Source organism: Callionymus lyra, chromosome 14, assembly GCF_982586985.1.
Source record: "Callionymus lyra chromosome 14, fCalLyr1.hap1.1, whole genome shotgun sequence".
NCBI lineage: Eukaryota > Metazoa > Chordata > Actinopteri > Syngnathiformes > Callionymidae > Callionymus > Callionymus lyra.
In genome coordinates, this window is record NC_141831.1 from 25,372,138 (window position 1) to 25,511,886 (window position 139,749).

At 39.3% G+C, this 139,749-nt stretch overlaps 14 protein-coding genes across 24 annotated transcripts in view; 6 read left to right on the forward strand and 8 right to left on the reverse strand.

Annotated features, from left to right (window-relative positions):
- Positions 1-224: 224 nt before the first annotated feature.
- On the reverse strand, positions 225-10,872 carry emsy (EMSY transcriptional repressor, BRCA2 interacting). The gene is made up of 21 exons (XM_087807315.1): positions 10,689-10,872; positions 9,861-9,979; positions 8,621-8,720; positions 8,472-8,546; positions 7,398-7,573; positions 6,989-7,144; positions 6,736-6,804; positions 6,360-6,619; positions 5,949-6,177; positions 5,646-5,855; positions 5,298-5,447; positions 5,046-5,219; positions 4,841-4,977; positions 4,301-4,474; positions 3,254-3,455; positions 2,747-2,911; positions 2,521-2,676; positions 2,228-2,346; positions 1,579-2,139; positions 1,070-1,441; positions 225-633 (listed from the first exon to the last, which is right to left on the reverse strand). Exons 2-21 carry the CDS (start codon positions 9,967-9,969, stop codon positions 451-453), a joined length of 3,777 nt encoding a protein of 1,258 aa, XP_087663441.1. The 5' UTR covers positions 9,970-9,979; positions 10,689-10,872; the 3' UTR covers positions 225-450.
- Positions 10,873-11,311: 439 nt separating this feature from the next.
- Positions 11,312-35,231, forward strand: LOC148066813 (rho guanine nucleotide exchange factor 12-like). 4 transcript variants are annotated; one of them, XM_087806795.1, is made up of 36 exons: positions 11,312-11,625; positions 15,410-15,501; positions 16,511-16,609; positions 17,302-17,351; positions 18,649-18,706; positions 18,913-19,088; positions 20,580-20,636; positions 20,903-20,998; positions 21,193-21,291; positions 21,373-21,483; positions 22,349-22,447; positions 22,524-22,566; positions 22,653-22,758; positions 22,841-22,978; positions 23,185-23,217; positions 23,976-24,090; positions 24,168-24,276; positions 24,360-24,590; positions 26,583-26,721; positions 26,786-26,949; positions 27,014-27,160; positions 27,350-27,435; positions 30,273-30,398; positions 30,470-30,584; positions 30,651-30,751; positions 30,822-30,899; positions 30,968-31,043; positions 31,118-31,285; positions 31,811-31,898; positions 31,972-32,055; positions 32,119-32,192; positions 32,324-32,521; positions 32,906-33,061; positions 33,230-33,378; positions 34,626-34,676; positions 34,742-35,231. In XM_087806795.1, the coding sequence occupies exons 1-36, from the start codon at positions 11,561-11,563 to the stop codon at positions 34,772-34,774; spliced, it is 3,810 nt and encodes a 1,269-aa protein (XP_087662921.1). In that variant the 5' UTR covers positions 11,312-11,560; the 3' UTR covers positions 34,775-35,231. The 4 variants fall into 4 exon arrangements, with proteins under 4 accessions (XP_087662921.1, XP_087662922.1, XP_087662923.1 ...); XM_087806796.1 differs by having other exon boundaries at positions 24,171-24,276; XM_087806798.1 differs by lacking the exon at positions 11,312-11,625 and adding an exon at positions 14,756-14,783.
- A 1,049-nt stretch (positions 35,232-36,280) lies between these two features.
- Positions 36,281-37,158, reverse strand: LOC148066814 (TLC domain-containing protein 5-like). Its single transcript, XM_087806914.1, has 2 exons — positions 36,969-37,158; positions 36,281-36,867 (listed from the first exon to the last, which is right to left on the reverse strand). The coding sequence occupies exons 1-2, from the start codon at positions 37,156-37,158 to the stop codon at positions 36,281-36,283; spliced, it is 777 nt and encodes a 258-aa protein (XP_087663040.1).
- Positions 37,159-41,443: 4,285 nt separating this feature from the next.
- rcc1l (RCC1 like) lies at positions 41,444-46,598 on the forward strand. The gene is made up of 12 exons (XM_087807173.1): positions 41,444-41,526; positions 41,831-42,131; positions 44,272-44,401; positions 44,701-44,829; positions 44,889-44,955; positions 45,043-45,094; positions 45,156-45,240; positions 45,329-45,510; positions 45,577-45,664; positions 45,740-45,913; positions 45,988-46,073; positions 46,450-46,598. The coding sequence occupies exons 2-12, from the start codon at positions 41,832-41,834 to the stop codon at positions 46,525-46,527; spliced, it is 1,371 nt and encodes a 456-aa protein (XP_087663299.1). The 5' UTR covers positions 41,444-41,526; position 41,831; the 3' UTR covers positions 46,528-46,598.
- Positions 46,599-49,877: 3,279 nt separating this feature from the next.
- Positions 49,878-52,503, forward strand: LOC148066816 (uncharacterized). Its single transcript, XM_087807719.1, has 5 exons — positions 49,878-49,924; positions 50,370-50,628; positions 51,122-51,155; positions 51,932-52,100; positions 52,160-52,503. Exons 1-5 carry the CDS (start codon positions 49,882-49,884, stop codon positions 52,501-52,503), a joined length of 849 nt encoding a protein of 282 aa, XP_087663845.1. The 5' UTR covers positions 49,878-49,881.
- Positions 52,504-54,232: 1,729 nt separating this feature from the next.
- Positions 54,233-59,533, forward strand: sms (spermine synthase). Of its 2 annotated transcripts, none has more exons than XM_087807906.1 (11): positions 54,233-54,390; positions 54,980-55,100; positions 56,915-57,002; positions 57,081-57,145; positions 57,207-57,382; positions 57,447-57,649; positions 57,725-57,802; positions 58,114-58,228; positions 58,293-58,372; positions 58,436-58,551; positions 58,640-59,533. In XM_087807906.1, the coding sequence occupies exons 1-11, from the start codon at positions 54,345-54,347 to the stop codon at positions 58,668-58,670; spliced, it is 1,119 nt and encodes a 372-aa protein (XP_087664032.1). In that variant the 5' UTR covers positions 54,233-54,344; the 3' UTR covers positions 58,671-59,533. The 2 variants fall into 2 exon arrangements, with proteins under 2 accessions (XP_087664032.1, XP_087664033.1); XM_087807907.1 differs by having other exon boundaries at positions 57,447-57,601; positions 57,713-57,802.
- A 1,079-nt stretch (positions 59,534-60,612) lies between these two features.
- On the reverse strand, positions 60,613-70,714 carry LOC148066818 (adhesion G protein-coupled receptor G2-like). 2 transcript variants are annotated; one of them, XM_087807377.1, is made up of 30 exons: positions 70,573-70,714; positions 69,872-69,927; positions 69,459-69,512; positions 69,067-69,137; positions 67,887-68,797; positions 67,654-67,675; positions 67,554-67,588; positions 67,334-67,464; positions 67,187-67,259; positions 67,073-67,113; positions 66,875-66,919; positions 66,746-66,807; positions 66,620-66,654; positions 66,519-66,549; positions 66,300-66,334; positions 66,096-66,223; positions 65,903-66,023; positions 65,171-65,346; positions 64,893-65,103; positions 64,648-64,804; positions 64,366-64,521; positions 63,907-64,029; positions 63,755-63,800; positions 63,584-63,687; positions 63,401-63,525; positions 62,955-63,326; positions 62,609-62,892; positions 62,126-62,227; positions 61,840-61,989; positions 60,614-61,733 (listed from the first exon to the last, which is right to left on the reverse strand). In XM_087807377.1, exons 1-30 carry the CDS (start codon positions 70,635-70,637, stop codon positions 61,630-61,632), a joined length of 4,026 nt encoding a protein of 1,341 aa, XP_087663503.1. In that variant the 5' UTR covers positions 70,638-70,714; the 3' UTR covers positions 60,614-61,629. The 2 variants fall into 2 exon arrangements, with proteins under 2 accessions (XP_087663504.1, XP_087663503.1); XM_087807378.1 differs by lacking the exons at positions 67,334-67,464; positions 67,554-67,588; positions 67,654-67,675; ... (3 more) ...; positions 69,872-69,927; positions 70,573-70,714 and having other exon boundaries at positions 60,613-61,733; positions 66,620-66,670; positions 67,187-67,241.
- Positions 70,715-71,950: 1,236 nt separating this feature from the next.
- Positions 71,951-81,011, reverse strand: gabrr3a (gamma-aminobutyric acid type A receptor subunit rho3a). 2 transcript variants are annotated; one of them, XM_087807682.1, is made up of 9 exons: positions 80,758-81,011; positions 80,116-80,228; positions 76,284-76,351; positions 76,002-76,225; positions 74,762-74,844; positions 74,021-74,158; positions 73,779-73,931; positions 72,369-72,562; positions 71,951-72,257 (listed from the first exon to the last, which is right to left on the reverse strand). In XM_087807682.1, exons 1-9 carry the CDS (start codon positions 80,898-80,900, stop codon positions 71,955-71,957), a joined length of 1,419 nt encoding a protein of 472 aa, XP_087663808.1. In that variant the 5' UTR covers positions 80,901-81,011; the 3' UTR covers positions 71,951-71,954. The 2 variants fall into 2 exon arrangements, with proteins under 2 accessions (XP_087663808.1, XP_087663809.1); XM_087807683.1 differs by lacking the exon at positions 74,021-74,158.
- Positions 81,012-94,927: 13,916 nt separating this feature from the next.
- On the forward strand, positions 94,928-110,283 carry LOC148066820 (pleckstrin homology-like domain family B member 2). Of its 2 annotated transcripts, none has more exons than XM_087807668.1 (17): positions 94,928-95,018; positions 97,607-97,717; positions 98,419-99,344; positions 99,409-99,687; positions 101,832-101,942; positions 103,010-103,147; positions 103,392-103,538; positions 103,878-103,988; positions 104,052-104,141; positions 104,712-104,849; positions 105,082-105,181; positions 105,956-106,163; positions 108,121-108,211; positions 108,294-108,440; positions 108,892-109,111; positions 109,179-109,264; positions 109,330-110,283. In XM_087807668.1, exons 1-17 carry the CDS (start codon positions 94,970-94,972, stop codon positions 109,468-109,470), a joined length of 3,093 nt encoding a protein of 1,030 aa, XP_087663794.1. In that variant the 5' UTR covers positions 94,928-94,969; the 3' UTR covers positions 109,471-110,283. The 2 variants fall into 2 exon arrangements, with proteins under 2 accessions (XP_087663794.1, XP_087663795.1); XM_087807669.1 differs by having other exon boundaries at positions 101,835-101,942.
- A 1,093-nt stretch (positions 110,284-111,376) lies between these two features.
- On the reverse strand, positions 111,377-114,673 carry LOC148066821 (uncharacterized). The gene has a single exon (XM_087808037.1). It carries the CDS (start codon positions 114,499-114,501, stop codon positions 111,976-111,978), a length of 2,526 nt encoding a protein of 841 aa, XP_087664163.1. The 5' UTR covers positions 114,502-114,673; the 3' UTR covers positions 111,377-111,975.
- Positions 114,674-116,085: 1,412 nt separating this feature from the next.
- LOC148066822 (organic solute transporter subunit alpha-like) lies at positions 116,086-119,864 on the reverse strand. Its single transcript, XM_087807586.1, has 8 exons — positions 119,791-119,864; positions 119,527-119,678; positions 118,447-118,520; positions 117,330-117,488; positions 117,150-117,261; positions 116,945-117,091; positions 116,774-116,879; positions 116,086-116,709 (listed from the first exon to the last, which is right to left on the reverse strand). Exons 1-8 carry the CDS (start codon positions 119,861-119,863, stop codon positions 116,552-116,554), a joined length of 981 nt encoding a protein of 326 aa, XP_087663712.1. The 5' UTR covers position 119,864; the 3' UTR covers positions 116,086-116,551.
- On the reverse strand, positions 119,815-126,683 carry LOC148066823 (palmitoyltransferase ZDHHC20-B-like). 2 transcript variants are annotated; one of them, XM_087807585.1, is made up of 13 exons: positions 126,566-126,683; positions 126,117-126,143; positions 125,424-125,518; positions 125,237-125,357; positions 124,938-125,007; positions 124,836-124,868; positions 124,191-124,311; positions 123,673-123,805; positions 123,465-123,591; positions 123,303-123,389; positions 123,156-123,235; positions 123,046-123,092; positions 119,815-119,887 (listed from the first exon to the last, which is right to left on the reverse strand). In XM_087807585.1, the coding sequence occupies exons 1-12, from the start codon at positions 126,681-126,683 to the stop codon at positions 123,049-123,051; spliced, it is 1,056 nt and encodes a 351-aa protein (XP_087663711.1). In that variant the 3' UTR covers positions 119,815-119,887; positions 123,046-123,048. The 2 variants fall into 2 exon arrangements, with proteins under 2 accessions (XP_087663711.1, XP_087663710.1); XM_087807584.1 differs by lacking the exon at positions 119,815-119,887 and adding an exon at positions 120,754-121,903.
- A 1,070-nt stretch (positions 126,684-127,753) lies between these two features.
- On the reverse strand, positions 127,754-134,575 carry LOC148066824 (choline-phosphate cytidylyltransferase B-like). Of its 3 annotated transcripts, none has more exons than XM_087806929.1 (10): positions 134,491-134,575; positions 133,224-133,308; positions 133,060-133,173; positions 131,634-131,745; positions 130,864-130,980; positions 130,637-130,788; positions 130,157-130,235; positions 129,942-130,084; positions 129,519-129,707; positions 127,754-128,460 (listed from the first exon to the last, which is right to left on the reverse strand). In XM_087806929.1, exons 3-10 carry the CDS (start codon positions 133,135-133,137, stop codon positions 128,215-128,217), a joined length of 1,116 nt encoding a protein of 371 aa, XP_087663055.1. In that variant the 5' UTR covers positions 133,138-133,173; positions 133,224-133,308; positions 134,491-134,575; the 3' UTR covers positions 127,754-128,214. The 3 variants fall into 3 exon arrangements, with proteins under 3 accessions (XP_087663055.1, XP_087663054.1, XP_087663053.1); XM_087806928.1 differs by having other exon boundaries at positions 133,060-133,161; positions 134,477-134,566; XM_087806927.1 differs by having other exon boundaries at positions 134,477-134,566.
- LOC148066825 (lipase member H-like) overlaps positions 134,548-139,749 on the forward strand; it is an 8,940-nt gene continuing 3,738 nt past the window's right edge. Inside the window, exons 1-8 of the mRNA XM_087806926.1 lie at positions 134,548-134,644; positions 134,729-134,797; positions 136,565-136,935; positions 136,998-137,106; positions 137,986-138,087; positions 138,149-138,238; positions 138,302-138,469; positions 138,547-138,636. Coding sequence (XP_087663052.1) covers positions 134,740-134,797; positions 136,565-136,935; positions 136,998-137,106; positions 137,986-138,087; positions 138,149-138,238; positions 138,302-138,469; positions 138,547-138,636 — 988 coding nt within the window. The 5' untranslated portion in view covers positions 134,548-134,644; positions 134,729-134,739. The remainder of the gene's footprint in view (positions 134,645-134,728; positions 134,798-136,564; positions 136,936-136,997; positions 137,107-137,985; positions 138,088-138,148; positions 138,239-138,301; positions 138,470-138,546; positions 138,637-139,749) is intronic.

Below are 139,749 nucleotides of genomic sequence, written 5' to 3' on the forward strand. Positions count from 1 at the left end.
ATTCTTCAATTTGCAAGAGGGGCAGTTAATGAGTGTAGTTGAGGTGTACAGTATATGAGGCGTGTTGATGGCTACTGGTCAACGCTCATGTTAACAATTATGTGTCAGAGTCTGTCAGGTCAAACATGAATACATCGCTCTCTGTACCTGGGTTTGTGTACTTATTGCCAATCCTGTGGTTTGAGACCACAGGTGCCCGCTAGCGCACACAAAGCAGCACTCAATCTTTTGAACCCTTTACTTTGACAGTTCTTAAACTTCCACACAGTATTCTTGCTGGCTTGAAGTTGTGAAAAAAATTCAAAATCTCTAGAGTACAATTTTTACTTCACAAAAAATACACAGGAAATATGTTGAGTCTTGTGTTGGAGAAGCATGTAGCAAAGGCTACATGAAGTGGACCGGCTGCTGCCTGTCCAGTAGACAGTCTAGAAGTCCAGAGTGGAGGTGTTAGTGTGGCTCGGGTGGACTAGCAGCCGGGGCCTCGTCGTTGCTGCTGTCCACCTCCTGCTCCATAGGACTGTCCTCCTCCAGCTGCTGACTGGTGTAGTTGGTGATCTCCAGGAAGCCGCTGGGCTCCACCACAACGTTAGACTGGCTCGAGTCAGGCAAGATGGCGTACTGAGGGATCACCTGTTGGGTCCACAGGTGAAGATGTTTTATCAAATAATTACAGCGATTATGGTCTCAAGACTTAAAAGGTTACTTCAACCAAAATTTAAACTTTACTCATTTTCTACTCACCCTCATATCGACCAATGGCGGAGTACTGAAACTGAAACAATTGGTCTTGTCCAGGCTTCAATACTAGAGGGAAATTACAGACGAGCACCATGGAGGTAATTTGGGTATTTTTAAGAGCGTCATTTTGGAGGAAGATGAAGGGGAACACAACTTGGGGTCATTCGCTTCATTAAAATGGACATAGATTTTTGCCTATAACTCTAAAAAGGCACAGATTACTCTAAAAATAATCACAACCCTCAGTTAAGGCGAGTAGAAAATGAGTTAAGTTTGAATTCTGTATCAACTAACTAAGAATGATGTTGAAAAAAGACTGAAGACGCACCTCAATGACCTCCATGTCCTCCTTCCCAGCATTGGCACTTAGAGCTGGCAGAAGGTTGAACTGATGAGGTTTTACATGACGTATGGAAGCTGCAGAGCTGCTGATGAACTGACCCGGGTCTAGTGTACCAGACACTTCCAGAGTCTTTACCAGAGGCTTGCGGTCACTGGACGAGTCCACCACCATGGGCTCGATGCTAGGGTCGATCTCTGCCTCCATCATGGAGATCTTCAGGATGTCTGATACCGACGACTTCTCTTCCGACGGGCAACAGCTGGACTTGGGGATCTGTTTGGTTTCGTCGCAGGTGAACGCTGATGAGGAGCCGAAGGTGATTTTCGTGAGCGTTGCACTTTGAGTGATGATTGGCTGCTGTGGGACGAGAACAGGAATGTTGTCATGACAGCAAAACAGAGAGGCTCTGATCGTAGTCCATTTACATGAATTAATGACTTGTGCTAATAACTGGATAAATTGACACCTAAATGACAACACCTGGCGTGACTCACCTGGCTGGGGCTGGTCTTCTCAGTGCCGACAGGGTGGTGGGCCTGCAACGGTGGAGGGTGGGACATTGACGTGTGAAGTGGTCTGTGGAGGGATGTGGGCGCCTGCTGCAGTTTGGGTAGCTGGGGGGTCAGAGGAGGCTTCACGAGCGTCACAGCACAGGAGACTTTAGTGACCAGTGGGGGAGCTGCAGCTGGTGGTCTCTCCTTGGGTGTCTGAGGTTTGAGCGGACTGTGATCCCGAAGTTTCGGGAGCTTGATGGTCATCGTTGGGGTGACGGGCCCCGAGGTGGAAGTGGAGGAAGAGGGCTGGCTGAGCTGAGGTCTGCTTTGTAACTGTGGTGGCTGGGTGACCGAGTGGGCGGGGCTTTGGCATTTGGGGTCCTTGTCCGTCTGGCTCACGGTCTGCTGCTCCTGTACGGGCGGCGCTGCTGCAAGAGTGAGCGGCTTCACGGCATCAGTATCCGGTGGACTGGCACGGTAGAACAAGCCAGTCTGAGGATCTAATGTGTCGCAATCCAGCTCGTTCACTTCAAACACCGGCTCTGGTTTGCCAGTCACGACCTGGAAGAGTCCAAGAGAACCGGGGAGTGACCCTATGCTACATGCGGAATGTTTACGTGATTGGTGAAACAACCGTTTACATACTCACCGTCTGACTGGCAGATAGGACAGCCGGCCTGGACACCACGGTAACATCAGTTTTAAGAGGCTTCGCTGCAGGTAGAGTGGAGGTCTGGACTTCCTCAGAGGCGTGAATGATGGCTGGGCCTGTAGCATCGATTGCTGATATTTAAGATGTCCACACACACACACACACACACACACACACACACACACACACACACACACACACACACACACACACACACACACACACACACACACACACACACACACACACACACACACACACACACAGTGCACACTTCTACACACACAAACCTGCTGCAGGAAACTCCTTGACGGGCTCGGGCTCAGAGACGGAGGATTGGGTAGGTTTTGGACTGGGCTTCTTCTCTGCAGCCAGCTGTAGAGGAACTGCCATCTGATTCAGGTCGATGGTCTGCTGTCGAGCTTTGGACTCTGCCTTCTCTATGGCTGGAGAAGCAGAAGCAGCATTTCTGAGTTTTCACTGTAGCTTGAGCTTTTTGTTGCAACAGCAACATACCACTCTGCTGCAGCTCCAGCAGAGCTTTGATGGTGGAAGCAGCCGACTGAGATTCTCCAACTGGGACTTCCTGGTAAATTATGGCTGGAGTTGGATCCACCGACACTTCTTGTTCTATCCAGTCCTGCTCCCTTGTGGTTACCACATGAACTACAGGCTGCAAATCTGAGAAGTTATCGAAACATTATTTATCTCAAACTTTCATAAAATACATATATTTTTTAAAGTACTAAATAAAAGCTGGAAATCCTGTTTAGGTCTTAAGGAAGATTTTAATGGGATAACGTTTGTAAGCAATTAAGTAAAAGGAAAATGTTCTAATTATTGATGATGTAACTTGTTAGATAAGTTACTTTTTTCTTTAATGAGAACAAATGATTAACGTTTTTTTGAAAAACACTCAACAATTAATTACTCAGTATCAACAATTAATACTTTACATCAAATTTAATTCATATTTAAACATCATTGCTGTTTCTGCTGAGAATAATTCATGATATGGGACACCTTGAGTGCTGCTCTGTGAAGTCTCGCCACTAGAGATGCTTGTATCCATCGCTCCTCCGGACTCATCTTTGGAAGTAATATCTGGTCCAGTCTGTGTGAGCTCGCTGGACCCCCGAACCTGCTGCAGGGTCTCTGTGACTAGCTGGCGAGTCTGCTCACTCACCATGGTGGCCTGGAACACTGGTTTGGGCTTGATCAGGACCTAAAACACACCATAGCGATGTAAAGCCGAGCACAAGAGACCCAGTGGTGGCACGATGGGAAATAGAACTAATGCATATTAACCAGAAGTTGGTTTTAAATATTTCTGGAAAAAGCACTGCTCTTAAAAAAAGGATCGAGTACAAATTTTTTCCAGATCACTTTGCGGTGCCGTTTCAAGTATAAGCTGAGAACATACAAGTTACGTCTTCAAAAAAAATTAGCAGGTGTTCCTATTTAACTTAACATATTCACTTTACACTCCATTTATTTGACACCATTGATGAGATTCATTTTGACGGTCCAGAGTCGCCCGTTTTGTGTGACATCAGGACCAAATTTGTACTCAAGCCTTTATTTGTGTAAATTAATTAGTCTAATTCTAATTCTAATTCATAAATGGTCTCCTCAAACACCAAAGCAGAAGTTTGAATTGACAGCTGAGTGATCCAATGAAATCTTAGCTCTGTCCATTGATCCATCTTCTAACTACTAGAGAGTTAGTCCAATAAAAGCTGAACCTTTATCAACATTGCTTCAGGGACTGTGTCAATAAAGTTGCCTTAAAGAATGAAATACCATACGACGGACAAAGTGCCAGATTTTACAAGTGTAATATGATTGAGAGAACTGATGACATCACTCTGTGTGAAGCATGTATGCAAGTTAAATATAGGCCACATCAGTGAGCTAAAGAACAACACAACTCATACAAAGATACCAAAGGCTGCTAATTGTGAATAAAAAAGAGAATAAGAGACATAGATAAACTACGAATCTGGTTATATTTTCAATATTTCTGTGAAATCCTTGATAAACAAACTATTCAAACAAAAGTCATCTGACCTGTGTCTTGCCCTGCTGGCCGTACACGATCTTGGTTGGGATAATCTTAGTTGCAGTGCCTGAGGAGCCAGAGCTTAGTCCTTTGGGTTGTGTGACAATCATCTTGGTGATGGGCCGAGTGGTAGTGATGATGGCAGGTTTGGTTCCTTGTACTGCCTGCACGCTCTTCTCGCCCTGGTGGGGAACCGAGGGATTTCAGTCACAAATATTCGCACGTATGACGGTCATTAACGGGTAAAAACTTTTTAAGTACTACATTTTAAACTATAGGAAAATAATAATAAATAGATTACAATTATATAAAATAATATATATATATATGGCCAGTTTTTAAACATTTGTACATTATGTAGTGTAATGTTTATGAGTCAAAGTATAAACGTAAAGGTTTCAGACTGTTAAAAGAACGTTTTTCTTTTCTCTTCAGTTATTTATACATAAAGCGTCTTGAAATAACCATTTTGGATTTTAACTTTCAATATTGAATTGAAAAATAAAGAAGATGACTTGAATCTTACATGAATTGTCTAAATGACTTACCCCGGTGTTTAGGAGTGTTGTGACAACGTTCTTTCCAGGAATTCCCTGGATGGTTGCTCCCTTCCCGGTGGTTTTCTGGACAACAATAACGTTGGGCTTGGAGGTCATGGGGATGGTAGTGATCTTGGTAGTGGTTCCTACAGTGGATGAAAGCAGAGTTAAAAGAAGTGAGGAATGTGGTTGATAGTGTTGACGTTCAACTAACCCGACACAATGTTGCTGCTGATGATCTTCCCGCCCAGAGTGGCCAGAGACTTTGGTACGACTGTGATAATGCTGCCACTTGTCGTCTTCACATAAGTTGCACCGGAGCTGGAGGCACTGATACGTGCGCCAATGTTTGGGCTAGAGGTGGGTCGAGTGTATGTGGTCTGGGTTGCTAGTTGGACCAATTGAAAATCAAAAATCAAGCATTAAGTTATATAGGTTAGGTGTGCATTGTGTGCATGGAACACACCTGTCGGCTGTGTGACAAGTTTTGTGGTCATAATTGCTCCATTGCTGCTCACGACCATAATGGGTGAAGAGCTGCTGCTGGAGAGAGACACTGATGAAGGCTTGGGCAGAATCTTACTGGGCTGGATCTGCTGGGTGATTATCTTTACGCCTGCATAGAAGGAAAATACTTTAAAAACAAAAACATGAAGGGCAAGAAATACAAATAAAAATGGTGAAAAGTAAGAATGAAATCTATTTAAAATAGTAAATAGGGAGTAGAAAGTAATTAGGATTTAAGGAAAAATTAATCTAATGATAAAATAAAAAGGTTATCAAGGAAATAAAAAGCAAAAAAAAAAGTTCTAACCAGACTCTTGCTTGATTTGGATAGTGGGCTTGGACAACTGGGGGTTACTAGTGTTGTGCCCAGTGCTGGACTGGGCCACTCCTGGATTTTGCAGATGTTTGGGGGACTGTTGTTTTGGGAACTGTGCCAAGATCTGGGCTGTGGAACCCATCAGGGTTTTTTGAGAAGGGAGACGAGTGGACGCCACCTTCACTGCAGCAGACCCTGCACCTAAATAGAAAGCGGCAAGAAAGGTATATCAAAGACGGTTATAAGTTTGTTGGAACACAGTATCAGTCCAGTTTGTAATCTAATGGTTCTCACTTGAGGCTGTAGTTGACATCAGCACGGAGGGCGTGGAGGAGACCACCGAAGTTACAGCAACGGTGGTGGCGCTTGAGCTGGCAGGAAAAACCACCGTTTGTTTCTGAGCTGGCGTGGCAAAAACGGATGCAGAGCCAAGCTTGGACAAGCCCGCTAGGCTGTGTGGGTGCGACTTGGACAGGATGTTTGGTACAAAGTTGGAGCTTGGAGATGTTGTCACAATAATAACCTAGTCACAAAAAACACAGATGTTGGAGAAAGTTCTAACTCGAGATATAAATGCAACTTCCCATCAAAGTTCCCAATAACTGCTCAATCAGTTACGTGTTATCTACTTCAAACTCTTTAGAATGATTCTCACGAATGAAGCAGGGACCAGACACAGAAGAGGATGTCACAGTTTTTTCTGACCTTCTGAGTGGTGGTGTTGGTCGTCTGGATGGCTGGTTTGGTGAAGGTGATCTTGACGGGCGAGAGGTGTGGTGGCAGAGAATTGGCAATGCTCTGCATGATATTGCTCATCTTGGGGCTTCCGCTAACTGGCATCATTGTGCTCTTGGTTACGGGAGGAGACATCTTGGTGACTTCTTTAATCATCACAGGCGATGAGCTGGACGAGTTAGTGCGGCGTCTCTTGCGAGGCTTCTCATCCTCATCAGAGCAGGTCACACCTGCTGGTCCAAACACAAGGCACAGAGGAGATGAGGTGAGGAGAATGTTATATAAAAACAAATGATTGGGCCTTCAGTTTCAATAAACTATCAGCCATAACATTATGACCACCTGCCTAATATTGTGTAGTTCTCCGTTTTGCTGCAGATCTTGTGGGGTGTTCCCGGCTTGCAGTGGTCAGTACCTATCAAATGCACCAAGAAAAATAAGTGGTGAAAAGTCAAGAGTTGTTGCTTTAATGGATGCTGCCATCTAGTGGCATGAAGTCTTCATTGCAGTAGCTTGATTAAACTATCCGCATTTATAATAGAAAACGAATTATTTGCTATAACTATATATCTGCTAGCTTGTCATGAAGAAAAACTCACTCTTGACATAGACGGTGCTCCCGCTGGGTAGAACCACCACGTTAGATGAAGGGCTCGTTGGTCGTGGTGACTTCATCATTGCTCCCATGGCGCTGCAGGTTGCAGTGGAGTTGCTGGGAGTGCAGGTGGTGCTGGTGTACGAGTAGCAGACCACCACTGCGTAACGAGAGCAACATGTGAACAAGTAGCCAAAACATATAGCAAAATTAATATATTTAAACTCAAAGTCTTTCCAGAGTGTTGGGACTAACAGAGGTCAAAAAATAAACCCAATTAACATTTGCTCAAGTTTAAGTATATAAGCTCATATTCATGTTGATTTTGACTTGCTGTCAAATGATTGCTGTGTGCTTTGAGGAGGCATGCCACAGTTAGTGCCATGTGCATTATTCAGAATGAGGAAAGTTACCTTCTTTGTTTCCAGTCTCTGCTGGCAACAACAGCGAGGCATTCTGATTAGCCGTGGCATTGGCGACAGCGTTAGCCGTCATGGTGAACACTGTTTGTGGAACCAGACGTGGCATCAGAGGAACCAGCCGCCGGCCTTCAATAGACCACTCAGCTGAGCTGTTCTGACCAGACATGCTGTAGGAGAAATCGGACACTCAGAATGTTCAAGAAAACAAAATCTTTGATTCAAAAATCGAAGCTTCATTATTTTGTCTTTAAAGTCTTCCTTTCCATGCAGTAAATCTCTCATGATAATGTTTTGAAGTTATTACTTTATAAATTTCTCCCGGTCTGAAATCTCAGCGAACAAGTGGTTACAAGAAGTGGAGCACAATATGACTTAATAATGGGTTGCGTTCCTCCTCCAACTAGCTGTAATCATGCCCCGCTTTGTTTATACAATTCCTGGTCCGACGTGCAGTGACAAACAACAATAACAGCAGAATGGTTGTGGTTATGGTAAACAAGAGTTATTCTCCAGAAAATCAAAGTGTTTTCCATGGGCAGGGCTTAAGCATTTTCTAGATGTAAACATTTCAATTAAGGAAGTTTTGTTCAAACAGATCCATAGGATGAGTACAATAGAGGTCCAGGATCAATTTAAGAGAAACTTAAATAAACACATTAGTTGCCCTTTAAGTAAATAAGTAAGTAAGTAAGTAGGTAATTTGTAGTTATATAGCGCCTTTTCAGACCAGGGTCACAAAGCGCTTAAACAAACAAAACAAAATTCAATAAAGTATATACTTTTAAGGTCAAGATAATACTGAGAACAACTCAAGAGTTCCAGAAAATCAAGGAAAAGCCTGAACAAATAAAAACGTCTAAAGATGTTTCTTGAAAGAGTCAGTAGATCCATCAAGCGCAAAGAGAGAGGAAGATCGTTCCAAAGCTTAGGAGCAACTGTCTTGAAGGATTTCTCTCCTCTGGTCCTGGACCGTGTGCGTGGAACCAGGCGTGTTTAAGATCAAGAGGCATGTATTATCCACTCACCGGCCATATTCCTACACAAACAACAATAAGAAAGACTCACTGGTATGCAATGGTAGCCAGACGTTCATCGTTCACAGCTCTGCGAACTTCGGCACGATGTCGCTCTGTAGAGATCCTGTCAGATGAGATCATATTGTCAAGACAACTGATCAATTTAAAAACATAAAGAATGTATGTGAAGAGAGTCACCCCATAATTTTGGTAAGTTCGCCTAAAAGATCCCTCTTTTCCTTTGTCAAATCTCCTTGTGCCCGCAGAGCGCTGATAACACCTGCATAAGCCTCCAACTCTGCATCAACAGATGAGTAGAAAAGTATGAAGGACAATAAATGACACAAGTATAAATAAATGGATAAATACATAACAAAATAAACAAATGTTATTTCTATGTATATATACAAATTTAGTCATTTATACATTTTACCTTTTTTTTTATTTGTACATGCATTTATACATTTTTGTCTTTCATTTATTTATGTATTTATTCATTTCGTCTTTTACTTATTCATGCATTTATACATTTTGTCATTTTGAACTTTGATTGTCCGTATGCAAGTTAAGTAGGCAAATGAACCTCAGTCTAAAGCAGTGATTGGTTAGAGTGATGTCATTGGAGCAACTACTGGTGCCTTCACAGCATCATACGTTCATCATAGCTTCACCGCTAACTTAAGTTAATCCTGGAAAGATCGAACATGTTCATTCTTATGCTAATAATCTATGATCAGCGCTGACATAGATGTGGAATTAGATTAGATTGCCTTTTATGTTTGTGTCATGTTAACTATATTTCTTGTGATCAGAGTACATGAGTTATTCATTTCCTGCACAGCTGGGTGAACAAACCACAATTTAATGTCTCTCTTCAACTCTAACAAATCGTATAACTACTCAGATACTACATTCTTCAGAATAAACTCTCTAGTATCAATTATGTCAGAATATGAACAATGTCTAAGTAAATAAAGATAAGATTTCCGAAAAGCGTTGATGCTTTAGACTAGTTGCTGCAGGAGAGATAGTTTCGAGATCAACACCAATTTAAAAGTTTGTTTTGCCTTTCTAACCAATCACTGCTTCAGACTGATGTTTGACCTGCCTACTTAATTTGCATATGGACAACAAAATATAAAAATGACAAAATGTATAAACACATGAATAAATAAAAGACAAAATGTATAAATACATAAATAAATTAGAGACAAAATGTAAAAATTAAAAAAAGTATATATACATAGAAATTAGCACCATGCTTCGACAAATATTGAATCATAAATAATTAATATTTATCCATTTATTTATAGATTTTGTAATGTATTTATATATCTATATTACTTTTTTTTATTTATTATCATTTATCGTCCTACATAGAAAATATGCATCTTCACAAACTAATATCAAAATGTACTCAAGTTGTGTTTGCACGCACCAAGTTTTCGCAGGATTCTTTTGCACTCATCACGGCTCAGGTCCAGGATGGTCGGCCATACGACTGGCATGGTCGTACCAGTCAGTACTGGCTTCTCCAGCTGAATCATTTGTGAGGATCTTGGGGAGGGGTTAGTACATTTGCACAAGATTACACATCTTTCTGAAAAAAACAACCATAAACATTACAAAGTGTCGATAAATATTTGACCCTGAATGCATGTCCATGTTAAATGTGTCATCGTTTAATTTGAAAAACGCTAAAAACTGCTCAGCTAACATGAACTATTAATAGCACTGGATTTGATAATTATCAAAAGAGAAATTTGTGTTTTTGTCACATATTTTTTCTTCAAAAACGAAATTCACATGTTAATTATTGCTTGGAAATGTCATCGACAGAAAGAGAGGTGAATTTAATTTATTCTTTCTTAATACAGTTCAAAGTGTTTACATTATTATAAGAAACACCTCAACGTCACTTCTGAGTGGTTACTTGGTAGAGGCGACAAAAAACAAACCATTCTATAGCTAGAATGAACCAATAAGAACTAGATTTACTGCATACAATTTTAAACGCAAGACTTATAATAAACAATTTAAAGTGTAAATATGGTGCCATCTATGAGGAAATTTCTTTAAAAATTGTGGGCTGTGATTCTTCTGAATGTATCACGTACAGTCGAAAGCTGTTGCCACTGTGATGTCACTGACACTAATACAGGTTTTGGGTTTGAATCCCAGTGATGTACTGACGGATGACAGGATTCTAGAGGACAATGTTAGCATGGCTGCTGGGGATTCATGTTATGAGCTGATGGAGTCTTACCGTTCGTTAGCAGGAACACGTCACGGTTTCAAAAATAATCCGACCTTAACCCCTCATATCTGACCGTTAGACCCTGACTACATGGCGTTGTAAATTAGTCGCCAGAAAATTTTTTCTGAACAAAATGAAAAAGAGTTCCTCCCTTCTGTTGTGCTATTTGCTACCTGGCGGCCTGTTGTTGTTCTTCTTCGTGTCCAACAAAGCTTTTTTTTTCTATCGCCTCCCTTTGCATCTGCTAAGTGCTTCCCTCTATGGGCAGATGGATGCAATTGCACTCCATATGAAATATTTTGAATTTAATTCCTCTTAAACTGCAAGAAAATAAGAAAAATGTCGTGAAATCGGTGAGCTTCAACTCTCTTCTGTGGGTGATTTTAAGAATCTGGTGGGTTGTGTAAGGCTTATGATAACTTAGTTCTAAAAATTGCAAAAATCAAAGTAATTTGTCGACTCCAGTCCGTTGATAAATTGTCATAGAAAATGTCTAATAAAAATTTAGAGGCGCTAACGGTGCAGGAATAGCCAAGGGCTTAAAATTCCCAAATCGTTGTGCTTTTTGCCTCTTTAGAAAAATACGAGACTCCCCTGAACGCGTCTTTCCCGTGTGTTTGGGGCGGTGGGAGTCAGACTGGAGTTCAGCTTTTCCTTTTTCATTTCCATCACATTTCGGCGAGGGAACTGTGGCGAATAAGAAACAAAAGTGCTTGTAGTAAATCTCCAGTGAAGCAAAGAATCCCGACGTTTGATTTCGTCCGAAAGTTTTAGCGAAGAGTTTTTCCGCTGCAGACGGAAGTTTCCCAGAAGGACGATGAAGATATTCCAGAGCTGGGATTGAAAACTCCTGTTGTCAAGTCTGGTGTCTGTTGAAATAGATGTTATGTTTAGTTGCTAAAGATTTTGGAAACACTTGTCAAATGCAGTCAACACTCGTTGACAGGTAAGCATCTCATTTTCTTTAATTCTCAATATTATGAATAAAATACAATATTGTCGCTCGATGACAAAAAGCAAGGATTGAATCACACACGCCTATCCGGCGTTCATTTCTCACCAAAGACAAGGGTCAGAGTTGAATTTGAAAGGTCAATGTTGTTCTTTGGATGTGGAGGAGTTGTGTCTAAAAGTACTATAATTAAGTCAATTGAAAAATGGATGCATGTGTCAGGCAGCATCCGCTTATGTCGGGGAGATGCTGACATTTGGCACTCAAAACTAAATAATCTAAAGCCTCTTGCTAAGTACAATATTAAACATGACATTTAAATTAAACGTTTTTATTCAGTGAAGTTGTCTAGATCTTTTGCACAGTGAATAGGTCATCTTACTTTAGTAACTAATAACAATAAACACCTTGCCATGGAGAACAATCCACAAAGTAGAAATCATATATATATTTTTAATCTTATCTATTTTAAGTCTCAAGTAAACCTTTCCAACACTCACCGTTAAGTTGTTTCAGTATCTTTAAAATAGTCAGCATCTTTCTCTGGTGGTTAGCTCTAGTGCCACAGCCCTCCTGTTTAGACCACAACCTGTCATAGGGCGTCAAACAAATCAACAATTGAACACAAATTGCTCTATATTATAACTCTATATACTCTACTATATACTCTATATTATAACTCGATATACTCTACTATATACTATATACTCTATATTATAACTCTATATAGAAATACTTTGGGAACCTGGACGCCATCTGAACAAGGTGGCTGCTGAGAAAGAATAATTGATGCCATCAAACTGAACTATTCATGGACAGGTTTCGTCGGCCATGAGGGTGATTCATATAAAATAGTCTGGGCGTGATCAAAAATCAGCAATGTACCGGGTCAGTTGTTTCTAATCCTTGGATTGATGACGAATGACTGAGGTTAGTAAAAACAAGGATCTGAATACACAACATTTTGACTATTACTAATTTACCTTGACTAATCATGACCATCCTTGTTTGCTGTGGATTAAATGTGTTTGTGTGATAATATAAAGATAATTATTTCCTGACAAATGGAAGGTTTTAAATAGGTTTATTGTGATCAGACTTGACCTTTGTTCATCTACACCACGGCCCACTGGATGGTTGGCTCAAAATCAAAGTCAATAAATGTTCTAGTTCATATTGTGATTAATAAAGATATCAGTGTATATAATGTCGACAATTATACAGGGACTCCCAATAACAAAAGAAGAAAAATTATTTTGATGGGAGTGTTTGCTGAAGGACAACAAACATGGAAATATTTACAATAGAGCCTCCAAGATAGAAAATACAATATTGTAATCAGACACATATTTTCATAGAAAGACTGTTTTGTAAATCAGCCCATGACATAGACTCTGATAACAGTTTGGCCGCCTGTGGGATGAGTGTGACACCCCTGAACTTTACTGGTATACTTGCAAATCAAAGGTTTTCAAACAAAGAGATTTCAGAGAAAAAAGACTGGATGTGGACTGTTATGATGTGAACTATGCCAAATAACCAAACTTCCCTGTTCCACTCTGGACGGACAATGTGTCGTGCTGCTGTTACATATAGAGGTGTTGTGCTAAACATCTTACAACAAACCGCTTCGTGCTCATTTTGAGTTGTGTTGTCAATGTTGGTATTGTCGACATGAGTGTTTGGTCCTGCAGCGTAGAGATTGCTGTCTGGATTTTCTGGACTCTTCTGCCCTTTATCATGCAACTTTGCTGAGCACTGCATTTTACCACCTCCCACATGCCTCCCTGTGACACGCATACACTCACACACACCACCTCTGTCCTGGTTAAAAATCTGATGTAACTTAAAAATATCTGTGATTCTGAGTATTTTTTTCTGACCATTTGAGTGTGAAGTTTTGTGGTTCCGTAATTGATGCGATCCTAAGTTGTCGAGTGTGCATGAGTTTCAACAAATCTGTTCGACGGTGTATCGGTGGTTTACTTTGGCTATTCTCAAATGTTTCTGAGATTGTGTCGCTGTGCTCTCGGTGTGTACTGTAGGTGCATTTGCGTCTAACCAGGTGTGTTTCTGTCCTTGAGTTTGTGTGTATGCGTGTTCAACCCAATTTTTGTAGTTGAAAGTTTATAAAAAAAAACACTCCATGGAAGTGAGTGTGCGCACTTGATGTGTGTTGGTGTCACGGCAGGCAACAAACTAATTCAAAGTCAAACTAATTATCTTGTGTTGCTAATGAGTGTTGGAACGTGTGTGGGACCGCTTGTATCTCAGCCCCGAGGAGCCGAGACCTTGGCTGTTTCGTCTCAGAGGAATAACATGGTATCTTAGATCCCCTCTTTATTCTTCTTTTAAGTACAGAGCAGTCCAAGCAAATGAGCCATTGTTGAGCTGGCATCACAAGTTTAACATGCACACAAGGGAGAACTTTTCTTCTCTCTAATGATGTTGCTGAACATTTGTCTTTCCATAAAGTTGTGAGCAGAGATGAGACTTTGAGATCACATAATTTACCCAGATTGGTGCGACATAACCTATTGAAATCTTAAGGAAAGCTGTTGTGCTTGTGCAGAAGTCTGGAGGGAGTCCGTTTGGTGGGCGTTGTTGTGTTGTATGTCAAATAAGAAGGCAAAGATGAGATGCGTTTGTGGAGGTGAGTTGAGTGTCAGTTCTCATAATAAAAGTGACCAGTCAGTGCATTATTATTATTTTTTCAACTTTGAACCAATTCACTGTTAATCAAAAAGTAAAAGTAGTGAGAGCGTGGTGTTTTTTTTTCCATTTACAGTTATTGTTGTTATTTTAATATTGTTTTTTGTTTATAGAATACTTGTATGTCCCTCATGTGATATTTTCCAGTAGAATAACTGAAGCTTTAAATAATATATTGTTGATATATTTCTATGTAAGTAAAGTTTTTTTTTTTAAATAAATAATATTACAAGTAACTTTATTTGCTGTAATAACACTTTCACGTCATTTATATTTGTGTTTTCACCGATTCATTTGTCTCTTCTGATCTGCTCTTGACTCTCTTCAACTGTCTTCCTCCCCCTTTCCCTTCCTCCACTTCTTCCACCATCAGGAAACAGGACCCAGGCCAAAATCCGGGTCCTTGTTTCTCTGGATCCGTCCTGCAGAGCTGCCCTGTAGTAAGTCTCTGTGATGCAGGGACCATTATTGCCAGTCTGGGGGCCTCCATTGTCAGTAGAGGACCAGTCCAAACAAAGTCCTCTTCTGGTGGGTGGGGGGTGCTGTAAGGGGAACAAGGGGGTGGAACCGCTGCTATTAATACCCTGCACATCAGAGTTGCCTCCCAGGAGGAAAGCAGTAGATGACTCACTCCGGTTATCTCCCCAGTCGTTTATAATTGTCTTCATCTACGACCCAAAAGGAAGTAGAGGTTTAAAGTCACATGGTTCACCAGCAAAACAGACAATTTAGAAAACTTTGACTTTATCGTGAAATTGGCTTTGCTGTGACGTTGCAAGTGCCAACATAAAAACTAAAAGGTTATACATACACCAGTCGAGCCTGTCTACTATCATCACTGTACTTAACTAGCGCTTGTAGATTTTATTCTGAAATAGAAAACTGGTGTTGGGTTAGGCCTCACTTAATTCCCCTCAATCAAACACCAAACTGATTCAAGAATATGTTTCTCGTTTCTCTACCATATCATCAGACGGCTTCAGAGACGTCTGTTCCTCTCAGGCATGAGCATTAAGCGGTTTATGATGACGATGACTGGATGAACAAATGTTGTCTTTTTTTTCAGGACGCCGAACATTCTCAACAAAGATTTGGGAGAGAAGACACTGAAAGATGAAAAGTCACCCACCTTCCCCAAGCATGAGTTTGACCCCACAGGTGATTGTTGTGAAATATGTGTTTATTTCATTGAGTTGAGCGAGACTTTTGGCAGAGTGTTATTTGCCTATAAGATGGCAATCAATAAGTCAAAAGGAACTGCACGGTGTCTTTGTTGAGGCAAATAAATTCAAGTGTATAAAATCAGTGGCTGGAGAGGAAGCGTCGTACTGCACACAGGCACACACTCATGTGAGGCTGGTGCATGACATGTTTAAAGATGGTGAGACAGTGGTGTCAGAGCGACTGAAGGATTCCTGGTGAGAGGAGAGTTACATCATATCTTGTTTGGTATGGTGATGCTGAGGTTGCCAAGCATCACACTTTGAGTGAGACAGTCACTCAATTGAATCCATTCTTACACATCATGCCACACTTGACATTTCTCATGCTCATTCATTACTATTTATCATAATAAACTTCTTTGCCTGAATCCAGCAAACTCTAAAAGAAACCACACAATATTAAATTATTGTTTAAAACATTTTTTTTTTTCACCCACTAAATTTAAGATATGATAAATCACTAAATAACTATCAATGATAATAGATATCTTCTAGTATGTTGCACATATTGCTTTGTCATCATGGTTTATTATGCTAAAATCAAACATCCCAAGTTACAATCAATGACTGACATACATATCCTCTAGAATACTGTATGTAGACTACTATCCCACAAAATATAACATTTCAATGTAGAAGTTTAGAGAAATAAACTATTAAATCATCATATTTTAACCATCTGAGCCATCGCATTGTCAAAGATGATGATGCTACTGTATAGCTGGCATATACTGTTGGTTAGGACATCAAGTTATACATCGAGACATGAGCGAGTCTCTGCTGATTATTTGGTGACATGTAGTAATAGCAAAGAAGAGGTGGAGGGAGAGCTGGAGATCTGGAAGTGTTCACTGGAGAGAGAAGGTTTTAGTCAGTTGATGTATGTTTCCTGCAGCATTGGTTTGCTGACGCATCTGGTTGATTATTGGCTTGTGTGTCATCAGGTCTGGTCCAGCGTTGTGTGATCATCCAGAGAGATACAAATGGTTTCGGACTGACAGTGAGTGGAGACAATCCTGTGTTTGTGCAGATGGTCAAGAAAGGTAAGACACACACACACACGCACACACACACACACACACACACACACACACACACACACACACACACACACACACACACACACACACACACACACACACACACACACACACACACACACACACACACACACACACACACACACACACACACACACACACACACACACACACACACACACACACACACACACACACACACACACACACACACACACACACACACACACACACACACACACACACACACACACACACACACACACACACACACACACACACACACACACACACACACACACACACACACACACACACACACACACACACACACACACACACACACACACACACACACACACACACACACACACACACACACACACACACACACACACACACACACACACACACACACACACACACACACACACACACACACACACACACACACACACACACACACACACACACACACACACACACACACACACACACACACACACACACACACACACACACACACACACACACACACACACACACACACACACACACACACACACACACACACACACACACACACACACACACACACACACACACACACACACACACACACACACACACACACACACACACACTCTCATACTGAAATTCCACCGACACTGGGCAAACATACATCTGTCTTCCAGATGGAGCAGCTATGCGAGCAGGAGTCCAGACAGGTGATCGGATCATCAAGGTGAATCTAAACATTGTGAACATTCTATTGAGAACATCTGTCAACATAATCGGAACCGTTTTCTGTTGCCTGTGTCATTTTGTGGCACCTGGTTATGAAGGTAATGGAACCTGATTATAATTATCTTAACTTAGTGATGATATCTGTAGTGGATCAGTTAATGATTCTGTGTTGGAAGGTGCTGGCCCCTGCAGGAATGGAGCAAACTGGATATTTGCTTAAAAATGTGGCTCCCACTCAAATTTGATTTTTGGTCATGTTATCCTCTATGTTGGCCGCTCAGTGTGTTGGCCCTCTAAGTTCTAGATCACTGACTCTCAACCTTTGTTTTGTGCCTTCTGGTGGGCTGCAAAGGTATTGTAAGTTAAATTTTAACTTTCGTTTTGTCAGACAACACAGTATCTTTCCAAAGGTAATTTAAATAAAATGATATGTTGAAAAACAATATCTAAAAACATGAAGTTAAGCAATCTTTTTTTCTAAAATAAATATTTTAATTAGAAATTTACCATGAATTTTTTTGACAACTATAAATGGCAATGACAAATCCACGGATGCAAATCCTAAACTTCCCAGAAGAACAAACCATAGAAAGGGCATAATTTATATATAAAGAAAGAACAAAATAAAGTGCTTCGATTTAAAAAATAAATAAATAAATAAAAAATCGAATTAAATAAAACATCAACTTAAATACTGTAATACTGTAATTTCTTATTTGAACTCTCAGCCAGTTGCACAAGAGTTTTTTGGAAGAACGCAATCAACATATTCCTGTGTTGTTCTACTCACTTAACAGTTGTGCTGTTTTGAGGTCGATATTAGATGACACACAAGATTATCCTCCTTCATCTACATATTTTGTGTTTTTGTTTTTTTTTAGAAAAAAACATTTTTCTTGTATTAAATCATTAATTATCAACCATGACTCTAAATGACAATTATTTATATAAATATGAATTATATTGAAATAATTTAATTTGAACATATATCAAAAGCAAAAGTAACTTTTACTATCAACTATACTTTTATTATGTTTTTTCACTTTTTTGACATTGCATATCACTAGTTTAAACCATTCATGTTGAAACGTTTCTTCCCTGTCAGTGGTTTATGTAAAATTAAACCAGTTCATAAACATAATGTTGTGTTGCGGCTCCACAAAGGAATCTGCTTAATTTAACAATCACAAAAAAGGTTCATTTTTTTACCAATCATTAATTTGTCGTCATGGTGACTGGGTGTTGGAAGAATTTGACTGAATGAAGCTCCTTATATGTTGACTTCCTCCTGACAGGTTAACGGGACATTTGTGACCCACTCCAACCACCTCGAGGTTGTAAAGTTGATTAAATGTGAGTAAACTTAATAGTACAGGTTTTTTAAAAAACAAAACAATTAACCATCAGAGAATGTTAAACATGTACAGTATTAACTTTGTAGTTCCAAGAGAAACATTCATTAAAAATTATAATTAAATTAAGAATGTTTGTCAGTATTTTCTTTCGTTCATTAATCCAAATCATATGTTAAAGTTTAGTTTGTATTTTTACCTCCCCAGCAGGCTCATATGTTGCCTTGACAGTACTGGGGAGACCTCCAGGTCTTCCTCAGATATTTCTGGAAGAGGAGGGCGAGCAGGAGGAAGTTGAGGAGAAAGGAGAAGAAGAAAAGGAAGTGTGCCATTTGCTCTGCAGAGAGAGTAGCATCGATTCCCCACCTCCAGCAACTGACAAGGTAAAAACTTGTCCATGTGCTGTCAAACATTTCAAAAGTCCTTAAGTTGAAATAAATAAATAAAGACAAGACTTATAAGATGTAACTGATCCACTTTTTGAGGATAAACGGATAAATAGCATGTTATGAAAGTTACCAAGGTGTTTAGTAAATAACTTGTAGTTATAAACGTGTTGTTAGGAACACGTTAATTATGGACATGATGTTACGGACCTGTTGTGATAAGTGTGTTAGTTACAGAAGTGTTGTTACCAGCGTGTTACAGACATGTTGTTACAGACATGTTGTTAAAAAAATATTGTTATAGTAATTTTGTTAGAGGTTTGTTGACATAGACGTCTTGTCTATATGTAATGCACAAATGTGTTTGTTAAAGACATGTTGGTAACAAACGTGTTGGTACAGACCTTGTCACAGACGTGTTGTTACGGACGTGTTGTTACGGACGTGTTACGGACGTGTTGTTACGGACGTGTTGTTACGGACGTGTTGTTACGGACGTGTTGTCACGGACGTGTTGTCACGGACGTGTTGTCACGGACGTGTTGTCACGGACGTGTTGTCACGGACGTGTTGTTACGGACGTGTTGTTACGGACGTGTTGTTACGGACGTGTTGTTACGGACGTGTTGTCACGGACGTGTTGTTACGGACGTGTTGTTATGGACGTGTTGTCACGGACGTGTTGTCACGGATGTGTTGTCACGGACGTGTTGTTACGGACGTGTTGTCACGGACGTGTTGTCACGGACGTGTTGTCACGGACGTGTTGTCACGGACGTGTTGTCACGGACGTGTTGTCACGGACCTGTTGTCACGGACGTGTTGTTACGGACGTGTTGTCACGGACGTGTTGTCACGGACGTGTTGTCACGGACGTGTTGTCACGGACGTGTTGTCACGGACGTGTTGTCACGGACCTGTTGTCACGGACCTGTTGTCACGGACCTGTTGTCACGGACGTGTTGTCACGGACGTGTTGTCACGGACGTGTTGTCACGGACGTGTTGTCACGGACGTGTTGTCACGGACGTGTTGTCACGGACGTGTTGTCACGGACGTGTTGTCACGGACGTGTTGTCACGGACGTGTTGTCACGGACGTGTTGTCACGGACGTGTTGTCACGGACTTGTTGTCACGGACGTGTTGTCACGGACGTGTTGTCACGGACGTGTTGTCACGGACGTGTTGTCACGGACGTGTTGTCACGGACGTGTTGTCACGGACTTGTTGTCACGGACGTGTTGTCACGGACGTGTTGTCACGGACGTGTTGTCACGGACGTGTTGTCACGGACGTGTTGTTACAGACGTTTTGTTACAGATGTGTTTTAGACATGTTGTTATGGGCTTCATTAGCAGCTGTTGTAGTTGCGATTATGTTTTTACCGACATGGTTTTAGAGACCTTTTATTACAGGCATTTTGTTAAAGACGTCTTGTAACGGATGTTGTTACAAATATTTAAGTTACAAATAAGGTTTTCTTTCAGGATGAGTGCAAAAGGAAGGATGAAGACCAAACGTGGACATCTTGTGCTGAAAACTCTGTAAGTTACCCTACAGATCCCTGGGCCAGTCAAGCATATTTAGACTTGTCTTTAGACTTCCTTTTAAATAATATTTACTTTACTAAATAAAATACTGAGACTCAGAGTTGATGACTCTCAATCTGAAATCTAATCTACACAGGAAGTCTGCTCTTTCATCACAAAGTCTATAAATAGATCTTGGTGGGGATTTTCCAAAACCCTTCAGCAGACTAAACAAACTAAGTCAACTCTTGAATCATATGTGTGCTGGTTCAATTCTGAAGAGCCCCAGCAGCGACCAGACCCCACATCAGAGTCCAAACATCAACCGCCAAAAAGGATGTGACCCCTGCAGTGTTCTAGACTCCGAGGAGGACGTGGTGAGAGACATGAAAAGTGGGAGTAGAAAAGTAGGACTTCCTGCCTTATTTAAAGTGACGGCAGCAAGTTTTTCATCTAAAGTTCCATTTTAAATAAATGTATATAAAACATATTCAAGATAGTATTGGTTGCTGTATTCTTAGATGGTTGGACTATGGGGCACTTAAAATGCAAACATGTCCCCCCCCTGCAGGAGTCCAGACCAAAGTGCATCATGGGAAACCCACCCTACCATCTCCACCCTGAGATTATTGGAGCTGAGGACGATTATTTTGACTCGCAGGAGGAGCAGGTTTGTCTCACATGAGCTTGTGAAGTGCAGAAGTTGAATCAGTGATGTCATCACTTCTTCTGTGGTCTAATACATGTACAGATTCCAGAACAAAGAAGCTGCTTCCAGGACATACACATGCTGAAGACTCGACCTGCTCACCTTGCAGTATTCATGCATCATGTCATCTCACAGTTTGACCCTTCACCTCTGGTACACGCACACACGCACACACTTGGATGATGATCATGGGCCCAGAAGTCAAACGCAGTGAAGTATTCAGCTGCTTAGGGCAAAGTTCCAAACAAAATGGCAGCCCTGAATGTTCTGCTACTCACCCAACTTTGATAAAGGATGAATACATGCTGTCATCCAGGAGCCATCTGTGCACCTCAGTTAATCACTTACTAAACTACTAAATTGGACTGAATAGTCCTTGAGCTGATACTTGCTGGCCTGAAATGACAAAAAGTACAGCCAAACACATCAGTCTAAGAGGTTAGTTATAGTTAAAATGTTAAATATATAAGGATACTCACAGGCGTTTTGCTTTACCATCTACACACGGCTTTACACACAACCTTCTAGAAACTGAACATAGACGTATGCATTCACTTATTGTTACAGAAAGGTGGCTACAGACTTTCCTTGCCCAAGCTACTGGGCGGCACTAAAGCGGGGACCTGGGAGAGCTGATCTCCGGCTGCAGAAGCTAGCTCTAGGGAAGAACACAACATAAATTATAAAAAATAAAAATAGAAATACAGCATAATCACTATTGAAAACTAAATTAATGTAATTAATAAAAATCAACAATTAACGTTGAAGTATTCAAGTATTGAAGTATTTGTTCGGTGAAAAAGTTGGTGAAAGGGGCAGAAATATTAAGGAACATAATAAGAAAATGTATTCTTTTCTATATCTATAATGGTGTATGACTAAAATGGAAAATAGTTATTGATTATATCTGTACGATTGTAAGAGAATCACAGTTACATGTTTACTGATGTAAACTGACAAGAATATGTCAATTTGTTGTAACCCAAGCACAAGGCTGAAGTTTGTTTCTTCTCTCCAGTTGTGTTTCCTTTTTGCCGACCTTCACCTACAGACCAGTTCGAGAGAAAGTCGACGTTTCATCCCAGAGCTTCACTCGCTCTTTCTGGATCGAACTGCTGTAACCTTCACTCTTCTCAGATAAGAAACTTCTGCTGTTGCTTTACTCATCACTCTTTTGTTTCTTCTGTCCTCAGAACCTTAGAGTTTTTCTGCCAGAACATGTTACTGCTGAACTTGGTGAGTTTCTGCTGCTTACACACACCACAGAAAAAACAAGAGAAGGAACAATTTTGATGTTTGTGTGCATGTTGTGTGTGGGACAGAGAGACGGAGGCTGGACTTGAACCCGGACGATCAGTCTAAACTCTACTCTCAGGTGTTGCAGGAGTCGCTGCTGCCTGACCTGAACAAGAACCTGGAGGACTTCAGGTTAAACAGCAATTACACACATCAGCTGCACGAGATGGGCGAATCTGCTTTAGGTTTGTCTGTTTGTGTGTGTCTGTTTCAGACAAAAGCGCAGCATGGGTTTGACTCTGGCCGAGTCTGAACTTTCCAAACTGGACATGGAAGCAGGAAAGGACGCTCAGACATCAGAGAGCGAGTGTTGCTGTGCTGAGAACATCTTGGTCAAGATAGAAGACATTCTGTATGACATGTACACACCCACACACACCTAATAGCTACATACACATCTTACCTCTTCACACACAAATCAACAACTTGCCCTGACTCATAGCTAAACACACAGACGATTGCATTTGTATATGTATAATTACAGCTTCACGCACAAGTAACACTTAACAGTCAGTCTAGAATTAAAGAATGTCATCAACCCTCAGTTTGGTCTTACAGGATTACATCACAGCCAGCGGAAGAGGAGAAGTGGTAAGTGTTGAGGTCATTGTGTTTTCTCATCTGAGACCACACAAATATCCACATAACATTGAACAACAAAATATAAATCTAACATGGGTCAAAGACGCACAAGAAAAAGTATTTTTTCCTAAAAGATAAGGTTAACTATGTGCCTATTTACAATCGATTCAATCATGTCAGAAGATGTTACATTTCTCAGCAGCTTTAGTTGACTATTTTAAGTATTTCTTCAACAAACTGTATAACGTTGCTTACATTGCAGATATCAAACACTTCTTGCAATGCTATTTGTGTATATTTGTGCTGGAAAAAAAGAAAAACTTTTAGGGAGAAGTGATCATCTATAGTAGAGCCTTATGAAGAGAAGACAAATTACATTTAACTCCAAAATCGACAAACATAACAAACAAGAACACCTACAATGGTTGAAAAAGAAAACTTGACACAATGGCTGTTTCACTAAAGTATGTTCAGAAACCCAGAAGGATCTGAAATCACTCAATCAGAGGAACTTGTAGAGAAGTTTCAGACAAGTTGGGAAGAACAGATGTTCGGACATGTGGAGAGTTTTGACACACAACATGTATGATTGAGAATAGGCAGATGGAGGTAAAAGAAGAACAGGAAAACCGTTAATGAGTTACATTGATGTGGTAGAAAGAATGAGGGGGGGTAGCAATGATGAGAATGTATGAGGTAGGTTAAGGTGGCTGAGGCTGACTTGTATGGATGTGTGTGTCTGTGTGTTGGCTTGTGTGTGTGTCCAGCCAGACGATGCAGTATGTCATTCACACTGTCATGAAACATTTTGGGGTGAAGGTGAAGGAGGCTCGCTGCCTTGAGCAGAAGAGACCCAGGATCAACTTTCTGCCTAAGATCAAGGTTTGTTTGAGCTTTGAATCTCTTGATGGTCATCAGCCCTTAATACGTAGCAGTTGTTTCTAATCTGACTACCTCAGCAGAAGAGCATCAGACCTGAAAAGGAGGGGGATGAGAAGTTAAAGAGGCCTCGCTTTCCTAGCATCCTTGGTCCTCAACGCCGACTCAGCAGGGTCGACTCGACCTCCGGTTGCTTCTCAAATTCATATATGTCATCTGAAACAGTCCAAAAAATTAAATGTGTGTATTAAATCCTCTGATGATGCGTTCAGGTGCAGTTGGAAAAGCCCTAGAGTTGAACAAACAACGGTCGCCAAAACTTCTTCCTCAGGCGGTGATCCCAGAGACTAGTGACTCCCATGCCAGTCCTAGGCAGATGAGAGGGAATCTGCTTATTGACGTCTCAGACTCCAGCGTACAACTCTCTCCATTCATCGCCTCACCGACCAGCAATGCACCCAATGGTCAACACTTTGACACTAGTGGACAAGACGCCTCACCCAGTGGGTGAAACGACAGTTTGCTTTCTCATACTTTGAAATACTTTAAGTGGATTGCCAAGTTATCATTCGGATTTGTGTGGAAAACGCAGTCTCAAATTGAATATGCATATTAGGACTATCTGTTTAACATCCCTTGATGTTGACTTTTGCATATATGGAATTTGGGCTTAGGGAGGGTTGAGTTTTCAGTGAGATTAGTCTGGATGGGCTAGTTGGTGGTGTGTTCCTAGCAGTAGTCTTGCCTTCTGAAGGGTTGGTGCTAGTGGTCAACTGCTTATCTTAACATATTTCTTATCTTTACTGGTCGTGGTGGTATATAGTATTGGATTTATTGGACCACATTTTTTATAGCTCGCTCCAAATTATTATTCCTTTCTGCACCCTATTCCACTACATCTAGTGGCCTTACTCAATTTTCGGGCCACAGCCATGACATACCATATAATATAATATAATAGTACCGGTATTTATAAAGGTGGATCTAATTGAGATCTAATTGACTCTTTAAGCTCTGCATTAAACCAACAGTCAAGTAAGTAAGGAAGCTTTATTTGTACAGTACAGTGCCTTTCACCGACCACAAGGCTTTCATAGTGTTCACTAGGATTGTTTCTATTGGCTCCTTATTGCTTTAAAGCCTCTCGCTTGTTAGTTGTTCCTGTATGATGTAGATACCTAAATATTTGCTTGATTTAAGGATAAATTACGCCACTGATTATTTGTGTCTTGTTTATTGCAGAAATAAGTTCTCGACTCCTCTGGAAAATTAAAACCGCTTGCAGGCAATAACAAGCTACTGTGATTTGTAATTATTAAAAGTAATTTAGGGAAACTCCTCTTTTAAATGTTGCAAGTGGAGCGGAGAGACATAGGAGATGTCCAATGTTATTCACTCCATGTTTGGCTGTTGTCCAGCGGGTGATGCATTGAGTGGCAGGTAGTGGCAGCACACCGGCAGTATGTGGCCATTAGTGGCAATCTTTGACCTGTCTCTTGACACCTACGGCCAATAATGGTGCAGCCACATGACCGCAGAAAAACCTCTTACTAAAACTTCTTATAACTTTTCACTTCTGCCAAGGAGTCATGATGAATACGAAATAATAGTATATTGCAAAATTCAGCATGTTTAATATATAGTGTACAAATTTTAGTCTATAGAAGGTTTTACAATTCCCCTATGTTTTTACTTATTAATATTATAAATATATAAAAATAATAATTATAATATTATTGTAGTACGAAGCATGAAAGACAATTGTGTTCATAGTAAATTACTGCATCCGTCTTTTAAGGGTCCCTTACAGTCTGCATCTGCATAGCTCAATGGCTAGAGCTTATATTTCTTTTCTGCAAGTACTGTCGATTGAAAACATTTTTGAACTAAGTATGAAAATCATTATGAATAGTGATGGTTTCAATTAACAATGTGAAGTCTCTTCATACTCTCATAATTACACAAAAAAGGCAAAAAAAATGTCTACTGTGGGGATCCAAGCAATCGTGTGGAGCAATCGTTTGCTTAAAAGGGGAGAGATTTCTGGTCTAGAATTGCCAAGGAAAATAATTAAACAGGAACACGATTCATATTTGATTCTAATATACAGTATTTGTATATATTATTTATTAGTAAAAAGCTTAGAGAAATTGTGGAAAACATAGTGTACACTAACTAATTAACTAACTAATTTGTACAGAAATAAGTAAATACATAGCAGAATTTTGTCATATACTTTTGTTTTGAATTCATCATGTACTCATGGCTGAAGTAGGGAAATAGTAGTTTTTTAATCCTATTAATGTAGATGTGTAGATGTTTAAAGGACCACCTGGTGTTAGATTTAGGAGAGTTCAGCTTCATTCAATCATCAGTCATAAATGATCAATCCTTTAAGGAAACTGACTGAAATGTTGCAGGCACTGGTGATAAAATAAATGTACATGTACCATGTGCCAAAACTTAAAACTCATCTTTATATTGATCATTCCCAGGTGTATCTCCATTTTCACTGCGATCCACTGACGGCCTCCAGTCCAGTGACTTTAGCGATCTTAGTGTCCATCCAACACCGTCTCAGTTTGACTTCAGTACTTCAAACGTGGAGCGGCTGCAGGACGATGACAGCTTCAGGTGGTGTGATCATACTTCCGATCAGTTGATGTAAATTAAAAAGGTCCTTTATGACTCGCCACAGGGGTGAGCTAGCGGGCTCTGTTCCAACTGACGTACATAGTGAGGACGACATGTCCAGTTACGTGGAGATGGAAGATCAGCGACTAGACTGGCAGAGTCTGGTGAGTCGTGAAGTTCTGGCAGCACTGACTCAACAGGAGATCAATCGACAGGAAGTGATCAATGGTAAGTTAGCAGACCATGAAAAAAAAGCATATCAATGACGTTTATCGGAACACTTTGTCATCAGAACTGCTGTACACTGAGCGCGCCCACCTTCGCACACTGAAGGTGCTGGACCAGGTGTTCTACCAGAGGCTGAGCCGGGATTCAGTGCTGCCCCCACAGGAAATTCGGAACATCTTCGTCAACCTGGAGGAGATTGTCCAACTTCACAGTAACTGTTTAAAAATATATGAACATTTTAACACAAAAAAACATATAAATATATATACATGTATGAAAGAAACCTGGCTTGTGTACAAACGTTGAAAAATAATTTTAGTTTAAGAAAAACATTTATACTTATAATTCTATAATTCTTTTCAGCACCTATTCCAGTTTTAAAGCGATTTGTTTCTCTTAGACTATATCTCGGACCAAATGGCCGGCATCAGGAAGAGAAGTGAGACATCTGTGATTGGTCACATCGGAGACGATCTTCTGTCCTGGGTAACAACGTTACTTATTATTTCTTCATATCATCATTTCAAACATTAAGTTAACCAGAAGGGTTTTTTCAGCCACCAGAAAAGTTTTTCAATAAGTACCAAATGTGCAGCGAAATAAGTAATTCACGTAATGTTATCCCAAAGACAGTCAATTATAAAATATTAATATGTCCTCAACTATATAGAGAGGAACCCAATTGCAGGTAAGTCTCTAGCAGAACACAGAAATGGTAAAACAAATGTAGACTTTTTTTTATAAACAAAAAGCAACAATAGTCCATATATCATAACAATATTAAGGCTCCAGGAAGTGGGGGTGTTGAGCAGACACACAGTGAAGGGCGGCTTCAAGGTCTTGGCTGGCTCTTTCCTATTGACTCTTGGATTGTGGATGGTAGCCAGATGTAAGGCTAGAGATGGTTACAATGGCCTTGCAGAAGGCTTGCCAGACCTGTGAGGAGAACTGCGGCCCAGGATCAGAAACAATGTCCGTGTGTATTCCGTGAAGGTGGAAGACGTTATTGATTAGGATGACAGCAGTCTCTAGAGCAGAAGGGAGTTTAGGAAGTGGAACAAAGTGGACCATCTTAGAAAACCTGTCTACAATGGTTAGGACACCAGCTGTTGAGGACGCCATCAGAGACTGGGATGTGCTGCTGAAGTCTCATGGTGAGGACATCGAGGGTCAGACACACTGTCGGATTATTTAAATTTCTGCTTAGACATTGTCGCCCCTGCTGAGACTGTCCGCTGTTAACCTATAAATAGACTGTGGGTAACAAAGGAGGTCAAGGATGTCCTTAACAGGAGGAAGGTGGCTTTCAGGAGCAGGGACAGGGACGCCATGAGGTCAGCACAGCAGGAGGTGAAGCGATGCATGAGGGAGGTAAAGGACACCTACAGGAGGAGGTTTGAAGGAGAAGCTGAGGGGAACAAATAAGAGCGGTCTGGGATTGTGTTAAAACCATCACTGGACACAAGACCAAATCCACTGTGACTGCAGTGGACACGGTGTAGGAGGAAAATGGTCCCAACTAGATTTTCAACAGGTTTGAACAAGTCACCTCACCCTCACTGCTGCCCGTTTCAGAACCTGCCCCACCTTCCTGTGCCCCCCTCAGCTAAACACAATCGCTTCCCAGCATCACCTCACTTCAGGTACGTGATGTTATTCAGAAGTTTCATCCGGGCAAGGCTGCTGGTCCTGACAAGGTGTCTGCTCGGCTGCTAAACACCTGCGCTGCTGAACTAGCTGAGCCGCCCCAGCAGAGCCGCCCCAGCATGTCTTCAACCTCAGTCTATGGCTGGGGGAAAGTACCAAACCTGTGGAAGACTTCCTGTATCGTTCCAGTCCCTAAAAAGATCCGACCGAGTGTGCTGAACGATTACAGACCAGTGGCACTGACTTCACAGCTAATGAAGACACTGGAGTGGTCCTCAAAAATCTCAGGCCACAAGTCCAGCACGCACAAGACCACAGTTTGCCTACCGCCCCGCGGTTGGTGTAGAAGATGCCACCCTTCACCTCCTGCATCGGACCTACTCCCACCTGGATAAAGGAAGCGGCTCAGTGATGATCCTGTTCCTGGACTTTTCTAGTGCCTTTAACACTATCCAGCCCAGTCTGCTCCAGGACAAATTGACACAGATGCATGTGGATCCTGGTCTGGTCTCCTGGATTTTGGACTATCTCACTGATCGACCACAGTACGTCAGGCTGAAGAACATCACGTCTGACACTTACAGTAGTACAGGAGCACCTTAGGGGACAGTACTGGCCCCTCTCCTCTGCACCATATATACTACAGACTTCTGCTACAACTCTCATCCCGAAGTATGCTTACGACGCTGCCATTGTTGGATGCATCAGGGACAACAGCGAGGACGAGTACATGAGTCTGGTACGTGACTTTGTGAGGTCCAGGACAAAGCCACATCCAGTGTCCATCAGAGGCGAGGAGGTGGATATAGTTGACAACTATAAGTAGATAGGTGTGTGGCTGGACAGTAAACTGGACTGGTCTTGCAACACAGACCACGTGTATATGAAAGTTCAGAGTAGACTGTACTTTCTGAGGAGGCTTCGATCATTTAACATCTGCAGGAAACTCCTCTGCATGTTCTACCAGTCTCTGGTGGCCAGTGTCATGTTTTATGCTGTGGTGTGTTGGGGTGGGAATGTGTCCAAGAGGAGTGTCAACAGGTTGGACAGATTGATCAGAAGGGCTGGCTCTGTGGTTGGCATGAAGCTGGACTCACTGGTGACAGTTGCTGAGAGGAGATCACTGAACAAACTACTGTCCATCATGGATGATGACAGTCATCCTCTGAACACTGTCATCAGTGAGCAGAGAAACAGATGGAGCATGAATGCTCCTCCCCGGATGCAAAACTAATAGACTCAGGGACTCATTAATTCCTTGTGCTATTAGGCTGTTTAATTCTGAGTTTGGGGGCAGTAGTGGAGCAAAAAGATGATATTCCATGTTAATATTTGTATCCTTTGTCTTTGTGTTATTTTTCTTTGATCCATGTTCTTTATATTTAGATTAAGATTGTGTTATCTTGCACTTTCTTTTATTGTACTTTGTTCTTGTTCTTCTTTCATGAATCTATCGTCTGTGTTGCTGTGTGCTGAAAAAACAATTTCCCAAAGGAGACCTCCAGAGGGATCAATAAAGTTTATCTATCTTTCTGTTGCTACCCCTTCTCACCATGCCAGTCAGTGAATCCATCACCAATGATTTGCTTCATTCTTAATTCTGGACTTGAGTTTCCTCACCATCTTTTAACGTTGTCACCAGACAAATATTAAGTGCTTCTTTGTGGTGACTACAGTTTAGTGGCAATGAGGAGGAGAAGATCATCAAAGCAGTCGGAACTTACTGTAGCAACCAACCGTCAGCTCTGGAGCTAATCAAGACCCGTAAGAAGAAAGACCCGAGGTTCCTTCTCTTCATGCAGGTCAGACGCCAACATGCTTAAACTTAACCAGCGATTGGTTTCTGAAGAAAACCAATTAAGGTTTTGTGCAGGAGGCCGAGAGGAACCGTTTGTGTCGGCGGCTGCAGCTCAAAGACCTAATCCCAGTGGAAATGCAGAGGTTCACCAAATACCCACTTCTGTTGGAAAACATTGCCAAATACTCGGGTATGAAACCGATGGGCTCCAGGATGTAATCGAGGCGGTTTTAAGACTTGATGCTCCTCCTGACAGATGACATGGAAGAGAAGGAAAAGGTGAAGAAAGCTCTTGAATGTTGTAAGAAGATCCTGAATGAAGTCAACCAAGTTGTGAAGGAGGCCACGATCAAACAGGTGACAAATATAGTATTGTTCAGAAGTCTTAAAGAGCAATTTTTTAATTTTTTTTCAATTGTCTAAGCAGAAGTTGGAAGAATACCAGAAAAGACTGGACGTGTCATCGCTGAAACAAATTGAAAACCCTCTGATTCTGGAACTGAAGGTGCAAACTCTGACCCATAATAGGCTCTGAAAATAAAGAAACCATGTCTTATCTTCTCTTTTCTGCAGAACCTGGATCTGAGGACCAGGAAGCTGGTACATGAGGGCCCGCTCACCTGGAAGGTCAACAAAGACAAGACGATCGGTACGACTCTGATGCCTTTAATCTTTATTCTGGAGTTAAAGCCTCAAGAGGTGTAGTTAATATTGTTGTTTTAGAGCTCTACACCATCCTGCTGGAGGACATCCTGGTGCTGCTGCAGAAGCAGGATGAGCGTCTTGTACTAAGGTTCCATGGGAAGAACGTGGCCAATGTGGCTGACACCAAACATACACTGAGCCCTGTCATCAAGCTGAGCACCGTGTTGGTCCGTTCTGTTGCAACCAGTGAGTTCGGAATTTATTTATATCAGTTTCAGAGCGAGTTGGGTTAGAACTTGATAAATCCACCAGAAACACTTGTTTGCTGAGGAAAAATGAAGTTTACTTGTTCAAATTGAAAATCAGAAGAAAATAAATTGAGAAAAACAAAGATGAATTAAAATGTTATTCTAATAAATTAGTTAAAGTGGTATATATTCTGTATATTACCACAATTAAAAATTTTATACAAATGCATTTGAACATTTTTAAATTCAAAAACATATATGGATTATTTTGTATTTGATTATTTAGTTATTATTTTGTTTTGAATACACCTTTAAAAACAAATGTTTGTGGTATTTTTCTGTCAAATTAATCCTTGTATCTTTAAAAAATAAAATCTGTAGAATAATGTCCATGTGAGTACATTAACCTTCTTCCACTAAATGTATTTTTTTTTATCATGATTGTGAAGTTGATATGACAACTTGCCAAGATATTATTATAATTTTTATTTTTTCAACTCACAATCTTCTTCACTTCATCCAGACAACAAATCCTTCTTCGTCTTGTCCATGTCAGAGAACGGTGCTCAGATCTATGAGCTTACCGCCCAGACGGTCTCCGATCAGAGAATGTGAGTTTTCTGACACAAACGTGAGAAAATCCGTAACTCCTCTCATCCTTGTATTGTTGACTCAAACCACCAGGTGGCAACATCTCATCACAGAGTGCGCAGAATCCATAAAGGCTAACCTGCACAGTGAAGACACGCCCACTGCGGGTCCATCCCAGTGAGTCCACAAAGGCTGTGTAAGCTATTGCTTTGTGTTGATAGTTATTTGTTTTTTTTTTAGAGCTGAGCAGGAGGCTATCGACATCATCAATTCTGAGACCTTGGACATTAGCAACGACAATGCAGCCGCTGAAGGTACAATCTGTAATTTAAGACGACCTATTATGCTGTCAAGCTTCATGGGTTTGTAGGTTCTGGGCTAAAACTCAGGATGTCTCAGATCCTCTACATTATTATCGCCATGACATCCGAATCTCCTTCTGCAGACGTACTTTCTTCCCTGGCGGTGTTGAACGAGTTTGACAGTCTGCGATCAGAAGGGGAGGAGCTGGAGGCCTTTCTAGATGGTCAGCTGGCCGACACGCTGCCGTTCTTACAGGAGAGATCGCGACGTGCTGTTGCTCTGAAAAACCCTGAAGCACTTTGTTACCCAGAATCCAAAGCAGAAGAAGCTCTGAGGACGCGTAGGTCACAACGGAAATATTTCTTGTTCCCCAGTCTTTTAATCAATTTATAGATAAGAGTGGATATCTGTTTCTTAATTTCCCCCACCGAGTGAAAACTTACTTCGATGCACCTTGTGTTCTTTGGTGTGTAGTCTGAATTCTAATTGGCTGGCCACAAATTGATGCTAAAGTTAGGTTTAGTTCATCCAAAATTCAAATTTCTTTTTTTATCTACTCAACCTAATTTTAAGATTATTTTAATGGCGTGAAATGAAGTAATCTGTTCTTTTTTGCAAACCGTAGCCTTTTAGCGAACAATCAGCTTCACAAAGAAGATATTTACGAACATGTACAAAACCGAATCAGTGATCGACTCCTAATGACTCTTCTTTGGTGTGACAGTGTTGATGCTGAAAGACGTTCTCTTCAGTCACATGATCGCTAGAGACGAAGAGAAGAAGGTTGAAAAGATCACTGAAGGAGCAGAAGCTGCCCCTGCTGCTGCTGATGAGGATCAAGCTGATTTGCAGCCGGACAACATTCAGTTGGAAAATGACGGTGAGAGAGTCTCTGTCCTAGTACTGGTCGACTTTCTCTTAACGCTCTCTTTATTTCACAATTTTCACTAATATTCTACGGCACTCTTCTTGCTATCCTCTTGCCTTTCCCACTTTCTACAGACCTGTGCTTGCATTCCTTTTGACGTCCCTCATCACCTGTGTGCAGGTGCAGATAACGACGGTAGAGAAGATGTTGGCATCGACATGAGGATGCTTCTCTCTTCGTCCTCGCAGGCCGACGGTGGAGGACCAGACCTGAGTCGACAGCTGATGACTCATTTGCGCCTCCTGCAGGCCGACCTGCATTATCTGAAGGTGCATCCTGAATAATTAAATAGTATTTCTATTAAATTGTTTTTGCTATTTTATAAAAAAATATAAATATATAATAAATTATATTAAGTTTCAGTGGACCCTCGTTTATCCAGGGGTATACGTTCTAAAAATAACCCGCAATAGAGAAAATCCGCCAAGTAATCAGCTTTATTTTTTAACAATAATTATACATGTTTTAAGACCATAAACCCCCTTACCACACACTTTATACACTTTTCTCAGACGGGCATTAACATCTTCTCAAAGTTTTCTCTTGTTGAAATACTCTCAAAGTTAAACTTTCGCAGATTTAAAAAAAATACTTTGGAGCGGCCGCTCGCACGGAGAGCCCGGTGTCCGTGCGATATAGTCATGGAAAAACTGGTGAGACAACCTACCCTGAATCCGTTTCCCAGTAGATAAAATAAGCAGACAATTATAGGTGTACAACCAGGACTGCACACTTCTCAGCACCAACTGATGACATCATCTTCACTCTCCGTCGGAAAAATCCCTAGTAGAAATTTAACAAAACATCCTAAATAGTCTCAATTTTCTTTTAAAACGTATGCAGCTAACTAACATTTAAATAATAAACATGTAAAATATACAAATGTACTGTAGTTTAAATAATATCTAGGTCTCAACATGTACGCTGTAAAAAAGCATTACACAAAAAAAAATCAGAAAAACAGAGAGGCCGCGATATAGCGAGGGATCACTGTATCACTAAAGCTAATCACTGTAATTAAAAAAAATAGAACTACAGTTTTGTCTTGGTTCAGTAAATGGAAGTTTTGTGTCATCCAGGACTTCATATCTGTAATACAGGATTGTTGATTTGTTACTTGATCATCTGGCTTCATTGATAAATAGAGTTTAGTATCACCTGTATAACAAGGAACGTTTATAGATTGTTTCTGATCGAACGGCCCAGTGGAAGCATATTTCATATAATAAAATATGTATGATTACAGTAGAAGATCGTGTACAAGATACTGTAGCTGTATGCTGCAAGTTACAGGTATATGTAAGTTCATGTCAACTGAACAGTGAGATTGACACAACTCAAAATAAACAAATAAATGTACTCTTATAAATGTCAAAATTAATTATTATTTAATGGTCTGGATTATAAAATAATAATGATAACTTTTGCATTTCATTTGATCATTGAGTAATTATGTGTTTAACTTTTTTTTTCATTCAATGGTCATATTGACACTTATAGTATTCTGTTATTTCAGGAGGTAGAGACCAAGTACAACGAGCTACAACAGAAACGGACTCAAACAGTGGTGAGTGTGTCTATATAGTTCAAAACAACATAAACATGAATCTAATCTTTCTCATTGAAATTTAGATCGAATTTGCAGACAACGGAACCGACCCTTGAACGGGCAAGGTCACGAGGAGGTGAAAACACTGGAGGAGAGATGTTTGTAAGCTGCTGTTGACAGACATGAAACATTCGCATTAACTGTCATTATGAACAATGCCATGTGGATTTCATGTATTGAAGTGTATTTATTTTTTAAACTCCCTCTCTGTTTTTATTCTTTCACATTGTGACAGACAATATTCTTTTGTTGATGATTATTTATTCTAGCATCAGTATTGTTTAACTTCTTCTTGACTCACCAAAATATTCGGCCGATGTTGTCATGGCAACATTCATATGGCCATCACTTTCCTTCTACATGTGCTGTTTAATCCTAAGAATGAATTTTGTCATGATAACTCAAAGAAAACAGTTAAACTGTTTATTAGGAAATGAATGACACTAATTCTGATTCTTAACACGTCTAAACAAAATATGTCACTAAAAGAGAAATAAAAATGTACTTGAAGTATTTTTCTTTCTTTTATGTGTTTATAACGCAGTGTCATGATACAGTACCCAAACTAAACACAATTTTCCCTAGTATCCTTACTTAAAATTCGACAAGTTGTGCAACCACCTCCACCCTCCCACGATGGCCTCAAGTCGATCTTGGTGCCTTAAAGTCTTAAAAAATATGGCTGTCAAGATGGATGAATGCATGAATGAGTTGGATTAATATGTTTAACACAATTCAACAATCTACAGCAAAGAAATACCTATTAAATATCAATTTCCATCCATGCACATTCATTGAGATAAAGCGCTTACGCAAATCTATGATCACTCTATCTTCGTCTGCAGCCCCCCCTGGTGGAAGAGAGTGCAGACCACCTGTTGAGTTGGCGTGAGAGACATGTGGGAAAGAGTGTGCAAATAGTGTAGTGACTCTTACAAAGATAAATATAACATGTTTCAACCTTTTATTAACGGCAACAAAACAAAATACTATAATGATCAAATACAATAACCTCCGTCCTTAAAACTTAATGTCATATAGTCATGAACTTTTATCCAAGAGGTTTCTTCAGTTCTAAATAAACTAGTGAGGGAAGCTGGTATATTAACCGTCTCTTACCAGGAAAGGGATAAGCCAACCACTGGTGGAATTTGGAATCATCCACCTGGTTCATTGACTCCCCCTGTCATGTCAGGTGTTACAACCACATGATCCCAGGTGTGGATGTTTATAGAATTCAGGAGAGTAGAGAGCTCAGCCCTGTATTGTACGTGACTGGGAGCTCATGTCTGAAGAGCCTTTGTCTGGTAAGAGAAGGTTTCTCCAGCCTGAGGAAGTGTTTGACACAGAGAGCCATCTTCTCAGGGCAGGATTTGGCCGCCCACATCTACTTAACAGACAGTTTTTTTGTTCGAAAGGAGTTGAAGAAGCCATTTTCACCAGGCTGGAGGCTTCCACATGCTCACTGTTTCAGATGTTCTCTCCTGCTAACTGAATATTTTAAACATCAACAAGAGAGTCTTTACAAGCCATTCTTTTTTTTTACTGTTGGCATGATTATGTCAGTCAGTTGAGAAGGTCAAGTCTTTGGCAAGTGTGATGTCTTCTTTATGGTTACCATGTCTCACCATTTTCTCAGACTTTTCCTTTTGTTGTTCGTTGTTCTCCCTCCACTTTCTGTACTTGGCTCGACTCTTCTTATATCCGAATCTGCCGATGTCCACCATGAACACCCAGGCCAGTCCGTACATCACCACCCCACCGAGCTTCATTATAAACGTTGTCCTGTGAGATGTGAGCTCGCAGTAGAACATTGCGGTCCCGACACCAACACGAACTAAAGCGAACAGGATAATGAATAGAACGTCAACAGCGTCGCCGAGCAGGGTGTCATAGAGTCCATCCTTTTTCAAAAACCAGCGGATCTGCAGAAGTGGATTGGTGATCTCGCTACCGAAGATCACAGCGCATGTTTCGCAGGCTGAAACGCCCATGAGCAAGGCAAGAAGGATCCCAACAATGCTGGCAGCATGGTGAGCTAGCATGAGCGGTCCTTCTGTGTGGTAAATCAGGCACCAGCCGATGTCAAAGAAAAAGTAGCCAAGGCAGATGGAAAGAACGGTGGTCTGGCTGTCTGTGTTCTCAGAGCCTAGAATGAACCAGAAAATATGTTTTAGCATTTCTATGGCAGACAAACCTAGAGGAGTGTGGTGTGTCTTCTGCTCAATCCGAGAGAAGAATATTTCTAACCTGCATGTGTGAGCGGCCAGGGTCCATCCACGAAGATGACGTATGCAGTCAGAAGCACGATGACCACCCCATGAGACAGAGTCACCAGTCGGCAGCTCCACTCAGGTCCACGCGGACCGAAGAGGCAGCAGAAGAAGCTGTAGAGGGCCGTCCAGCCAATCAGGCTGGTGATGATCTGCAGTAGCACCATAGAACCTGCACAGATTAAAACCTCCTGACAGACCCAACATGTGTCTCATGGTGCCTTTACTCTCTTTTCTCTGTTAAAAGAGGCTATAATGGCTTCTGGTCAACGTTTTTAGAATTGTTCTTCTTTCATTTCTGTTTAATTTATCTTCAAAGTATTTCTCTTTTCATTTCAAAAACGTTTTCAGTTAGTTTTGTTTTAACATATATTAAATATATACAGTATAATTTCTCTTACACTCTGTACAAAGTCCAGTGTTTTAGGTTATGCTTATATTTACAAGGAAGTGATGCTGTAGAGGATTAACTTGTGAATTTACGCTTGACTCACCTGGTTTCAGAATCTCGGTAAACTAGATGGATAAAAAACTCCAGCAGTCGTCTTCATCCTCCATCTTCCGTCCAGATTTAACTTCTCAGTGGATCCTGGATCGCCCCACTCACCCCCCATTGGAGCTCAGACCTGATCCTCTTAACAGATTAGACTTCTCTGCAGGTTGGCTGGAGATGAATAAAGGTGAAACAAGTTATCTTGACGAGACTGATGACGTCACTAAAGCGATAATATTGATTACCAAATAGAATCTTGGTGGTATTTGAGAGGTATAACCGTCAAGGGTTATCCAAACATATTAGTGTCATTTTTCTCTTTGTTTCAGAAAATATGCTTCCAACAATGGGAAAGGTTCTCACTAAATTATGATGTACCCAAAAAAGCTTTCTATGTTTAGGAAAGTAGGGCATCTAGTCTGATTTAGTTTAGTACATACCTTCACCAGTGACAAAGAGAGTGAGAAAAAGACAATCACAGGGTATAGTACTATAGTAGTAATAGTACTTCTTGTGAGGTATCCATTGTCCGACAACAATTTAGAAAAAAAAAAAACTGCCTCTTGGGGGAGGAAACCTTGAAAGGACCAGGCAGCAGTCCCCTTATATACTGATCAGGCCTATTGCAAATGTATACTGTATACGCAGTAAAAGCAGACTCAAGTCGGGGAGGAAATACAGAGGAGACTGTGCAAGCATCTATGTAAGAGAGAGTGCACAGACAGCATCATCCTGTATTGCGATATGAATAAAGAATATATATTTTTATTATTTATTCAATATTTTGCATTTCTGGGCACCTGCCTTGATTATCCTCTCTAGACAAACCAATAGCCTTCGATACCTACTTTATCACATCCACCTTTTTGGTTATCTCCATTTTCTTCACCCAAAATTCAAACTTCACTCATTTTCTACTCATCCTCATGTCGACTAAGGGTTGGGATTATTTTCAGAGTTATTCTGTCCTTTTTAGAGTTATTGGAAAAAATGTATATCCATCTTGTTTTAAAAGCTCGATGAGAGAAATTGTTCCGATGAAATGAAATAGGTCTATATTTGAAGCCCGATCACTTAAACAACTTGGGAACAAGTATGGCTAATTTCTATTAGTTCCTCTCTGACCCTTTGTCTCTTTTTCTTTCCCTTTTTATTTCCATCAAGATGTTATAGTGTCTTTGCAAGGGAAATTATATACATTTAAGTAGAAAAAATTTACATTGACATAAAAACTTTTTTTTTTGTCTTTTATTACCACAAAGGATAGAACAGCTCTGAAGCTTGAATTGGAAAAGTCCTATATGGCAGATGTTAATTGATGATGCTATTTCTCCCCGTCTATCAGTTTATGTGCTGTCCTTAACCAGGTGAATCAGGTTGTCATGATCTTTCCTATTATTTTTTCTTGTTGCTTCCGTCTCTGCCCTGTCTGTCGGCAATTATGGAATCTGCAAAGCCTTACTTATATGCTGGAGTTTCTTTAGATCAGCATTGGCTTGTTGATCAATTTCACATTTCTGCTGATGATATCCAGCTTTACTGCTTGTTTAATCCAACTGAGGCCCGAAGGCTGAACAGGTTAGTCAATTGCTTGTTAGAAATCAAACAATGGCTGAGTGAAAACAAGGCTAAATGTGGACAAAACTGAAACACTGGTTATTGCTCCTGATGATAAGGTTCCAGGGATGAGTCAGTACTTGGGTGACTTAGGCCAGTCTGTCAAACTGAGCCTGAGAAACCTGGGTGTTGTATTTGACAACGAAATGTCTCTAGTTCAACACTGCAGAAAACTGACCAAAAACTGTTTCTTTCAGAGTCTACTGACTCCTTGAAGGAGCATCTTAAGGCCTTTTTATTTGTGCAGGTTTCTGATTCCTGGAAGTTTTTTCGTCAGTGCTTTAGGTAACTCTGTTACGAGTTCGAGTTTTTGATTGACTTTGTTTTCTTTCGTCCTTCGCTGGACTGTGCGCCTTGCACCTAATCCTTTCATGTTTTGTCGGACTGAGGAAGAGACTTTGGATTGGACATTGGATTTACTTTGTTGAGACAGGACTATTGGATCCGCTGCTGGAGGCACAGCATTATAAAAGACATCTGTCCTCAAAATGAGGCCTTTGGGCTTAGAACTCATGTCAGCCAGGGTGAAGGGATCCAACCAACCAACAGACATCAGACTTGGTAAGATAAGTACACGAAAATCCACACAGTGTGATTGTCAGAAACCATAAGTCTAATAAGTGATATTCTTATTAGAAGAACAAAGAGCATGCGGATCATTGAGAGTGAGAGTGAGAGCTGAGAGGGTGATTGGCTGTCCTCTTTTATCTTTACAGGATCTGTATGTCACCAGGAAATCGAGGTGTGCAGGAAGGATCTCACCACATTGTTCCAACTGCACCTGTCCGGCAGGAGGAGGAACTTTTATATCTAGTTGCACATTTAGTAACATTTATTTATTCGTTACTCAATAGTTAACATTGTTTTTTTTATTATTAAATATATTAAAAAGTTACTCACACAGTGAAATCAGATTTTCTTCTTTATTTAAACATTATACACATGAAATTAATAACACAAAATCTTCTGGCAAAAATTCAAACTAAACAGACATGTAAATTATTAGGCCAAGAGTCTCCAGACCATCCAGTCTGGCAAAGAAACACTGCCAGCAGGGGAGTTGAAAAAGGTTGTGAATATCTCTCACAAAGCAAAGGTCTCTCTGGAAGCCCTGTTCCAATCCACGTTCCTAACAGAGGCCATGGTTCTCCCCTGCTGGCCAGCCTCACAACTTGTTTTGGTCCCTGGTCTCAGGCAATAAGGCAATGGAGAATACACACAACCACTACAACACTGTTCACATACTCTGGCCACAGATTGATCGTGATGTAGAATATGCTTCACCTTGAGGATGACTCAGCCTTTCTGAGTCAATCATCGGTTCTGGAACCAGTCATGTAGATAACCTTTTTGATTTGTGAGAAAGTCTCAAAAATACACCAAAATTGTAAGCAGTGACTGTGTGTAATTGCTGATTCCCAAATTTATCAGAATTATCAGTTCAGTTTTCAATGTTTTGGGGTTACAAATGAAAATTATACATTTACAAATACAAAAATATTTTGTAAAGAACCTAATACAAGTTACCATTGACTATTTGATCTCCCTCTGTGCATGTAGATGAGAACACAATTATACAACTTTTTTCAACTTTAACACTTCATTTCATTTAAAAAATATTTTTATTTGTAAATTATTTTAATAGCTCTCAGATAAAATGCCACGTGGAGTCATTTGTAGCTGCATAATATACAGATTTTGATTTTTTTTTTTTTTTTATAAGATTTTATACGTTGTGGTGGGCACTGAGGGTTGACCCAGTGGGAAGGGGTGCGTCAAGGCAAATTGACACGTGCTATGTGTGGAGCATTTGAGCTCTCGCTGTTCCTACTCACTTTCAAATTAAAAACTATGAAAATTGCCTGTCTTCTGTCTCCTGTCGTCTTGCCTTATTGGTGACGCCTTGACTCACACTACCACATAATGAAAGGTAAAACCTTTAAAGATTGAAATCATTAACGCTAAAAGATACATATACATTTGCTTACGAAAAAAGATGTTCAACAAACCCCACAGAAAACAAGAAGTAATGCAGCATTAAAAGTTCCTGTATAATGCATCGAGTAAATCACTTGTATAATTTGCCTTCTTACTTTATTTAAATCCTTCAATATACTTTATAGTTTCACAAATCAATATTTTAATATTTGGAGTGCTTTTATAAAATTGTGTTTACCGGATATAAAAATCACAAAACGGTAACCCATAGTTTGACGTCATCAACCAGCGACATCGGTGTCACATTTTGCTGGCCTGCCAACTTCACAAGGTTAATCTTATTGAAAATATAAGTGTTTCCTGTTTATAAGGAAGTGTTTTGAAATTATAATTTGAAGTTTAATGTTTGATTAAAAAGTGTCTCGATACTGACGGGCTTGACGTCATCAGTAGGCGGCAACACAGACACTGCATAGGACGTCTTTGGGTCAGTATACGAACGTGGGTGAGAAATGACGAGGAAGATGGTTGTTCTTATTATTGTTGTTTTAAATTAAATGAAGTTGATGTAACAGTAAAGTTACCATTTAAATTTTCGGATCTGATCTCGTATAGATTGCATTCTTAAACCGACTTACCAAAATTTGGATTTGAAGCATTTGAACCACAATTACGTTTTTATTTATTAATTCAACTCTGTTTTAATATGGACATTTCTTAATCCGGCATCAATGTTATTTTAAAATTTTACATTTTTCTCAGAACTTTTAATACAATTTCTCTTCCTGCAGCATGTTTGTCTGCCGTGTGCATCTGTGCCTGGCTCTGAGGACTGCAGGACTGAAGTTCTGCTCCTACAGCACTGCCAGCACAACCTCCAGGCTGCAGCAAAAACATGGCAGTAACGCCACTGACAGACTCCCCGTGTTTCAATATGTTGGCAAAAACAGAAAGCCTAAGCACAAAGTCTTTGTTTGGGGCTTTACCTTCACCGGAGCACTAGGTCTTCCTAGTCTTGTTGTTCCTGACAGTGGCAGGAAATTCCCTCGAAGATGTCAGATGACTCCGTATCGCCTGGAGACAGATGAGCAGGTGAGGAATATGAGGTCTTATTTGAAGTTGTCAGTATTTCCATTTCTTGAGCAGAACAGTTTAACAGTATAGAATAATCAAGTAAAAAATATTGTTTTCTGAAATAACTGACAAAATGTGGAGAATGGATATGATTAACTGGATAAGATGATGAAGTCATTAGTTGACGCACAACTCATACCAGTGATGAAGTTTATTTCTGTCTAAGTGGTTGCCTGCAGTCCAAAAGGTTGCAGGTTCAATCCCAGCTCCAGACAAGCTTGTGTCGTTGTGTCCCTGAGCAAGACACTTTACCCTGATTGCTCCTGAGGGCAGATTCGGCGCCATGTGGTGCAGCCTACTCCCATCAGTATGTGTGAATGGCTGTCAAAGCGCTTTGTGACCCTGGTCTAGAAAGGCGCTATATAAATAGAGATTATTATTATTATTATTATTATAATGATTAATATTTTAAAGGGCACCTAATGTGAAAACCCAACTCTCCTGACTTATTCACATGTTGTGAATGTTGAAGTCGTCTTCTTCAAAATGCAGAAGGTCATTATCATGAAGTTTTGAAGTTATTACTTAATAAAGTTCTCCCCCGTCCGGAATCTCACCAAACGAGATCACGGTTTAAATTATACATTCTGACGTCACTCCGGTGGAGGTGTCCTCCCCGAGAAGCCCTAAATCGGTTAAGTACCTACATGTTAATCGTGAAACAAAATAAATATTTACGTAAACATGGTGAGATTTACCTCTGCCTTTAGGTGTTTGTGTAATGTGTAAATTAAGCAGCAAACCTTATTTTTCTTATTTGTTTTTAATGTACAAAACGGGAGTTTTAGGGGTGAGTATGAAATTTACATGAGTCCTTGTTTTTGTGACCAATCAGAGCACAGTGGGCGTGGTTGCTTGGGATGAGATTTCTTCTCAGCCAAAACAGGGCATTTTATGTGGGCGGGGCTTAAGTGTATTTTCTAATGTAAATATCTTTATTAAATGAGAATTTTGTGCAAAAAGAAACATACTGATGAGTATAAGTGAGGTCCTAGAACCATTTCAGAGACACTTAAATCAGCACATTAGGTGCCCTTTAAATGTTTGTCCATTATATAAAGAAATTATATTGGGTATAAAAGGAAAATCACTATACGAGTGTAGAAAAGGGTTTTAACTTATTTGCATTCTATGACCAGATCTATCTGTGATTGTACGGTCACTTTAACATCTTCATAGAGGATTTAGGTGGTGAATTGGATGCCAGAATGTGACCTTGAACACCAATATTGAGGCATCAGTGTGGTTTGCTAATATGTAAATTAAAACACAAATTTAATACGTTTATTCGTTTTAGAGCTACACAATTAAAGGCAGTTTTGTGTCCACAATTACATTTTTCTTTATAGAACAGTGCTTATAACCCTTGTGTTATCTCTGGGTCAATATGACCCAAAGGCCTAAAAACAAATGGGGTTAACACGATCAAAGAAATAACTGGCCATCCATAATATTCATTATTTTTGCATTGAGTCAGTTCTTGTCCATCTTTTCTTTTCCACCACAAGGGTTTGTGCTTTTTGCCTTAGGGTCTGGAGATCTGACCTGATCAGTTATGGCGACTTGAAAACTAACGTCTCAGTGCGAATTTCTTGTTCATTGGCTGGAGACGTAGCCCTAGTGAGGGTGTGAGGGTGCAAGTTATTTTTTGTCTCAGAATCAGCAACGTCTCTGATACGTTGCCATAACTTTATTGGGATGTCTCTGAGACCTGATAGAGCCTCGAAAACTTCTCCAACTAGTCCCTGAAAAAAATCTAACTTGTTTTAATTCCCTGCAACTCCGTGGCGACTTGACTTGTGTCAAGGAGTTGTTGCATAGACGATTCTGATTCTGGTTTGAGAAAATAGAGGTTTGCTTCAAGTTAAGTTGTTCTCCAACAACTGAATGCTTCTAATATACTGTCTGAGTTTATGATTATAATTCATTGGTCATTATAATAGGATAATAAAATAGAAGACAACATTCTGTTTAAAGAAGCTCAATAGCTTAAAACAGACTAACACTAACCCTCACCCAGAAACCTGAACAGGGCCTGAATGAGCAGCATATTTTGTCCTAATTTCTTTATTTTATTTCCTGTTTTGAAATTCTCCAGATCTCCTCAGCCGCATGTGGTTACGGCTTCACTCTGCTGGCTTCATCGACTAAAGATGTCATCAAGGTCTGGGGCATGGGCCTGAACAAGGACTCCCAGCTCTGCTTCCAGCGGTCACAGCGGAGTAGTGGTGAGAACACAGATACTAAATAACATTAAGCAAAAGTGGTTTGAACTAAATCACAATTATGGTTGAGAGTTTCTTAATTTATTAACATTTAAAGCATGTTTTAAGTAAATATTATATATCTATGTATATACACAAATACAAAATGTTGTTGAATCGATATTGTAATTTTTTGTTATTGTTATGAGTAACAAAGTGCTTGTTTAACTAAAATAATTTGTGATTTTCTATTGTATATTCACATCAATTTTAAATGTGGTCGGCTCATTCATTAACTCAGTCCAGGATCTCTCTGGTTCAAGATCACAGCTATGACTATGTGCTGGAACCGTCTCCTCTGGCCCTCCCTCTGGTGAAGGTGCAGGAGACTCGCGTGGTTCAGGTGTCGTGTGGACGAGCTCACTCTCTGGTGTTGACGGACAATGAAGGAGGTTAGAGGCAGTACACATTTGTCTGGGGAGAAATGGTGCCAAGATAGCCGTGTTCTAAGTTTTCAGTTTGGGGAATAATTTCTACGGCCAGTGTGGTCGCACTATCGTGGAGGACGAAGTTTACAGGTCTGTGGATTGAGATGTTTTCTTCCTCACGCACTCTCTGGCTCACAGGTGAGAAGGCTAGATTAACTCAATAATCTCTCCTCTCAGTGGCAGTCACATGATCCACAAAGTCGGCGGTTTCAGCGGCAAAATTGTGCAGGTAAGTCGTGTTATTTTCCAACTGATGGGAAACCAACACTCTGGCTTTGCTCTGGCCACAGGTGTGCTGTGGTCAGGATCACAGCCTCTTCCTGACCGAGGAAGGCCGAGTGTTCGCTTGTGGTTGGGGAGCTGATGGTCAAACGGGTCAGTGTTCCCATCTGAGATAACAATACTACGAACATCAACAATTGATGTAAGCAAGATCTGTGATAAGTTTTTTTTTTTTTTTCAGGTCTGGGTCATCATAACGTCACATCAGTTCCACAGGAAGTGGGCGGGGACCTAACAGGTGTTCGGGTCCAGCAGATCAGCACGTATGGAGACTGCAGTCTGGCCGTTTCCACAGATGGAAGCCTGTTTGGCTGGGGGAACTCGGAGTACTTGCAGCTGTCGTCGGTGACCGAGACAACACAGGTGAAACCACCTCTACCAGAAACAGAGCACAGAGAAGTGGCTGAACTTACTGAGCTGTGCCTGCAGATCAACTCTCCACGGCAACTTCCTGTCCATAGCTGTGGGAAAGTGGTTCAGGCAGCATGTGGAGGAACTCAAGTGGCAGTGCTCAATGGTTGGTGTGTCACATACACTGACACAAACACACACACTACACACGTGTTGTCTTATTGGATCTATTTGCCTTCAGACAAGGGAGAGGTGTTTGTGTGGGGATATGGAATTCTTGGAAAAGGTCCAGATTTATTAGAGTCTGCAACCCCGCAGAAGATTCCCGCCTCATTGTTTGGACGTTCGGAGTTTAATCCGTCTGTGTCTGTGAGCAAGATCAGGTGTGGACTGAACCACTTTGCTGCTGTGACGGGTCAGTGACTCTATCTGGTTCTAATTATGAATGTCTTCTGATAGTCACTCCAAAAATGTGTTTGGTCTCCTCAGATGGTGGTGAACTCTTCGTGTGGGGGAAGAACATACGTGGCTGTCTGGGCATAGGGAAAAAAGAGGACCAGTACTTTCCATGGAGGGTGAGCCAGACAAACTTTTATTAAGTATTTTTAATAAAATAACCTATATATTTAGAAGAAGGTCAGAAGATGCACAAAGTGCATTTGAATGTGTTGAAAAAATGATGAATTAAAATGATATTTTTTAGATTTATAGGCAAAAATGTATGTCCATTTGAATGAAGCAACTGAGCGCCCAGGAAAGAACTTCCTCCAAAAAGATGCGTAAAAGCTGGTCTATAATTCTAAAAAGGAACAGATTACTCATATAATTATAACTAAATATAATTATTCATTTTCTATTTTTTTAATAATCAACCAGTAGAAGTGGAAAAAATGTGTTCTTTTGAATGTTTATGATATTACCCAGTTAACTTTTTTTGTAATTTCTTTTCAGGTGACTATTCCAGGCCGAGTGGTGGACGTGGCCTGTGGTGTTGATCACATGGTCGCACTAGTCAAGTCACTTATTTAATGATTGCTTTTACATTTTGGATCAATAACATCGTTGTCAGTGGGTTTAATAAACATTTCATACAAACTGGTTTGTTCAAACCTTAAAGCAGCACTCATTTTCTTTTTTGCTACATAAACTAAACTTGAATAGGAATCTCAACGAGGGAGAACTAAAGAAATTACTTTAAAACATCGTCATGATGAGCGTCTTGGAGAAAAAGGAACATATTTCCATTTCATAGCACATACATAGCACATAACATAACAGCATATTTCCATTTATAAATCCTACTATTGGAGTTAGAAATGGTGGAAATAAATCCTCAGGGGTTGTAAACCAAATTTAAAAGTATATTTCAAGTAATTCATGTAGATAATGTTCTCTAAGATTTACAAAACAGTGATACTTGTAAGCTTAATTTTTGTGAATAGATTCTATAGGTTTCTTTTTACTGTCTCATTGATTTAAGAATATTCTCCTCTTGTTGGTCTATGGACTCATTACAGGAATGTATTGTTGACTGCCTCAGCACCACACCACTTTATGACGCTACCTACAAACGAAAAGCCACACTGTGTTTCTGATACATCTGAGGTTTGGACAATACACTTTACTGCCTGCCTGGTACGAAGCACCAGCATATTTAGTCTGTACATTCACCATGTACACCAAGGTCATCTACCTTCCACCTAACCCAGCAGGAGAGGATGAGGAAAGCCCTGAACGACAAATAATCATTTTGGACAAAAACAACAAAAAATACGTAAACAAAAAGCTTTTAACACAGATTCAATTAACGATCACCAATGAGAGAGAACATCAAAGCCAGATTTCCATTTCTATGAGGTTAAGACATACTCTAAAACAAGCAAGTAAGTAAGTTTTATTTGTAAAGGCCAGATTTGTGTTGTGGGGATTTTGTAAACAATACTATTGACACTGTGTGAGCTGTGGATTTCTAGAGTTCCTCCTAAGTGACTTGGCTGCTTCTCTTACCAGTGCTCTCCTTGCTCGGTCTCTAGGTTGAGGTGGACAGCCAGAACCTGGAACATTAGCAATTGGTTCACTTCTCACATATTTGGATGACAGATTTAGAAGTTCTCCTTGAGACACTTGGGATATATATTTTGTATAACCCAACCCTGATTTTAACGTATTATTCCGTCATGACCAAGTCACAAAATGTGAATATTAAAAAGAAATCCCCAACCAGTGGCCCTGCTCGCTTTCCCGTTTGTTCTCTTTGCTCACTTTCATCTTTGCTCTACGGTGCGTTGCACAGTAGTACTGAGCACATTTTAATTTAGAAATCCTACTAATGGAGTTAGAAATATTGGAAAGAAATCCTCATCGGTTGCAACTTTAACAACTCTGAGAGCCATTTGGACACATTTCCTACATGAAAGAAAACCCTGGAAGCCGCAAAACCCCTTTGACTTTTGAACGTTCGGAGTTTAATCCGAAATATCATTCCATAATGTTCGACTCTTTTTCAGATTTGTTCTTTTTTAGAGTTACGGACAAATATGTATGTTCAATCTAATGTAGTGACTGCAGCTCAGTTGTCTTTGTCTTTATCTTCGTCCAAAAAAAACACCCAAATGGCTCTTTGGTGCTCATCCGTAACAACCCTCTTGTATTAAAGCCTCGACATGAGAATAATTGATCAGAAAAAGAATAAACAAGTCTATATTTAAGGGTTGTTTTGAGTGGATGATACCAGGCCAGTCAGCCTAAATCTCTTATGTCAAGGCTTCAATGTAAAAGGGACGTTACAGACGAGCAGTATGGAAGCATTTGGATTTTAAGTGTCTTTTTGGATGAAGATGAAGACGACAACAACTGAGCTCCAGTCGCTACATTAAAATGAACACACATTTTTGTCTATATCTCTAAAAAGAACCAATTACGCTGAAAATAATCCCAACCTTTAGTTGACATGAGGGTGAGTAGAAAAATATTTGAATATTTGGTGAACTATCACTTAAAGCATTGATAATTATCATAACAATGTTTTGTAATGTATATTTACTGCAGCTGTTTAACTGAGTCATGGCTGTTTTTGTATTTTCCTATATAAAGCACTATGTGACTCTGGAGAGTTATTTATCTATACATTATTATACATCATAATCATCATTATTATATTATTATTACTACCATCATTTCAACAATGCAGAATAAAAAATAAAAGGACATTAAAAAAGAAATGATTTGATATCAAATTTAACCTTAATTATAATAATGTACTTGTTTACTGGAAAATATGAAATATGTTCTATGTAGGCTGAAAGAAATTATAGTTTACCAGACCTTTGTTTTTTGTTTTTTTAGGTCTGCACAAATCTATCGATCGATCGATCGACCTGCTCTATTAAACTGGACTACAGGATTTAAATGCACCCTCTTTCAGACGTTCAACAATCCACATTTGATTCTCCTGTGCAGCACAGTGGAACTGTTCAATTAATCACTGCTGACAAGGGTTTTGGGTAGAACTAACTTTCTATGAGATTTTGGGTAGGAGACTGGTAATAAAATTGGCCACTTTGCTAGAAATGAGAGGCGTAACATCCAGAGTAGGGTAGATCCAGGGTCTCTCAATCAAGTTACCCCCTAAACGTCTATCAATCATTAACAAATGATGTATTTTTGTCCAAGGGTTTCCTTTTCAATAGTTGTGAGATTTGCTAAAGTAGCTGTTATTTAAGATCAATACAGCAATAGAGTATGTTTGTAAAATAAAACAGATTGTTTGACCTGATACACTCTCCCTGCCTCAGATCAAAATGTAAGAAAATCAATTGTTTGTGACTTGTATTGTAATCCATAAATCAATATTTATCTCAATTTATTGGAGAGATGCACATCCCTTATAATTTTTATTCTCATCACTTTGGATTTTATCACAAACTCGGCAGCAATGAAGTCTATACACACACGATAAATGAAAAAGGGTAAGAATCTTTGCTATTGTTGTATTGAGTTGTATTATTATTTGCATAGTGTGTGCGACACAACTATAGGAGGCTATGATGAGAATAATGGCAAAACAACAGCACAATATTAAACCTTGTTTAGGCACTAATGGCTATCTTAAAAAGTAAAGCTAACTTTGACAATACCACCGATTTGACAGACTCACTCTCTTTCACACACACGCACACCCATTTTAATCAGAATTCACAGTTGCATAAATCACCGAGCACACTCATGGGCTGTACACACACTAGTAGTATATGACGACACAGGAAAACCTCCACAATAATCTGCTCAAAATCCCATCTGACAGGGATTAAGCCTGCGCATTAAAACTCACATTGAATCTCATGTGACTCCCAACCTTCCATCTGGTCCGGACTCTTCTTCGACATGGACCTCTCCAGGATTCACCAGGGGATGCTCAGGATGTACGGTAGGTTCTGAACGGTTATAATTGAATTTACTGCATATTATATATATTGAAAACGTCTCCAATTTTTATAACCATTAAAATGTGTATATCTTACTTTTCGTAATAGATTACAACCTTCTTATAGGTCATTATAATTTGTTCAAAAAACATGAGAGCAAAAAAATCTAGCTAAAATGAAAATGTATATTGTGTATGTATGTTAACCAGCATTTGTTTTTATAGTGAAATATTTTCTGCTGAAATTAAATGACACAAAAAGAAAAAGCCACGGGAAACATTTAAATTGTGGTTTTAATGTACATTTTGTTACACATATTTGTCGATTTATTGTATATATGCGACTGATGGAGCCTCGTGTCCACTGATCCTCTCACCATCTGACTTTCTAATCTGTTGATGATGGAATTCATGCTTCTATCCAGAAACTGCTTCCTTTTATCTCCAGGAGGATTTATCTTCAAGCAGTGGAAGAAGAGGTTTTTGCGGCTGACAGGGGAAGGAAACCTTCTTGTGAGCCATGACGCTTCTTCTGCCCCTGAGAAGCTGGTGATGCTGCACAGTGGTTGTGACGCCATTGTCGAAGGCAAAGAGATCCTAGATCTGCCGAAGTTGCCACCCAGTGGATCCAGAGATTGTTGCTTCGCACTAATTCTGCCCCAGAACAAGTATCTGCTGCTGATGGCTGATGCCCCTGAACTATGCAGGTATGTTTTGTTTTTTGATTTTATTCTGTCATTTATGATTGCTAATGTTATGTTTCAGCACTGAACATTCTGCCAGTGGCCTTGATGGTGCTCTTGTTATTTAAATAACACTTACAATTCATAGGAAACTATGCCAGACAATTCAGACAAATATATTTTGGAAAAATCATTGTCAATTAAATACAAAATAAACAAATTGTTTGGCATTTTGGTTGAACATTCTTTAAGGTTTCGGAAATATTTTTTGAAAAATGTGGATATTTTAAAGAGGCTAGTTACTCAGAAGTATCAAACTCTAAGTGTTGTGCAAATCTAGTCCACCAACAAATTTAATTTTGAAATCAATTTTAAGTCCAATACAAACTAGATCACCACCAAAGCATATGTTGATGTCTTAAACCAAAGGCTGGAGATCTTAAATGTCAGTTTCCTCAGTTATGACCAATCATGGTCTTTATGGTGCATCCCTAGAAATATATGTTTTCTTTTTCAGGCAATGGTTGAACATACTAAGAAAAGTGAAAGAGGTGAGTGTGTCTCCCAAATAGGATGAATGAAAGAATTAGATTGTTATCCGTAAATGAAGAACGATCATCTTTATTAAGGGATTCTTGAAGCAGAGGGTGATTGAAATGAGTCAAACCAGTTTCCAAACTGGTTTGTATAGAATCTTGTAATTTTTGAAAACAATACTGAGCATCGTCATGATGAGGGACTTACTGCATCATGAAGAGGAAGACAATTGTGTGAGGGCAGAACAGTTGGTTTGCCACATTAGTTGCCCTTTAACCCTTGTGTTATCTTAGGGTCAAGGTGACCCGAAGGCCTGAAACAAATGTGTTTGTGGTATCCTTTGTGTTTGCGTCTGCATATGTATTTCTGGTAGCCAGGGAGGTCGTTCACCTTCACCCTGAGACAAAACAAGGGTTAATCACAATGTGAAATTCATGTATATTTAGTAATACGCTTAATAAAAAAAATCTTCATTAACAATTTTTCACATTACATTTTATTAAACAAATTCCTTTTAGATCTTCTCACACAGTTAAAATGTAACTTTATTTAAATATATCTAGTAATATATATAATATTATTATTTATATTTCCTTAAAGTCGGTACAGGAGTGCAATCATTTTAGTAAACCAGGTTTTTAAAACAAGCACAGATACGTGAAGTTTTAAAGTTGTTGTCTGAGCCTGCAGAGTTGAATTGCCTCTAGTTACAAACCTATTCTTATTTTGGATGTGGAGTACTGGAGGGACTTAACCGTCATCAGCACTAATGACATTGCTTTCTCTACAGAGCTTTTCATCTCACACAAGCATCTGCAGGAAACATCCTGTGCCACCACTGGCACTCAAGAATCTGGTGCCAGAAGAAATCCTGGACAAAGATCCATCCATAGCCCCGGTCAGCCATACTGAGGTCTCTTCCACAGGACCTTTGACCTGCAATTCAACCAGAGCCAAATGTGAGTGGACAGAAGTGATTTTGTCTTTTTGTTTTCATAACATGTGCCTCTATTGACAGGCAGGACTTCTCCTCGTTCCAAACATTACAAAGAAGCAGTGCATCCTGTCGGCTGTCTGCGCCATGGCACCCTCAGTAATGCCCAGACCATGAAGGCAGTTTATATGCTGATGGGAGGAGCGGCGGCATCTTCAGCCGTGGGTTACTTAGGAACCTGTACGTCCTCTAATCTGGACGGTAAAGTTCCTGACATGCCAATGAATGCAGACTTTGTTGACCTGGGACAGGCGGGGTCCTACCATACTGGCAGCCCGGCAATCGGCTCGCCTCATTTCAACAGCTTTGACTTTGAGGTGGCAGATGCCGACTTTGATGCTTTTGATTGTGGTGGATTTACTTTCTAATATTGTTTCCTTCGTAGTATTTCTAGGCACCTGTTTCCATTTCTAAAGATTGCAGCAAAAGAGTCTCAGCGAAAGTTTAATAAAAACTTGCCTACTTTGCATCTTAGTAAGTAAGTAAAGTAAGTAATTCATATTTATAGAGCACTTTTCTAGACCAGGGTCACAAAGCACTTAAACAATAAAAAAACACAGGTGTACAGAAAATGAGGGAAAAGTCATCATATATATCCATAGTAGCCTTCCTTGAGGGTCAAACAACATGAAGAATAAGGGTGTCTAGTTAAATTTGTGGATGTTTTTTCTCCCTTTACACCCAGAACCACTTACCAAGTAATACTTACCACCACATTGTTTTGTCTGTATAATCATGTAATAAGTGAAGCATTCAAATCATGTATAATTGTTTGTGTTTTTTGTTAAATAAAGTAACATATACATCTCATTCCTAGTGGTTGCACAAATTAAGTTTTGTTAAATTTACCAGTGGTTTTATTTTTGCTTTGATAGTCATTTGTACAGATTTGTAATGCATTGTTTATCACACTAAAGAAGTTTATATAAACACAGCCTGGAGTCGCAAACCCTGTTTACACTAAATATATCACTATTAAATATACAACATTTCGATTTTTGGTTTATTTGGTAGTTATTCATTGAATCAATCTCTTTTTTCCTACAAAGGTTTGGAATTGGGTTCCCAACATTTAAAACGAATACAAAAAATATATACTGGAGCATTAAATATACAGTTGACAATACAAATTATTATAAATAAATAAACATTTTTATATTTAAAGCAGCTCTATGCGATTTTTAGTCGAGCGACGCTAGTGGACTAAAGTGGTGGTGTTACTACATTTCCCATGAGCACTCGCTAAACGTCGCAGAAGTTGCTATGTCCCTGTTTGAAGCAGGACGAATTTCCTGTTTCAATTCAATTCAATTCAGTTTCATTAAGGAAAAATAGATCCCAGCAATTCAATCCAGACTTCCATTGATGAATGAAGGATGGATACAGATGAGGTAATGAATCAGAATGTGTATAATGAAATATGTGTTATGACAGCTTTGTAAATATCATAACTTTAACTTAGTTTTTGTACCGTAATTCTCCCAACCCCCACGACAACCAGTGCGATATGTAGCATGTTCACACCATCCCCAATTACTTTTACAGTGAAAATAAAAATAACACAAAACACCTCAAGTCACTGTAATGAGTCCTTCAACTAGTTTTAAGTTGATGTGTCATCACAAGTTATTTTAGTACAAAAATATTAAGGCACCAAAAACTACACAGTGCTGCTTTAAGTCTAAATGTATTAATAATAGAAATATGCATTAAAGTTTTTATTAAGGAAACCTAGTATTTACATTCCGATAAATAAACAATATATTCATTACTTTACTTTATTATTTATAAGATGCTAATCTATTATAAATATTTGTTTTGGTGTTCAATTATTTTCCTTAAACTTGACATAGTTGGGGCGAGAAGCTGGTATTTTTATCGATGAAAAAGTTGCGCCTTCTGACCTGATATTATCGAGTTCGATTTTGTTAGATTTCGTCTAAATACGCCTTTTTAATAAGCAGTGATGAGAGTCACGCACTCGTTCAGGTGAACCTGTGAATACATGTCGGTGCCAGTAACCGGCGTCGGTGATGGTGGGGAGGGGTTGTCCTCTTGATTGACATTCAACTATTTGCTCTTGGTGGCTACATCCTCACTGGTGTGGTTGCACTGCGAGTCGTGCTAGCTAAACCGGTAACTGGGCCCTCCCCTCTGTCTCTCCCTGCAACCTGCCTCTCCCAGGCATGGATTACAGTTGCAGTCTAATATGGCTCTGCGACACCACACCCTCGACTTCAATCTCTCCGTGGCAGGTAAGTTAAGAAAAATGCCTTCTTTCACCATCAGAACCGGAGAACCCGCATGCTAGCTGGTTAGCTTACCCTTCACGCTGTTGATGTCATATTGCTTTTTACTTCAATATACTAACTGCAATTTTGTTTGACATTTTGCGCGCGCAACATTTTTTTACCCATATCAATGAATGAAATAAGTACGTATGTGAAAATCCTTTTAAAGCGACTACAAAAGCGCTTATTGCCATAGAATACGGCGTTATATCCAACCGGAAATAAGACGCAAACCTCCATATTTGTAGTTTAGGACTGCAATCTGTTTGAGCGTTATTATACTTATGATGGTCCACGTGTATGTCTGTGTTTGCGTTTTAATGGAGTTAGCTGTTATTTTCTCCACATGTACTCTGAACATTCACAAGGAGACATTACAGCTATCGTCCCTCTCGGAAGACGCGACACAACGTGCAGCTTTAAAAGAAATCAAATGTGTTCAGACATTCACATAGTTAATTTGGTTTAATGGACCGGAACTTTTTGAAACTTCTTCGTGTTTTAGTTTGTCTGTGGTGGTGGTATTGTTTATTCTAATACAACTATTTTCCAGTTGATGCTGCCTCTACAGCAACTTGCATGCTGTCCATATTCCACGAGCATGAAATGACAGAGACAGAACACGACACAGGCGGTCATGGTTACCTCGCTACCTTCGTTGGCAAGAATGGAAGGTAAGGTGCCAGAATCTACCCTCCAGGCAAACAAACCGTTGCCAATAAACCTGTTAACAAAGAGTTATTTCAACAATCTGATGGCTGTGCATTGTCAATAGATAACGTCATATCGTTTTTTTTATACAATGCGGTGGTTTAAAGAAACAGCAGCACATTTTTATAAATTATTGGTAAATGGAAAAACAAAAACATGGTCTACCCTGTATACAATTGGCAGCCATGCTATCAGGGAATGTTATTTCAATTTGAAGCATCTTACCCAATATGACTGACTGGTAGCATGTTTGATTCTGTATTGTCGAACTAGATTTTAAATGCATTAAAGTGGAAAAATGGCACATGGGCCAGGTAAAAAAAAAAAAATCAACCACAGTCAAAGTATGATTTGTCATTAAAAACAAACCCTAGTTTGAGGGGCAGTCACTGCCAGTGAAGGCAAAACCCCTCAAATCCAAAACAATGTGTTTATATTTAAGGTAGAGGTGAGCTTGAGTCTCCAGGTTAATAAAGTATATCTATCTCACCTTAATGCAACAAATCGTACGAAAGTAGGCGACACTCTGCTATAGAAATGGATACAGGGAGAGTGCTGATGTCAAAACAGTCAATAGCCCTCCCCTATAAATTGTCTGGCCAATCAATAAGTTGACCTCTAGTTATCCGTGTCACTCTTGGTTGATAAAACATACTCATGTTTTGTCCTCATTTTTGCAACCATCCAACAAACTTACCCCTTATGTTTGACCAATCTGTGAATTATTACTTCAAACTGTAGCCAAAGCGTGAGGGACTATTAATCACAAGGACTGTAAATTGATGTGTGGGCCTGAACATTAAGCTCCTCCATAAGAATTTTTGTCGGTGGCAAATTTTTTCCAGCACGTAACACAGGAGCTGCCAGTGATCACACAATTGAAGTGGCTGACTGAGCTGTATCCCTTAGACAGTGCTGATGTGGTTTGGCTTATTGTTTATGTGATTGGGAGTGTCGAGTTGGCTCACTGATGAAATATGAATATATATTCTGCTCTGGACTGCTCACATCCTGAAACATCACAATAAGTCTGTCAGTGAGAAGCTGCGATGTTGTATCAATCTATTTTTGTAAAAGTCTTATGAGCAAGAGTGTGATTTTTAAATTGATCATTTAAAATTTAATAATAACTTAAAACAAATGTGTGGAGTAATCAATCACAATCTTCAGAGGATCACTCATCATTTCTTTTTGCTAAGCAAAAATGCACCGTCATTTAATCATAATTTATTCAGCTCCAATGTTGATTAAGAATATTGTTAAATAGGTTAACGGGTAAATAGGTAATAGGTTTGAGGGATTAGCCCTAATATATTATTTTCAATGTTTTAGAATACAAATTCTAAAAAGTGCTTTACAGAAGTTGTTACATTGCATTAAGACTACTATTCTGATTAGGTTGTCTTCTGTAATGCTGCTCCAATACACAATTTCACTTTACTGTAAACCCTTTTAATTGGTAAGAAAATTAATTTCTAATCATGTCTGGGGTGACGACACAATTTTAGGGGTGGTATAAACTCCCTAGAAACCCCATTGTTGCATTAAGATGATTGATTGAGCTTTTATTCTTCCCTGGTGAGGAAAATTTGAATTGTGAGTAATTTATATTTGTAGAGTGCTTTTCACAGACCAACAGAAAGATCATAAAAACAATATGACTTAAAATAATATAACAGCAAAAATAAAAGGAAGATGTGCAACACAGTTCTCAATTAAGTGGGAGGGATTTAAAAACACAAATTTTATGTTTTTATTAAATGATAATTTCCTTCAGGCTGGTTATTCTGCGAGTGCACTCCCATGGACTGATCACAATAGATGTACAGTGTTATGAAGATGACAACGTTGCACAAATAGACAATGTAAGTAATCTATATATACCTACACTTGCCTTGTGTCGTGTGTAATCGGTGTAAAGTGAAAAATGATTCTTGTTGCAGCTTTTAAATGCACTGGAGAAGAAGGTGAAGGAGCAGTTAAACGGCAGCATTACAAGGATTAAAAGGTTGGTCCTTCTGAGCTTTGTCCTTGTAATACAAAGTTATTCCACAATGTTGCTCTCTCAGGCTCCCGGCCCTTGCCAGAGGAGCTGCAGTCGACCGATACTGGCCCACTACTGATGGCAGAATGATTGAGTACGACATCGACCGGGTGTTGTATGATGAAGACTCTGCTTACCAAAATATAAAAATATTGCACTCTAAGCAGTTTGGAAACATGCTCATCCTAAATGATGATATTAGTAAGTGCTTACCATGTTGTTGTCACCATGGGAAATATAACAACTAAATGCCTATAATCCACAGACCTCGCTGAGAGCGACCTGCCCTACACTCAAGCCATCATGGGTGGAGGAAAGGAGGACTATGCTGGGAAGGAGGTGTTGGTTTTAGGGGGAGGGGATGGCGGCATCCTCGCTGAGGCAGTCAAACAGAAGCCAAAGATGATCACCATGGTGGAGATATCCTTGAATAATCTCAAATTAGTTTTTTTTCTACAGCTGCCAATAGTAAGATGTTTTATCAATAAAGAAAAGCTCAAAGCTGCCATCCTTCCTTGACCCACTTGTCACATTGATCAAAAGGTGATTGACGGGTGCAAAATGCACATGAGGAGGACCTGCAGCAATGTCCTCGATCAACTGGAGGGAGACTGTTACCAAGTAAGGTCAAAGAACAGTTTGGTTGACTGACCAGAGTTGCAAATCTGACTTTTGAATTTGAAATTATATTTTGGTTTAAAAGAAAAGGACAAAAAAAATTGTTATTAGCAAAATATGTCTTTCCTTTTGGTTTATTATCCACATCATTTGTTTACTTGTTTATTCGGATTCATGAACCAAGTGTTGAGTTTTTGATTATCTGGTTCTCATCCAAGTCTATCTTGATGATTTGTTGTTTTCTTCTAGCTTCCAAAATTCCAGTTTATCGCCTTAGACTGGTCACCGATTTAGTGTGAACGTCTTCTTCTCAGATACTGGTGGAAGATTGTGTTCCAGTCCTCAAGAGGTACGCGGAAGAAGGAAAAACATTTGACTACATCATAAACGACCTGACCGCAGTGCCCATATCAACAGAACCAGAAGAAGGTCGGTGTCATTTTGTCTTTTAACTCGTTGACCTGCTGGCTTTGATCCCTCTTCGTGTTTGCAGACTCCACATGGGAGTTCTTGCGGCTCATCTTAGACCTGTCCATAAAAGTCCTCCATCCTAATGGGAAGTACTTCACACAGGTAAGTCGGAGCGCTGCAACAACATGTTTGTGACTCTGAGACTCTGCCCAATGTCTTAAACAGGGAAACAGCGCCAATCTGACTGAAGCATTGAGTCTGTATGAGGAGCAGCTAGGACGACTGTCCTGTCCAGTTGCCTTTTCCAAAGAGGTGGCGTGTGTGCCCTCCTATTGTGAGCTGTATCCTTTCAGAGGCACTGGCCTTGTGTGAAGGGTTAGGATTCTAAAGCAATCCCTGTTCATATGTTGTTCTTAACCATCACCTCAGCTGGGTTTTCTACACCGTGTGGAAGAAGTGAGGAGCTCATCCGTTGGATTTTTCAGCTACTAGAATGTGAAACTTCCTTCTCTGCTGCGAATGTGTTAATTCTGAACGACCTGCAATCATTCCCCAAACTTGTGACCCCGCATTGATTCAGCTCAAAATGTATTTCAAGGAGAATTTCAGAAACACACCCATTTGCTAATCCACACACCTTCCTCGTTTTATCTTTGTTTACCACAACTAGTGTTTGAGAAATCTTGTCTGCATGCACTCTGATTGAACTGCTCCAAGTGAAACACTGATCATTTTTCTGTTACTATGGCAAAAGTTGCCATTTGTTCTCCATTTATAAAGCTCAGACTTGTGTGTTGCTGCCGTTGATGAGAGTTGCGCTCGAATTATTTTTGTTCCTGCAGATTAGATCGTATTCTTGTTATAAAACGTCAAATTATCTTTTAAAAGGGAAACGCTGCCACTAATCAACGGCCGTCACGGTGCTGGTTTTGTTTTTATCTTGTTTCAGTTGCACCTTTCCGTTTCTCCACATTTTTTGATGTGCATGTGAGAGACTGTGAATGTAGCCTGCATAATTACAATTCAGAGCATGTGACAGATCCAGTGACATTTATTTATTCTGTTTGGTATCACCAAATGCTGTTCTGTCTTACTCTCATTTGTTACGATTAAAGTGGCTTTGGGGTTTTAAAGACTGTTGTCTGAATTAAAGGTTCCCCAAATGTAAGCAAACAACTCTTGTTAATGATTGGCCTGTCAATGTGATGAAAGTTGCTCCTTCTAATAAGGTAGAAGTATCTGTTAAGAGTAGCGGTGCAAATGTATGACGTTATTCACATGCAGACACCGCCTATCGGTTGTTTAAAAGTTGTTTTCCATCCACACTTGTTTTTTGTTTTTCATTTTAAAAGTGAAAAAAGTTGAAATTTATCAACTAGTGAGTAAAAAGGCAATTTTTCAGCCAATCAGCGTCCTCGTTACATATCGCGCGAAATTCACGTGTGTTGTAAGACCGGAAAGTGACAAACTTGAAAAAAGATCTTATAGACAAAGATCGTTTATATATATATATATATATATATATATATATATATATATATATAAAGTTTAATGTGTGGTACGATTAAAAACTGCCCTGAAATCATCCAGTTATTTAAAAAAAATGTACTCTAAGCTTTCAAATAGGCATTCATAGAGTCATCGCGTTAGTAGTGCCCGAAGCGAAGTGTTACTTACACCCGCAACTCTAACCCCCGTATATCCAAGAACAATGAATGCATCACTCTCCCCTGATTTCTACCTAACGCCACGCCCCTCGATATAGAAGCACTTTTCCCCGAAAATACTTCCGGTCTGATATGGCTGACTGCAGACAGGAACTCGCTTATCAATTAAAGTGTATTCAAAATAAAAAAAATAGCGATAGACTTTTTAAAGAAGGCTAGGCGAAAGTTCAATCAGGAAGATTGTTTCCTCCCCACGGACCACAACTGTTTCACCGAGTGTTAGGGACTCTGTCTTCAGGACTCTACCTGCCGACAGATGCTGCAGCTCATCATCCAATCAAATGATCGCAGCTCCTCCGTAGACTAGAGCAGACCAATCATCACTGACTATACTATTTAAATCTGTGTCACCTGCTGTTAGTTCTTCTTAGAATATTCTTCTACCGTTTTCCTTCCATCAGTGTTGGTTTAATAATTGTAGTTAATTCATGATTTAAAAACATTAACAATACGCAGCAAACTAACCACCACCAGTGTCAAGACCACATCAGAAGTGATTTTAAATTATTTTAAAAAAGTCATTCGTTCTCTGTGTGTGTTGCACCCTCAAGCAGAACACACTTCACCTCTTTTATTGGAAACTTTATTTTTCCACTTCACTTTCAAATGGGACGATCGGACGAAGCTCACGCGAAAACCAAAACACAGGACCGCACACTTCTCAGCGCCGGCTGATGACGTCATTTTCACTCTGTCAGAAAAATCCAAAGTATAAATAAAATAAACAAAACATCGTAGTTTCAAATTACGTTTTAAACGTATTTAGCTCACTTCCATTAAAATAATAGCCATGTAAAGTATATAAATGTAATTTAAATAATATCTAGGTCTGAACATGTGACAGTTACACAAATGCATCTTCACTAAGTGCAGTCCTGCTGACCCAACTAGTACTACTTAATTCTGGCAATCTGGGTATTTCATACAACTAGAGTCACAGACTCCCGATGTAGCGCTGTGCACAAGTTGAGCAAGTGTAAAAAGAAAACCAGAGCGTGAACAATGAGATCTGGTTGAGCACTCTCACCAGGCGTGCATGTAGTGACATTTATTTAAAACAAAATAGAGTTGGTTTTCTCAAGTGACTTAATAGTCTGTGGTAAGTGACTGGAGTAAAACTTTTAATTTTCCATGTCACTTACATGTGTCATGTGCATTTAAGACGTTTTCTCTATGTGTTTTGTTTTATTTAGCATTTTATTTGACACTTTTTTACTTTTTGTTTGGGTATCAATGTGACATATAGAGTCAAGATTTCACACGTGTGTTCAGGACGCTGCTCTGCAGTGATGCCATCAGAGGAAAGGTACTTGGCCCAGGAGGCTGGAACATTTGGGGGCTTACTTCCACATCATCGGGGGTATACTTGACAGTGAATCCTGGTATTAACAAGTATAGTTGTATATCCACCTCACTTCCTAGATTGCCCAATATCTTCATGATACCAAAAAAAATTAAGTACACCTCTGTAGGTGTAATCTATTATAAAGAGATCCATTAAACTGCTGCAATGACTAAATAAAAAAAGCTCTGGTGATATAACAATATATTTAATATCATAAATAATGGTCACAATGAACATGCAAAGAAGGTCAGTAGGGAATGCTGTGAAAGTTAAATATGATTACATTTCATTAAAGTAATATTTAAATAATATATTCAATATGCAGTTACGTCAGTGTTAGTCTGTTGTCAGGATGTTGGCTGTGTTGTGTTCTGGCTATTTGTCTCACTGAGGATGACATCATCACTGCGGTCTTCATCTGCTATGATCGTTCTGTCCTCCAGTGGATTTCCTATAACATGAGTGATCAAAGCTTCAGTTAATTTCTTTTCCTTGCTAGAGTAACAGTCACCGCTGAACGGGTTTTCTGTACACATGGTTCAATGTGTTCATCTCACCGATGCCGCGGCTTGGGTCGCTGTCGTTCACGAGGAAGGAAGAGGAATTGGAGAAGTTGTGTGACTGGTACATCTCTGAGGATGGAAGAGAAGTCCCTCTGGTCACTGAGGACCTCCTGGCGGTTTTCTGTGTTGCAGTCCGACTCCACTCTGTGAAGGGTTGTTATGTTTAGATGGCTCACTCATCCAGTGATTCCCTCAGACAATCGAGAGGCATCTTTGGCCTCGTATGATCATGGACTGTGGTACATGTCACAGACTTGGTGTGAATTAAAATGTAGATCACCTGAGTTCTCTGCCAGTCTCATTCTTCCGCAGCAGAGATATGTTCTCCACTGCCGACGCACGCTTTCTTTCACCAGGCAGTGAAAGATAAATATGAAGAAACCTAAGAAAAAAAAGCATTATAAGAAAAGCTATTGTGAATGTGGATCTACCTAAAGGAACAACAATAACTGATAGGCTTTATTTATCATTGAAGAGAATTTGGTCAGTTTGGAAGATGATGACACCATTTAACAAATTTGACTTCTTCATATTTTCTGTAATTTTGTTTTATCGTTGAACACTTATGACTCAGTAGAACACTACAGTCTACACTCTACAACTTTAACTGAAGGTGTGTTGAACATATTCTGTGTATATGTTTTTGTTCATGTAAGGAAAAAGTGAAAGTTCACTTATTTTAACTTCTATAAATGTGGCAAAAATGTTATTCTTAATCATTTTTGGAGCAATTTTTGGAATATTTTTCCTTCCTAAAAGTTACCTTGAAGTGAGTTAAATATGGCAAACAGGTACATGAATGGCAGGTTAACTGGCCCCCAGGCGAAGAAAGCAAATCCCCATGTGAGGCCCAGTAAGACCGTGATGCCCGTCACGCTCCGTACGTCCTGTAGCGTGGTGCGGTACTTTTGGTTGTGGGGGTTCTGCCTCTTTATCCGACAGAGTTGGACCAGCACCACCAGGAACATGATGAAGTTGAAGACAAAGATGACGCAAAAATAGGCCACCACAGCGACGTAGAAGGCAATGTCATTTCTGATCCAGCAGCTGGAGATGAAAGCAGTTTCTTTAAAAATGATTGAACATTATTGAACATATAAGTGACCCACAAGTCATCTGAAGTTCCGTCATCAAATTGCCCGTAGGAAACAAGTCCATAGTGGTCCTTGTTGATGGCGATGACGATGATGACCACAAGCATGGGGACACCCCAGCCCACCAGGGAGTACTTGACCATGTAGCGGGAGATGTAGGTGTTGAAGACCTTGACCAGAGCCAAGTACATGTGGACCGCCTCGATACCCATCCATGTGAAAGCCACCAGCAGAAAGTAGTGCAGGAACCAGGCGGTGGAGATGCAGAGGCCCACGGCGTCCACATAAAGAGCCAGCCACGCGTCGACCAGGAAGACCAGGTTCAGTAGCAGCAGCGACAGGCACAACTGGATCAGAATTTTGGAAGGAATGTCTTTGCGAAGCTTCCTGCAGCGATGAGATTCAAAATGTTTTGAATATTTAAATCAAAGTGGGTTAGGCACCGTCACACAAATACTCACCCAAAGGACAGGTACGTAAGAAGAGTGATAGCCAAAAAAATGGCTGAGATTCCACAGCCAATATATGTGATGAAAGTTAGAATTGTTGCTTGGAGACGACTGGTTACAGGAAGACGGGCCAGATTCTAGAACAGAAATTTAAAAAATAAACACAAAAACGTTAATGAAGAAATAGTTACCGACCAGAAGGATGGCAAAACTAGTGAGATGGTTGCAACCACATTCCGTCACATTGGCAGTCATGCTCCGGACATAGCAGCCATTTTGGTTCCATCCTCCTGATCCATCTGCAGTAACGGAAAAAATGTCTATGTGTTAATTGATGTTTTTGACTGATGCAGTTTAAAAACATACCATTTAACGTTTTGTCCCAGAAGACACACAGCGACTCATAATTGGCCTGTCGATCAGATGAATTGATATCTATTAACTCCCGTTTTGACTTTTCATTTCTGTCTTGATCGAAGATTTGGAATAATCTCAGAGTTTTATTTTATACAACTCACTTGTACTGGCTCGATGCTCTTCAGGAAAATGGTGACGTCATCACTGAGCCCTGAGATTGACAGGTTTGCCACACTTGCGGACACGATTCCACTGTTCAACCTTCGTTTTCCTAGAGAGCTGTCCTGTTTTACAAAAAGAAAATGCACTTCAAAATAAATGAATAAATTTACTATATCGCTTGTTTTGTTTACGTTTCCTTTTGGACACATTTTATAACCTGCATTTAAATGTTTAGCCGCCAGAGGGGAGCAGCGACTCACTAAAAGCACACAGAACTCGCGCTCATCCCTTGCAAGAAGATAGTGTAGACTTTCTATTATCATTTGAATTTGTTCTTTCTGCCTCTGCTTGCGTGGGTTTCCACCAAACACTTTCGTTGTTGGTTAGACACATTCCCACGTAAATTGGTAAATGTTCTCTAATTCTCTATATTTATTTGGGATTAAAATGATACTGACCTGAAATGTCGTGTTTTTTTGATAGAAATTAAAATGGACTCTCGACACCAGCAGCTGCTGCTCAGAGGTCAAATTCTGGGTGATGGTCGATGGCAGCGTGATCGAGGCCTGAGCGATGGACGAGTCTCTCGCATCCTTGAATACGGATCCACGTATCTGCAGCACAAAAGAAACAACATCTTGAGACCATAAAGATGTTGTACTGGCTTCTGTATTGCTTTCATAAACATTATTAAGGACTAATCTGAAACTACTATTATCCATGCTTATTTGAAACTCTACCTGAATATTGCTGGGATTTGAGATGGAAAATGAAGTTTGTGGAAAATTGGTTCCATCAGTAGGTTTGGCAGAAAGGGCTACAGATGGTGACAGAAGAGTTTCAGCCTCATCTGTCAGGATCAGCTTCAGCCCCACAGTATCAACGATTCCGTTCATTCTGCCAAGACGAGGTGATGAGATATAAGAAACAGACAAATAGGCAGACAAAGTGCGATAAATTATAAATGATAAAAGTAAACTTTTACCTGCTAGAGGAATCGGCAAGGACCTCGGGCGAGGCGTCCAAAAGATTGCTGACAATATTGACTGCGATGTTTCCAAGAGCCAAACTGATGTTTGGACCTGCCAAGAGACCCTCCAGCGCGGATATCAACTGACTCACCTGAGCAGAATTCAGCTTTGATACATCCTTGGTCAGCTCCAACAGAGCGTTAGCTTGACCTTCTTTGCTGAGGGCTACAACATCAGCAGTAAGACTTGTGTCTCCTTCCAAAAAGACGAGTTGTGAGGCACAACAACACACCTGGCGTAGTTGCATTCCCTGTGAAGTTCCCAGAAGTAACCGTGTCATTCAGCATTTCTGCTGTAGTGTTCAGTGTGGATGAAAATGTTTGGACTGTAGTGACATTAGGGCTGATGGTGGTTGACGCTGTCGCATCACACTCCTCCTTCAGCTGTAGAACTGCTGCCCATGTTGTACTGTGGAAAAAGACCCATTGTTCTGGGGGTTTCACTCAAATGTAAACTACAGAAATCCACTTGTGTCCTTGTATGTTGACAGTAAGCCTAGTAGTGCCACTACAATGACTACTAATGTCTATTTTTTTCTTTTACTATTCCAAATATAAATACATAAATATATGAATGAAACTAGATATTGAAGTGTATGTACATAGACTGGTTCCATATCATTTTTCAAAGTCTTTTGCTGGCCTTTGTGTTCACTGTCAGTTTGTTGACTACACGTTGCCCTGAGCCTGACCTGATGTTTTATTTTGAGAGGAGGCTCTAAAGGTAGGTTTTATTTTTTTTACCTGACTTTGTTTGTTTTTATTTAATTCTTCGACATCTATTAACTTTTGACAAAGTACTTGTGTTTTTTTTGTTCTTTTAATTTCGAAAATAATATATATATTTTTGGTAACATTTCTGGACATGTTGAGGTGTTTAAATTTGTCTGGGCCTTGTCTCAGTATGCAGCATCTTAAGATCTATTAAAAGCAAAACATGCATGTGTGAAGCCACTAATACCCACCAGCTCACGTTGGAAAAAGGAAAAGATTCTTGCATCTCTGAACAAAATGGATCAGGTGTAAAACGAACATTGGACCAGATGGATGACAGATCACTGCTGTCTTCTGAATTTATACACACAGCTGGAGAAAAGACATAACGTTCAAAACAAACTTCATTTATGTTGTCAGAATATGGCCTTAATTTATGTAAACCTGCTCGTTTCACTCGGCCATCGAAATCCATATCGTCTTCAGACCGGAAAAGACTGATTATAGCCTCTGACAGTTTGCAGATGGGAACTGCACCAGAAAAACTGACGATCATTTGGCAAATTCCAGGACTGAAATGAAAAAAGACAATCTATAAGGTCTAACTGGTCTAACTATGAGCTTAAAAGCACATCCTTTTAGTCTTACTTTGTAGATGTTCCATCACACTCAGAGATCACACCCTAAGAGACAGTATGATACAACTTAATGACATCATAGACAGTTGTTATCACTAGAATATGGTACTTTTGAAAGCAAGGAATAAAAGCTTAATTAATAGTTAAATTAGCTTAATTATACAAAATTGAGCATTTTTGAATAGACTGTAAAAGCACTTCACATCAGAACAACCTTTAATTTCCTCACCTTAAATCTATCTGCCCATCGACACGAGGAACTGTGAGGAGATTATTCTGATGTTGGTGATTTTATGTTAAGAACACTTTTAAATCCCTTTAAATACTTACTTTGTTGGAGGGCAGTAGGACTGAAGACTGGAAATCTGCCGGATTAAGGCACTATTTTAAATAAATATATCAAGAATAAATAATTCTCTGTTTCTAACAAATCGTAATCATCATTCTTTTACTCACCACTGATAAAGCGGAACTGTTGGTTGCGGTCGTGATTGAGATTTGAATGGTGTAAAATGCAACTAAAAATGAAGAAAGATTCATTAAACTACTGCTGAACTGCTAAATAATCAACCAGCAAATATTTACCAGGATCATCAGAATAGCCTTGACAGGTGAGGTTTTGTGTATTTACTAGGAGAAAACAAACGCATTTGGTATCTTATTCAAACAATTAACTCCCTCTTTTTTTGCATTTGAAATGTCATTGAGATCAATGATCTCACTAGGAAAGTAGGTGGCATAAATAATTCCCAGTAACAAGTACTTTGATGAAGAAAGAGTAACCTGTGCACTGAGGAGGACCGTAGGCAGATGGAGAAACATCACTGTTCAAAACACAGAAAAATTCACAAATATGTTGGTGGTTAAAGAACATGGAGAAAATAATTTCAAACTTACCAAGATGCACCAGATTGTCCTGTATAAGCACAAACTTTTTCCTCTGGGGAGTCAGTGGTGCAGGCATCTGTGTCTGTCAGGACATAAAAAAGTTTGTTTTCACGCTGAAAAATACAGAGGCTGCAAAATCATCTATTGAACACTTACGCAATAAATTGGCTCTCGTTCCAACAACATAGATGTTAGCGCTGGCCCGGCTGGCTGTACAGAGGGTTAGGAGGAGGCAACAAGGAAGTACCTGCTGACTCAGCTGAAGAGTCACGGTACAGTTGGTATCTCTGATGTCAGTCGACAAAACAAATGCAGTTTTTGCAATGCAAATCAGAATACAAAATGATAAATGATTGGATAAACATTTTTTAGATACCGTATTAAAGTCTGGTTACATGTCACTTCAAGACCCTGTTAAAAAAAGACAATCACATTGCAATTATAATGGAAATACATTATGAAGTTTTGTCTCTTACTTGAAATAGGGCAGCTGTGTTTCTGGTGTAAAAGAAAGAAACAGTGGGAAATGTGAATGTAGCATTGAACCACAAACATGTCTTGATCATTTCATACAACTAGTTTCATTTTCTGACCTAACTTTCTTCTTTCTTCAAGTATGATGTAAGAAATTGTTCCCCTAACCTAAAATGTGACCTGGTACTCTTTTCTGATTTAATCAACAAAATGCATCATTTAAGGTTTTTCCTACCTATTTTGAATTGAAGTGTCCCTTTTCGAACGAATTTCCCGACGTTTTCTTTCAGTCTTAGGTCTCCCATTGTTAGATTTTCCTGTTAACACGATTTCTTCACCACCATCTGTGAAAACTTGAGTCTTTGTGATGATCCTGGTCTCAACTGTAGTAGGTTGTGCCAGTGTTTGAACTACTGTCTGGATGGTTTGTTTTCTGTTAGTTGTAGCTTGACGTTGGGATGTGACTGGCGTATTTTCATTTGTCGTAGCTGGACGTTGGGATGTGATTGGCGTATTTATATTTGTCATAGCTGGACTTTGGGATGTGACTGGCGTATTTTTATTTGTCGTAGCTTGACGTTGGGATGTGACTTGCGTATTTTTATTTGTCGTAGCTTGACGTTGAGATGTGACTGGCGTATTTTTATTTGTCGTAGCTTGACGTTGGGATGTGACTGGCGTATTTTTATTTGTCGTAGCTGGACGTTGGGATGTGACTTGCGTATTTTTATTTGTCGTAGCTTGACGTTGAGATGTGACTGGCGTATTTTTATTTGTCGTAGCTTGACGTTGGGATGTGACTGGCGTATTTTTATTTGTCGTAGCTTGACGTTGGGATGTGACTGGCGTATTTTTATTTGTCGTAGCTGGACGTTGGGATGTGATCGAGGTTTTTGTCTTTGTCGTTGCTGAACCACTGGTTGTAGCATCTGTTTGTTTCTCCTTGGTTGTGGTTGGATACCAGCTAATATTATGCATTTGTGTTCCCGTTGTTGCTGATATTCTAGTTGTGGAGTGCTTCTCCATTGTCTGCGTTGTGGGTAGGTTTGAGCCATTAAACGTCCTTTGGGTTGATGTAGGTATAACAGTGGTGTATTCATCAACAGGGTCACAGTTCTGCAGATTTGTCTTGAACACGTTCTCTAGCTGAAAGAAACAGTGAGTTACTAACATCCACCAAAGAGGTTATGTGATTGTATTTATGTCAGCAATATAAAAGTTATTTTGCTCCATTGTGAAACGTCAGTGCTAGTTCTCCTTAGCGTTCATCAGATACTCCTTCTTAGCGGGGATTTGTTTTTCCTGTTTTAATTTTTTTCTGATTCAAAATGTACTTAAGTACAATACTTTACACCAAAAACACTTAATTAAAAGTACTTTTAAAGGCATACTTCACTTTCAACCTCCTGACTCACCCATGATTTGATATCTTCTTCACTTTTTTTTTTACCTGTTACATCAACCGTGACTTGAAGGAAGTAAAACACTGCAAAGAAAACAAGTCACCTTTTTTTTTACGCAATACACAATGATCTCAAACTCTTTAATAAATATTTTTGTTTCAAATTAGACAGAAATAACAATATTTAATTTTATTTTCTTAAAGTCCAAACAATTCATATTTTCAATTTGATGTTCAACACGACTTGTTCTATTATTATTCTGCATACAATTTCTTTGAAACTAATGGTACCACATAAGAAACAACTGAAACAAAGTGTGTCACATATTATAGCAATAATGTTTAAAAATATATATACATATTTTAATTTCAAGACAAAACAAAATACTCTTTAAATAGTTTCACCTGAATTTTCTGGCGGTGGTGTTGCAGGGGAAACAGTGGTAGCAGAGGTCAAACCTGATGAGGAGAAATAATTCATTTTTACCTTTATTTCTTGTGCACAGTTCCTACAATGCACCTCAATGTGCTTTAAATGTTATCATATCATATCAGTCAGAATCAAAACAAGATTCTGGAATTACAAAAATCGACTCAAATCAAAACTTTTCTTCCTGGACTGTCTTTGTAGAGTAAAGGAAGTAGACAGCAAACAAACTGGAACAACAGGTTTAATGCAACCCAGGATGGAATGACTGACAGTTGTGTCGCATCCGACTTCAAACATGTTCCTTCTTTTGTTTAGCAAGAGACATATAATATGAGTGTACCAGGAACATTCTTCAATTAACAAGTTGTTTTTTCCATGATGTTCTTACCTGCCAGCAGGACGACCAGAAAAACGACGTGCAAACTCAGATGTTGTGTCTTCATCCTGTAACAAACACGTGCCTCATAAGCTCACTTTGACATTTTACGTTTATTTATGAACTGTGACTGCCGCAGTCATGTTGAAAGAGCAGAGCCGATATGAAGTAAGATTTTGTCGAAGCCCCTCCTCCATATTACCAATTTTATTTGAACAAGGGGGCCAATCTTGAAATTGATATCTGATCGACGCTCACGTTGAACATTTCTAAATGCTATACAATCTTTTTCAGATCAAATTTCTTTTAGTGTCGCTTTACTTTAAAGTAAAGTTACATTTTACATAAAGTATTTACTAGACTGTTATTTTTAGACTAGTTTTTAGTTATTACAATAATACATACTAAAATGTCAACAACTAGCTCAGAAATACTTTTTCCTTTAGTTTGGTGTTTTCACAAGAAAGTTCTAACATCACAAAGACCAACAACAATAGTTGTGATTAGGAGTAATTGAAAACACATTTCTGTCTTAAAACAGAGAATTTTTATAATAATAAATCTTCAATTTTGAGGATTTTATTATTTATTTTGATTCTGTATGTACATTTAAATGCAAACTATATAAAGCCTAAAACCCTCTGATAAAACTAGGAAATTCCCCTTTAATGGTAAAATGGTAAAATGGTTTAAAAAATGGTAAACGGTTTTACCTGTCGCAGGGCACAGAGGCGCAAAAGAAGACGTCCATAACTTTATCTTCATTTCTTCCGTTCATAACATTATAAAACAAAATCCAAGGTTGAAACTTTGAAAACCAATGAGAGACAGAAATGTGGCCTGATCAGACGTGACTTGTTATGAATGTCATTCTACTGGGAACTTGAGTCACACCTACAGAGCGTCACGTTGAAAGGGAGGAACTTTCTGTCCACGGTGCTTTACTTACTTGCTTAACTTTTTGAGTCTCATATTTATTTGTTCGACATTTCAACAAAATTCTAAGTATCTTTAAACAAACTGAACAAATATATATTGAATTATTCTTTTGTTGCAATTTTCCTTTCATGTAGTTTGTCGGCAGGTGTGCCTCAGGGTGTGTCTCTGGACTATTCACAATGATCGAGCGTATCCATGGCAACAGCTTAAAGACTTTTGGCATTTGCTGTTGCGTCAGAAGAAGTCACGCATCAGTGTCACACTACTATGCACCTGTTCTTCAAGACTCAGAGCATTTCCTGCCAAGTTGTTTTAACTGTACTTTGAAGGCACAGGTACAAAACAGTTACTTCCTCGATTTATGCTCAAAGTGACTTGAAGTAAATGAAAAATATCACCTTCAAATTTCGATTTAACATTTTTAACGCTACCTTACAGGGAAAAAACAAATTACCCATCGTCAATAATAACAACCTTAACCCTTCTCAGGGTAAAGATGGACCCGAAGGCCCACAAAAATGTTTTGGGGTCCCTTGTGTTGTCTCTGGGTCAAGATAAACAACCTCCACCACTGCATATGTATTTCTGGAAGCTAGGGAGGTTATTCACCTCGACCCAGAGGCAACAAAATGGATACCAAAAATACATTCTTGACCCAAAGATAACACAAGGGTTCAAGCCTTTGAGAAAACAACAGATAAACATCGGCAATAAAACAAATAACCTTGAAAAATATTAGTATATCTCCTATACATAATAATTACTATATGGCATTTAAACAAGTTGTCTTTCATATGACAGTAGAACGACACAAACACCAGTGCTGGTAAAAACAGAATATATTCTAGAATGAATGGAATGACGGTAAATGAACAAAATAGCCAAAAACAGAAATGTAAATAATGTGTCAATCCCCCCAAATCACCTCTAAGCCACGGTAATGAAATCCAAAAATACATACATTCAAACACCTCAAAGGCAAACATTTATTTATTTTTTTTCAGACTAATACATGACTTTGTCTCTTAATGAAATGTAAAGGATCAGAATCCCTCAGATGTTGATGAACCCGCAGTCTCATCATGGGTAGCAAAGACTCAGAGGCTCTGTGGCGTCTATGCTGCTCTCGCTCTTCTGCTGAGTCACCAGATTGTTTCTATGTGTACAGGCTCCAGTAGATGATGTTGAAGAGCAAGTAGGCCAGTGGGAATATGACTCTGGAATAGGAATCAATCATGTAGCTGTTGCTCATGATGAAACTGAGGTTCTGTATTATGGGATGTTTGGGCCGTAGCCGCATGCCCTCTGTGGTGGCCGACGCGGTGGAATTCCGCGTCTGCGTGTTCCTTTCTGTATTTGGCATGCTGGACATCTCCGTGAAAGAGGTCAGGTCAATCTCGTTGTCATGGAAGCAGCCGTCAAATGCCATGGCCTGCGTGGCGTTGTAGGAAGCAGGTATCTGTATCAGGGGAGAGCACATGGTGAAGTTCCAGATGTTGGAGCGGATTCCTCTCTGGGGTCAAAAGCTTTTTGAACTCATGATGACAAAGTACAACTTAATAATATTGACCTTTGCCCTCTTGAGCTTCTTCATCTCCTCCACTGTGGTGAAATAGTTGACGGCAGCATACTCGATGACGGAAAGAAAGACAAACAGGAAACTAGCCCATAAGTAGATGTCTACTGCTTTGACGTAAGACACCTGAGGCATTGAGGCGGAAACGCCAGTGATGATGGTGGACATTGTTAGAACGGTCGTGATACCTGAGGAGGAAAATAGTGACATTAACCAATCATGTCTTTATATGTTTGTTTCTGACTTTTATATCTGACCCCAATTCTTTTTTCCATGAATTGAAAGTCAGACGACATATCAGACAGAACAGTCCTGGGTTAAGACCCAAATAGGTGAGTACGATTTTTTGAACGTAGGTCTTGAGGAAGCCACTAAACTTAGACACACACAGGCTGGGTGTGTATCACTGAACCACCGACTGCACAAGAAGCCAGTCGTAGTGTTTCTTGCCTGTAGGGAAGTGTTTGTCCTTCAACTGGTTCTGGATCTGCAACCAAACATTTTCACTCTAGAAAAGGAAGGAGGATTGTTTGACCGACTAGATTGACTTGTTGATGGATGTTGGTGGAATACTACTAAAGCTTGATGTTAAATCTTAAATATTCATTTTATAACTGTACATAATTCCCATTAAATAAAAGAAAAGGCTTTTAAATTAAGTGTTTCAATATCATCAACATGCTCTGTCCATAGTCCTTTAATAATTTATATTTCTAAATAAAAAAAAGTTATACACTTTTACAAATTTAGTTATTTGTTATGATTTGTTTTGAAAAAAATACTTTTTGATAACCTTTAAACGTTAAACCCCTAAACTGACCTTTTTTCCTTAAATATTTCTTGTTAAGATTTATTATCCTATTATTATTTATTATTTTTTAGATTCTCAAATCATTCTTTGCCCATCACAACAGTTCTACTGTTAAATGTGCCCCCTTAGCTAGATGCACATCCCCTGAGGTATTAAATGTGTTTGACAGGCCGGCCCGACAGTGGACACATGAGAGGGTGATGATACGTTGTTTTGTGATTTCATGCTCAGATCAGTGAGACAGACAGGAGAACCGACCGAAGTTTGCAGGCAGTTTTGAACCACATTTCCAACTCATCACCCAAAGGGCCAAAGCTTTAGGCACCAAGTCATCAGCCAGACAATTTCTATTAAGTGAATGGTCTGTAATTGTTCCTCCTTAAGTTCTATATTTATTGACATAAACTCATTATGCTTTCATTGAATTCCCATCACTTTAAATTAAAGTTTCTAGATTATTTGTGAACATTTAAGACGATCGCTTACTAGATAAAATCAACTGTTAGAGGTCATCTCTTTTAATGCAGTAATTTATTATTTATCCTGTTTTTTTAGCCATGAGTTTGATACTCGGATTATAATTTCAAAGGTACCCAGAGAGACTCGAGCAGGCACGGCTCTTCTGTCAATCCAGAACGACACCCAGGACAACATGACCATTAGCATCGTGGGGAAGTACGTCTGAAGCATGAAGAAGAAGATGTGCCTCCGCAGAATGAAGTTGATGTAGAGACGATTGTACCAACCTGGAACAGAGACCACAGATACGGTCAGTTATAAACGACATGTTTTCTGCTGTATTTTTAAAAAATTAAAATCAGGGACTTCAACATACCAGTGCTGCTGTAGAAGGCGAGCCCAAAGGAAGGCTGGAAGTCTTCAACAAAAAACTGCGATAGAACAATCTCATCAGTCCTTAATGAATCGTTCCCGTTCTTCCAGTAGAGCATGAGGTCGTTCTCATTGTAAGCATCTTCAAGAAATGAGAGAAGGAAGGGATTACCACCTTTAGATCTCTCGTGGATGCCATGGATGATTTTTCTCAGAGGGAAGAAGAACATCAGATGAAAGAGAGAAGACCTCAAACCTCCTCTGAGATCAATTGCAATTTCGATCTGAAACATTGTGTTTTAGAGTCACCTTCTTAAATGTAAGTCTAAGACCCCTTTGTGGAATAATTATTTTCGGAAGCTTGATGTTTACTAGGGTATATTTATTAATATTGTATGTCTTTCCTGTAAGAATTGGGGAAAAGGAGCAAATAAAGAACATATTAGCATTTGATTTAAAGAGTAATAATATTATATAGAGTAGTAATATTAAATAATATTCTCGATGTTTGCGCAAAATACATCTGAAATACTGAATTGATCAGCTAAAAGCAATTGCGTGATTGTGAAATCACCAAAATATATGTTTTCTTGTATAGTATCTTTTTAAAATCAGTATTTTATTTTATTTTTCTTTGCACATAGTCTGCAGTCGAACACTATTGTATAATCAAAGCTGTATAACTGAGGGAATGTGAATGTTCTAATGATAAATGAGCACAAAACGACTACAGTTTGGTACTCACAACTCTCCAGCTCCAAAGAGCAGTTCTGCGTGTCTAAAGGGAAGCTGCTGAAGTCCATAGAGCAAAGTGCAGTCACGGTGATTCTGAAACACAATCCAGATTCAAGGTTTTAAAATCAAACATGATTGACATGTATTGTAATAGTTGGTCTTATTTGGATGGCAACTATGATATGCTGGGTTTATCCAACAAGGCCATCACCCTCAGTCATGATCACAGTTATGCGGCCACAACTGTGACTGACATGATCTGATGGGATCACAGCTTGTTGTGAACATCTGTTCGTGAAATAGAGATGATGAGAGATTATGAGACATCTTTTGTTATTTCAGCAGGAGCATTAATTTATTTTAAAAGTATTTTAAACATTATGGGTAGGCCACGTTATATACTGTGTTTAGGTGCTTTAAAAGAGGATTAAAAGAAAAATAAGACGGAAAAACTGAAACAAAGAAAAAAATGTTCTAAGCAAGTGTGCTAATTCTATGACATTAAGGAAAAAGGACAAAATGTTACTTCGGCACACATTGCTAAATACTCTCATATTTTATTCAAATAAAGATAAAGACAATAATTAGTGCCAAAACATTTAAATGTAATTAGTGAGTTTTCATCAATATTATAAATTATCAATTTAATCGAAGTGAAATTAAAAATAAAAAAAAAAATAAAAAAAATGGGTTCAAAATAATTGTTTGTTAGGCAATGTTTAACATTTTCACCTTTAATGTTTCACTCTGACCTAGACAAAATGTAAGAACAAGTTACGCAAATGTAATTTTAATCATCAGCTTGAAACACTAACACTATAACTAAAATAATGATGAAACAAATTTAATGAATGTCAATTTTAAGACGTTATGTTATGTGTTTGGCGCTTTTAACTTCTATCTTGTCAAGGTGACCCAAAGGCCAGAAAACAAATGTTTCCCAGGCTTCCAGAAATACTTGCCGGAGGTCGTTCACATTAGTTTTCTTGGGAATCAAGGTCACCGTGACCCAGATATATCAGAAGGGTTAAATGTGAAAGTAGGGCTTACTCACACAAGAGATCCAACAATTATCAGTAGTTTGACAGTTGAGACAACTTTGATTTTTTTATTATTAGACTAAGAAAGGTCGGCAGTGGTAAGCTATGTTGAACAATATCACCAACCAGCAAACTGCACTAAAAACTGTATATGCCTTTGCTTTTAGTATTTTTATCAATATGTTTGATCCTCAGAAATCAAACATGTACCTCACACTGTAGAGAATATTGCCGTCGGGAAAGACTCTCAACATGATGTTCTCCATGGTTGTGTCGTGGATAAAAGAGCGTTTGGAGTGCACAAAAAACACATCAGGCACCCAGATTTTCTTGACCAGTCGCGAGTCAAAGGTGCGACTTTTGTTGCTGCTGGAGGGGAAGGCCAAACGATCATCCTGCCAGTAGTGCCTTAAGTACAACGTCATTGTGAAGTCCTGGAAACAAACACTCAGTTATCAGAGAAACAAGACGTGACACCAAGCACACACACACCATGTTGACTTCGCTTATGCTGTCCACGCTCTCCACCTGGACATCAATGCCCACTGGAATGGCTGAACCTGCAAAGGTCAGAATAGATTTAAGCATTAGTAGTTTTTTACAATGATATCCATTGGAGGATTCCATACATCTACTAGAGATTAATGTGTAAATCCCACTGTGGAGCTTTCAACAAAGCTTAAAACCACATACAGATAGAATTAAAAGGAAGCATAGATGACACTATGAATGATCCTGTCTTGTCAGCAACTAATACGATGAGTGATATTGTTTTATTACATCACAACATCTTGATTAATATAGTCTTGAACACAATAACAAATCCATATGTGACAGTGATGTTCATCTGTCTGATTGTCTATTTAAGTTTGCCTTTTCGCAGTAAATGTTTTCAGGTGTAGGTAAAATTACTGCTACAATAGGTTTATGAAAAGGTGAGCAGATGAGTCGTCTGGGTGGACAACTGCCTTTATTTCCAGCTGTCGACGAGCAATGCTTTTTCTTTTGCTCCAATCCCACTGCTCTCTGTTTTGTCTGATCTTTCAAAGACTCACTCTACTTTCTACTACTGCCGATCTGGTCCCAAATAATTGGGAAAGGGAAGCCCTCGTGTCCCCAAGGAACGATGCATGATGGATTCCTGGAGCAAGTGGAACATCATGTGTAGGTCAGTTCTTTCGGTGGAGAATGTAGTTGTAGTAATGTAGAATGTAATCTACTTATATGGATTTATGATAACAGAGTTTTTACTGTTTGGAGGTGGTGGATACCTGGTGTATCCCAATGTTCAACAACTGATTGGAATCTGAGATGTGCTGAGGACGCTCAAACTCAAAGCCCAGAATCGTAGGCTGGTTGTAGTTCATGACCTGTTTCTCAAAACGTATACCGACTTGGAGAAGTTGTCAATTATTCAACTGCCATGAGGCCACTAAGAGACTCAAGGCTAAACAATGTTATCTAAATATTTATCTAAAGATCCCCCTAAAAACTGATCCCCCTGGCCGACTGATTCTCTGCCACCCCCCCTCTGATCTTACACATAGTTTGAATTCATCCTGGACTAGTGCTTAAGGCTAAGTACCACCTGAAGGCATAGACTGGGACATTTCATGTGCCCACCTACCTACCTTGTGTTCTCATCATGTTTTGACGGTCTGAATATGTGCTTTTTCGCACTAAGGTGTTTGTTTTTTTTATCCCTGCACTGCTCCCTGTTGAGGCAGAAAAGAGATGCCTGTTTTAAGGAGAAGCCCCGCGGCAGAGCTGCTACCACAGTTCTGGAGCGGAATTTTTTTTAGCAGGATGACAGTTTCACCAACGCTCCAAACGTGTGAAACACTGTCATTAAGCTACATGCTGAGGTTATGCAACGTTAAGATGGACAGAGAAAATTCACTTTGAAGCAGATAATTTGCTGTCTTACATCTCTCCATCCAAGGGGAGGGAGAGAGGGAGGAAAAGAGAAGAGGGAAAGAGAGAGAGATGGGATGAGTGAGATAGCAAGCGATATGGAAGAGGTCATCAAGCTGCTAAAGTTGAAGTAGTCCAAATGTGACATAAGAGCATGTAGGACATGTGACGACGAGAGAGACTTATCCTCTTTCAGATAGAACTATCTGCCAAAACATTCAAGTTGGATTTAGCCTTACATCATGTAAAATTTATTTTTTCCTAAGACTAAATATTAATATCTGTCTCATGCATTTAAAATATTCACTTTCTGCTGTTCTGTTTACCACCACAGCCAACAGTTATCTATCTCTACTGAGGCAATGTATATTACCCATATGAGGATTTTCACTCAATATTAATGGGCGACATTCATTTTAGAATAATTTTTGGATATGAAATATTATTGATATCACGGGTTGTGTTATACAACTTGCTTGTACAACACACCCAATAAAGGAAAACGTTTGGGGCTTCTACCTGACATTACCTTCAAAAGATCTTTGGATCCAGAAGGTACCATTCTCACGTTCACATTTGAACAATTTTATTAAGGTCTCTTCATCTCAATTATTTAGCTAACATACAGCCAGTTGATGACATCTTAACCTTTTTTGTTTCGTTTTATGAATTAAACAACTAAATCTCATGTTAATGTTCCTTTAATGTTTATTGAAAAACCAAAGGAGATTCAGAGAAGAAAAAATAACTGCCAAATATGTGTGTTACTAGACAAGGAACCTTATGTAGTATCATTACTTTGTATAATAGCCTCCACAAATAAACTATAAAAATAATTTTTGGTTCTTCAATTCATGTTTAGTGTTACATATGCATTTTCCAACATCACATGACTGTTCATTTAAACAAAATCTTGCCATCATGTGTCTGTGTCTCATAAAATACCGGTCTTCTTTGTATCATAAGCTAACACCATAACTCTCAATTCACTGTAGACGAGTGAAATGGGATTATATCATGTGGACAGGATCAAGCACTATGAAGGTTTTTACACACACACAAAGTGTTCATAGTCTTTGGTGAAGAGAAGTTTAACACAAGACCAGATTTAATGAGTCAAATTTACCAGTAAATGATTACTGTGGTTATTTTTTTTGAGTATTGAAAAACAGTTTATTACATTCTGTATAGAAAGTGATTATTGTAGTCCTGGCTTTCATGTAATAATCTGTAAAGTTATCTCTTATATATTATAATAAATTATTAAAAACACCTTCACAAGAAATGAAATAGCTAAAATGAGGTAGGATGTTAAATTGTACCTTTATTGTGTCTGTCGAGAGAAAATTGTTTTTTTTTAAAGTAAACAGCAACATGTATAACGTTTGAAGGTAAAAACTGAGGAATCCGCACCTTGGATAAAAAGTAGTTATGTAGTAAATAAACAGTAAGCCGAACCTGGCAACCATTCAACCCTCCTCTTTGATAAAGCTTACTGTTAAGACTGACCTATGACTCATCTGGAGAGGTTTCTTTTATATAATTGTATAGAGCACTCTTCTTGTGTCAAATTCATTGATTTTCACATTCTTTAAAAACCAATTCTGGCGCTATAATACATTTTAATAAATGATAAGAAAAGGCGAGACAGAGTGCTGCTATGCCTCACCTGCTGACTTTTCTCACTTTATTGCACGATCGGCGGACAATTCTCTCACACAGATCATTACATTAAAGAGATGCTGTATAACAAGTATTTCTCTATTATTGGTGAGGAACAGCAAAGGACACGCGCCATGTGACCCAGTTTGTATTCGATCAGCCAGCTATGAGGTGGAGCTCTCCAGTGCCTCTGCCTTGTATTTGATCATGAAATACTCAGCGATAGAGCGATTTTTACTTAATAAAATGTTCAAAATGTAGAGTCACACAGAAAATGCATCTTTAACACAAATCAGTGGAAAATATCAACATTTATTTAATGTACTTTTTTCGTGGACCAGCTCTTGGTTATGTTGCTATAGTTATAGATTGCCGGAGTATCTTTTACACATCAAGCTCTTTCTCTGTCTTTTCATTTAACTCTTACTCCTGCCACTGGGAGAATAAAATTACAGCACGTATTTGGTATCCTCGAATGTCACAATGCAACTCCCCTCGCAGTTAGTGTGTAGGACAGATTATTTTTTTCTGCACGACTGCCAGCAGCCCCTGTTTCACACATGAACAATCTAGGTCACTAAAGGCTTTTTTTGGAGTCATAATGCCAAAGACAGCACAATGACCCAGATCAAGTTGGGTGACTTCAGACAACAGACAAAATACAGCACAGGTTTAAAAAACAAGGCAGATGAATACATTAGTGGCGGCTGATAAATTAAGAAGGAACAGAAACTGATGTGTGTTTTACCTCCAAAGCCGGGTCGCATTGCAAAGTCGTGGTCTTCAATCCGAAGCAGCTGTTCTGACTTGATGAGCAGTGACTTGGTGCTGTCAAGCTTTTTCATTTTGAGATCCACTCGCCTGAGGACCAACAAGTTCAAATATTAGCTTACGCATCTGTTGCAGGGACTTGAATACGTGTGATGATGACAAATTCAAACAATCATTATGTATCTTCTGAGAATAAATAAGTGTTGCGATTTCACTTTTATTTCTTTATTTTTTAAATACAATTCCACAAAACTATTGAACAGCAACATATTATGCAACCTGTGTTTAATCTCAGCCCCAAGACAAAACATATGATTACAAATTAAAAACCAACACAGATTTAACTGGGTCAATCATTTTTGCTATGTGCTGTAGGTAAGGACACAAAATAAATTCCTTTATAATCAGAACGTTTAAGACATAAGAGATCACCTGACGCTGCTCTTTGGCTAGTCTCAATATTAATCCTCTAAAGTAAATTAACAAAAATGTAACTGTGCAAACAAGAATAAAAAAAACGTTTTTAATAACATTGACTGAGACAAACCTAACATTGTGTTAAATCAATCAAAGGCCCCTAACAGGACACACAGCTCAAGAAATATTCTTTATCACTTACCCTCCGAATTTTTGCTTGGTGTTCTCGTCCAGGTAAGTCTCCTTATTTCTCCTCTTGATTGGAAAGTTGCTGCTGTTGACCTGAGTTATAGGCCACAACCAGGCCAAGCACATCAGTCTGAAGGCCAAGAGGACCACTCTCATGGTTAGACTAGGACTGAAGACATCAGTGGAACCCTGGAGTTCCCCTTTCTGCTTCACTGTCTCAACCAGGGATTGCCACGGCGGTCTCTGTCCTCTCCAGACATGTCTCAGTCTAAGGGCAGCGTTTATTCTGTCTGACTGTGCATGGTAGCCGGTGCCTTATCCTGCACACTCATCCCTTGTACCGTAGTGCATGTCAGGAAAGCGATCCGGTGGTTTAACTCCAGTCTGCAAGCATTCCCTCAGCTGCTGCCAATTTCCCAGCCTTTTCTGCTGACGTCAGCCGACACATGTTCTTCCAGTCTACCCACAGTCGCCGCCCACTGATTTAAAAAAACAAATATCAATTTATTTCTATAATGACAAAGGAAAACCATTAATTCCTCTCTAATCTTCTTATCTGTGGTTGGCACAATCTTTCGCTAACCTACAAACTGCAGGCTGCAGAGGGAGGGAGCGGAGATAATACGAGCAGTGGTTTCATCATCGTTCTACACAGATGAAAATAAAAGCCTGTAGCCTACATTGCAGGATTTTCCCTTTGATTGCACTCTGAACTATCAGGCCCTAATGAATGGTCTTGTCCACAGGAGACAGATGGAAGCATATGTTTGATCCATATCAACAAATGCTGCTGCACGGTGGTAGAGACAGCATGGGAAGAGGTTTGCAATGGTGCTTTACAACTCACTTACAATTGACTTTACATTATACAAACAGTTTCTTTATCTAATACTGAAACACCTGCCATTGCCTGGTTATAACAGATAAATGTGAAACCAAAAACTCTGCCGAGTGAGAAAACATTCAGATGGATTCTAGACCTAACAATTACTCAAAGAGCAGAAATTCTTAATTAATATGTCATTAATTGGGTTTAACACTTCCCCCTTGCCCCTTTCATGGGGCTCTTCTGCCACTCTTGCAACCTGATTTGGAGGGGTTTGAAAGCCTATCAGACAATACGATGTATTGTGTTTTTTGTATATTATTGTGTTTTTGCTTTATTTGTATGATGATGATAAAACATCAACATAAACTGTCTACATCTTTGTTGAGGACTACAGAAGGAAATTAGCATTGTGCTAAATCTGGTACAGCCATCTTTTTAATGTAACTGCACATTGTCCTTTTAAATAAACTGAAACTGAAACTGAAACTGCAAACTATTAAATGATGTCATCTGTAGTCTGGGATGTTGGAATGAAGTATTATTTTTATATAACATAACATATCGTATAGCATTAATGGAATAGTTTTAATAAAGACTACAATTTGGCTAATTTAGGGATGTGTAGCCCTGACTCTGACTAGTGAGCATTGATCACAGTGTGGACAACTATATAATAGGAAAACAATATCAGTCAAAAGTCAATGAACATGAAACAACAAGCATAGTTTAACCAGAGAATGAAATTATTTTATTTCGTTTTCTAGGCAATACAACAGTGTCTTGATTCAAAGACAAATATAGACTGTGTGACTCTGCGTTAGTGGCCTGATCTCATTTTAATCTGGGATTAAAGATGATTACAGAATGACATGAGGAATGTCTTCTTCGAGGATTGGAACACATGGACATTCAGTTGGACATCTGAGTGAATAACATTCGCTGGATACACTGACATTACAAAGACACATAATACAAACCTTTTATTTGAGATAAAAAAGAGTACATTTTAGTAAATGTATAAAAATATGACTGCATGCAGCTCAATTTTATCTTATATTTTCCAGTAGAAAAGCTGTAAACAGGAATGTATTGACAAATCCTACATTTCTAATTAAGATGTAAAACAGGGGCATGGAAAGAATCTACAAGTAAGAGGTGTTGTGCGTTTGTTAAACATTCACCTGCTTGGTTAGTTAGTCAGTGTTTCATTGGTGTTGAGAGGATGTAAAGTGGTGTGGCAGGGATGCAGATCACTGCACACATAACAACTATTAGCAAGGGACCAACAACACAGACAATTGGACATGGCTGAAATGGGAAGACTGATCAACATCCTGCTTTTTTTCTTTGGAAAATATTGTATGATGGACGCTAAAGGTAAAAGCAATTCTATTAATGTCTGGCCTTCCATTATGGCTAAACCTTTGTCAACCTTGGTGAAAAAGAAATTTACCTTGAAATCTCTTCTGTAGCGAACTAGTAACAAATGTCTTTTTCTTCTTCTAGAAGCCAATGTGACCTGTATTGTGCACGACGACTGCCTCCTGCCCTGCAGCTTCAGACCCCCGGGCACTGTGGTGATCCACTGGTACAAGCAGCAAATACCTGTCCACAGCTACTACTACAACCGGGACCAGTTTGGCCTGCAAAACAAACACTTCAGTGGAAGGACTTGTTTGTTTAACGGCCACATCCCACATGGAAATGCATCCCTGCTTCTAAAAAGGGTCAAGGTTCAAGACAAGGGCAGATATAAGTGCTACACCAGCACCCGGAGGGGCAACCAGGAGACTTTTGTGAACCTGGATGTAAAAGGTGATTATACCATTTCACCTTATATTTTGGTTATATTTCTCAATCACATCTCTCCCTTAACAGCAGAACTTGCTTTCATAATTTCGTCACTTACTGTGGCGTATTTCACAAAAATGTACATTTCATTTCCTTAAAAGCCGAAAGGTCATTCTCTATCAAAGACCAAAGACAGAATTTTTTTTTTTAATTATAAGGAAAATAAATGTATGTACATTAGCCATAACAAATTACTACTCAAAAAATGTAAGTAAAAAAAACATAAAGCTGAGCTCAGATTATTGTTAATGGTCCACAAAGCTAGACTTGTTATACATCTATTTGTTGTTAGTATTGGCGATGACTTTTTAGTACTAAGGGACTAAATTCGATTTAACAGTTTTAGTCCTACAGAAAAACCTACAGACCTGACCTGCAGATTATTTATAAAGAGGGGTCGATAAATGGGAGCTTAGGAATGACATGACATTGCTACAGCAAGGAATTTAAGATAAGATAAGAAGAAATTATGAATAAAAAACATTAATGTTAAATAAGATCTCAAATATAATGAATATTCCAACATAAATATGCTTAACCACTGTATTTGCATTATTGATCTAGAAATATAAGTAATGGTTGATAAGTTGTTGTTTTTTTAGTATTATTTTGGCATAATTTCTCTATAAATCAAACAATGGCTTTGTGAAAACACTTTGCAGTTAAGTGTGGAAAAAACTGAAACTCTAGTTATTTCTCCTGATGATACGGTTCCAGGGTTGAGTCAGTACTCTGGTGACTTAGGTCAGTCTGTCAAAGTGAGCCTGAGAAACCTGGGTGTTTTATTTGACATATGTCTCTAGTACAAAACTGCAGGAAAACTGACCAGAAACTGTTTCCTTCAACTGAGAAAGATCTCTAAACTTGGGAAAATGATGTCACAACACGATCTGGAGATTAGAATCCATGCATTTGTGTCTTCTCGTTTAGACTTTTGTAACATTTTATTTCCGTGTCTAAATAACAGGGAGCTGTCTCGTCTGCAGCTTTACAAATAACCTTTACTTACTAGATATTGTAAATTGCACTCTAAAGCCAATGGACATGAAGCTTCAACTTTGAGCCTATCGGAGCCTGCCAGGATGGCCAACGCTTCAAATGTGGCTGAACATTTTCCAAAAAACACAAGCTTATTTCTTGAGTCCTTTGCTTACATCATGTGGATCCAGGCGATGCTTGTTGTTTTTTAGCTGTCTGCCCTACTAACCTCCTGGGCTGCAAGGCATTGACATGCAGACAGAAAGCTCCATCTGCAGGAGATTTGACTTCACTGCTGCCAGAGAAAAATGCAAAAAGTGCCTTCAGGTCTTCCACAGAATTAAAATAGATGGAGAATAGTAAAAACACTTACTACCTCAAGCCTTAAAACTTTTTTATAGCTTTTTTTAAGTCGCTAATAACCACTTACCTTTGTGACGTTACAAGGCGCCTACAAGAACTCCGGTAGTTCTGCAGGAACGATCAATAACAATCAATAACTTTCTGGTTTATATAGATCATTTTATTAATTTTTTTTTTCGATGGATACTTTTGAACATTGAGAGAATCGTTTTGTTTACGCAAGAGAGGATCTGCTGTCACTGAAGTCAATGGCAGGGGCTGGAGATCGTCATGATAAGACTTCCGGTGTAGTTCCAGTCCCGAAAAAGCTCCCGTCGAGCGAGCTGAAAATTGACAAATCGGTGGCACTGACTTCACAGCTGATGAAGACACTGGAGCAGCTGGATCTCAAACGTTTCAGGCCAAAAGTTCAGCACGCACAAGACCTCTTGCAGTTTGCCTACCGGCCCACAGTTGGTGTAGAAAATGCCATCCTTCACCTCCTGCATTGGACCTATTCCCACCCGGATAAAGGAAGCGTCTCAGTGAGGATCCTGTTACTGGACTTTTCTAGCGCTTTTAACCAGGGGGGTCCAGGGTAAACGCCTTGTCTAGTGTCCATCAGAGGCGACAAGGTGGAGATAGTTCAAAACTATAAGTACCTCGGTGTGTGGCTGGACAGTAAACTGGACTTGTCCTGCAACACAGATTTGTATAAGAAGGTTCAGAGTAGACTGTACTTTCTGAGGAGACTCCGATCATTTAAAATCTGAAAGAAACTCCCCTGCATGTTCTACGTTGTTGCATGTTTATGCTGTGGTGTGTTGGGGTGGAAATGTGTCCAGGAGGAGTGTCAACAGGTTGGACAGGTTGATCCAGAGGGCTAGTTCTGTGGTTGACATGAAGCTTGACAAACTACTGTCCATCATGGATGATGACAGTCTCCTTTGAACACTTATCGTTATCAGTGAACAGAGAAGCAGATGGAGAGCACGAATGCTCCTTCCCAGATGCAACACTAATAGACTTAGGGACTCATTCATTCCTTGTGCTATTAGGCTGTTTAATTCTGAGTTTGGGGGCAGGAGTGGAGTAAAAAGATGATATTCCATGTTAATCTTTATATCCTCTTTCTTTTTTCTTTTTCTTGTCTAGCTTTAGCTGCGAGGTTTAAAAAGAGATATTGCAACACTGTGATTTTTCTCAAAACAGACCTAGCATCAACTGAAAGCTCAAGAACCAGATATTGCAACACTGTAAGGGAAAAAACATTCTGAGACTCTTATTAAAAAACAGGTTTAGCTTCAGCCAATAGTTATTGAAGGAGATATTGCAACACTGTGGTGGAAGAAAAGCTCTGCTGATTGTTCTCAAAACAGGTCTATCTTCAGCTGAGAGCTCTCTTTGATGCCTCTTTATGTTAAGTAGACCAAACATACTCCAATATGGGCCGCTGACATGAATCCCAGGACGGACATCACTGCCTGCTGACGTCTCTGACCGTCAAGCTTCCAGCAACTGTGAGGACAGGCCATGTACAGACTGGGAGTGGCCTGGGCAAATCCTGTCACGAGTCCAAGAGCACCCTTACTAGACTGACGCATGGACAAATGTGCTCTTTGCTGAGAATCTCAGCTGTGCAACATGATTCAAAACACTCTGTGTTTGAACATTCGTTTCTTCTCCTGGAGAGGATTTGACAGAAGGGCTAAGAATGTCAATCCTCATCACTATAACACTACAAACATGATGAAGGTCCTGGGCGTCAGAGAAAAAAATGTGTATGAATCACAACGAAACGTGTAGTTGCTCCTGGTAGCTCTAGCCTGTTCACGGGCAAAGAGAATTGCCTATAAGATTTTAGCTACTGGCAGTTGTAGGGCGTTGATCCTGGACCATTTTAGACATGGGAGGCAGGATGGAATTCCAAGCCACTTCTTGAGGTGGACTGTGACTCTTCTCTCCAGCTTCTCTACAGTTGAGATGGGCCCCGCATCACTGCAAGGGGTGACAACACCCTAGGTAGTAGTCCAAACTGGAAGCACCGGATCTTTAACTTCCCAGGTAGTTGGGTATTGTCGATAGCCTGTATGCCTGCGTTCATGTAATTGCACAGTTGCTTCACCTCTGCATTTACATTTTCTTTATCTTTCCGGCTTGCATCACAGCATCTTCCAAGGATTTTGTATGGCTGCTCAGATACTGTGGGGATTGGGTCGTCAGTAAGCACTCTGTTCACCACTGAGATGCTGCGTGACTGGTTTGATATTCATACGTGCCCAAATAATCTTTGCTCCTATTTTTTAAGTAACCTCCTGGTACATTGGATGGTGGTAGTCATGGTGTTAATCTCGTCCATGTAGGCTCTGAGGGCAGGGAGGGGCTGAGAAGAGCAGAATCTTTGACCACTTACAACCCATTTTGAGGCTCGGGTGATGACCTCCATTGCCATGGTGAAAGCCATGGGAGAGACGGTGCTTCTGGCCATGATGCCTACTTCCAGGCACTGCAATGAGGTGGTCAATTCAGGCATAGAGAATCGGAGGTCCTCGAAGTAATCTTTCACTGGGGTTGTGATGGTGTCACGGGTGTTAAAGAACTTGGTAGCCCAGAGGAGCTATGCTCATGGGGCACAGAGATAGATGTTTGCGAGATCCAGGAAGATCGCATGGAGGTCAGTCTTTTCGGCTTTGCCTTTTGGATCTGGTGCCAGATCATGTTCTAGGCACCCAGAGAATCCTGATATGCCTCCCTTCTGTACAGATGTATCCACGAAAGTATTTCTACCCAGGTATTTGGCCACCCTTTGTGCAATGAGTCCGAAGAGGACCTTGCCTTCCATGTTAAGTAAGGCGACTGTGTGGAACTGACTAAATCTAAAGACATCTGGTGTTTTCTTGTACACTTTGTATGGGAATCCATTTGCTTCCCATGCTGTTCTCGCTTGATGGACAATCTCTTCCACCTCCTTCCACGTTGGATGACCAGTCTCAAATTGATGCTGTGGGGGGTTTGATTGGTGGAATGTCTTGAGGGATGGCCAGGTGTTCATAATGTTTTGTTTTGAAGTACTCCAAACTGTAACTAACACACAAAGTCCTTAGTCTGGTACTCTTCTGAACCTGACTGGTCTCGCCTGTGATGTGGATGTCTCCCTTTGTGGTGAATCTGGTGGTATGTTCAGGAAGTCCAAAGGTATAAGTTCTCTATCAGTCTCCTTCTCCCGATGAGAAACAGGTGCAGGATAAGATGCGTTCCAACATCTTCCATCAGACAGCAGGTAGGTATACTGTCCTCTTTTCTCCATCACTTGGAGTGGTTTGGAAAACTTACTCTGACTTCTAGGAAAAATGCCAGGTTTCCTAACCCGGATATACGATCCACATTTCAAAAACACAGCTGTAGCTCCTCGCTTTTTGACTGTGTAATCCTTGCTTTTCTTTTGCATTTCTCTTATTCGGAGAGCAACCTGTCTTGGTGAAAGCGTTTTTTTTAGCTGGCAGTGGACGTCCGGCCACATGAAGTCTGGTGCGCATGGATCGACCATGCAACAGTTCAGCTCGTGAGCACTGAGTTGTAGACTGGGTTGTTGCACGATAGACGTGTAAGAATTCTCTTGTGAACTCCTTCCATGGCTTTCCTTCCAGTGATGCCGTCTGTAAACTATCCTTCAAGCTGCGATTAAAACGTTCAATCTCTCCATTTGCTCTTGGATAGTAGACTGAAGACTTCCTGTGCACAATGCCTCGATCAAAGAGAAATGTTAAAAACTCCTGTGACACAAAGAAACCAGTTCCATGGGATCACACAATAAGTGTGATTGCAAATCTATCTATTGGTGCCTTATCAAAGGGCCCTACCACATCAATGGCTACTTTTTCCCATGCTCCTTCTGGATATGGCACATGCCGTAGTGTACGTGACGCAAAAGCAACTGTCTTTTCAGAATGATCTTGATGTTTATGAGTGAGAACTGCTCCTAGTCCATAGTCAGAAGCATCACTAGTTACAACAGTAGGTAGTTCTGGGTTGAACAGTGAGAGTGCAGGGCTGTTCACGATCAGTCTTTTATCATTCTAAAAACTGCTTTGAGCCTCAGGAGACCTTGTGAATGTCTCTGCTCCTTGCAAAAGTGATCTCAGGGGCTCCACAACTGCAGCATAGTCTGGTATGAATTTGGAATGCCAATATGTGAGCCCAAGAAATGACCTCAACTTGGGCAGGTCCATTGGTGGCGGTGCTTGAGAAACAGCCGTCACATGTGAAGCATCAGGCTGCAATCCTTTACTTGACACTGTGTGTCCCAAGAAAGACAGTTCTAGTTGTCTGAAGTTGTATTTTGAATGATTCAGCTTGAGACCTGCATCTTGTATACGCCAGAGTACAGCTTTCATTCTTTTATCATGTTCCTCAGCTGTTGCACCTGACACAATAATGTCATCGAGGTAAAATTGGACCCCAGGCAAACATTTGAGGATCGTTGACGTCATCCTTTGGAAACAGCTGGGTGCTGATGCCAGTCCAAATGGCACCTGCTTGAAGCGAAACAAGCCATCATGGGTAATGAAGCTCCTCATGTAGCAGCATCTGATAGTAAGCACTCTGGAGATCTAGTGTGGAAAACAGTGTTGCTCCTCTCAACTCTGTGAACATTTCCTCCATGTGAGGTTGTCGAAATCTGTCAATTTCAACTGCTTGTTAGGTTCTCTTAGATCCACACAGATTATTGGTTCCGATCTATCTTTTCTTGTGATGACTACTATCGCTGAAATTCATTCAGATGACTCTACTGGCTCTATAACGTCTTGTTCAACCAGTTTCTTTAGTTCTTTCGACACTGCTTCTCTAACTGAGAAACGTAATCGACGCAGCTTTTGCTGTACTGACTTTACATCTGGGCGTATATTAACTCTATATACAAATCCTTTAGCACATCCTAATTTGTCCCCTTCAATACTTTCTACAGATCTCATTAACCATTGTCTTTGGCAAGATGGATACTGCAGAACCTGTGTCTAGCATTAGCTTAATATTCTGAGACTCTGCACCTTTACTACTGACTTTAACTGTACACATTATACTGTCAGAACTACAAGTGTTTACATTCAGAATAGTCACTTCTGGGGCAGTTTCTATCTCGTTTACATTTTTGTTCCCTCTACAGACCTTTGAAAAGTGTCCTTTTTTCTTGCAAGCATTACAGTGTGCATCCTTAGCTGGACCTCCTTGAAAGTTAGCAGTATGTTGTCATGAACCACATCTGTAGCATGTCTTTCTTTGTACCGTCTGTGTAGGTGAGTAGGTTTTATCATTTCCTTTCTTGAACCTTCTTCCTTGTTGTGATCCTTGATGAACAGCATGTACAGGACTTTCTGTCTCTCCCTTGCACATAGCTTTTGCCTCCGACACAGCAGTCTCAATTTGTCTTGCTATAGTCAAAGCTTTTGAGAGTGTAAGTGGTATCTCCAGCAGTAAACGCTCTCTGATGCATGCTGAGTTAGTCTTTTCAACTACTCGATCCCTTATCATCTCCTCTTCCATATTTCCAAACTGGCATGTTGTCACTAATTCCTTTAAAGTAGCAACAAACTGGTCCGTCGTATCACCTGGACGTTGGCTCCATTGTCTGAACCTGTTACGTTCCGCGACAACCTTTACTTTCGGTGTGAAGAAATTTGTCAAAGCCTCCAGTGCCGTAGTGTACCTGTCATCTTCCACCGTCAATGTGTGAAAGAGTCTCCTTCCGCACCCAAGCAATGAATGAGAAGCGCCCTTTTACGTTCCTCCGGTAGATCCGAATCCGACAAAGCAAGCAGGTAGTTTTCAAATGTCCTTATCCATGACTACAACAGGACTGGCGGTTCCCTGATGTTTTGAAGAAAAGATGTCGGCTGGCTCAGGTTCAGGGTCTTCATCCTCGTCGCCAATATGTTGTATTGTTGCAGAAAGTAGTGGGTAATTTACTTCATTGACTTTATTCAAATGCAGATGGATCAACAGGTAGAACATTGTATCTAACAGTAGTATATAGCATCACAGTCCAGTCTTCTTCTCTCTGGCTTATTCTACATCTAGCATTCACTAGCGCCTCTACTGTTCAGGCGGATACACCACAGAATTTGAAGGGATCTTTATAGTTCTGTGTTCTTGTTTGTTCTTTCTGCCTCTTTCATTTCTGTGAATTCTCTGCTCTGCTCTGCAAAGGGATGTCAGACGTTCTTTTTAATGTCAAAACAACATTAAAAAGCCAAGATAAAAAGGGGGGTACAGTATATCACAACATTAATCCCCTAAGATAAACCGCTTTGTGATGTTAGATCAACCCTTGGCAATCATCAACTGTGATGTTTCTCTAGCTGGTAATGTGACTGATGGTCATAAACTTTCTACCTCCATACAGAAAATGACTACTCAATAAGGTGAATATGGTGAAAGGAGGAGACATACCAGTCTTGGGTGAACTGCAAACCATGTTGTAATAGCTTGTAAATGATGGAAGGCCCCTTTGTTTCAAGGTGATAACAAAGTGTTTTCACCCTCCTGATCCTGCTCAGGAACCAGGCGCTGGTGGAGATAATTGAGGAATGCAAGGAGGCGCCTGGTAATGTAGGGTCTAACCTGACATCTGTGAAGTAGTAATCCTGCATTTGCTATTGTTGCATACATTATGATGTTTCTTTCCCTCTCTGTCCTAGTACATCAACACTGGCCCTTTTTCCAATTTTGTCCACGTTGATGACTTTTGGCCAGATATTCAAATCTATATTTATTTATTTATGAGGGGCCTGGTTGGCACAATTTACATAACAAAAATCCGCTGTGTGTCAATTATTGGATGGATGGATGGATGGATGGATGGACGGACAGACATACAGAATAAAATAACAATCCATAGTTTTGTCTGGAGGTATAACTTGTCTATTTAGAAAATGCGAACATTGCAGAAAAAACTGTTCATTGACTGCATATTGTGCGAAAACTAAATGAAATGTGAACATGGCCCAAAAAGTCTGTTGCTGTGCTAATTGTGATCTGAAGTATGGGAAAGTGCTTTTTGGCTACTGAAAAAGCTGTCATCTTCTTTTTCTAGCTCCTATACTATCGGTGACCATGGAAATAAGAAGAGAGGTGGTCACCTGCACCTCTTACAATGTCTACCCCGTCCCTATGGTGACCTGGTCTACAGAACCACCCTCTGCACAAGAAGATTTGGAAAATTCCACAATTAAAACCACAGACTACAAGGGACTTTTCAATGTGGAAAGCACACTTCAGATTCTGGGAAACCGCTCTGATTATACCTACATCTGCTCTTTCACATCGGCAGACAAGAATCAGGTGTGGATTGCTTCACAAAAACTTCAAGGTTAGTATTACAAATTAAACCTGTTTAAGTAACAGCATTCCAATCCAATTCCAAAATGTGTGTAAATATGTCGAGTGTAAAAGGCCGATTGTGAGTAGATGAATCACAGAATAGAGCTTCTTAAAAAGGAGGTGTTGCTATTGAGTGCCAAAAACATTACTTATTTGACTCAAGTGTGGCAATAAATGATTTAATCGAATACATCTAGAATATAATTGTGTTTTCAATTGTCAGAGAGCACAACACAAGAGGAGGGCCAAGGCTTGTGTGTACCCTGCATCGCAGTACTCAACCTCCAGAATTTCACCCTCACTTGGACCTTCACCTCATCCTTGGAACCCACAGTTATTCTGCGCTATGACAGCAAAAGCAGGCAAACCCTTAACATGTGGGAGGGGCAGGCAGAGCTGGACAATGACCAGCTTCTATTAGGAAATGGATCTTTGCTGCTCCATAAGACCAACAGAGAGGAGCACACTGGCGTGTACACTTGCACCTTCACAGGCCTGCACAGCAAACACATGGTCCAGACTGAAGTGAACATCACTGTGGCAACAATAAGTCAGTATTCGTTACAGATTTGATTATATCTGCAGGTTTAGTGATTGTACTTTTGTTTGCAGGTGTAAATAACCATAGAGGTCAGAGGTCACGTTGGAGCACTGCAGTCAGTGTGGCTTTTGTTTTCTTCACTATAATGGTGGCTATTCCTCATTGTCTAAGAAAAAGAGGTTTGTGCTTTTCGCTCCCCTTCAAACACTTTTAGTTGTTAATACTTATATTAATTATATGTGTTTGTTTGCTGCAGAACTGGATGTTGGGGCGCACAGATACAACGGCGCAAGACATGTAAACATTGGTCTAAACAAAGATTCAATTGGCACAGTGCCAAACTTTATCAGACAACAGGAAGAAGATGACAAATATTTGAAAGTACTGCAGTTAGAGGAAAAAGAAACAAAAGAAGAACGTTTACCTGATGAAGTTCAGGATGACTGCACGGAGATTCTAACTCCACAGGATGATGCGGATGAACAGCTTCCTGTATCCCACATAAAATAAAATAAAAGCTGCATATTTATAAAGCAAACTCAAGAAACCATCAAATCGCCCTTTTACCTCAATTTTATGTTAAGTGGTCAGCAGATCAAAACTCCAAAAGCTATTACTGTAATAAAGGCTTGACAGTAACTGTAAGTAACAGGTCAAATTTGAAGACTTTCCCACAACCATGATCTGTTGTGGACCAGCTAGTTAAATCTCAGATAGAGAAAAACACTATATATAGGCCATGTATATACACTTCTTACAACCTCTGATACTTTTTATAGTTTTATCACCCACTTTTCCTTTTTAGCAATATACAAATGTCCCACTAGGTGTCACTACATTAGAAGCTCGAAAACGATTTTTATCTAATTACAGCATTTTAATCATGTTTTAATGAGAACAAATTGAGGCCATTGGTATGAAAAAAGCTTGATATTTTTCTGTCTGCTTTATCTGTCTGCTCTGTGACTCAGACATTCTGAACATTTCCACAGTGGATTCTGCCTAACCCTTATTTCCACAGAGATTAGGAATTCAGTTTATACCTTTGGATAAATACACACTGACATACAGCTTTATAATTATTATTTTTTCCTCATTCAACTGTTCAACAATCACATTTTTGTATTTTTAGGTTGGGAATTCAAAGCGTCAGTGGGTTTCCTGAAACGGTCAAGAATGGCGTTAAAAGTTGGGCAGACTCTTGCTAGTGTGTGTCTGCAAAAGTATGTGTGTTTATGACAAAGAACCCGAGCCCACAGATCTGGAAGTAATCATCTGGGCCCAGCTTTGCGCCTCCACACCCCCTCCCAATGATGTCATTGGAGTTGTGTGTGATTGTCCATTAGTTTTTTTTTCTGGGAGATTCAGGGGAATTTTCCAGAGTAACCTCATTTGCTTTTTTTCAAGAAACAAACAACATTTTTTCAGTTTTTGCGCTTTATATCCAGGTAACAATCCATATTCCAAAAAGTAATGTTTGCTTACAGGCTCCCATACGAGGGGAGGGAATGCTCTGACACAGCGAGGCCCTCCTCAGACTCCCACATACAGTTGAAACAACATTCTGAGAGTCACCGTTCCTTTAAAAAATACTGAAATACTCAAGGCCATTGAAGTTGATTTAATGGAACCATATAAATAACAGAATATATATGCAATGTATGATCACATGTAAGTAAGAAAGTGTATTACATAATTCTGTAAGTGCAATAAAGAACATTGAACATGTGTTAACATTCTAATGCTGGGGCCTGGTGGCGTGAAGGCATGAGCTGGACAGAAGAGTGAAAGACGGTCTGCAAGGCAGATTTATATGTGTGTGAGATTGAAGGGGTGGATGAGAATAGGATGAGAACAGGAAGACAATACATTTTACTTTTGGTTTACCTTTAGAGCATATCATTATAATACAACATACAATACTCATATTATGACCTAAGTCAAATACAGTATGATATTCCTATTTATTTAAAAATATATATTTGAAAAACGCAAACCTATCCATGAGTCGTTCAACAACATGGAGCACTTGGAGGATTTAATAAGAAATGCAATGCGTAATTGGAGAGTTTAATACTTAGCTATAAATAGCATCTAAACTAGTTAAGAGTAACTATAACATCGTACGTTTAGTTGCAGGACAACTGCAGTTCTTGATTTGCCCAGAGGGGCAGAGGTGAGCAGAGTGAGGCAGACTCCCCCTCCTCACAGTGTAAGCAGAGTTGAGGTGGGAAGGGTCCGCTTTCTGATCCTTTGTCGTGGGTTGAGTCTGCTGCTGCTCACATTAGGGAAAAAGATTCCTGCTGGATGACTGAAGACTTTTTCCAGCTCTGCGAGTCTGAGGCTGAAAGCGGAGGTAAGTGACGCACTCGCTGTTTACAGAGGAACTGATGCTGGAGATGAAAAACTTTCTAAACTAAGAATGCAACTAATTTGGAGCATCATTCTGCCATTCAACCCACATGCCCTATAGAACCTACATGTAACAACGCATTTATGTAAGACTTTCATGTGTCTTGTCACTTCTTATATTAAACATATTTACATACTGTACATTATATTTAGTGTTTAGGTTTTAGTGTCAAATGTGTCGCAAGAAAGTTTGAAGTCATGCTGCAGAAAAAAAACGATTGAAAATTAATAATCAAGATCTTAAATAAAGACAATGTTGACAATTACACTTTTTTTTTTGTTTATTTAAATTTGATTTCATTTTTCTCTCTGACTCACTGAAGTCCCATAAGGCAGTGGTCCCAAACCCCAGGTCTGGTCAGGCTGCACTGAATGAAAAATCACAATTATTTAGCTTCTATTGTTTTTTGTTTTGAAAAAAAAAGATGGTATTTTCCAAGAGGTAACCTGTTATCTAGTGAAAATGATTGAAAGAAAAATACTGTACAATTTATTTTCACTATTTTTATCTGAAGGTCGGTCCGTGAATATAAAACTGACATAATACATGTTTGTTGGTTAAAAAAACGTTGGGGACCCCTGCCATAATGCATCTTTCTGTGGAGGTGAGACTCAGTGACCCCACATTCATGCCTTATCTGTTGACATCTCTGTACCATCCAGACTGAAGCTGATTGTTTCAGTAAACTCTGTATGTGAGGAACAGTCCACCCCCTCCCTCGCTGATCTTTTCTTCAGAAGGTCTGGAGAGTGAACTCATGCTGTGCGTGTGTGTGCGCGTGCACGTGTGTGTGTAAAAGGATACCCTACTTCCTGTGAGCCCTCTCCCTCTGCGAGCCAGACAGCTCAACCTGGAACAGCCTCATCCTCTCTTCTGTAGTGTTTGAGTGATCAGTGTGTCAGATGCTCAGTTCTAACCTACTGCTGAAATCACTATGTCCCTCAATTGAATGTCACAATCTCCTTGAGCTGCTCCTAGAAAAAAAAAAGAAAAATGGAAAATGAACAAATAATTGGGTTTGGCTGTTCATAGGGAGAGATGTTAATGGCTTACATAATGCATTTGTGTGTGTACTTTATATTCGTTTAAATTTTAAATGAGTCTGGATATGTATATAGATACGCTACATATACACAACATAATACATCATGACACATATACTGTATCTGATGTTCACAATCGCAATCGACTCTATAAATTGCTATTTGCAACAAAGAGGATCCATCGGGCGATAATGCATAAATGCTCATTTTTTGTTTACTTTGCGGCTTAGATTAGTTCACTGTTGTCTGCACTTACTTATTTTAGTTTTCAAGTTGTTTTTTTTAAAATTGTTTAATCACAAATAAGAGTGGGTTGGACACTTGGGAGATTTGCCTTATCCTTCTCTAATGAAAAGTTACTTTCCCTAGTATGAACTTAGTTTGAAAGTTACAAAGTAAATTAGTTACTTTTGACAAAATTTGCTGTAAATGAGTTAAACCTTTATAAAAGTAACTTGCCCAACAATGATCACCTACACTTCATATTACTATATACAAGAAAAAAAATGATACAAAAGCAATTTCAATTCTCTTTTAAATGTTTTTTTCTGGAACAAGAAATTCTGACAAGGACAAATAACGGAGAAAATAAAGCTTATTCTCAGAAAACCCGTTTTCCATTCTCTATCAAGCACAACTCAAAGCCTCTGCATATTCTTGAGTTGACAAATCAAACTCTAGTCTTTCTTCTCAGGTTGTCAAAGTCTCTCATAGTTCATGGACTTTTACCTTCTGACATAATCATGGAAAAAGTAGCGCCTGCAAGTCTACAAAGGCAGACCACAACTCTGTTGGCATGGGAAGACATGCAAAGGGGCCAAAAAGTATCAAATAATGACGAGTGCACATATTCGAGCAGTCCTAGAAAGTGTAAAAACATGTAGGTTTTTATAATTATTACACTCCAACATATTAAGTTTATAGTGAGGTATTGGACTTAATTTAAAGTGTAACATTAACCTAGTTTTATGTGCTTATGATTTTGAATCAAAGAGACTTCTAGGTTAATTAATACATATTAAGAAAAAATGCTCCAAATGAAATTTATCATTTTCCCATTAACCATTCCAAAAATAATTCACAACATCCTCATTGGAAGAATGTCCATAATTAGAAGAAGAATTATAACAACCCTGTATGAGGTAATGTCTTGGTTGTGAGATTTGGGGAATATACTATGTGTCACACTCCAAAATAAAGAATGAAGAATTGGCATTTAGTGTGTAAGGGATAGATTTATCTCTGCCAATAGACTTAGCTTCCACTTGTGGAATTTTAAAAGAAGGCAGAGAAGAAAAACCATCCTGATATGTCATTCCCCGTTTATTGTCCCTACTTGTATTAAACATTGTAGAGTAAAAAATCTGTATCTTCAAATCAAAGAACTGCAGTTTTCAAACATATGGGTTCTCTCACGGTCCTGCCTTTACTGTAAGCTACCCAGGCTGTGTTTACTTTGGATCAAAAGGGTTTTCTTTTTCTTCCCAGGGAAGAAGGCACACAAGAGTGAGCTGACATCTAAACTTGGTGTGGAGACATATCTGATGAACATAATGCTTCCACAGAGGCCCCCTGTGGCCACAATGAGTTACACTTCAGGTAAGATAGCATTTGTTGGAATTTTAGAATATTGATTTTATCCTTGAACATTGTCAAAGAGAAGCATTTAGTCCATCTGATCTATGGAACAAAGTTGTAATTACCAGGCAGAAATATTTCAAAGACTGTGCGTCTTTAACTTACATATATGAGGGCATCAATTAAATCTTTGCAGGAGCAAAGGTCTCAAGCAGGCAAGTTTCCACAAAGTTTGCTATGACTTATTTGCTCTTTTTGGCAGTTAGATAAAGTTATTAAAGCTTCACCTTTCTACCTCAAACTATGGATATTAAATCCTAAATATCTCATGAAAGATGAAACAACAAAACTTCAACATCAACAGTTTATTATTATTTAATGGCCTCCAGACTTCTCCCAAAGTCCGACTGCAACGTCTCGTGTTTTAACCTGAAGCCTGATGATATGTGACCTATGTCAGGCTGAGCAGCGTTCTTCCATTTTTAGAAAAAGGTTGACCACTGATTAAGTCTGTGTTTGTTTTGGGCTCAGGAACTGTATAAGTGCAAATTCTTCCTGGGTTTTTCCTCTCATTTTAACCCTAACCCGCACCATTACTCAACACATGTCTGATGATTTCCCGCTTAGCTTAGCTTATAAAAGCCCTTACACTTAACCTGAGACATTGACTCAGTCCAAACAGAGGTGTGATTTCATGCTTTGTTAACTTATTTCCTCTGCAGACTGTGTGCAGATTGAGCACAACGGTGCCGGCTCAGTTGGCGGGACAGTGTTGCGGGGTTCCCGCTCGAAAGCCGAACTGCAAGACCTGATGGAAACACTGCAGCGGAGAAAAAGCGCCTTGGAAGCTAGTTTAAGAGCAGCCGAGTGCAGTCGCAAGTATCTTAGTGTACCATCGCCTGTTGGACAAATGAAACGGCCTCTCTCTGTTCTCAGTAATGCGGATCGCCCGCCGTCCTCTTCCAGAAGCTTCTCAAATGCAACCAGCAATAGCGTTCCTCCATCACCCCGCCAAGGTGAACGCCAGTGGAGTCCTAATGGCGTGACCCGTCAAGCACATGCTCGGCATCTGTCACAAGACAGCCTGCTGACCTCAGCAGGTAAAGGATCTGTACTCGCCTCCTACAGTGAGCCACGGGCTCCTAGAGTCAAGAGCGGCGCTGCAAGCGTGCCGTCGAGCCCTCGCATGGCTCGGAGATTGTACTCTCAGAACAAATCTGGAGAGTCTAGGCAGAGGAAATACTCCACTGGCTCCCTTACTAGCCTTGGCGCTCACAGCCGTTCACTTCCGAGGCTTCACCATGTGGCAGAACCCCCAATTCTTTCACTACCGTCACATTATTCTGTGCAAAGAAGGTCGCACGGAGCAAGACGGAGTCTTTCTTCTCTGGACCAGCCTCCAGATGTGACTGTGCCGGCCAGCATGCCCAGCACACCAAGAAGGGCCAGTCTGGCATCGCTCACCTCCCTCGGTATAGATGTGGACAGCCTAGATTTCGGCTTCACAGAGCACAGGTTGTCTTTTGGAAAAGGTAGTCTCGGGCAGAGAGCTGGCAGCATCAGCTCCCTGAATGGCAAGGAAGAGCTGAGAGAGTACCACCAGCATCAGAGGGATGAACGGCTGAGGGAGCAGAGGGTCCAACGACTGGTGAGGGACCCGTAACCAAATGTGGGTTAAGATGACGTTTTGAAGTTTAATCTCTGATCTGCAGGAGTCCCAGCGCCTAGAGACTATCATGAACCTCTGCACAGAGGTGGAAAGAGATCAGGGATCATCGGTGTCGGACCTTCAGAAGATCAATAAGGAGTTGGAGAAGCTTCAGGTGTCAGATGATGAATCAGTTTTCTCAGACTCGCCTAGCAGTCCAAATGGATGCTTCGTGTCTAAAGTCAGTCCGCGTCGGCTGGGGAGCTACAGGGATTCCAGGTCCCTGTCACCGACAACTAGCCTCACCAGCAGCTCACCATTGTCCTCGACACATAAGACCAAAGTAAGTCCTCATTGAGTTATCTACATAATTCAGCCTCAATAGTTCTTTTGCTAGTTAGCATTGTTTGTGAATTTACTAAAGGCCCCAATAAAAAATAATTTCATGTTGCTTAATGTATTTTGAAACACATGGAATTCAATATAGATAACCTCCAAGCTTTACTATTTCATTGACTGTTTATAGCAAGCAGAGCTTAAAAAAGTCAATGATTTATCTGGTTTAAAAGATTAGTAGAGAGACACAATATTGTACTCTACTATAAAAGTTCTATTACTCTGATTTTATTTCACTTAGGAACAATTGTTAATCTAAAATTAGTAAATCGAGTTCATTTATTAGAATAGAAGCAAATCTTATTTCAACGGCTGGTGTCTAAAGGCTCTCTTACATAGAAGAATGGATGTAAAAGGTGTCTACTGTGTCTTCCTCTTTAATAGTGAACTATGTACAGTACAAGTAGTTGATTTGGTTTGGATGTGAAAGCTCCCTCAGATAAACCTTTGATAGAAAACCTTGTGCTATTGACTGTGTGTTATAAATGATGCTTCACTGCTTACTGGTCTGGCTGTATCTACTTTGAAATGCCTGAAGTCCGGACTTCTGTTTACACCCACAGGGAGATGTGATGTACACATGCGATTTCTTTCACTACAGTAAAAGAAGTTTATACGTCGGCGTCTTTAATTTAACCACAGTCGTAGAGCACGGCCAGGGATCTATACATATTTATATATTCAATGTCTTGCTTCAACATGCGAGTCTTTGTGTCCTGCAGCTGTTGGACTTTTTCAGCAGTAACAAACCTAATGGTGTGTCTGGTTTTAATGAAGAAGACCTAGTTTTGCTCCAGCACTCAACCATTCAAATTCTTCAAGGAGAAAAGGGGGGCAGGAAATGACTTTATCCCACAGAGACGTACTACCCATGTGTGTGTATGTGTGAGTGGAAGAATGCTTGTGTATATGCAAGGCAAAGACGTTTTTCCAGATGTTTAGTTTCCATACAAAGTAGATGAAAGATCTTGTTCTAATCTGTCTGTTCTTTTCTCAATTTACAATACAATAAGATGCTGAATACAACTTAGTACAAGCAGATTTCTGAAACAGAGACCATACTTGTGAAGAGTTTTACAGACTCCACAGTGTCATCACCTCGTAAAACTATCTTGACCACAGCAGCGTAGAGAATGTGCTCTAAAGGATCCTACTCTACAAGATAACACATGAACAGAAAAACATTTGCAGAAATGGTTTCTTAGATGATAAGAAGTGTATTTTTATGTATTATGTTCAGTATAGGGTTAGGAAACTTTCAAAAAAAGATGTGCGTGTGTAAAAACAAGTTGTCAGGATTCGTACCTTAATTGTTTACAATCTGTGCCTATTTTGTTTAAATGTTTTTTAGATTAGTCCTAGTTTCTTTACCAGTCAGATTTTTGTGGCAGGAAAGTCATTTTCTTTGAATAACATACTTAATCATATCTCTCAAAAGTAAAGGTGTCTCCTAGTACCTGTTGTAGTGTATTATGGAAGGTGTTGACTTGAGGAATAAGATTCAAAAGTGTAGATGAATACAAGAAAACTACTGCTCAAAAGAGTATATACGTTTATTCTATCTGTTTATGTTGTTTAAGGAGATATGGGATCTATGCATAAGGACTCTTTTTCCCCCTGTGTGACCAATTAAACTGTCCAAGAAACTTTTACATAAGTTAGAGCAAAGTATGCATGTGTGGGAGTTCTTTGGCAGAGGTGGTGACAACTAGGTATTTCCATTACTCCAACTTGCTTAATTATCTGGTTCCTGACACTGGTCCAGTTTCTCAAGAGTTAAACAGCAGCTGTTGTCATTTAAGAACCATTCCACATGAGGGAACATTTCCAGCTAGAATAGGTTTTGGACAGTGAGCAGTTAAAGCCTTGAATGGAGTCTACTGACTAATACAATACATCTTAAGACCTTTTTATTTGTGCAGGCTTTCTCTCAATTTTCTTCTGCTGTGTTTGTCTCCTTGTTATCTTGGCCTTTTAAGCATGTATTTTAAATGTGTATATCTTTTGATTGTTGCAGTGCTTTATGACCCTGGTCGGAGAAAGGTGCTTTACAAATCACTATTACTTACTTACTTACTTATTTACCTAAAGCAGGAAGTCACTCACATCGAGGAGGAGAGAATCCAAGTCCTGAACAACATTGAGGAATTGGAGCAGAAGATCAAAGACCTGGACAACCAGATGGAGGAGTCTGTCCGTGAGGTAGGGAGCAGCATGTGGAACCTTTGAAATGGGGACGAAAAAGTTACAATTTTTACTTCTTACAAATTGACTCAAGTAATTTGTGAAACCCTCAATTAGTGACTTAACACAAGCTAAAGGACCTTCCACAGCTTTGCTCGAGTTTAACTTTAACCATATCCAGCTGCAAAGTGTTTAACTAATTAACCTCTAACAGGATCCTGAAGGTTTTTTTTATTTTCAATCCTTTGTCACAATTACGAAACAGCATTTTACAACTGATGGCATAAGAGTTTGAAAAATATGAGTACAGTGTGTCAAATCAAGGAGTCGTTTCAAAGAACCGTGGAAGCTTTTGGCTGTTATGTATCGAAAAGTCCAAAAGAGACAAATCAGCAGCTTTAAAGACTCAAAAAGTGGAAGTCAAAGTAGAGTACATTCTTCAAAAATATATTATAACAGGCTAATCCAATAAAAAAAAGAATCGAGCAGGAAACTGCTGACTAAGGAAGAAATCCAACAAAAGTTGAAGCATCTATTGTTTGTAGAAAGTAGTGATGGCTTGATGCTGTTTTTGCTGAGTTTTTATGAGAGTGTCCATATTTTCAAAAGCCACCAGATGGCTGAACCCTGATTAGATGAAAGCTCAGATTTTTATCACTACACTGTTTCATGAAACCTCATCAACTGTTTCATGAAACCTCATCAGCCATTCAAAGAGTCAACAACAAGTTGAAGAAGTGAAATAGAATCAAACATTTAAGCTGAAGAATCGGAGAAATCCAGTGATGGTGGCGTCAAAATCTTTTTTTTTTTTGCCTCTTTTCATCTCTCCAAGTCAGCGTAACGATTGCAGCTCTCCCTCTTTAACTCACCATTGTTCCCTAACTTTAGCCCTTTTAAAGTGAATGATGCATTTTCCATTCAATTTAAGTGTTCATGTGTTCTTGTGTAGTTGTGTTGCAATAATGTTAGTGTTATTGAAGGAAACATTCCTCAACTGTTGCCACGCACAGTTCCAGACTTCTATGTAACGATGTGTCGGATGATAAATGATATTTTTTAAGGGGGCTTGTCGGGTTTGACAGATGGAGGTGGAGTGTGCATTGCTGGAAGGGGAGCAGGAATCAGAGGTGACCCAACTGCAAAGAGAAAAGGAGCTTTTGGTTCAACTGAATGGGAAGGTTCAGAGCTCGGATAAGTTAACACACGCCGAGAAATCACAGGTGAATTATATACACGTTAAAAGATTCTCTTTTGAAAGTTACATTTTTATATTTCTACTGCAGAGATTTACCAAAGATATGTTACAAATGAACGTACCAACACACAATGTAATCAATCATTTAGGATAAATACAAAGGTATTGGTCACTTAAGCATTTGACTTCTTAACTAGAAATGTCTCTTTCAGAGAAAAAGTTTTAAATGATGCCTTAAAATATTTAATGGATTAACCCTTTTTTCTCAGGAAGCTGAACAGCAGACCAAAAGCTTGGAGGACCTTGAGTTTCAAAAGCTGGAGAGAGAAATAAATCAGCAAGAGGAGGAAGAAAACAAGAATAAAGAGTTGCTGAGAGAGATTGCAGAGTATCAGCGTCTGGCTGTGACCCGAAAGGTAGAGTCAGTGAGGTTGAGTGCATGATTGACATCACCCTTGTGTTGTATTGCACGTTGTCGTACAGCTTCAATAAATGATTGTATGTATAGTGGCCTACTCGTATTCTTATCTTATCTAAAATAACAATTCTATGCAGGCTGTGCATGAAAATAAAGCTGCACATTTGTGAGATCTGCTGCACAAAGCATACACTAATAAGAAACTGCAATAACATCTATGGTAAGCATCAATACTACTCACCAAAGACAGAAAGTGAAAGAAGAATGAGGCATCCGGAACATCCTGAGTGTTACTATAAAACCGCAACATGTTTGTGTGCTCTTTGATTCTACGCAGGACAGAATTGCGACGCTGAAGAAACAGTCTTCCCAGATCATGTTACAGTCTCAGCAAGAGAAAGAGAATTTCCAGAGAGAGAAAAACAATTTGTTGATCATGCTTCAAAAAGTAAGAAAGGATGTTGTTCTGGCTTTCATTAATTTCCTATTGAATAACTTGTGTTGACTGCAGGAACGAGAGAAACTGACGACTCTGGAAGTCAAATATGCAGAGTTGTCTGAGGGACAGATGTTCTCCAACAATCCTGTCGCCATCAAAGAGGTAAAGAAATACTGTATTTGTACAATGAAAAGATGCTTTACATATATCTTAATATATCTCAATGGATGTGACTCATACATCCCAGCATGCATTTTTTGTGTTTTGCACTGTTTGTAAAGGACTATGGAACATTAGGTAGACCCATTGAGAAAATCCTGTTGCATGAACTTTCATCACATTTCACATAATAAAATGCTAAAAAAAAATTAAATAAGGGATGTTGTAGTACTTTGAATTTTTTTTTTTTTAATGTTTGCATCAGAGAACCGTAGCCTCAGATGTATAGATGCTGATCAAACTAAGCCTCCAGTAAGATGGCTGAAGATATCCTTCCACCAATACCAAAGACCACTTTTCACAAGAGCAGTACTGAAAATAAGGAATAAAAAAATGAGTTCTGCCAGTCGAGTACAACCATGATAAATCTTTATTTTTGTGAAGCAAAAAAAAGAGTTACCCCTCACTGAGAGTTTGAACCCTTTCCACACCATAATTGGAGTGTAGAATGTTGAACAGAATGTTTTCAGCCGAATGTTTATTTTGTTCTCTGATTTCTGTGCTAACTCACAGCACTTACAATCCCTGAAGGAAAAAAGGAGAAGCGGCAAAGAGAGCTCCTCAAACGCCAGCGACGGTGTACCTCGGAGGAAGAACGCGCAGATTATCTCCTCGTATGCGAGATCCTTGGGTCGCACTCTTCCACCAAAGGTTATTCAAGTCCATTTAACCTCCCGAGCCTTCCACTGTGGACAGCTGAGGTCAGCCAGAAGTGTCACGTTTCAGACCCTTGGGAGGTTTAGAGTAAATGTGCTCATTTCTGGCTTCAGACTCATGATCTCTCTTCACAACCTTTAATCTACACTTCAGTAGTGAATGATCCATGGTTGAGTACAGCTGGCATGTGTAAGTCTGACCCACTTCTATGTGGCTCCCTCTGTAGGCTCACCCTCCTCTGTCTCAAAGTTCCAGCTGTGGAAGCGTCATCCCACCAGGATTCAGCTTCTCCCCCCGAGACCTGAGCTCTCATCGACTGTCCAAGAGTGAGTCACCGTTCCACGCATGAAATATTCATAATTTAACAGGCCCCACCATGTTCTGGAGGATGAAGGATATACAGTCATAAACAAGGAACCGAATATCCATAGCTTTAATATCTCCTATTACTAATTTAGACCATTTTTAAATATATTCTCTTAATTTTTTTTACTTCAGTGCAGTGTCTATCTCCAAAAATAGTAAGTCGTTTTTTTTATAATTTATTAATAATAATTTTAAATGCAAAAAAACTAAATAATTGTCAAATAAATGTAATCATTTACATAACTCTATATTTACTATAATTATTCGAAAATAATTGAAAATATAGAACCTCGATTATATTTTCCAATACATTATATTTTATATATCATTACATAATTTTTTTAGGAAGTGTACTCTTTTATAGTTCATTATTATAATAATTCTGATCATTAACCCTTGCGTTATCTCAGGGCTAAGGTGAGCCAAAGGCCGAAAACAATTGTGTTTGTGGTATCCCATCTGTTATTAACACAACAGAGACAACGCAAAGGTTAAACTGTGATGTTTGACATTGATTTAGTTAAAAGAAAGATATAAATTTAGCAAATTAATCAGCTGTTCATAAATATCTTAAACTTGTTACTACGATATATAAGGTTTATATTTAAGGGGGAAACAATAATTCATTTTTCAACTTTGTTTAAAAGTTTAAAAGTTTGTTTCCTCTATATATTTGATTTGATTTATAATATTAGTTTGAATCACACTTATGCTACATTGAATTCTTCCAACAGGCAACATTCATGCAGCAGCTCTGAACGACGGCATGCAGGACCGACAGAGAAAAAGCGATTATTGCAGCCGACTGCTCTCTGAGCCCAACGTATTCCTGGACTCACTGTCTTACCCCGACAACAGCTTCACGTCCGACACCGTCAGTGTGGACAGCTCTGACAGCCTGGAGACAAGTTTCTCCGCCTGCTCGCCAGATAACATATCGAGGTAAAACTCAGACTTAGAGCTGTAACTTCATGTTGCTACATATATTTCGAGTATGTTAATGTAAAATACAATTATTTTTAACTCAAACAGTAAAAATAAACAATGGAATAATAGATGGAAGAATGGAGGTCAATTGGTCAAAAAATAATACTCCTTAAAACAATGAACTAGAATAATAAAACATGAGACATTATTGTTTTTTTTTTAATTATTATTATCTATTTCGATATTTTTGAGATGATTTAAAAATATGTATATTTTTTTTAAAGACCAAGGGCCTAATGTCCTAATGGGTCGTACGTACAAAAAGCGTGCAAACCTACTTTTCCACGTTGAGATGTTCACATCAGAGTTACATTAACAATCAATTATTATTATGCACAAACTTGTTCTCATTCACCAAAAGGGTGATCTGTATTTATTAAGACAACATCGATCGTTTTATACTGAATATTTGATTCCAATATTTCACGCCATTTAGAAAAAATGTAAAAGAATTATTATAATATAACAAACAAAAGAATTTTCCTCATGATCGGAGTGATCTCCTTGAAAAACACAATTATATAAAAACACTGTCACATGATTTGTTCATTTGTAAAAAAAACACTTTTATTTCATAAATGTAATAATAGAATTTGTGCATGTGTTGCGCAACATTCATATGAAGCTCAGACGATCAGACCATCTTCACAACATCATCAATACTCTGCTTTTAGTTACTGATTTACAGTTTTATTTTTGTTAGACTCCATTTTAAGATGTTTTAAATAAGCCCCTGATCGTCTCTGTAAATAAAGTATGCGCGTTAACAACCCTGTATGTAAAATATAAACATTTACACGGGGGTCTTCTGCACTTATTTAAATTTAAGTATGTGATCCAAGTCAGAAATGTTTTTTATGAACGAATATAAACTGTTAATCAAGTTTAAATTCATCTTTTCATTTGTTTTTTTCTGATCACTGAGAGAAAAATCCAAACTATGGTTCATTTAAATATGATTTAAATATGTAAATTAGGGCGTTAAAGGGAAGTAATAGGCTATTTCTACGTTGATTTGGATGTAGGAAGGAAAAGGGCTTTTTTTTGTGTGTACGAGCAGGTTCATACATCTGAATATTGTTGTACGTACACCATTTTCTGTATTTGAGTGTGTGATTGTTTGTAGTAGAAGATGCACAAACTTCTTTGTATATGAGGCCCCGGAACTTTGTGCAAACAGGTTGTACCATAATTTCAAAATTGAACAATATAAGTTCACATTTAGTTGAAGGTCAAGGTTTCTTTATTTGTACCCGCAAAAGACTGGGCACACGCGAACAACAGGCTTCAGAATACTAATAACTAAATCCCTAACTAACATGGGCCTTAGGGGGCTCAGAGAGTTCATGAGGTAGACTGTGACCTCCTCCTTATTTTAAAACACAAGTAGGAAACAGTCCCTGTATGGCTTGGTTTCCCCCTGGGGACCACATAGCCTTGGCCAGAGCAAGGAAGAAGAAACTCTCCAAACAGAGTCTGAGCTTGGGCTGACTCAAAAACCCACTAATTTAGATTTTAAATTGAAATATTCAATCAATCTTGCTGCTAAAATTTGAAGATGGAATTAAAAGTGAAATAAAAGTTGATCAATGTAAGTCTAGCATGGCTTCAAAATGTTTAATGTCTCTGTGCATGTATGAGAACAGCAGGGGGTCTAAAAGATGTCCATGTGGTGCAGGCCTAGTCAATAATGATAACAAACATTCAGACAACTCGTCTGTTTAGGGTTAATTCGGTGGGTACCACGGGGCCTGAAGCAAATTGTAGAGGAACTTGTTGTTGAGTAAAGATTTATAAGTTACATTGAATTGCTGTTAGCGTTCCTTGTACTTAATTTATTGTCTCCTACCTCAGAGATGATTTCTATCTTGTTACAGATTTCCACATATGTTTTGTTCTAATTCCCTAACAGCGCCAGCACCACCAACATGGCAAAGATTGAGGAGATGGAGCGTTTACTCCGGGAAGCTCAATCAGAGAAGCAAAGGCTACTGGAACATCGGGTAATTCACCGACTTTGACTTTTCAGACCCGCCACGAAAACAGTAGCTGAAGTGAAGCGTGTGTGTGTGTGTGTGTGTGCAGGAGCGTGAGATGGAGATTCGCAAGCAGGCGCTGGAGGAGGAACGAAGAAGAAGGGAGGATCTGGAGAAACGACTGCAGGAGGAGACGAGCCGGAGGCAGAAGCTTGTGGAGAGAGAAGTGAAGCTCAGGGAGAAACAACGATCACAGGTGATACTAAAACACACATAATGATAACATTATTATTTTGTTTAAAAAAATTGTTTTCATTGATGTTTGTTCAAACCCTGAAATGTTCATGATTTAGATATAATTTGTTCTCTTTATACATGCAGAAGATTGAACTGTTGTTCATAGTTAAGATTAGTGACCACATATAAAACATCAATTAACTTCTTCTTCAGTTAATAGTAATAACTTTCTTATTCAGTGTGACTGAATGGATACCAGACTAATGATTACTTAATGTCTGGTCCTAGAGTTAAGTGACTTTTAACCATAGAACTTGCACAGCAACCACTGCACCCTCTACTGGCTGACTTTGTTGTTACACCTACATAACCAGCTGTGGTAATGACATCTGTACCCAGAATTCAATGAAGTATTTGTCGTGGCTTTTTAGTCGTCAGTGTCCTCAAATCCTTTCATTATTGTCAACCAGTCTCGTCTGTTGACACGCTACCTCCCTGTGAGGAAGGACGACTTCGATCTTCACGGCCAAATCGAGGCGGCGGGACACAATCCAGACGCCTGCTTCCATCTGGCCATCACGGATAAAACCTGTCGAGGATTCCTCGTCAAAATGGGCGGCAAGATCAAGACTTGGAAGAAGCGCTGGTTTGTGTTCGACCAGAATCGCCGGACTCTCACCTACTTTGCAGGTGACTGTTTGATGAGACGGAGCTTTGATCCTGACGTACCTCTATTCATAAATATTCTTCTTTTCAGACAAACATGAGACCAAGATGAAAGGAGTCATTTATTTCCAAGCCATCGAGGAGGTTTACTACGACCACTTAAAGAGTGCACACAAAGTAAGTGCTTGTATCAACAGCTGGATCTTGTTATAAAGATTTTTTTTCACATCTGTTCTCTCCAGAGCCCGAACCCCTCGCTGACCTTTAGTGTGAAGACTCACGACCGGGTCTACTACATGGTGGCGCCGTCCCCCGAGGCCATGCGGATCTGGATGGATGTTATCGTCACGGGCGCTGAAGGGCACATGCACTTCATGGTGTGACAGGACATTTTTACAGACTATGGTTTGTTTTTCAAGTGATTAAAGCAGCCATTTCTCAATCCAAAAAAGATCGAAATATGTACAAACAAATTAAGACACAAAGGTCACATTTCTATTCTTCTAGTCATTTTTGTATTCATTGTTAAGATTTTTGCTGCTTATAGTGTAACATGTTTTAAGTTTATAATAAAATCTGGGAATATATTTACAAACAACTGGGAGAGCAGCACTTTTTTTTGTGACACAAAAAGGAAAGACTGTAGAAATATTTGAAGGGTTTTGTAACATCACAGCTACATGTTTTTACATTTTAATCAAACCTTTATTTATTATTTTGACTTCTTGAATCCTAAGAGGATATGCATCAGATATATGTCCATACTATTTTATAAGCAGTTTAAAATGTATTCATTATCTTCTTAATCAGTTTTTTTAAAACTAGAATAGTCACATTACTGACGCATTCCGACGTCACTAGTTTTGTTTATTGTAACACCTTTTATAACCGACAGAGGGGCGTAATGAGTACTTTCACGTACAATGACGTATTGCTTAAGTAAGTAAGCTGTTCATCGCAATCGCAGTTTAATGCAGAAATACATTAATTGAAGAAATTGTCCTCGAGAAAAATGATCAACTAATGTGTAATGTTTGAATGAACTACTTGCCTCAATTAAAACATGTACATATTTATAAAATATGCTATAGATAATATATATATATTTTGATACCAAAACTATATTTTTGATTGCACATTGGTTCAGGTGTGTCTTATTATGTCGCCATAAATGCAATAAACAATCAAAACCATTTTTTGTATATTTTTTTCTTTAAAAAAACAGTGAGACAAAAATAAAATACTTCCTTGAATCAAAGAACATTTTACTTCGAGTTTGTCCAGTAATATTTGTTAGTTAAGCAAGGGAACATGATAATTATTTGTATCATTTAAATCGAATTATCATCATGTGTAAAACGGTTTTCATTGGATGAATCTGTCCGGCATTGTTTATGGTTTCCTAATTAGCATGTCCTCATTACGGCCCTTGTGTTCATCAACCTCTCCTACCAACACTCTCTAGCTTTCATTGGTTGACCTAGTATGGGGGTTGGCATGGAAACACAGAGGGAAGCATGCTGAATCTTCCTCTAAAGGGGCACATCATCTTTCCAGAGGCAAATACAGACACTGGGTGGGCTAAGTGCAACACGGAAGACAGGATCAGGGAAGTGCAGAGCAGGAACACAACAGTGCATTGTTGTGTGATAATCACACAAGAAGCATGAAAGCCAAACGGCCGTGAATAGATTCCGGCTTTCAGGAATTATTTACAGATTCACTCATTAGAACGCTAAAGTCATCTGAACAACACAACTTGCAGGTATGATGTTAAGAGCATGTGTTGCACAACCCCAGGGGAGTTCTGTTCCCATCCCTCTTTATGTGGTAAAACCCATGTCTTTCTCAGACAAACAAGAGCTTTTTAAACCTACACCTCCTGGCTGTCTGCTGCACACAAACCTCTTTTTGTGCCACTTCTGTTCCACCCTTTGTGATTTAACACCGACAAGATCTAATAATAACTGCACATGACTTTGATCAGCATCACACACTCGTCCAACCTGCGTTTCTCAACTTTTGTTCAGTCAGTGATTCGTTTTTAGATGCTTAAAATGACACTAAATTCACACAAAAAATAGCATCGGCACACATTTGTTTCTAAAGGCGCATGCATGGTAAAGCGGTGACTTATTTCCGTCGACATGTTTGCAATCACAATCCAGGTCAGTGAGCTTGTGATCATGTGAGCTCATGCTGAAGTACTGTTTCTCGTGTTAAAATCATGTTCATTCTTATCTATAATCAAGATATTTAGATATTTTCAGAAATAAAATGCAATCTGGCTAATTACAGATTTTTTTTATTGATTAAATAGCACACATAACAACATTGATGATGCTATTCACAGATATAGCACTGAGTATGAGTGGGGAAAGGTCACTGGGTGAACTCATCTTTGCATCCGCTCTCAAAAGTCCTTGGTGCCATTTTTAAAGGCTGCTCCCACTTGTCCATTAAGTAATTATTTTAATTTCCTCTGTACCACAGATATTGTTGACAGTGATGGTTTATCATAAGCAGTAGGACACGCAGGCTCTGTACACTTGTGCAAATATGAAGTTTTATCTGCTACATACATCCAAAGTGAAATATGGAATGTTGCTTCTGTAAATTGATAGTGTTTTGTAGAGAAAATAAAAACAGTTTTGACAAGTAATTCTACAAAAAGCAGGCATAACAAAAGTTAATAAAAAAGAGTGGACCGACATTGTTGGTAGAGCACCTTGATGGTGTTCCAAGATTACCTTTTGTTTGTGTTCAGGTGGGACCCGACCTTTCCTGAGTGTGTGTCTGTGTAGCTCAGCACCAAAGTGTGGAGATGTGCTTGAGTGCCGTCATGGTTTCATGGATCTTTTTTTGATGCTCTGGAAGAAAGTTCAGTTCTATTTTCTCATATGGTTGCTACTAGCTGCTGCAGACTTATTTGCAGGCCTTCGGACAGGAACCCTGGAAACTGGTATCTTGGTGCGAGGTGTGTCTTTAGCTTGAGGGATTTGCGAGGCGCCTTGTTTCAGGGGGATTTTGGAGTCACGTGGTGAAGTCGTTGGGTGTTTCGCTGCTTGCTGACTTTCATCCTGGGATTGTTTGGAGTTTGGCACATTGGCTTCGGAGTTGCTCATTTTGAGTTTGGCTCCTACAACATGTGAGATTACATGTGGCATCTCCTCTTCATTGACAGGGGATGTTAGGTCAGGTGCCCTGTCCTCGAAAGATTGGCTGTTTCGCACCGGAAGTTTTCCTGATCGTCCTCCCCCCACTACAGGGATTTTGCTCAATGCCTTTCCTTGTGGCGTCTTCCTTTCTTTGGAGACACTCGTCTGGGTTTCCGGTACAGTGAGTGTTTTCGAGGGCAGCATCTGAGCCCCCCGGGCCTCTGGGCTACGTGGACTTGATAGCGGTCTGTTTAATGAGGGCTGCCCTGTTCCATGAACTGTTTTTGTCGTTTCACATGGAACAGGATCGGGGGATCGGGGAGCATTAGGTTGTGATACTGGAAGCAGGGGTGTCTCTTTAGAGCTTTGCACTGCGATAGTAGCCACTCTATTGTGCAAACTAGCTGGGACAACTGCGGGAAAGTCTTTAGCTAAACAGTCAACATGAGCACTGCTAGATTTAGCTTCTGACACCTGGTTCTGACCAGTAGTTTCAGTGACAGGAACAAGCATTTGGGAGGATGGTTTTGATTGAGGTGCTAGGTTTGGGGTTTGCACAACAGGTTTTGATGATTCTTTTACCACAGTTTCAACCTCAGGTGTACTTGAAGGGGCTGGAGCTGGTGTCGTACCTTTAGCTAAAGAGGATGCAGGAGTGCATTTTGTTGTTGACAAAGTGCAAGTCTGGGCAAGAGAGGGCATAGGAGCTGGTCTAGTCGAGTCCACTGGTCTGGGCTTAAACGTTGTTGTAGCTGTTAAGGATGAGAGTGGTGTTGAAGAAGTGGGTTGGGTTGTGACATCACTTGATGTCGAGGCTGCTATCGATGTGTGAGATTCTCTCACCAGTGAGGTTTGAGCCGGTTTGCTAAAAGACGATGTTGGTTGACCGCTAGCCGTAGCTAAGCTAACATATGACATTGTGGTTAATGAAGCCGCTGTAGTGACGGTTTGGTTTTGAGAACTTCCTGCACTAGCTTCGCTAACGGAAGACATTTTTGGAGCAGGCACAGATAGATCTGAAGCTAGTTTGCTAGCAGTAGTGGTAAGAGTTAGACTTACTGGCAGTGTTGTGAGCGGAGTGTTTAGCGGCGCAGCGGTAGCGGAAGACATATTACTGGACCCAGATTTAACCGTTAATAAAGGGGAGGATGTTTTCGGAGAATTGAAGGATTTTACCACCACAGGGGAAGTCGTCGAATTTGTTGACATGGAATTAACTGTGGTTACATTCTCCCTGGCCGGGCTGGAGTATGAACTGGAGTGAGTGGTTAAAGAGAAAGTTTTGGTCAGAGTGGTGATGATTGTGCTGGGTTTGGCTGGAGACGAATTGGTTCTGGTCACTGGAGTTTGGACAGGAGGAGTCAGGGCTGAAGTCGAGGTCTGCATGGAGGCCATGAGGGGTTTCGGAGTGGTGGACGTGGGTGACGCTGGAGCTTCAGTCGTTATGGCTTTCATTGCTTTGCCCCATTCTGCCTCAACATCAGCCACAATGTCTCCACCTCCCGAGATGGTATCAAAGGTCAGCAACGAAGAGATGTCTTCCAGCAAAGAGCTGAGGCTGGTCTCACCCGCAACCAAAGGAGCTTCAGTAGGCGATAATGGTCGCACATGTTGATTGGATTTACTCACAGTTCCTGCTGCTGGAATCACCGTTTCTGCTTGGGATCTGGTCTCAGCACTGTCTGTGATGTTGAGCGAGCGAGGTTGAGACTGTGGCGTGAGTGGAAGGTCTTCTTTGATGATCTCCACGCTGTTGGCGCGTGATGACATGAGAAGTGGGCTCGGCGGAGGTTCCTCCTTCTCCTCCTTGTCTTTTGAGTGAAACTTCACGCTGCCAAAGAGACCCTTGAGACCACGACGCTGCCGAGACCCAGGCTGAGAGACCGTCTGACTCCTGCGGTCCCCCCTTCCTTTCCGTCCACCCCTCAGCATCGAGAGGAAGCCGAGTGACTTTGCGGAGCAGGCAGAAGAAATGGAGTGTCTTGGAGCAGACGGTACGCCATCTTCTGGATGATCGTCCTCTGGCTGCTCCTCCTCTGCCTGACTCACCTCCTTCTCCTTGTCCATCTCAGGATCCGGCATCTCGGATACTCCACCAAGAGACATGACGGGGGACTTATTTCCATCTCCTTTGCTTCGGAGAGAAAAGATGTTACCTGGCTTGCGTTTGCCAAACAGCTTGAATCCTTTTCTCATTTTTCCACTTGGCTGGGTATCGGCAGAAGGAGACTCCTTGTTATCCGACGACACATCCATCTTTCTCAATGGGTTCTGCTTCTTTTGTATCCTTTAGCAAAAAATAGTCCTCAGGCAGTACATCCACGCGTTATCTTTGTCCCGTGCCGTAGAACTGCTCTCACTGTGCTTCCTTGGTGTGTCTGCATCCCTCCCTCATCCAGTTATTTCTCCTCTATTTCTCCCCAGAAGCTCCTCCCCTTTGCCTCGTTTTTTTTGGTCTGGCTGCTCTCACTGGTTGCCATGGCAACTGAGGAGCTAAGCCGATTTCGTCAGCAATGCAAGGCCAGGGGCTGACATCAAGCCACCATGAACACCACAGCTCTCTCTTCCAATTTGTCTTATGACTGTTTACATAAACCGCAACAAACACTTCTTTAATAAGACCACATATTCCCACAGTTCGGTCAAATGAATGTGATGTGGACTGTGATACTTTTTAAAAAGTGATTTTATTACTTGCATTACACTATTAACTATAGTTAATCAAAGGGGCTTCAAAACATGTGTGAAGAGCAAATATAATAAATTATCACGTCAACAAACAGTCCCGTGGGAGGACGTGATCCATAAGACACCGTTGAAAAGTCAATATCCGTGCTGAACACAATGGAGTCTTTGAGAAAGATTACATAATTGTAGATGGTGGTGAGATTTTGTTTGGAGAAGGATGGGATACACGGAACAGCCTGTGACTTCTGAGAAAAAATCTCATGTGTGTAGATTCAGTCATAAAAAGTTAGGATAAGGGCAGGAGGGATGCTAGTTTCAACATTTGTCATTCCTCTTACACTTGTAGGTACTAAAGTAAGAGAAAACAGCGTCAGGGGGCCACACCTGGCATGTGTTCTCAGGGCTCAGCTGGTGATGACATCACAGTACAAAAAACTGACTTGGACCAACTTAGAAATACAGATAAAACATTCAGAAACAGCCTGTTGATTTCCCAAATATGTCAGTATTCAGGAAAAATGTTCTAAAAACTAACCTCTAAAATACATTATTCAAAACATTGTTTTATCCTGATCAATAAAAAAATAATAATAAGATCTGACCAGCAATTCATACATTTATGCTCGTGTGTAAAAGGTTGTATCATTATACTGATGTCACTGAAAAATGAACATGCTTTGTCAAAAAAAATCGTAATTTTGACATCTTTTTTAAATTTATATATATAGTTAAATGCATGTATGCACTGTTCCCAAAAATGTGATTATGATTATGCTGTATTTGACAATAAATGAAAACAATAGTAACCGTATGAGGTTGTAATTGAAGAAAAAAACGTTCAGCTGTTTCAATGTATACATTTAAAAATGTTTAGTTTTATTTTAATGGTACATCAGGTATTAAAGTTTGTTCATCAATTTTATTCAATTTTGTTAGAGAGGTTGACATCCATTTTTTTTTATTCTTTCCATTGCTTTATCTAAGGACTTTCTTTTGAACAACAAATACAAAGACTCTTTGTAACAGCACTAGCTTTTAATATTAGCTTTTGGGTAACCACTGAATGGACCAACGGTGTAAAAGGTTATGATGTAACACTTATTTTCACTTTAACTTTGGGGGTTAAGGAATAAAACCGTATAATAGAGAAACTCTGCCTCCTCCTTGTCACTCTGTGAAACTACATATTAAGGTTACATGGCTTGTTTTGTCATGTTTTACTTTTTGTTGTTGTCCCTTTTCTTTGGTCACTGGAGGATAATAAAATGAAACAAATAATGTAAGATTGTAATTTATAATAAAATGTCTAAAAAATATGATATATGATTTATTAAAAAGATGATAGTCACTTTTACAAAAGGAGATTTGTTTAAATAAACATGTTATTCATTATTTATGATGTCTTTGACATTTAAAAAAAAAATGACTGTTCTACTGCACAATGACTCACATTAAATAAAATAAAAAAGTGTCATTACATTTTTGGAAACTCTTGAAATCAACTTATTATATAAGTTAAATGTTCAACAGCAACTACATTTCTCTTGTTAAGAGGTATTAACTGCACAGTGACAAACTTTCATTAAGCTTTTGGTGGAGTTTTGCTGCCACCTCTCTGTCAGACTTTGTGCTCCACGAGATTGTCCGGGTCGTTCAAAGCCTTCTGGTGTTCGTCCAACTCCTCGAAAGAAATGGACTCATATGTGCGACGGTAGTAGAGGCGAGTGAATGATGTGATGAGGAACATCTCCATGATCATCATCTGCTGACTTAGCACTGCAGAGAATTATTATTGTTAAAACTGTGGCACATCATCAGAGAATCAATCTTGTTTTCTAACTTGATGCACGAGCCTGGGAGGAGAAGGGAGGGGAGCAGGGGATGGTTCCGTCCAGCGCCAGAATATTGATGATTGATGTCTGTAGCTGACTTAACACCAGCACTAGCTAGTGAGAAAATAAATATTTAGAGCAATTACACTTATATTAAAAGCTTTAGGTGCTCATCTCACCTGGTACATGGCGTACTTGGGCACAATCTTTACACTCCGCATGTACATGTTGGTGTTCATGAACATGATGGCTACTGGCCAGAGGGAGATGATGGTGAGGACGCCGATGAATGGATTGAGCCAAATAGCTGCGCCTGTGATCTCCAGCTGGAACACAAGTGGAACATCAGAGGACGTCTTGTGGCTGTGAGAATGGAGAACTTACATCACTGAGATCAAAGATGCCGTTGGTCCACAGAGCGATGGCGAGGATGGAGAGCACCGTCTTTAGGATGGCATATTGTAGCGCGGCCACCTTAAGCCAGAACAAAAGCCCACTATAGGGGAATTTTGGTTAGTTCCCAAATTTCAACAGAGGGCGGAATTTGATTTGACAGATCAATACCTGGACATTGGAACTCTGGGTAGACAAGGACAGCAGCAGCAACAAGGCCCTGTTGATACTTTAAAGGGTTTTCCTGAAAACCTCTCCAGGAAAGCAGCTTTGCCTCCCAATTCTTCCACCATCAGAACCAAGACTTTGTACACCACCACTGCAAAATAGCTTGAGAAAAAACACAAGTCTTAATGTAGCTACAAACTTTTGATGTTGCTTTCAAACCCAGAATGATTCTGAATGAATCATTTGTAGTTTTCATCTTCTGTAGGCCAATTCAGAATTATTTTCATCTTGAGTGAAACATTTATTATTTAAAAGGATTTTATCATCTCTTAAAATGAGTGCATCCTGTCGTTACAGGGTGGTGATGAATTGATCTGCCGTTTAAAAATGGCACAAATGTCAGAAGATTTACATCCAAGCTTCACAATATATATATATATATAAGATATATATCTGCAGGTCAAGTTTGTCTCACAAAATTTGAAAAAATAACTTGTCATCAATATAATTTATTCCATAAATTAATCTTTAAAAAACACAATTGAAAGAATTACAAGTCGAATTTCAGAGAAAGAAAAAACATTATTATAGTGCAACTAATGTGTTCATTTAAGTGTGTCTCAAATTTATCTTGGACCTCTATTCTACTCATCAGTATGTGTCCGTTTGTACAAAACCCTTTTCATTTAAATATTTATATTAAGAATGATCTTGAGCCCCGCCCACTGAAAACTCTTGTCAAACATCAAGGTTTTTCATTTATCTCGGAAGTCTCCACCTCCAAAGGACCCGTTGTATAAACAAAGCAGTCATGATTACAGCTGACTGGAGGAGGAGTGAAGCCATTATTGTGTCATAATATACTCCGCTCTCATTGTTGCCGATATTTCAGACGAGTGAGAAGTTTATAAAGTAATAAGTTCAAAACATGGTCTTGATGAGAGACTTACTGCATCTTGGAGAGCGAGTCTTCAACATTTGAAACAGTGAATCAGTCAGGAGAGCTGGGACATACACATCTGTTTTTCACGTCTTAAATAATTATCATCATATATTTCTCTCTGTGGCAAACATTTCTATACTCAAGACATCAAAGTCTCGCTTCTGAGTGGAAACGTACCAGTTTGACGACATGTCTGTAAACATCACTGCTCTGGGGATCCACATCCCTAGACAGGACATAGTGGCAATGACCTGAAAAGACAATAAAAACACAGTTGAACATTATCGGCTGCAATAAATCACATGACTACTACATTCTTGAATACACCCTATCTCGCGACATCTTGAACTTTGTCAAATATTAACTGTAAGGTCTAACCACTAGACAGTGAAATCACATACTTGCCCATATCCAACCCGGGAAGCCTTTAATATACATTATTTTTAACATTATATATTAAAAATCTTTTACAGCCTTAGGGCCACATTTTTGGGCAGCAAAATAAACAATTGTATTTGTATTTTTTATATATAGATTAATTAGTAATTTTGTCTGCAATAAAACTTGTTAAAGTTCTTCCTTATAGGGTAAATCCTGGCCCTCAACAACAAGTGTGTGTGTGCGTGCGTGCGTGCGTGCGTGCGTGCGTGCGTGCGTGCGTGCGTGCGTGCGTGCGTGCGTGCGTGCGCGTGACCACATCTGTACGCTCGGATCAGTCCTGGACTTCTTTTTATTCATCTATTTCAGTATTTTGTGATATTTTATGATGGATATAAAAAAAATCACTGTTAATCACCAATTGATTCAGGACTTAAGTTGTTTAAGGCATAAGAACTTTACGGGATATTTTATTTTGGGTTTGTTCACGTAAAACCATCTGTTGAATTATTCCTTGCTTTCAGTTCAGTTTAGTTAATTTAAAAGATAAAAATACAAACTTTTGTGGATGAGAATGAATGAGGTGGTTTATATAAACATATATTACAATATATGAAGAAATTTAAAAGTTGCCTTATCCATGGTTCTTTTATGAGAGTAAAATTAAAATAAAATGGATATAACGTGTTAATTACTTCTTTTAATTATGTTGTGCCATTATTATACTTCTTTATATCCTTACTTTTAAGATTTTTTAATTCCATTTTACTTTTCAATGCCTTATTTTTATTCTAATTATTATAAATGGTTGTTTTTTTTCGTAAAGTCAACACAGAAGGCATTTATGTTTATGTATTTGTGTATGATGAAATCACTCACCGGAGCAGCCCCGTTGACCCACATTAAGGTGGTCTTCTTGGGGTAGGACACTTTTTTGTAGATGTAAACACACTGCTCCAGGTAGAGCAGCAGGGACACGCAAGACATGGAGGTCAGCATTGTGTACAGACAGATGCCAAAAATATCCAGCTCTAGATCCAAACAAAGAGGAAGCAAAACCAGACAAGTTAAATGGTGAACAAACAGTTTGAAACTTTGATAAGATAATAAGTGAATTAGAAGATAGTTATGTGGGTCAGTTACCTTTGATCACATCCATAGCCAGCGGGGGCTCCTGTAAACAAGCCGGATCGATGGTGTAATTGAGAGCTTCCATGGTGGAGAATGTTGATCCAGAAACCTAAAACAGAGATGCCAGCTCCTTACATTACTGCAGCAAGTGACATATTCCAAGGCTGAACTTTACCCTTTTAGAACCTTTTAAGGAGAAATTGCTAGTGTGAGCCGAACGTTTACAACAACCTCATAAGTCACTGCAGCTCATTCATTCACAAGCTGGAGTCACTATGTGAGTCCAAGTGCATCTGGACTAAAATACATGTGGCGGGGTGTAGAACACAAATGCATTTCCTTTCATCAGATTGGACCGTTTAAAGGCATGATTATGTGGTTCAATAAATAACTCACTTGAAAAATCATCTACACCATCACACTTCCCAGGTAAGCAACACAGAGGTCGTTCACCTTTTAATGGGAATCACCTCATTCCTCTCCCAAGCTCAAAAATGAAAGCTTACAAGAGCAGTCAAAGCTCGTACTTTATAATGATCAGTTATTGATCGTAGTGCCTTAAACAGGAACGAAAACTAATTAAACAAGAAATATAAATCTAGAAAGGATATGACTTTATATAACTTTATTTAGCTTAGTTATCCCTGTTGAGAGTGATAATAGTATTTTTTTTTAACCATCAATCTGACTTGTGTCATGTATGACCCCCAGTCACCTGAGGGGGCGTAAATATGGAGAACAAAAAAAACAAACAATAAATTACCAAGAAAATGATCAATTGTAATGATGTCCTGACATAAAATACACTCTATGAAAGAAAAGAGTAAAGTGTCCTAAAATAACTAGAACTAGTAATGAATGATACGAATAATGAATTAGCAGAATATTCAGACAAAGAGCGGCTTTGGTCAGGTCCGACGTAGTCAATCAAGTAAACTGTACGTCTGTGAATTGAAAGCACAAAGAGTTGTTTTTTTTACATTTATTGAAACATCAGTCACCAAGATTATAAACACTCTTAAGTAGACAAAGAAATAACTGCTCATCCAGGCGACTCATCACTGTAGTTACTTCTGCCAGTTAGTGACTCATTGTTGCATTAACTGTACAACAGTTTACTTGAACATAAGATATTGATTCACTGGCTTATAAACGCTGGGTTATCTCTCTTGGCCAACGTTCAAAATGAAACCATAAAAAAGGTCCTTGACCTTTAAGACTTTGATGAGGTATTAACACACAAAAATGCATAAAAATAAACACGTAAAAATGACGCACAGCATGATGTGCAGTTTGTAGATTGGCTTGAGGAAATGTTGACTTACAGAAAAAAAAAGGTTACACAAAGCTTCAACACCATGTACATTTGTTTATTATAATATGAAAAGTAGATCTGGTTCCCTATACACACACATTCAATCTTAGAAAGGTGCATGAAATGTATACTCGAATGTTTTGGTAGAAATGTAAAGAAATATACATGGAGAAATGAAACATGACAAACAGAATTCAATAATTTCCCCTCATTAATGTTGAAAAACCGAGCAAGTAGAGTTCAAAAGATTGTGGTTAGTCTTCACACAGGAATTTATTACATTTTCTGAAACCAACTGTGTTCAATCAGGAATAGCATTCCTATCCAAAAGATGTGGCTCCATAATGTGCATCATTACAAGAGCATTGCACGATGGGACGTTTATATAGGGATGGATGTTTTTAGAGCCAACAGTAGACAGAAAGAAAATTGTACCTTCAGGATGTTTTGCTTTAGATAAGCAATAATTGGTAAAAAAAAAAAACAACTCAAATCGTATAAATAACACCCTATTTCTGTGTCATCAGGTTATCACATAAATATCAGATTATGTTCATTAGGAAAAAGCATTATACCGTATAAATTAATAAAATACTTGCAACATCAAACACTGTTGATTAATCATCTTCACTGTTGACGGTGTGTAAACATGATAACATAACTTGAAGAAACATCAAAATAAGAAGTTAAATTAGGTTTGAATTAATACTGGTGGAACGCATCGGTTCCAGAAACATTTGATGTCGGCTCGATGTAGAGATGCAGTGATGATGACGATGGTGGTGGAGAGAGTTGACAGTTGTGCGTCACCTGATGGAACAGAGACGTATGATAATAAGTGTCATGCGCTCAAGTCACCTTCACCCACTTGTTCAAGGTTGAGTCGCAGGGGCAGCAGTTGTGTATAAAAAGGCCAAAACTTGCTACTCCAACACTTCTAGTCAATACGTTTTTTTTTCCCAAGGTCATGTAATCTCAATCATGTACCCTGGACCTGTCCCAGGCCTCCTCCAATCCATCTCAACGGTATTTTCATCAAGGGGAGGAGCAGTGCTTGTACTCTGAGCCGAATCATTATCACACCCTCCTCACCGCGCCTCTGAGCGAGAATCCAGACACCAGTAGAAACCTTGAACTCCACCCTGTTACCACCTTGTGACCAAGGCAACATACATCAACACACAAATGGAGAGTTTTGCCCCTTTGCTCAGCAAGTTCTTCTCCACCACTTAGTCATCCTCTCATACAAAACAAAAACTCTTCACTCAAGGATCTACAACCCAGATAGGACCACTCTAATGAACTGAGAATCATGGCCTCAGGTTAAGAAAAGCTGGATGATGATTCAGTAATTAATACAATGTATACATGATGTATGTTTCTTTTAGACAACAGTCTTTAAATGAATAACAATTGATTAAATTATTAATAACATGATACCGAAAAGGATTTCTATTCTTATTTGTGCAGGCTTTGTCCTGGTTTTCTGGGACTCCTGTGTTTGTCGGATGTATCTTGGCCTTTTATAGTATATATTTTAACTGTGTATTGTTTTTTATTGTTAAAGCGCTTTATGACCCTGGTCTAGAAAGATCTTTACAAACAACCATTACTTACATAATTAACATCACTCATGAAAATACATTTGCAACTCTTTGGAGTAATGTTTTACATTCACTTAAATTTAAGAAATTATCAGTTAATGATTAACATTTGAATTAACAGCATCTAAAGGTTATTTATCATTAACAACTGACTGGCATAGAGAAGTAAGTCAAGTACGAGACGATTAGTGGCAAATTCATTGAAATTTAAATAATGTTATGTTAATAGGTCATGTTTCAGGTCCACCAACTGAAAAGGACAACGCCGTTTATGAAACCTCATAAACCCTTCACTACTTAAAACATGACCATAAGCTGAAGACACACAGACAGTAGGAATCCACGTACCTGCTACTGCTCCCTCTCCAACGTGACAGATTCTTTAAGAGTGTCTGCTGAAAAGACAAGTTCTGTGTTAACTCTTAATAAGAAGACTAGAATCCATCATGTAGACAAACTTTGTTTCCCTTTGGCTTCCTCTGTTGTATGTTGGATGTTATTTACAGACACTTGGCTGTCGGACTCCACAGGAGTAGGACTGGATACACAAGACACATCAATAATTAACAACCAGGTGTAATTATCAAGTTAAAGTTATAACCTGCCTTTTTCCATTCTGCTGGAGAACACCGTTGGCTTGCTCTGGATCTATATGCACCAGCCTCGTCACAAAGGATTGTCCATCGCCCTGACTGTAAAGTAATGTCAAAGAAAAGTCATTTTCTAAATATGTCAAGTTTGCTCACATTTTGTGCAAATTTAGTTACCTTGAAAACACAGGAAAGAACCAGTACTTCATTTGATCTCCAAACACCTCGGCTACGTTTCGCTTGAAGCCAAGAGAGAAACCATGCTTATCAGGACCACTTGGGAAGGAGGGCGCTCTAAAGGCCTCTAAAAAAACAAAGATAACAGGCTGCTTTGAGTAAAAGAAAAAGAACCCAGTCATAGATGGGACCTGAAAACCAGAAGTACCTATTGTGGTCCGGTTCTTTCCAATGAGCCAAAGATGGTAGATGAGCAGCGACAGGATGCTGATGTAAAAAATGGCCGCCACAAAGAATAGAAACAAGATATGGAACTTCGCGTGAGAGTCGAGGAGCTGTTTCTTCAGGAAGGAAAAAAAGAAAAAAGATTTCAAATACTACAGCAGACCTTTAACACATCTGTCCATGGCAACATTTTTACCACCTGCACGTTAACACTTGTGGCATAAACCCCCCACTATTACTACTGTAATAGGAGCCAGAGGTTTAACAGAATCAGGAACTTTTATTGCCAGCGTTGTCAACACAACATAGGATTTTTTTTTTGTGATTTCAGTACAGAATAAAAGAATGAAATAAGATAACCCACAAAATAAGTAGAAAAACAGAACCAAGCACCAAGACATGACATTGACATGACATTTTGATTTGGGGGTGTTGGTCCCTCTGTGTTATAATTTTAGTGGTTTTCTATGGAGAGATAAATGCTTGAACAAGTTAACTTACTGTCCAGAATTTGATGAAATATTGGATGACTGTGGCCGAGATGACAACACAGTAAAGTGACGCGTAGGCCAAGAACAAGACGAAGAATTTGTAGTTGGAGAATCCAACGCAGTTATTTACCCTGAAATACAAACAAAAAAAACAACCTTTAGTTCACCTTATGAAAAACTTCTGACCAATTTCTGTCCTTATTTGGCGTCCATTTCACAAGAATATCCAAGAGCCTTATCGGCATTATGCTGCACTTAAAAAATATATATATATATATATATATATATATATATATATATAAATCAGTAAAACAGAAAGGCTTTTCTCATTCCTAAAACCACCTGCTACAGCTTTTTTATTTTTATCTGATGATTCTTAATGTTCATGTCAATCTAGTAGGTGAGGTGGAAGGCCATCTTTTGAGTCAACCATCCAAAATAACAGCCCCACATATGTTAATTAAAATAACTGCTCCTGTTTCAAAGTACGGAATTTAAGCATTCATATTTGCACAGTTAAGCTTTCAATTCACACTATGACAAGTCTTTAGTAAACATTTTTGCAAAGATGCAGTACAACTACTATTTGCAGTGAGGGCTTTGACAAGATCTGAAGGTGATCAACATTGTAAAACTACTGGTAATATTATAGTACCAGGGGCAGTGATGATCCATCTTCAGTACACACCTGTCGAAAAGACAAAAACAGACGGTTACTGAAAACGGTTCTGTCGCTAGACTTTGCATAATGACTCACATTTCACATGTTGAGCAGTGATGGCAGCGGTCAGGTTTGATCAACTGACACTGGTCACAATATCGCACAGCTGGAGAGATGAGGAATAACATCAATAAAAGGAACACGATATGCCCTTGAGATGGCGTGTGAGGATATGTTTTTGTTTAGATGGAAACAGCCCCACAGAGAGAACAAGCTGCACCTGAGCCCAATTACAGTAACATCATTAACACTAGCAGATATTATACTCTATGATAAATAGCTTTCATGTTTCAATATATGTGTTACAATATCAAAACGAGTGTTGGATTGGTCACCTCCTCCTGGCGTTCTAGTGTACAAAGGTAAACTTTTTGCCACCTTCCTCAGGATTTCTTGTTGCATTTCTGCCCGCTCCTCCCTCTCAAACAGCTCTTTCTCTGGCCTGGGCAAGGTGAACTGAAAGACAACACAAACATGAGATGCATGGGATGTTTATGGGACTCCAGAGAACAAAACACTTACAAAGCTTGAGGGGTTGGAAGGTCTGGACCAAATTGTTTTCCAATACGACCATATGAACAGGAAGAGGGAAATGTGAAAGATGATCAGGTAGCTGACTGAAAAAGGAAAAATACCTCATTAAACTCCAAAATAGTTTCCAAAAAAACATTTTAAAAACATGGAGTGATACAGTATAACTTATATGTTTGATTAAGTAAGTAAGTAAGTAATTTTTATTTGTATAGCGCTTTTCCAGACCAGGGTCAGAAAGCTCTTAAACAATCAAAACAATACTCAATAAAGTATATATTTTAAAGATCAAGATAAAACTGATAACACAACAGGAGTTCCAGAAAATCAAGGAAAAGCCTGAACAAATAACATCTTAAGATGTACATAAGTACATTAATGTATGCTGGCTTTAAATTATATTTAAAAATAAATTGAAATCATTCGATTTTTATTGGTACATTTAATTTCTAAAGTATTGACTGGCAACTGGTTCTCACTTATAAAGCACTTCCCTGTTTGTTCAGAACTTGAAGCCTTTACACCCACACAATTACAGTGATGGGAAGTGTACATTAAATATTAGCAACAGTGTTCAAGTTGCTGTTTAGACCATTATCATTTCAAATTGGTGTTTGTATTTTTTTTTGAATACACAGATAAAGTTTTGGTGATAAATAAAATATATTAAAAACACAATCTTACTTCGTTCTGCATTGTTGTCGATTGTATCTGCAAAAAGAAAAAAGAATGACCCAGCATTAGCGTTTCAGATTATGCATGGCCCCCAACAAAACATAGTCCCCTGAGCACCCCTGGATCAGCCTGGCACGGCCGGTGGATGATGTCCATAAGAACAGCTTTGTTAGTCAGAGACGTCGCTGCAGTGACTCCAGCAGCCGCTGATAATTCTTTAACTACTGCAGGCTGGTACCTACTGTACTGAGTGACAACTCTGTTCCTTAACTCGCAGCCAAGATAAGGTAAAAACTATAAAAATTTGGGTAAAGTTAAGAATGAGATTAAGTTTAAACGATACAAGAAGAACCACCTGCCCAGGTGCGTGTTTACCGCCCGTGGGCATGAAATCTCACTTCAACTCACGTAGAAGTTTTCAACCCATATAATAAATAAAAAAAAACCTGTATACTTACAGACGCAGAGTTCGACAACGTACGCGTAGTAGGACCAGCCGACGACCAGGTGGATGAAGAAGACGGGGATCCAGCGCGGAGCTCGAGTGCACCACCTCAGCACAGGAGAGGGCGCCATCTTTAATCCGCTGCTCAGCGAGCCTCTGACGTCACCGTCCAGAGTGGGCACTCCACTAACTGCAACTAGTTCTGCACCTGCGCATTGAGATCACAGGGTTTTAATTTATTTAGGTCTGAATGACACATTTCTTACTCACATATTGAATCCTCAAATTCCAAATATCCCTTTTTAAAATGTGTTATACTTGCTTTCTAAAAAGCTGTCCACAAGATAGCAAAAATAACAACGCTTCTCAATTGGCATTCATTAAACACAATTTACCTTTGAACTTGAATTAGTTCCTGATTAATTTTTTAATAAAAAAAAAATATATGATGTGACAGAACAGTTTTGAGACTCTATAATATACTATAATATAATAATATAATATATACTATAATTAATCATTATAAAATCACCATGAAGCATCATATGAAATGGGATGGCTGAAAGTGAGACTTATCCTAAACGATAAGTGTAATTTGATAGTTTGTAATTTAAATACACAATATTTGAAAAGCTGTATTTTTATTACTTAAACCACTAAAGCCGTTTCAAAAATATTATTTGCACGTGTAAAACCTCTTTATCAGTGGCGTCTTTACAAATGTAGTCGGGGCTGTTCACCACTAGATGACGCTGTGGAACACTATGCAAACAAAATAATTGTAAGTAAGTAAGTAATTCGTATTTATAGAGCGCTTTTCAAGACCATAGAATTCGTCATTTTTTATAGAGCAATAAGCTATCAATCATATTTAATTGAGAATAACTTATTAAATTAAGGCAAGTTATGTTACTAAGTCAATTCTGTTATAAACATTTATCTTAATCCTCCAAAGACTTTTGCCCTCAATGCACATGGAGAAGGCTAATTTGAGAACTAAGCTTACTTGTTGCCAGCCATCGAAACTAAACAAGTGAAAACAAACCAATAACATTTAACATCAATTAGAAATGAAACATTTGTGACCTCATCTGCTGTTGGATTTTAACATTGAATTCAGACAGACGGATATTAACAACTTTGCAGAAATAAAAGTGTAATTGACATGCAACCTTTTGATTCAATAAACCAACAACACTGGTGAGTGGCATTTTTGAGAAATTCTTTATACATGTTTAATTATTTACAATAAACCTTTATAAAAAAAAAGTGATTAAAGCACCGTAATTTAAAGTGTGATAAAATAACTTACACTTTTACTGAAGGTCCAAATTAAATGTGTTCTGTACACATCTCTATACTTTTATATGTTTACCCCTAAATGTGAATTAGACACAAGAAACATTTTTGTAGCAGGTTTGTGTAGGTGAAAGTTACAAGAGGAATGCTGATATGAAGCAAAGTTGCATGCTGTTGGATGAATGGTGAAATAAGATGTTTTTTTTAATTCTTACAATTGTAAATGTGCCTCATGAACCCTCACGTCACTGTATAGTTCCCACTCTCAACTTTTCATTCCAAAGAAGCCACTGCTCTGTAGTCTTATTTTGTGATTTCAGGATTTCAGAATTATTTTGCTCATTTTGATGAGATCTGATGTCTTCACTGCAGGTGTCCAGTATATTTCGCCGCAGCCTTGAAAGATGCACGGCGGCCCTTCTTTCGCCGTGATCGGGGCGCGGGGGTGGAGGTGGGAGACAGTGAAGATGGCGAGTTGCTCGCAGAGTACATTGAGGAGTCGGGGCTCACTGATCGCTGCCTCGTGGGACTACTACTGGGAGACCCTCGCGGGGACGGGTACGGCGATAAGGCCTGCAGCATTTTTCCACTCCGCTCCTGAATCGCATGCTGGACAAAAAAAAATAATTAAATAGTTGGCCTCTAACTGAAACAAACAAGGGTCTCAGATATGCAATATGAAGACATGATATTTGCAAACTTCAAATATTTGTTCTTCATCTGTCAGTGTGGTCAACAGATCAAGCTGTGTAAATAGGTTCACGTGTTTTGCACGGGAAAAGTTTATTGTCTCTTAAATCTACACTTGAGTATTTTGTTTCACTTGTACTGTTTTTTTGATCTCTTCTTTTTGTAAAGAGAGCAAGAAAACAAGGATTTAAAAATATCATTCTATTTACAGTAACATTTGTTATTGTCGCTCAGTAACAATAAAATAAGGAGTACTGTCATAAATAATGTGTCCTGTAAACAGCAGGACCACAGTTACAGTCTGACAGCCGTGAGAAAGAAGCTTTTCCATGGTCTAGTGATTCTACTCTGGTTGCTCCACAACCTCCTCCCAGAAGAAAGAGAAGGTATTGCTTTCTCTCCTTCCCCTGGAACTGTAGATGGTCATGATCTTCTTCTTCTCTGCTATTGAGCAACTGTCATGCCACATATTGATGCAGGAGCCCAGCAGCGCACTGCTGTAGAAGACTGAACTTTCGAGGCCAAATCTCCTCAATCTCATGATAATTGTAAACCTTTCTGACCAGGAAGGATGTGTTGGTGCTCTATGTGAGGTCTTAGCTGAGATAGGCATCCACATATTTGTGACTACATTCCACTACTACAGCTGCTGCTCCGATTTGCAGTGAATTAGGACAACATATTGATGTGGCCCAGCTGCCAACTTGCTTCGTGGCAAAGCATTTGTTTGACAGTAGCTCCAACAGGAGGGGGCTCAGCACACAGCCCAGGGGAGAGCCAGTGCAAGACATTTTGTGGATCCTGACAGTATTTTGTCTGGATATCTTAAAAGCAGTTATTGTTCAATTTCAGAAACACCAAACCCATTAAAGCAGCTAAAACATAATGGCTGTGCATTATATACTGAAGGAAATATTATCGTCTATAACCTAAATATAGCTGAAATAAAAATGTGAAAATATTGTATATAAACACACCCATGCTCCGTCCGGTCCAAAAAGTTCCAGGAAGTTTCCAATGAATTCTCTTGACTTTTCCTCCCACTTGTGAATCAGGTCTTGACTCTTCTCTTCTACTCGGTACACAAAGTGTTTGGACTTCTCCTCCACTGTGCGGACTGTTTCCTTCATTTTATCTACTTGATTCTGGAGTCTGTACTTCTTCTCCTGTCCAAAATAAGAAGACAAAGCAGCAATAGTTTAACAGCAAGGTCGTTGGATCAGTGAGCAAGTGAGCAAGTGTTTCTTTGGGCTTTAACTTAATAAATAAATAACATGTATGAGTCATGTATGACGTTTCGAGATAAGAATATGTAAAACATTGTACATGTATTTACTATTTTGAAAACACAAAGCAAAGTTCAATGATCCCCTCTGAGAGCCACAATAAGTATAACTCACATTAATGAACCCAACATTCAGCTCCTGAGCCGTGTAGCCTCTTTGCAGGTTCCGTCGGACATAGATGTCGTAGTTTCGTACGATGCGAGTGATCAAGTCTGATGTGGAGATACCTTCTGTTCTCTCGGTGGCTACAAACATTCCTGTGAGCACAATGAGTATTGTCTATGACTCAGGCTAGGGAGAAAGGAATCCAAGGTTTAAAAAAGTTGTACCTGCTTCCTTTATGTGTTTGTAGACGTCCTCTGACCCAGCAGAGCTGTAAGGGATATCGTCGTGGGCCACAAAATCTATCTGAGCGATGAAAAACATCAAAGATCAGCTGTGAAGTTACAGCTTCAGTTCAATGTTTATTGAACATAATACTATTAACATGCATGTTCATTGTCTATTAACTTCTAGTTTTGTTTGTCTTCTTTCTTTGTGACGTTTCATATTTTCCTTGTATACCTCAATACTGGTGTTTAATAAATATTGATGTCAATTTAATACGTAATTAAACAAATATTTTTCTTACATGAGAAATGTTATTTTGTTTATCTACTAAGTATATATTAAATTAAATTATATAAAATGTTTTTTAAATACATTCTTAAATAGAGGGCTTATCTATTCTAAAATCTTTTCTTTCTATTTTATTTTATTTATTATGGGTTGCCATGTTATAATACGTTGGTTGACGCTTAAACTTTGACCTTATGTTTCTTGAGGAAGTCAGTTGTGAGTGTCCAGGGGGCGTCACGGACGACCTCGTCCACATAGCGACAGTGTCTCAGCGCATCGTATCGCTCGTCCTCAGACATCACAGTGAAGCCTTTCAGCTTATGTGTCAGTTCATCACTGCAGACTGAAAACACAGTTTTCTAGTTTACTACTCGAACAAAGTTTTAATAAATGGAACTTAGTGTTTGTTGAACTTTACCTCCCACGATAAGGTGAGTGTTGGGAAAGACATTTTTGGCCTGCATCAGTGCACGAGCATGACCGGAGTGGAATAGATCGAAGATTCCATCAGCATAAACCCTGACTGGTCGATTAGCTGCAAAACAAACATTCAAATAGATATTAATTAATAATAAAAATAGAAATTCTACTTGGAACTTCAACACTCAAGCTTGAAACTAAATAAAACGTAGTATTCATCAGATGATATGATTTTGATTTTTTTCAACAGTGGGCTCACACATTCAGCTAATACTTAAGTTACAGTGATTTCTCTTAAAGATGAACAGCTTAAAGCATTATTATCATTAGATGGTTCACACAGTCCCATTTAATTATTTTATACAACACTTTTTACTAGATACGATTTTCTTCTCAAATATCACTCCCCTTTTTTATGACCGATCAGTTCTTGATAAAGACTTAGCAATTAACCTAGCTAAATGCTAAGCCATTAGCACTTGGCTTTCGCTAATGCTAGCTTTGAAACTTAGCTTTTTCTCGATTTTAGTTGGTACACAAATGTAAATTTAGTGTAGTATTCATTTAAATGTGTAGTGACCACAGCATTTATCATTTTCATGATCACGTTTCATGATCACGTTTTCTAAGTAGTTTCGAATAAGATCAAATCCCATCCAAATAGTTAAAAAAAAGAAACTTGAGTCTCTTTCTTATTATATATGTCAGAGCATCACATGTTGATGGATGGAATTCTATGTGTATGAAGAAGGTGGATAAAATACAAACCTGGAGTTCCTCTCTTGGCTTGAGCGATTGTCAGTTTCTCATGAGGGATATCGGTCTCGAAACCTTTTGATTTGGCAAACACCGCAGGAGCTTTCAGAGCCTGGGTACGAGCCTGGGTACAAGTGCAAAAACAGAATCAGACATCCATAATGGTTCTCTTCATCAGAACCTGTAAACCTGAGCATGTTTTCTCTTGAATACATAAAAGCACACTGAAATTCGATCAGACTTCATAATGTAGCTAGCTAGAATACTATCCTGCAACATGCAAAAAACTAAATTAAATGTATTATATAAGTGTATATTTTTGCTTAATGATGAAAAGGTCAGAGTACATTTGAGCAATAACAATGCTAACCACGGAGAAGATTTACTCAAATACTATCCCTGTAATAGGAATTCAATATGTTGACTATTATATAGTAAATTGACCCTTTGATTGGCACATCATTTGGACTGTGTTAAAAATGTATGATCCTTGGTGGCTTTTGACGCCCTTGCCTGTGTTCCTGGCACCAGACCAATGTGAGGGAAATATACAACATTTTTGTAAAATAAAAGGATATGTTCATTAACAAAAATCCCCTATAACAAATAAATTCACATTTGTTTTTTGTTACAAACACATTAAAAAGCACAATATTTTTGATGAAACGATGATTCCAATACATCTCAATATGCGGAAGTGCCACACAACTCAATCTGATGGACTTTGTCTTTGTTCTTAAACTCAACTTTATCTGGCGTGATGTGACGTAAGATGAACTTTGAACCATGAAGAGTCTACAAAAGTGTAGCTTTATTTTGTGTTCAAGAATTCTTGTTTATGTCGATATGAACATTATGTTATTGTGGTGGTCAAAGCATTGAAGTTTTTTTTTTTACCAAAAAAAACTTGAAGTGGTTTAAAGGAGAAAACAAGTTTTGTCAATAAATGTTACATTTCCAAGGACTTGTTCTGGATTGATATAAATTGATAGTGAACTTTATGGCCGTAGTTAATGAGATGTTGTGAAATGAACATTTTTTTGCACTGTAATTAATAACATTTTATACGATAGACAAACAATGCATGCGATGGAATCACTGTTACTGTCAAAAGTTGCCAGTATTGACCTTTGAATAAATGAGTAATGATGCAACAACAATAGTGTATATATAACAATTTATGGTTTTAAGCGGCTCAAGATTAAAATTAAATAATATTGTTATAACAAAAGTTCATGGGAGGGGGGGGGGGATAATGTTTTGTGTAAAAAAATGTTCATGAAAAACTGTTTAAGATAAACAAATATTAATAATTATATAATTATTTTCTGATTTATTTAGTGGCTCAAAAATGACAGCTTTAGTGACCCTCACAGCAGGAGGGCGAGTATATGACCATAATACTCACTATGGTAAAAAAAAAAATCAGAGCTTCTACCTTCTGTGGAAGTCTTGTTTGACTCGGTGTAGCTTGTTGTTGAGCATTGTTGCCTCGGTTCCGTCTCTTCCTGGACATCTCTCTGACTTCCTCGGCTTCCCACTGGACAGTCGACTGCAGAAGATTGACTTCCAAACCTCACACAGTTTAAGTATCTGTCTTACCCTGATGACAGAAGCCTGTGGTGGGCAAAGTTCAAGCTTCTCCCAAGGATATGATACTTGTCATCAATGCTGTGTAAGAGTGTTCCTGTGCAGAAGCAAACGCACAACTCTTTTTTTTAAATTCGGGTGTAGCTTGTGGACCTGAGGACACTGTTATGTAATGTGTGTCCACTGTACTATCTACATTCTCATAAGAGCACTGACAGGTACATTTAATGATCTGGTTTTTGAATATGGGTACCCTGGCTAATGGGACCTGAATTATTTATTTATAAATAGATAAATGGCTGCATGTTGGATTCATTAACATTCTCTGAACTAGCTCAAATTAAAATGTATCTGTGTCTTGATCATGGAAGTTGGGCTTGCATCGCTTTTTTCTGTTTCTACAGAACATACATTTTAATGGTTGTCTGTTTAGTAATTTATCTGTAAGATACTTTACAACAGCGAATCAAAAGCAGGGTTGTGGGCCACAGACGACCAGGGATTTATGGTGATAATAAATGATTATTATATTATATGGTTCATCACATTATACTAGCCCATTCTATTCATTCGTTCATTTTCTTTACTGGTTGATCCCTTAAGGGAGTTTTTATGGGGGGCTGGAGCCTATCCCAGTAACCTGGCTAATGCGTGGGAAACCCTGGACAGGACACCAGTCTGTCGCAGGACACACAAATGGACACAACCATTCACACACACACACATTTTTAAGGAGAGTTTCCCGAAGTTCTCAATCAACCTCTGTATGTTATTGGACTGTGGGAGGAAACCAGAGTACCTGGAGTAAACCCATGCAACATGGGGAGAACATACAAACTCCACACAGAAAGGTAATAAGTTTGCTCCCCCCTGACCTGCAAGCGAAACAAAAAACTTTTTGCTGATTAGCACATTCTACTAAATCCCAAAATGTTCTGCAACTATCGGTTTTATAAGTTATGCACTATAAATCTGCTTTTTTAAAAGGCATTTGAAATGAATACATTTTCTTTTGCAACCAGGATAAGTCACGTGCACCCTAATTAATCTGCGCCAGTCACCCAACTTCTGTCCGTCTACCTGCCTATAGCCTTAATCTCTTCTTCGCTAACTCCACTGATCATTTTGACCTGGTCTGTTGCGGTATCTAAATGCACAAATCTATCAATTCACTCATGCATACACAGCACTGGTTTCAGTGTTTTGTCAGAGCAGCTGCTAAACCAGTTTGCTGCCACAGAAACTAAGTTCATAGCAATTCCTACCTGGAGACTCTGACCTGAGGGCAGGGGTGTGGTCTGGAGTGGGAGTGCTGCTGCTCAGCTCTTCCTGCTCACACTTCCTGAAGATCACGGTGCTCAAATATGTGCAGGCACACACACGAAGCTGGCAGGAGGCTCTGACACACAGCTAGAAGACACAATCGGAGTAAGGTAAGACTAAGCACAATGATATCACTCTGAAGAACACAAATCTGACAGAACTCAAATAATGAGGTTGTGTTTGGTATTTCTCAGTTCTCTCAGTCATGTTCCAGTGGCTCATTCTGACAGTAATGCTGCTGATAGCAGCGCAGACAAGCAACGGTAAGATGCAAAACTTTTAAAAATCTTGTTTTTAATTGATGCTCTTTTATACAGATATATATTTCTTTGGTGGCCCATTTACAATGATGTCAAGAGTAAACTTCTCGTTAGTTTCGATCAATGATTTTTATTCAACCTGTCAACGGTTTCAATGTTGAGGTTCTTTTTAACATCTGTGGATATTAGAGAATCTTGTCATCACTTTTACAACTAAGCTGGTATCATGGGATGAGCAACGAAGAGCAGGATGATATTTTAGTAGCATTCGTTGGAGTGTGGGAAGTGTGGTTCCCTTGATAAAACCATGACATGCGACAGAAGCTGACAACAACATGACCACTCGTCATCATATCAACCACACTCATGTGCTTGTGGACAGAAACTGAACATTTCACAGACAGAGGAAGTAGGTCAACGTCTAGAAATATTTCGCACAAACAATTTATGTACATAGTATTTTTTTTCCAATATTAAATGTGAACTTCAACAACTCAAATCAAATGGTAAAATAAAACCACTTAATTAATATGAGTGTGACTTAAAATAGTGATGAACAATATGAAATCCTGAATATAAATGCTGCAATCTGCAAGAATTATTTCTACCTCATCAGGTATGTGGTTTTACTCAGAGTCTGTTCTAGAAGCACATCTAATAGCATCTCCAGCAGATCCCTGCTCCCTCAAATGATGGATGAGGTAATTCTAAAAAAGTCATGTCACTCAAAGACACGCTGATAAGATCTCATCTTAAACATATGAAAGGTGGATAACGCAGGAGGAATATAGCTGCAGACCGCAGGCACAATTCACATAAAACTGTGGAGCCAAGAGCAACATATCAAAAATGATTTACGTATCAAGATCAAGCACTTGAATTAAAGCTCTCACGGTTATATATGTGCACCACAGATGACACCTTAAAAAACACAAGCTTCTTTGAACTGAACTAGTGACATAGGATCTATAACGGGAATAAAAAAAAAATACTAGATATTTATGATTAAAGTTAAATTCGATATGTACTCATAAACATATTGGTTTGGACCCTCTGGAGAAATGTTAACTGTCAATAATTGTTATTCTAATTTTTTTCAATCCATGTTTGTGTAGATAAGTATTGCAGCTGCTTGATGAAGCGTTTGAAAAAGGACTTAGAGGGAATCTGTCAACAAGCTTACATGCTATTTACACTTGTTAACGGTGAAAAAATTCCATGATCACATTATTAAAATCTTTCCTGGCTTAAAGAAAGATAAGATAATATTTATTTGTCTCAAGCACAATTACAAACAGTTTATTGAAGCTTTCTTTGAACCTGAAACCGGTTTAGAAAAGAATAATCTCTCCCCCTGTCTCTTTCTTCTCTAAATGATATTTAGATCTACCTGAGGGAACTGAATTGTGTGAGCAGTTTAAGGAAAAACTTCCAAGTGGTCCCCATGTGCTTGTTTGAATTAGACTGTTTATGATAATCAAATATAAAGTATTGATCTGCGCACTCACTGTACTTTTCCAGATTGCTAATGGTGGTTTAATTCATCTGCTTGTCAAGTTTGCAACACTCAAGATAGATGACAACAACACACTCACATGAAAAAACACATCGCTCTTCACCACAACTTCTGCTTTTATAATGTCTTTAAACTATTGAAAACATATATATATCATTTCAGCTTATCTGAACACTATTGAAATATTTATTTACACACTGACTCCTTCACTGCTGTCAGAGCTTCCCTCCTCATCATATTATTTCTGTCTCCAGCACACGTTTGTCAGGATTTCACCAAACTTAACTTAGCCCACGCGATCATCGGAACCAACTTGAGAGTGAAGCTGCTGCTGTACACCCGAGACAACGTAAAGTGTGGAGTCCTCCTCTCACACACAAACCTGTCCGCACAGCCTCACTTCAACCTGTCCAGGCCCACCACCTTCATTCTGCATGGCTTCAGGCCCACTGGAAGTCCACCAGTCTGGATGAAGAACCTCACGGAGCAGCTGTTGACCCAGGAAGACCATAACATCATTGTGGTGGACTGGAACTATGGAGCTACGAATCTAAATTATTTTAAAGCTGTGGAGAACACACACAAGGCGGCAGAGAACCTCACAGGCTTCATCAGAACTATGCAGGTAACGGACGTGAACACGGATAAATTCAATTTGAGCGAACACATTTTTTTTCATTTTTTCAGAAACATGGCGCCTCCATGAATGACATCCACATGATTGGAATCAGTCTTGGTGCTCACATATCAGGATTTGTTGGTGCAGAACTGAACGGGTCGATTGGAAGAATAACAGGTGTGGATCACTTCTGAGTTCTAATGACCAGACAAGACTACAAGTTAATACATATATTCAATATCATTAGTCTTTCTTTTTCACGTTCATATCTGATTAGATTTTTTTTCAATAATACCAATATTCAAAAATTTGTTTCATATGTAATTTTAACATTGTGCTTGTGGACAGAAACTGAACATTTAGGAAGTAGGTCAACGTCTAGAAATATTTCGCACAAACAATTTATGTACATAGTATTTTATTGCGATATTAAATGTGAACTTCAACAACTCAATCAAATGGTAAAATAAAACCACTTAATTAATATGAGCGTGACTTAAAATAGTGATGAAGAACATGAAATCCTGAATATAAATGCTGCAAGAATCATTTCTACCTCATCAGGTATGTGGTTTTACTCAGAGTCTGTTCTTAACATTTTCTTACAAAGTATAATTTAACTTGTTCCTAATAATTCAATTATTTTTTTCTATGTTTGTCCAATATTTGGTATAGTTTAAATTTTCTCACAGTTTTGACTTAGTTTTATAATCGAACATTATTTCAAAGTCTCATTTAAATTTAAGTAAAAATACATTTTAATTCGTTTTTCTAATTTTGTCTACACACTTTTTTTATTCTGTTAAATAATATAACTTGTTATTTAAACTTTACCATCAAGTGTTTCTTGTGTTTGCAATAAACTATGCTTTTACATGTACATACTCAAATTTAAGCTTGATCTTTTCATTCAATATCGTTTTATGTTTTATGTTAATTTAAACTTCTTATATTATTATACAACAGTATTTATAATCTGGGCCCATAGATGAATACAATCTGAAGAACTAGTATTTACCGGGTCCAGATCACGTGGTGTAACTGGATGTTCTGCAGCTCTGGATCCAGCAGGACCTTCCTTCACCGGGACTCCTCCAGAAGAGAGACTCGACCCGTCAGACGCTCAGTTCGTAGATGTTCTCCACACGGATATCGATGGTACCAGAGTTTCTAACGTCCCCTCAAAAAGAGAACCACACTGAGCTCTACTGTTGTCCAGGTCTGGGGATCAGAGAACCTCTGGGTCACATCGACTTCTACGCCAACGGAGGCACAGACCAGCCCGGCTGCAGCAGGTTCCTCTTCGCAGGTACGAGTCTTTGCTCACCTTCACCTGAAGCGTCACTGACACACCTCTCTGTGACCCGTGCAGTCAACTCCTTCGTCAAGTGCGACCACCAGAGGTCCGTGTTTCTCTACCGCGAGTCAGTGGTGCACACCTGCCGCAGCCGCGCGCGCCCCTGCGCCTCCTACGAAGACTACCTGGAGGGCAGGTGTCTGACCTGCGATCAGTTTGGTGCCGCTGGTTGTCCCGTCTTCGGTGTGTTGACTTTCCTGAAGATACGTTACTTCTATCGTCGCAGTTACAAACTTCCTTTTTTGTTCTATATAATCCAGGTTATGACGTCACAAAGTGGAAAGACGTCATCATACAACAAGGGCAAACGAGGGCGTATTTCACCACCAACAGAAAACCACCGTTCTGCAGTAAGTGTCACAAAAGTATGATGCTGTCCTCCTCAGCTGCTCATGTTCTCATTGTAACCGTAACAAGCTGAGAGTCCTCCTCGAAGGGGAACTGCTGCTAATGCACATCAAGTTGCGTCCCCAGTGGAACCAAGTACCCTGACTGTGATTGGTCCAGATTTACTGTAGTTGCATGTTACATGCTTCCCCTCCTCCTCCAATGGTTATCAGCGACCCAGCGATGAATGGAAATCATTCTACCGGGTACCTGCCTCACTCAAGTACATCCCGATCATCCACTGGGCCCACCGAGTGAACCAGGGTAAAACCAGTTCCGGGCAGTCTCACCACCTCAAAAAGGGTTTAACCTCAGGCATTTCTTAGTCTCGCAGGTACACCCTGTCAGGAGTTCCTGTGCCTCTAGACCATGTCTTTCCACCTGCCACTGTCCACGATGACCCATGGGCGCTCGGACCTTTGGTTTGGTTCTCCTGGCCAGGGCTCAACGATGTCGTTGCTGGCGCCATTCTTTAATGTCCTGGTCCAGCCCTGGCCAATAATCACTCTTCACCAGGGCTGTGGTCTATTCATTTGTGTCTGGGATTCCAATGAAGCTACATCATGCACCATCCGGCGCTGTTGTCGCAGCAACCCGTCTCTCGGCCTGAGTTGACTACTCATTTCAGAAGTGCAGAAAGACCCTTATTGCAGGATCAGCTCGCTGTCATGCTTGCAGGAATGCTGGAGTGCATGAAGTAGGCGAAGATATCCGTCCCATTCAGCTTTTTTCTCACATTTCCCAGAAGCCTCCTCCAGAGCTTCAGATACCGTGTTCTGCGGTGGAATTCGATCGGCTAATCTCTGCACCCTTAAATTGCAGGTCACTCTGCCTCTCCCAGCAGATGTTCATTCTTTGAATGCAGACTTGGCGCCACTATGCTCCTGTCATAGCAACAAAACAACTGTGACGTGGTTTGGGACAGAAGGAGGAAGAAACGTTAGCTTTTAGAATCTTAAAAAACAGCTGAAAATTGTTTGATTCCAGTTGGAAATTGTTTAATTACAGTTAAAAATGATTTAATTACAGTTAAAATAGTTTGATTGCACTTACAAAATGGTTTGATTACATTATAA

Bases quoted from the DNA above. Each gene is read 5' to 3' on its own strand.
- LOC148066814 (XM_087806914.1), bottom strand. From the start codon at position 37,158: ATGGTGCTACTGCAGATCATCACCAGCCTGATTGGCTGGACGGCCCTC. The intron at 36,868-36,968 runs GTTAGAAATATT...GGTTCATTCTAG, and splicing joins CTGGCCGCTCACACATGCAG to GCTCTGAGAACACAGACAGC.
- emsy (XM_087807315.1), bottom strand. From the start codon at position 9,969: ATGATTCAGCTGGAGAAGCCAGTACTGACTGGTACGACCATGCCAGTC. The intron at 8,547-8,620 runs GTGACTCTCTTC...CTCATCTGACAG, and splicing joins GAACTTACCAAAATTATGGG to GATCTCTACAGAGCGACATC. The intron at 7,574-8,471 runs GTGAGTCTTTCT...TTTCTCCTACAG, and splicing joins CTGGCTACCATTGCATACCA to CATGTCTGGTCAGAACAGCT.
- LOC148066824 (XM_087806929.1), bottom strand. From the start codon at position 133,137: ATGTCCAGGAAGAGACGGAACCGAGGCAACAATGCTCAACAACAAGCT. The intron at 131,746-133,059 runs GTAGAAGCTCTG...ACTTGTACCCAG, and splicing joins AAACAAGACTTCCACAGAAG to GCTCGTACCCAGGCTCTGAA. The intron at 129,708-129,941 runs GTGAGTTATACT...TATTTTGGACAG, and splicing joins TGAATGTTGGGTTCATTAAT to GAGAAGAAGTACAGACTCCA.
- LOC148066816 (XM_087807719.1), top strand. From the start codon at position 49,882: ATGGACCTCTCCAGGATTCACCAGGGGATGCTCAGGATGTACG. The intron at 49,925-50,369 runs GTAGGTTCTGAA...TTTTATCTCCAG, and splicing joins GGGGATGCTCAGGATGTACG to GAGGATTTATCTTCAAGCAG. The intron at 52,101-52,159 runs GTGAGTGGACAG...CTCTATTGACAG, and splicing joins CAATTCAACCAGAGCCAAAT to GCAGGACTTCTCCTCGTTCC.
- LOC148066823 (XM_087807585.1), bottom strand. From the start codon at position 126,683: ATGGCGCCCTCTCCTGTGCTGAGGTGGTGCACTCGAGCTCCGCGCTGG. The intron at 124,869-124,937 runs GTGAGTCATTAT...TCTTTTCGACAG, and splicing joins CACTGCTCAACATGTGAAAT to GTGTGTACTGAAGATGGATC. The intron at 123,093-123,155 runs GTTTGTCTACAT...TTGTCTTTTCAG, and splicing joins GGAAGCCAAAGGGAAACAAA to CAGACACTCTTAAAGAATCT.
- LOC148066813 (XM_087806795.1), top strand. From the start codon at position 11,561: ATGTTATGTTTAGTTGCTAAAGATTTTGGAAACACTTGTCAAATGCAG. The intron at 20,637-20,902 runs GTAAGTTACCCT...TCAATTCTGAAG, and splicing joins CATCTTGTGCTGAAAACTCT to AGCCCCAGCAGCGACCAGAC. The intron at 32,056-32,118 runs GTGAGTCCACAA...TTTTTTTTTTAG, and splicing joins CCCACTGCGGGTCCATCCCA to AGCTGAGCAGGAGGCTATCG.
- gabrr3a (XM_087807682.1), bottom strand. From the start codon at position 80,900: ATGAGAGTGGTCCTCTTGGCCTTCAGACTGATGTGCTTGGCCTGGTTG. The intron at 73,932-74,020 runs GTATGTTGAAGT...TCTCTGTTCCAG, and splicing joins CGCCTTCTACAGCAGCACTG to GTTGGTACAATCGTCTCTAC. The intron at 72,258-72,368 runs GTCAATATTATT...CCCCTGATACAG, and splicing joins AGAAGCTCAAGAGGGCAAAG to ATACCTGCTTCCTACAACGC.
- LOC148066818 (XM_087807377.1), bottom strand. From the start codon at position 70,637: ATGAACGGAAGAAATGAAGATAAAGTTATGGACGTCTTCTTTTGCGCC. The intron at 63,526-63,583 runs GTCGGTAACTAT...TTTCTGTTCTAG, and splicing joins CTAGTTTTGCCATCCTTCTG to AATCTGGCCCGTCTTCCTGT. The intron at 61,734-61,839 runs GTGAGATGAACA...CTCATGTTATAG, and splicing joins CGACCCAAGCCGCGGCATCG to GAAATCCACTGGAGGACAGA.
- sms (XM_087807906.1), top strand. From the start codon at position 54,345: ATGGCTCTGCGACACCACACCCTCGACTTCAATCTCTCCGTGGCAG. The intron at 57,383-57,446 runs GTAAGTGCTTAC...TATAATCCACAG, and splicing joins CATCCTAAATGATGATATTA to ACCTCGCTGAGAGCGACCTG. The intron at 57,650-57,724 runs GTAAGATGTTTT...ATTGATCAAAAG, and splicing joins TTTTTCTACAGCTGCCAATA to GTGATTGACGGGTGCAAAAT.
- LOC148066821 (XM_087808037.1), bottom strand. From the start codon at position 114,501: ATGGATGTGTCGTCGGATAACAAGGAGTCTCCTTCTGCCGATACCCAG.
- rcc1l (XM_087807173.1), top strand. From the start codon at position 41,832: ATGTTTGTCTGCCGTGTGCATCTGTGCCTGGCTCTGAGGACTGCAGGA. The intron at 44,402-44,700 runs GTGAGAACACAG...CTCTGGTTCAAG, and splicing joins GCGGTCACAGCGGAGTAGTG to ATCACAGCTATGACTATGTG. The intron at 46,074-46,449 runs GTGAGCCAGACA...ATTTCTTTTCAG, and splicing joins ACCAGTACTTTCCATGGAGG to GTGACTATTCCAGGCCGAGT.
- LOC148066820 (XM_087807668.1), top strand. From the start codon at position 94,970: ATGACTGAAGACTTTTTCCAGCTCTGCGAGTCTGAGGCTGAAAGCGGA. The intron at 104,142-104,711 runs GTAAAGAAATAC...GCTAACTCACAG, and splicing joins ATCCTGTCGCCATCAAAGAG to CACTTACAATCCCTGAAGGA. The intron at 106,164-108,120 runs GTAAAACTCAGA...ATTCCCTAACAG, and splicing joins TCGCCAGATAACATATCGAG to CGCCAGCACCACCAACATGG.
- LOC148066822 (XM_087807586.1), bottom strand. From the start codon at position 119,863: ATGGAAGCTCTCAATTACACCATCGATCCGGCTTGTTTACAGGAGCCC. The intron at 119,679-119,790 runs GTAACTGACCCA...GTTTGGATCTAG, and splicing joins GGCTATGGATGTGATCAAAG to AGCTGGATATTTTTGGCATC. The intron at 117,262-117,329 runs GTATTGATCTGT...ATTCCCCTATAG, and splicing joins CCCAGAGTTCCAATGTCCAG to TGGGCTTTTGTTCTGGCTTA.